General features: G+C 33.5%; 4 protein-coding genes across 4 annotated transcripts in view; 2 read left to right on the forward strand and 2 right to left on the reverse strand.

Moving 5' to 3' along the window:
* Window positions 1–19,457: 19,457 nt before the first annotated feature.
* On the forward strand, window positions 19,458–105,046 carry LOC141400740 (uncharacterized). The gene is made up of 4 exons (XM_073980193.1): window positions 19,458–19,504; window positions 104,368–104,598; window positions 104,658–104,831; window positions 104,897–105,046. The coding sequence occupies exons 2-4, from the start codon at window positions 104,392–104,394 to the stop codon at window positions 105,044–105,046; spliced, it is 531 nt and encodes a 176-aa protein (XP_073836294.1). The 5' UTR covers window positions 19,458–19,504; window positions 104,368–104,391.
* Window positions 56,374–85,794, reverse strand: Cubn (Cubilin). Its single transcript, XM_073982156.1, has 19 exons — window positions 85,563–85,794; window positions 85,015–85,483; window positions 84,471–84,950; window positions 84,133–84,411; window positions 80,263–81,015; window positions 79,872–80,198; window positions 79,644–79,806; window positions 79,371–79,567; window positions 78,900–79,300; window positions 75,602–75,919; window positions 74,357–75,522; window positions 73,945–74,300; window positions 70,044–70,740; window positions 69,804–69,970; window positions 60,943–65,136; window positions 57,561–57,737; window positions 57,269–57,494; window positions 56,631–57,211; window positions 56,374–56,567 (listed from the first exon to the last, which is right to left on the reverse strand). The coding sequence occupies exons 1-19, from the start codon at window positions 85,655–85,657 to the stop codon at window positions 56,436–56,438; spliced, it is 11,178 nt and encodes a 3,725-aa protein (XP_073838257.1). The 5' UTR covers window positions 85,658–85,794; the 3' UTR covers window positions 56,374–56,435.
* A 6,692-nt stretch (window positions 105,047–111,738) lies between the features above and the next one.
* LOC141403257 (uncharacterized) overlaps window positions 111,739–144,179 on the forward strand; it is a 42,569-nt gene continuing 10,128 nt past the window's right edge. The window contains exon 1 of the mRNA XM_073985443.1: window positions 111,739–111,782. Coding sequence (XP_073841544.1) covers window positions 111,741–111,782 — 42 coding nt within the window. The 5' untranslated portion in view covers window positions 111,739–111,740. The remainder of the gene's footprint in view (window positions 111,783–144,179) is intronic.
* Window positions 126,791–127,485, reverse strand: LOC141401663 (uncharacterized). The gene is made up of 3 exons (XM_073982002.1): window positions 127,279–127,485; window positions 127,031–127,204; window positions 126,791–126,940 (listed from the first exon to the last, which is right to left on the reverse strand). Exons 1-3 carry the CDS (start codon window positions 127,483–127,485, stop codon window positions 126,791–126,793), a joined length of 531 nt encoding a protein of 176 aa, XP_073838103.1.

Consider the following 144,179-nt stretch of genomic DNA (forward strand, 5'->3'; position numbering starts at 1 on the left):
TCATTCAGAAGCTCCCTTTCTTTCAGAAAGGGTCCATGGTAGCACCGTTTCTTTCAGAGGGCGTTTAGAGTAGCAGCCTTTTTTCAGGGAGGGTCTACAGAAGCACCCTTTTTTCAAAGAGGGTCTATAGATGTACCCTTTCTTTCAGAGAGGGTGTATAGTAGCACCTTTTTTTCAAAGAGGGTCTATAGAAGTACCTTTTTTTCAGAGAGGGTGTATAGTAGCACCTTTTTTTCAAAGAGGGTCTATAGAAGTACCCTCTCTTTCAGAGAGCGTCTATAGAAGCACCGTTTCTTTCAGAGAGGGCCTATAAAAGCACACATTTTTTCAGAGAGGTTTAAAGAAACACCCTTTCTTTAAAAAAGGATCTGTTGAGCACTCGGACTATGGAAGAACCCTTTCTTTCAGAAAAGTCCTATGGAAGCACCTCTTCTTTCAGAAAGAGTCTATTGAAGCGCCCTTTCTTTCGCAGAGAGTTTATAGAAGGACCCTTTTTTTCGCAGAGAGTATATAGAAGGACCCTTTTTTTCTTCCACAGAGGGTCAATATAAGCACCCTTTCATTCAGAGAGGGTGTATAGAAGCACCCTTTCGTTCAGAGAGGGTGTATAGGAGCACCCTGTCTTTCAGAGAGGGTCTATAGAAGCACCCTGTTCTTTAAAGAGGAGAAGCACATTTTCTTTCAGAGAGGATCTATAGAATTGCCCTTTCTTTTAGAGATGTTCTCTAGAAGCAACCTTTCTTTCAGAAAGGGTATATAGTAGTACCCTTTCTTTCAGAGAGTGTATAAAGAAACACCCTTTCTTTCAAGGATGGTCTATAGAAGCACCCCTTCCTTCAGAAAGGATCTATAGAAGCACCCTTTATTTCAGAGAGAGCCTATAGAAGCATCTTTTCTTTCAGAGTGGGTCTATAGAAGGACACTTTCTTTCGGAGAGTGTCTATAGAATCAATCTTTCTATAGAGAGGGTCTTTCTTTCAGAGAGGGTCTATAGAAGGACTCTTTTTTTCAGAGAAGCACCCTTTCTTGTAGAAAGGCTCTATAGGAGCACCGCTTCTGAATGAAAGGGCCACACTTCTAGTATCAAATAGGTGACTAACGATAATGTGCGGTGACTTTTCAAATATTCAACTCCGCCTTCATCATCACCATCGAGGCTCTGTGTGCGCTCAACACTCTGGATGTGGTGTAACCTTGTCGGCTGTGCTCATGAGTCGCTTTGGAGCTCTTTAATCCTTATATGTTTCATTTCAAGACTTGATCTACAATTGAAAGAAATATTTCAATGTGCAAAATTTGGACCAAATCTGGTACAATATTCCAGAGTTAATGTGTGGACGGATGGAGCGACATGGTAGGGTCAACTCCAGTTTGTCTATCTAAGGCACTGTTTCCATAAGCCAAATTTCTAGAGTTGTGTTAAATGAACTATATGGAACTATCTAGTTCATTACGCAGTTGCAACGGCCCACATCATTTGTATGAACAAACTGCGTATACTTTATATCACACGTTAGATTTTACGACGTCACTCGTTCGTTTTGGAACTAGTAAAGTGAACTAGGAACTAGATTACCGAACTCTACAAATTTCTGATCGTGACCTATAGCCTTAAGTTCGAGGGTAAAACAATAATTTAAGTTTTTTTGAAATACATTTTCGGGTGTGCCAAAATTTTATCAAAAAAAAAAAAAAACAAGTAAAAAAGCGTTAAGTTCGGCCGGGCCGAACTTTTCATACCCTCCACCATAAAATATTCTGAACTAAAATAGAATAATTAGTTTTCATTCCTGTCCCCGTTAAAAAGTCAGATAATGTACATAAAATGCTTCATTCGGGAGGTGCCTATATCTAACTATGTATGTTGACAATTTTTGGTGGGCGAGAAATTGGGAGGTACCGTTATATAGGGGTTATAATAAAACATGGACCTATGTTGACAGTTTTTGATGGGAGCCTTTAATGTCAAATAACTCCTAATTCGGTTAATTCGGTTAATTCGGTTTTAGCTAGAATCCTCAAAACACCGAAAATCGGTACATAACGTGGGAACTTCAAATGTCATTAACAGCTAGTTTGGAGGTGTGTGGGCTATACGAAAATATGAACTTAAATGAACACTTTTTGTTGCAGAATTTTTGTTGGATTTTAAATTTCAAATTACAGAAAGTTTGTCCAAAAAATAAAGCTAAGGTACGGAAAATCGGGAGGTTTGTTTTAGGGTTATACCAAAACATGAACCTACGTGGTTAACAATTTTATGTAAAATCCTCAAAGCACCGAAAATCGGGAAGTATCGTTATATTGGGGCTATGTTAAAAATTGTTGATGCAGATATGTGGTGACCTCTACAACCTTCAAATGTCAAATTACAGTTAGTTCGATTAAAAATTGTAGCTAAAATTGCCAAAACTCGGACCTACGTTCACAATTATTTCGAATATAAGTTTTTTGGTCACTAAGAACTCTAAATATCAAATTATAGCTAATTCGGTCTAGAAATGTGACATAAATCGTCAAAATACCTGAAATCGGGTGGTAACGTTATATAGGGGCTATTCCAAAACATTGATCTACGTCCACTAGTTTTATTATATAAGTTTATTGACACTTAAGAACCCTGAATGTCAATTTATAGCTTAATCGGTCTGAAAATGTAGCTAAAAACGTCAAAATACCGTAAATCGGGGGTACCGTTATATGGGGGCTATACCAAAACGTGGACCTATGTCCACAACTTTTGTTATATAACTTTATTGACTCTTAAGAACCCTAAATGTCACATTATAGATAAATCGGTCTGAAAATGTAGCTTAAAACGTCAAAATACCGTAAATCGGGGGTACCGTTATATGGGGGCTATACCAAAATGTGGACCTATGTCCACAACTTTTGTTATATAAGTTTATTGACACTTAAGAACCCCAAATGTCAAATTATAGCAAAATACCGTAAATCGGGGGGTACCGTTATATGGGGGCTATACCAAAACGTGGACCTATGTCGACAACTTTTGTTATATAAGTTTACTGACCCTTAAGAACTCTAAATGTCAAATAATAGGTACATCGGTCTGAAAATGTAGCTAAAAACGTCAAAATACCGTAAATCGGGGGGTACCGTTATATGGGGACTATACCAAAACGTGGACCTATGTCCACAACTTTTGTTATATAAGTTTATTGACACTTAAGAACCCTAAATATCAAATTATAGCTAAATCGGTCTGAAAATGTAGCTAAAAACGGGAAAATACCGTAAATCGGGGGGTACCGTTATATGGGGGCTATACCAAAATGTGGACCTATGTCCACAACTTTTGTTATATAAGTTTATTGACACTTAAGAACCCCAAATGTCAAATTATAGCTAAATCGGTCTGAAGATGTAGCTAAAAACGGCAAAATACCGTAAATCGGGGGGTACCGTTATATGGGGGCTATACCAAAACGTGGACCTATGTCGACAACTTTTGTTATATAAGTTTACTGACCCTTAAGAACTCTAAATGTCAAATAATAGCTACATCGGTCTGAAAATGTAGCTAAAAACGTCAAAATACCGTAAATCGGGGGGTACCGTTATATGGGGACTATACCAAAACGTGGACCTATGTCCACAACTTTTGTTATATAAGTTTATTGACACTTAAGAACCCTAAATATCAAATTATAGCTAAATCGGTCTGAAAATGTAGCTAAAAACGGGAAAATACCGTAAATCGGGGGGTACCGTTATATGGGGGCTATACCAAAATGTGAACCTATGTCCACAACTTTTGTTATATAAGTTTATTGACACTTAAGAACCCCAAATGTCAAATTATAGCTAAATCGGTCTGAAGATGTAGCTAAAAACGGCAAAATACCGTAAATCGGGGGGTACCGTTATATGGGGGCTATACCAAAACGTGGACCTATGTCCACAACTTTTGTTATATAAGTTTATTGACCCTTAAGAACCCTAACTGTCAAATTATAGCTACATCGGTCTGAAAATGTAGCTAAAAACGTCAAAATACCGTAAATCGGGGGGTACCGTTATATGGGGGCTATACCAAAACGTGGACCGATATAGCCCATCATCGAACTTGACCTGCCTGCAAACAAAAGACGCATTTTCCCAAAATTTCAGCGTTCTATCTCCATTTTTGTGGATGCTAGAGTGATTACCACAGACGGACGGACGGACGGACGGACGGACGGACGTGCACAGATCGACTCAGAATTTTACCCTGATCAAGAATATATATACTTTATAGGGTCGCAAATGAGTATTTCAATGCGTTACAAACGGAAAAACAAACTTAATATACCCTCCATACTATGGTGGAGGGTATAAAAAAAAAATCTACAAAGAAGGCAAACCTATCGGTTTTTTTTTTTTTGAAAAAAAACATAATTTTGCTGTCCCGAAGATTTTAAAATTTCGACTTAGGCTATTTTCGTGAAAACCACTAATTTTTACATTTCCATTAATGAGCACAAGCATTTAACATTCTATGTTTTTACATTTTCTCTCGCAAAATGTTAAACTCCTACATCTCCTAACAGAATCATGGAGAACATTATCTCATCTCTGCTCAATAAAATTATTTAATTGAGAGCAAAACCGGAAGAAAAATCTCTAAATTCGCCGTAAAGAAAAACACAAATTTGGAAAACACCTGTTGTTGTTATTATTGTTTTTCTTTGTTTTTGTCTTTTGTTGTTCAATGTTGTGTTTCGAATTTGTTATGTTTTTCAATATTTTTGTTGTGGGGATTCTCACGATGTTATGTTGTCTATATGTATATTTATTTATATAATTTAGTGGTTGTTGTTGTAACTATATGTAATTATAAAACATAAACATTGACAAACAACAACACACATGTCGTTAGTGTGTATGTGTGTTTTGTTGTTGGGTGTCAACATTGTTTATGAAACAAATAGAATGAAATATTTCGCTCAGCTATGAGTTGTTGGGCGATGGTGAATGAGAGAGAGGGGGAGTGTGCTGTAGGTGCGCTGTGGAGTGTAGGTGCGTTTGTTATACTGTGTGTACTTGAGAACTATTATGGATACGGTTAATCGAACTTTGTCATCTAATGAATAGATAATATGACAAGACAAGTGTGTGTTCTTTATCGGTATGTTTGTATACGTTATTCGCAAGGTAGGTACATATGTATGTACATATAAATTACATATATAAATTGGTGATTTATTGTATATTGTCTGCTATTTCGTTAAAGGGGTTGAGGGCTAATGACCGCATATATTTTAGTGAAGGGGAATGTTCGCAAAATGATTGTATTTTATATATGTGTAATTTATTAACAGAGTAATTGAAGCAGATAATTATTAGATATATTTGTTATTATTTTTGTTTTGTTTGGAAAATATACAGTTCATTAAAGTAAATTAAACAAAAAATATTTTTGACATAATAAAAAAAATTATATATTGCCTATTACAAATAATAATGTTAATTGCATATGCGTATCAATAGATAATTAAATTAATTTATTTATATTTTTTAAATTACTAGAATTGCTTTATAGTTCGTTGGAAAAACTGAAATCTGTGTTTAATCACAAAATTTTTGCACACATTTTAATAAACCGAAATAAATATTTATCCATTTAAATTTGCTGTACATGTTTCCACATGTAATGCCACTGCACTAAATTAAAAAGTTTTGTTGGAGAATTTTAATGTACATATATATGCATGTGTGCACATTTGTACACATGTACATATATCCATCCGACAACAAATGTTATTTTTACAACATTTTAATTTTGTGCTCCCCGAGGTGAATATCAAATAAAACATGTGTTGCATTTTATTAATTAAAATAAAACATTTATATTTTATGTATTTTAAAAATTAAAAAAAAAGAAAATACTTTAAAAATTTAAAAATCAGAAAGGGTTAACAAGCACCCTTTTTGCAGCGTCTACAGAAGCACCCTTTCTTAAAGAAAGGGTCTAAAGAAGCACCCTTTTTGCAGGGTCTACAGAAGCACCCTTTCTTAAAGAAAGGGTCTAAAGAAGCACCCTTTCTAAAGAAGCACCCTTTTTACAGAAAGGTCTGCAGAAGGACGTTTTCTTGCGCAAAGGGTCTACAGAAGCACCTTTTCTTGCACAAAGGGTCTGCAGAAGGACCCTTTCTTGCACATAGGGTCTAAGGAAGCACCCTTTCTTGCACAAAGGGTCTACAGAAGTAGCCTTGTTGCACAAATGGTCTATATAGAAGCACACTTTCTTGCCCAAAGGGTCTACAGAAGCCCTTTTTCTTGCACAAACGGTCTACAGAAGCCCCCTTTCTTGCACAAGGGGTCTACAGAAGCACATTTTCTTGCACAAAGGGTCTACAGGAGCACAAAGGGTCTACCGAAACAGCCTTTCTTACAGAAAGGGTCACCAGAAGTACACTTTCTTTCACAAAGGGTCTACAGAAGGACCCTATTTGCAAAAAGGGTCTACAGAAGGACCCTTTCTTGCACAAAGGGTTTACATAAGAAACTTTTCTTGCACAAAGGGTCTACAGAAGCACCCTTTCTTGCAAAAAGAGTCTGCAAAAGGACCCTTAATTGCACAAAGGGTCTACAGAAATACCTTTTCTTGCACAAAGGGTCTACAGAAGTATCCTTTCTTGCAAAAAGCGTTTGCAGAAGCATCCTTTCTTGCACAAAAGGGTCTACAGAAGCACCTTTTCTTGCACAAAGGGTCTACAGGAGCACAAAGGGTCTACAGAAGCACCCTTTCTTGCACTAAGGGTCTACAAAAGCACCCTTTCTTGCACAAAGGGTCTTCCGAAGCACCCTTTCTTGCACAAAGGGTCTACAGAAGCACCCTTTCTTGCACAAAGGGTCTACAGAAGCACCCTTTCTTGCACAAAGGGTCTACAGAAGCACCCTTTCTTGCACAAAGGGTCTACAGAATCACCCTTTCTTGCACAAAGGGTCTACAGAAACATCCTTTCTTGAATAAAGGGTCTACAGAAGCACCCTTTTTTGAATAAAGGGTCTACAGAAGCACCCTTTTTTGAATAAAGGGTCTACAGAAGCACATTTTCTTGAATAAAGTGTCTACATAAGCACCCTTTCTTGAATAAAGGGTCAACAGAAGCAGCCTTTGTTGCACAAAGGGTCTATAAAAGCACCCTTTCTTGAATAAAGGGTCTACAGAAGCACCCTTTCTTGAATAAAGGGTCTACAGAAGCACCCTTTCTTGTAGAAAGGGTTTACATAATCACACTTTCTTGAAAGAATTGTCTACAGAAGCACCCTTTCTTGTAGAAAGGGTTTACAGAAGCACCCTTTCTTGCACAAATTGTCTACAGAAGCACCCTTTTTTGCCCAAAGGGTCTACAGAAACACCATTTCTTGCCCAAAGGGTGTACAGAAGCACCCTTTCTTGCACAAAGGGTCTACAGAAAAACCCTTTCTTGCACATCGCAACTTTTCTTGCACAAAGGGTCTACAGAAGCACCCTTTCTTGCACAAAGGGTCTATCGAAGCACCCTTTTTGCAGAAAAGGTCTACAGAAGCACTCTTTCTTGCACAAACGGTCTACAGAAGCACCTTTTCTTGCACAAAGGGTCTACAGAAGCTTCCTTTCTTTCGCAAAAGGTATGCAGAAGAATCCTTTATTGCACAAAGGGTCCACAGAAGCACCCTTTCTTGCACAAATTATCTACAGAAACACCCTTTCTTGCACAAAGGGTCTACAGAAGCACCCTTTCTTGCACAAAGGGTCTACCGAAGGACCGTTTTTACAGAAAGGGTCTACAGAAGGGCCCTTTCTTTCGCAAAGGATCTGCAGAATGACCCTTTCTTGCACAAAGGGTCTACAGAAGCACCCTTTCTTGCAGAAAATGTCTAAAAAAGCACCCTCTCTTGCACAAAGAGTCTACAGAAGCACCATTTCTTGTCCAAAGGGTCTACAGAAGCAGCCTTTCTTGCACAAAGAGTCTACAGAAGCACCATTTCTTGCCCAAAGGGTCTATAGAAGCACCCTTTCTTGCAGAATGTGTCTAAAAAGAAGCACCATTTCTTGCCCAAAGGGTCTACAGAAGCAACCTTTCTTGCAAAAAGAGTCTACAGAAGCACCATTTCTTGCCCAAAGGGTCTACAGAAGCACCCTTTCTTGCACAAAGAGTCTACAGAAGCACCATTTCTTGCCCAAAGGGTCTACAGAAGCACCCTTTCTCGCACAAAGGGTCTACAGAAGCACCCTTTCTTGCACAAAGGGTCTACAGAAGCACCCTTTCTCGCACAAAGGGTCTACAGAAGCACCCTTTCTTGCACAAAGGGTCTAGAGAAGCACCCTTTTTGCAGAAAAGGTCTAAAGAAGCACACTTTCTTGCCCAAAGGGTCTACAGAAGGACCGTTTCTTCAAAAAGGGTCTACAGAAACACCTTTTCTTGTAGAAAGGGTCTACAGAAGCAGCCTTTTTTGCAGAAAGGGTCTAAAGAAGCGCCCTTTCCTGCACAAATGGTCACCAGAAGCACCCTTTCTTGTACAAAGGGTCTAAAGAAGCAACCTGACTTGCAGAAGGGGTCTATATAGAAGCACCCTTTCTTACACAAAGGGTTTACATAAGCACCCTTTCTTGCACAAAGGGTCTAAAAAAGCACCCTTTCCTGCACAAAGGGTCACCAGAACCACCCTTTCTTGCACAAAGGGTCTAAAGAAGCAACCTGACTTGCAGAAGGGGTCTATATAGAAGCACCTTTTCTTGCACAAAGGGTTTACATAAGCACCCTTTCTTGCACAAAGGGTTTACATATGCACCCTTTCTTGCACAAAAGGTCTACAGAAGCACCCTTTCCTGCACAAAGGGTCACCAGAAGTACCCTTTCTTGCAAAAAGGGTATACAGAAGCACCCTTTTTTGTGGAAAGGGTCTACAGAAGGACCCTTTCTTTGCAAAGGGTCAGCAGAAGGACACTTTCTTGCACAAAGGGTCTACAGAAGCACCCTTTCATGCACAAATTGTCTACAGAAGCACCCCTTCTTGCCCATAGGGTCTACAGAAGCACCCCTTCTTGCCCATAGGGTCTACAGAAGCACCCTTTCTTGCTCTAAGGTTCTAAAGTAGCACCCTTTCTTGCCCAAAGGATCTAAAGAAGCACCCTTTTTGCAGAAAGGGTCAACAGAAGTACACTTTCTTACACAAAGGGTCTATAGAATCCTCTTTTTTGCAGAAGGTGTCTATATAGAAGCACCCTTTTTGCAGAAGGGGTATAAAAAAGCACCCTTTCTTGCAGGAAGGGTCTACAGAAGCATCCTTTCTTGCAGAAGAAATCTACAGAAGCACCCTTTTTTGCACAAAGGGTCTGCAGAAGCAACCTTTCTTGCAGAAAAGGTCTACAGAAGCAACCTTTCTTGCAGAAAAGGTCTACAGAAGCAACCTTTCTTGCAGAAAAGGTCTACAGAAGCAACCTTTCTTGCAGAAAAGTCTGCAGAAGAACCCTTTCTTGCACAAAGGGTCTACAGAAGGATCTTTTCTTACAAAAAGGGTCCAAAAAAGCACCCTTTCTTGCACAAAGGGTCTAAAGAAGCACCCTTTCTTGCACACAGGGTCTAAAGAAGCACCCTTTCTTGCACAAAGGGTCTAAAGAATCACCCTTTCTTGCACAAAGGGTTTACAGAAGCACACTGATTATGAAAGATGGTCTTCTGGCCTTTTCATTGATACAAATTGGGATGCTGTATGTGTTCAAATACCTCATGTATTGAAAAATTTGTAAAAAAAAATCAAAATTTTTACTGTTTTTTCTGTCGTATATCTTTCTTAACTTTATCAACTGGTAATTTGTGGTTTCTCTAGGGACATTTATTCACATAACGAGATTAGTTTGTATTCTGAATTCAATAAAGTAATACCTTCTAACGGACGGGTAAGTACAAGGTTTATATTATTAAATGATTCTAAAATAATAATTGATTGAAATGTTATTAAACTAAGAGGACATCATGGTTTTTGCTAACAAAGAGCAGTATGAATTTGGAATGGAATTAGACGATGGTGTCATGGGTCTAGTTCCCTATGGTTTTCACGGTGATTCTGAAAGCTCTGATGATAAACTTCCTAAACATAGGAAGACATTACATGCTTAAGATTCTACATGGTTTGCAGACAAAAACAAAAGATGCAGTGAGTTGGGAAGACAAAAAAAGACACTATTTGGGATTACAATGTAGCTAAGAAACCACGTACATTAACGGAATTAATCATGAAATTTAGTTGAAGGAAAAGGTCGTAAGGCAAAAATACAAGGTCATAAGTACAACGTGTCATGTTTTATATTAAATATTAGCCGAACCGGTCCACGTTGCTGGCCCTTGGAACAGTTTATGTTACCTTTTCTTATGTCAATTAAATTTTTTTGCATCGCAAATTAGTTGGGATTCTGCCTGGCCGAACTTGTTATACCCTCCACCATGAGTTGTATTGAATTTTACTTCAATTAGTTTCCTTTCGTTTATGAAGTAGACTAAATACCAAATTTCAGCAATTTCGGTAAAACAATGTGGCTAACCTTCAAAATACCGAAATTCGGGAGGCACCGTTCTATGGGGCTATATGAAGGCGTGGACCTATATAGACAAATTTATGGGAGAATGTTTTATACCCGAAACGAAAAATAAGTACCAAATTTCAGCCATTTCGGAGAAATATTGAGGCCACACCTTCAAAATACCGGAAATCGGGAGGTACCATTCTATGGGCGCTATATGAAGGCGTCAATACCAAATATCTATATCAAATCACGAAGATCTATCTTAAAAACTGCGAGCTGTATCTTAATTTCAAAAGACGGGCAGACGGTTATGGTTATACCGACTTAGAATTTTACTCTGGTCGGGTCTTGTTGCTAAAATATGTACCTAGGATTGGGGAAGCGGAATCGTTCGTAAGTTTTATATATATAGCGCATTTAAAACAAGTGAGCCAAGGCTATATTCGGGTCGGGGCCGACTATGTGATACCCTACACCACTACCCCTGTTCATAAGCTTTTGACTAATAAAATTCAAAATATTAAAATTAGGGATAGCTTAGCGCCTTTGCTCTGAATGTCTTCATTAACACAGGTCAACTTTTTTGAAACGCATTTAAGTGCATCGACTGTACAACCCAAATAAAAAATGGAAAAGTGGGATGTATGCCAACCATCAATAGGCTTCTTTCTCTATTAGACCCCCATCAACACCCAATATTTCGTGAGGATCCGATCAAAATTTCGTAGTGTCATTGCACAAAAATGGAAAAAGGTCTTTTTCCAAATATTTTTTTTGTCACATTCCGACCCCTGAATAATATCCGACCATTATCAAAAATCAAAAGGTTTTTTCCTCTGTGGGACCCCCAATAACACCCAAAATTTCGTGACGATCCAATTAAAATTGCGACCTGTAGCGTGATTTCCAAAAAAGTGGAAAAATGGGATGTATTACCGACTATTGCCATATCTCCGTTATTTGGATACCTACGCCAACCTGCTGTACATCATTGTAATGATGGGATTTTTTACTTTCATTGTCAGACTTTGCTTTTGGAAGGTCCCGAACCAAAGCTGTGATATTCGTCATTATTATTAAAATCGCAAAAATGAAAAGTTGTGTTATATTAGCGGCTTTTGCGATATCTTCGTTGTTTGACCACCTACGACAACCTACTAACATCGTTGCAAAGGCGATATTTTCTACTTTCATCAGCAGGTTTTGCTTTTGATATACCCCTTATAGAAGCGGAGATATTCACTTTGAAATAAAACGTTGACTTTTTCTCCAAATAAGTTGTTTGCCCATTCCGACCCCTGAAAATTATCCGACCATCACCAAAATCAATAGGCTTCTTCCTCTGTAGGACTCTCATTAACCCCCAAAATTTCGTGACTATCCGATCAAAATTGCGACCTGTAGCGTGATGACAAAGAAATGGAAAAATGGGATGTATTAACGACTATTGCGATATCTCCGTTATTTGGCCACCTACGCCAACCTACTTTACATCATTGTAAAGATGGGATTTTCTACTTTCATCGTCAGACTTTGTTTTTGGAAGGTCCCCAACCAAAGCTGTCATATTCGTCATTATTATTAAAATCGCAAAAATGAAAAGTTGTGTTCTATTAGCGGCTATTGCGATATCTTCGTTGTTTGACCACCTACAACAACCTACTTTACATCGTTGCAAAGGCGATATTTTCTACTTTCATTAGCAGGTTTTGCTTTTGGCATACCCCCTTAAAAAGCTGAGATATTCGGTTTGGGAAAAAACATTGTCTTTTTCTCCAAAAAAAGTTTTTTGACCATTCCGACCCCTAAATATTATCCGACCATCACAAAAATAAATAGGCTTCTTCCCCTGCGGGCCCCCCATCAACACCCAAAATTTGGTGAAGGTCCGATCACAATTACGACCTCTAGCGTGATTTCTTTAAAAGTGGAAAAATGGGATGTATTACCGACTATTGTGATATCTCCGTTATTTGGCCACCTACGCTAACCTACTTTGCATCATTGTAAAGACAGGATTTTCTACTTTCATAGTCTGGTTTTGTTTTTGGAAAGTATCCAACAAAAGCTGTGTTATTCGTCATTAGAAATAAAATCGAATAAATGAAAAGTTGGGTTCTATAAGCGACTATTGCGATATCTTTGTTGTTTGACCACCTACGACAACCTACCATACATCGCTGTAAAGGTGATATTTTCTGCTTTCATTAGCAGGCTTTGCCTTTAATATACCCCTTATAGCTACGGAGATATTCGCTTTGAAATAAAACGTTGACTTTTTCCGCAAATAAGTTTTTTGCCCTTTCCGACCCCTGAATATTATCCGACCATCACCAAAATCAATAGGCTTCTTCCCCTCCGGGACCCTCATCAACATCCAAAATTTGGTGACGATCCGATCAAAATTGCGACCTGTAGCGTGATTACAAGGTTTAGATGGACAGACGGACAGACGGACAGACGGACGGACGGACGGACTGACGGACTGACGGACGGACACACATAGCCAGATCGACTCAACTCGTCGAGACATTCATTTTGGTATATATAAGTATGGGTCTACGACCATTATTTCGATGCGTTACAAACTTTTTGGCCAAAACCAACTTATAATACCCTCCCCACATAGTGGTGTAGGGTATAAAAATAGGGCACAGGTGTAACCCGCTCCTCCGAAATTCAGCAAAATATATAGCCCACTTCCACCAAGGGACATCCCTGTGCATAATCTGAAAATTACATGGAATAAGTACTTAGGGTCGGAGATTCAACAACCGCTGCCTCGCAAATTAATTTTCTGACCGATACTTTCATAACTTTTGCAAAAAAGCATTTTTTAAAAAATAGGGCATGCCCCCGCCTCCTACGAAATTTAAAAGCTATAAAGCCTATTTTCACCTCGGTTGTTCCTTGTATATTCTCTGACATTTCCAAAAAACAACGGTTCAGCCGCTTTTGAGTCTATGCGGAACATACAAACATACACACATTGGCTTTTATATATAAGAGTTCACACAAAAGTTTTGGTCCATTAAACCCGCTAATAACACTGTGCGACAACAAAAAAAATGACGAGGAAAATCGAGTCGATTATGAAATTAGAGCTAAAAATATGAGACACGTGTATCGGCGTTTTAAAAGTTTACGTCGGAAAGTAACCAAAATAGGCGGGGCAAGTTCCGCCCATTTTTAATTTTTTCGAAATATTCGAGTTAAGAATTTACGGAGGAGTAGGTGGGCAATATTTTTGTTAACAATTTTAACCCTCATGCGGTTCACCAAAGGGGTCTTTTTTGTCCTTTTTCCAAAAATCGTTCAAAAACTCCTTAAAAATGTGATTGTATCAAATCCAAATATTCTACAAAATTATTCACCATAAAATTTTACTATAGATCTCAGAATACAACAAATCTGTAACTCTTGTCTAATCGCCAGGAATCTCTAAAAACGAAAAACACGTTTTAGGGTTAAAGTCGGACTTCATCTGAGTTTATTCAAAATTGTCCAATAAAACATAATTTTAGAGAAATGACGTCAAAGACAAAAATATTCTCCGTCAAATTTTACTATGGGTCACCAAAGAAATGAAATGCCTAATTACATTATTTATCATAAAAATATCAGTATCAATTTTGCTTCAAAAACATGAAAATATTTCCCAATATTTTTGATAAAAAATAGTTTCTTCTTTTTTCGAGTTTATACATGAAAGTAATATGAAACTTGGTTATAGGTGAAAATTGTCAAAAGATGAAAAATTCTACACAAAATTTCACTATGAGTTTCAGAATAATTCATATATCTAGCTATACTATTTCCTTAAAAAAAATAGATTCCAAATTTATATATATTTGGATGAAATTATATGATTTAATTTTGGACTGTTAATTTTACATAATTCCAAACTGGATCAAAATCTAGCAAAATCCTTTACTTTTTGGGAATATTGTTAAAGAAAGAAATGTTCCAAATGAAATTTCATTATGGGTCTCTGAATAAAAGAAATCTGTAACCATAGCATATAACATTCTTAGCAGCACTTGTTTTTGATATATATGTTTTAGGGCCATATTTCCCAATTTTCATACAGATTGTCGTTGTGATTGGATACTGTAAATATCATATTCATGGTTTTTCGTTGTGAATTCATACAGAAGATGTTGTGCATTCCATTCATAATGCTTTTGAAATATTTTTTTTTTTTTTTTTTTTTTTTTTTTTTTATTTATTAAGCTTTTTATACAAAGACAGCTTAACTTATACTACAACTAGTCTCTAATAACTAAAGTGACTAACTAGTAGTTCATATAGTGCAGGTATTAAAAACAAAAGTATTCAACTTAAAATTAGTTAATAAGTTAAATAAGGTTAATTATCATCATATAATTAGAGTATCAAATCGGGTAAGTAAATCATACGGTTTATATCTGCGGAGTCTTCTCCGCAGATTTGATGTGTGTAACAGCTTCGTTGCTTCAATATTTTCATGTTCTTGAAGTCTTGAGTAGTATTTTTCAGCATGCAGGCATATTTCTTCCTTGACAGTTTTCATTTTCAGGTCGCGATGCAAGTCGCTATTGCGGACATACCAAGGTGCGTTAACAGAATTTCTTAAAACTTTATTTTGAAAACGTTGGATTTTTTCCAGATGATTATCTTTAGCACAGCCCCAGAGCTGAATACCATAGAGCCAGACCGGTTTTAATGCTTGTTTGTATATCATTAATTTGTTGTCGGTTGAAAGGACTGCGTTTCTTCCCAACAGCCAATTTAAACTGCGGTATTTAATATTCAATTCTTCCCGCTTATTGTTGATGTGTTCCTTCCAGCTGAGTTTTGAATCTAGGGTTATCCCTAAATATTTAGCTGAGGATTCATGTGGAACCTCATTGGTATTTATATACAATGGTTTGTATTGTATCGGCCTTGTCGAAAAGTCAACGTGAACAGATTTATTGCTATTTAGTTTTAGGCCCCATTTATCGGTCCATTGGACTACATTATTTAGCGCCGATTGGAGTTTTTTTGTTGATTCGGTGGAATTTCGACCAGTTGACATTAACACCGTGTCATCCGCGAAAGTTCCAATGAAACAATTATCGTGTAAAGGCATATCATAGGTGTATATGAGGTAGAGAAGGGGTCCCAGAATACTGCCCTGTGGGACACCGGATTTTATTGGATATAATTTTGTAAAATCATTGTCGTATCTGACTCTGAAATATCTATCGTCCAGGTAAGAAGATAAGATGTCGACGTAGTAGTAAACGTGTCGAGGTAGTAAAGTTTTAATTTTTTCAATAAGTTCGCTATGCCATACCCCGTCGAAAGCTTGGGAAATGTCCAGAAAGACGGCGGTACATACCTGCTTGTTTTCAAATGCATTTTCTATTGTGTGAACAACTCTGTGTACTTGCTCAACGGTTGAGTGTTTTTTCCGGAATCCAAATTGGTGGTCCGGTATGATTCGCTTTGAAGTCACAATGGTTTCAAGGCGTTTGCAAAGTAATTTTTCAAATAACTTTCCAATTAGAGGTAGTAAAGATATTGGTCTGTATGATTTGATTGCGTTTGGGGGTTTACCAGGTTTGTGTATCATTATTATCTCAGCAACTTTCCAGTAACTGGGGACGTATCTAAGTTTGAAAGCAGCATTCATTATAAAATACAACTTTGCGATGCCGTGGTAAGGTAGGTGCTTAAGAACATCTCCTCTTATTAAGTCAAACCCAGGGGTCTTTTTGTTATCGAGATTTTTTACTGAGTTACAGATTTCTTTGAATGTAATTCTTTCGAATTCAGTGTCATTATTGTAGTCTTGACACGTTTGTGGTGTATTAATGATTTCCCTATCTTCAGTAGAGGTTATCGGATTACTTGAAACGCTAGAAAATTGTTTTTGTAGATATTCTGCAAATGTATTAGCCTTTTCTGCACTACTCTTTGCCCATTGGCCGTTTTCTTGTAAAATAGGAGCCTTTTGAGATATTGGCTTGTTCTTTTGCTTTACTGCTTTCCACAAGGAATAGTTGGTTTTACTGTCGTAGGTAAGATTGGAAAGATAATTGTTGAGATTTTGCTCATTGTGCCTCTTTATTTCTCTGCTTAATCTTTGAGTGATGTTGTTCAGGGCTCTCTTATGCTCTGGCGATCGAGAGTGTTGCCATTTCTTACGCATCTTTCGTTTATTTTTCACTAACTCCCTAATGTGATTTGGGAACGATGGTGTAGTTTTAGGTTCCTTCTGTGGAGGCGTGCTATCCCAGGCTGCTTGTTGAATGATGTTTGTGAACGAATTTACTTCTTTTTCTATATCCTCTTTGGTCTCTATATATTCATATTTGATTGACTCATTGATTAAGATTTTAAATTTACACCAATCTGTTCTTCTGTTAGTTAGTCCAGAACTTGGATAATACATTGAGGGCTGCTGATTGAGATATGTTAGGTAGATAGGTGAGTGGTCAGAGGTGGGACCATACCCATCATGCACTGAAATCCTGTTTGTATTAATTTTACATGTGACAAAGAAGTCTATAAGATCAGGGGTTTTAGCTGCATCAGATGGCCAATAAGTAGGCGTTCCTGTTGATAGAACTTGGCACCCTTTGCTTTTTATTGCCTTGTATAATTCTCTTCCTTTGCTTGTTGTTAATCTGGAGCCCCATGTAGTATGTTTGGCATTGAAATCCCCACCCATAATGAATCTATGGTTGTGAGAGGTTATTAGGTTCTCGTATTGGTCTTGTTTAATATTGTGGCGTGGTGGACTATATACTGATGTAACCGACAGCGGCATACCGTTTTCAACTATGGTTATGGTGGTGGCTTGAAATTCCTCTAAACTGATTATGTTTTCTCTCCAATGTTCAATAGATTTTCTGATGATCACTGCACTACCTCCACGAGCGTTATTACTGGGGTGAATTGAGTGATATGTATCGTAATTTTTGAAGTGAATATAGGAATGTTTTACAAAATGAGTTTCACTGATAAGACATATATCAATATTTTCTTCTTCCATAATCAGGGAGAGTTCATCTTTGTGCTTGAGGAGGCCATTTGCATTCCATTGCATTATTTTTAAACTTTTAATCATTGATACAACTAAAGACACTCTCTTCCAGCAAGCTTAGACGAACGTCTAATGCTTTATTAAAGGATTCTATAGCTTCCAATTTGGATAGTATTTTAACTAATGGGTTTTCGTTCGGTATGTTGTTATTGGCGGATTGTTGTGTTTTGGTTTGTTTTGCAACTTCTGAGAATTGCGTATGACGTTTGTTTTGTGCGATATTATTATTATCTAGTTTTTGAGTGTTAATAATGTTTCTCACTACATTCGAACTTGAAGATTTGACAGTCTTGTCACTAGAGTATGTGACATTTGATTGTTTATTCTTCTTATTTCTCAACTTCTGCAACTCCTTTGCCACAATGCATCCTCTGTAGGTAGCGGGATGCTGTTCTCCGCAATTGCAGCACTTCGGGAGGAAAACTGTTGGTTTCTCGCAAGATTTAGTTTCGTGCTTTCCTGCACATCTAGCACATCGTGCTTGTTTATTGCAATAATTTTTTGTATGGTTGTATCCTAGACAGTTTTTACACTGGGGGATATGTTTGGGTAACTTTAGTTCTTGAATTTTAACGCTGGCTCCCAGTATATTTTTGATACCATAAATTTTGTTGATGTCTTCCGAAGAATCAAATGTTAGAACAAACAAGTTAAGCGGTTCTTTGGATATAAAATTTGTTTTGTTATATGCGTTCATTATTTTTAATCCTTGCTCTTCCAAGTCCGAAATTATTAATGGTGGTTCGCAACTGTGGTGTAGATTTTTAACAACAACGCGTATGGGACGTTCCTGTTTATTTTCGTAGGAGTGCCATTCTATACTCGCTTCATTTAAAGCTTTCGTGACTTCTCTATAATCATTCGCATCAAATGTTGAGACCTTTTGAGATGTATTATCCAAAATACTAGTTAAAAATCCATTTTTGGTTTTTTCTTTTAATATGTGATAGAGCGTTGCATATTTTTCAGTAGATTTGACGATAATTGGTGGTGGCCTTGGAGGTTGCATTGACTGCTTTGGTGCATTAATAATATTTTCGGATTCAGTAGAAATCGGTGGTGTTGTAGCTTCGATTTCTATCAAAGATTTATTAGTATTGCTTTTGCTTTTTTTGTTGCGCTTCCCTTTTTTAAGGATCCATTCAGTTTCTTTGGCTAACTCTTCCTCATCAGTCATATACACTATATTTTGTGCATTGCCGTTTTTATCTTTTTTGCTCGTGCTGTTTTCTTCCACAGGGGGATGCACATTTTTACCCCTTTTTTGAGTGCTGTCATTTTTGCTTGTGCTGTTTTTATCTGTGGAGGGTTGCACGTTTTTGCCCTTTATTTGAGTACTAAGATCATCGCACCGTTTTCGCAGTTCTTCGTTTTCATCATGCAATTGGGTGCAAATATTTTCCAACGTTTTTATTCTCTCAATTAGTTGAATATTAGTTTGTTCCAACTCTTTGAGTTTAGTAACACGAAACAGGCTTAAACTGTTTCTTGGAGTATTGGTGGACACAACGTCCTCCATCTCCGGCTAAATTCAATGTAACGGACAGTTTTTAGCAGAGACTGTTTGTATGGCAATGCTATAAACAGTAACGTAATTCACATTAATACTTAAACTTGGCAGCACTTTTATTGCCACTATTTTGAGTGACACGCACAGCTGTTTTTTGTTTTGGTAAATATTGTTTATCTGTCTCTATCAGAAAATTAATATCGTATTTTTGTGTTTTTTTGAGAAAATTTTTATGATTTTATTAAAAAGTGTTTTAATTCTTAACACACTACACAATGTGCACATCCTCGCGACCGTATGTTCCGCTCGCGGCGCGCTACAATGTTGTTGGGTGGATTTCGGTGATTTATTCCTTGATCCGGTAATTTTTGTGATCGCAACGAGAGCAAATTACTACACGTCTGTACGGAGTCGAACTCGTAACTCGTTAAATTGAAATATTTGTGGTGCATATATATTTGGAATATAAAAAGCCCACATTGGACTTGCCCAAATTGCGATGTTACACGAATATTGGACAAAACAAACTTATAATACCCTTTCCACATTGTTTTGTAAAGTATAAATATCTTATTTTAAAAACGTCCGTAAATTGTAGGAAAAGGTCGTAAGTCCCTACAAAAATAAAAAACTGTACAAGGAAAAGGTCGTAAGTCCAAAGACATCCAATTATCTCCCAAACGCGACGGAATTTTATCAAACAAAGTACAGGTATTGAAGCGGAATAAATAAACGAAAAATGCTGCTTTTACCACCATAATAAATCTTTAATACAGAAAGCGCTGGAATGTTTTTTTTTCCTCCTGAAAAATTTATTGAGAGGGACTTACGACATTTTCCGACGGAGCAGATGATATGTCGTTTTATAACATCAATGATTGATTTTAAATGGTCCGATTGATATACATATCTGTTTCTTAAAATATAAAAAAAAACAATAATTATTTCAATTAAATATTGGTAAATATCATTACAGCACATCTGCAGTTTACCATTGACAATTACTGTTTTATTTATGAAAAATTAACTTATTTAAAATCATTAACTTTACAAATCGACATTAATTTAAACCAATTATATATTTTTTAATATTATTTGTTTATTTCTTCAAATAAATTTTGGGCTAGGTGCAGTTCAGTTCACTTGTGTATCGAACATGAAACGCGTCTTTCTGTTGGCAATCCCAATCGTAATATTACCGATTTCCATGACACTTAAAGCGAAATTTACGAATTTGATGTGTTTTGAATTCGACAAACCGTTTGCGACATTTAGGTGGCCTAAACATATTTTAAAAAATCTACGAGGCATTGTAGGTGGCCTAAAAATATTTTAAAAAATCTACGAGGCATGGTAGGTGTCCTAAAAATATTTTAAAAAATCCACGAGCCATTGTAGGTGGCCTAAAAATATTTCAAAAAATCCACGAGACATTGTAGGTGGCCCAAAAATATTTAAAAAAAAAAATCCACGAGCCATTGTAGGTGGCCTAAAAATATTTTTAAAAAAATCCACGAGCCATTGTAGGTGGCCTAAAAATATTTTTAAAAATCCACGAGTAGGTGGCCTAAAAATATTTAAAAAAATCCACGAGCTATTGTAGGTGGCCTAAAAATATTTAAAAAAATCCACGAGCTATTGTAGGTGGCCTAAAAATATTTTAAAAAATCCACGAGCCATTGTAGGTGGCCTAAAAATATTTTAAAAAATCCACGAGCTATTGTAGGTGGCCTAAAAATATTTTAAAAAATCCACGAGCCATTGTAGGTGGCCTAAAAATATTTTAAAAAATCCACGAGCCATTGTAGGTGGCCTAAAAATATTGCCATTGTCGGTGGCCTAAAAATATTTTAAAAAATCCACGAGCCATTATAGGTGGCCTAAAAATATTTAAAAAAAATCCACGAGCCATTATAGGTGGCCTAAAAATATTTAAAAAAATCCACGAGCCATTATAGGTGGCCTAAAAATATTTAAAAAAATCCACGAGCCATTGTAGGTGGCCTAAAAATATTTTAAAAATCCACGAGCCATTGTAGGTGGCCTAAAAATATTTTAAAAAATCCACTAGCCATTGTAGGTGGCCTAAAAATATTTTAAAAATCCACGAGCCATTGTCGGTGGCCTAAAAATATTTTAAAAAATCCACTAGCCATTGTAGGTGGCCTAAAAATATTTTAAAAATCCACGAGCCATTGTAGGTGGCCGAAAAATATTTTAAAAATCCACGAGCCATTGTAGGTGGCCTAAAAATATTTTAAAAAATCCACTAGCCATTGTAGGTGGCCTAAAAATATTTAAAAAAATCCACGAGCCATTGTAGGTGGCCTAAAAATATTTAAAAAAATCCACGAGCCATTATAGGTGGCCTAAAAATATTTTAAAAAATCCACGAGCCATTGTAGGTGGCCTAAAAATATTTTAAAAAATCCACTAGCCATTGTAGGTGGCCTAAAAATATTTTAAAAATCCACGAGCCATTGTAGGTGGCCGAAAAATATTTTAAAAATCCACGAGCCATTGTAGGTGGCCTAAAAATATTTTAAAAAATCCACTAGCCATTGTAGGTGGCCTAAAAATATTTTAAAAAATCCACGAGCCATTATAGGTGGCCTAAAAATATTTTAAAAAATCCACGAGCCATTGTAGGTGGCCTAAAAATATTTTAAAAAATCCACTAGCCATTGTAGGTGGCCTAAAAATATTTTAAATAATCCACGAGCCATTGTTGGTGGCCTAAAAATATTTTAAAAAATCCATGAGCCATTAAAGGTGGCCTAAAAATATTTTAAAAAATCCACGAGCGATTGTAGGTGGCCTAAAAATATTTTAAAAAATCCACGAGCCATTGTAAGTTGCCCATAATTTTATTTTCTACAAAATTTGTTTAGTTCTTTGGGATGCACAAAAATCATAGGTAGTGTTGTACATGAACAGACGATAGCCATTGTTGCCTTTGCGGAAGAATTGTGCATTCACCTGGAAGGGTGGGAGGGAGGAGAAAAGAAGAAATAAAAAAACCCTTGCCAAGGTATCAATCAGAGACTGCTTACCGATACACTACTGACAGGTACCTGATGCAGCATCACATGTACATTCAATGCCGTCTTGTAACGCGACAAAGCCTTTAGAGAACATTTTTTAAAAGTCGCAAACGGTTTGTCGAATTCAAAACACTCCAGCCTTGTTAGTTTTACTTTCATTGGCATTGAAATCGGTAATATTACGACAGGGATTGCCAACAGCAAGAAGAGTTTCATGTTGGATATTCAAGTGAACTGAATCATGGACCAAAAATTATTGAATAAATATAATAATATTAAATAAATATATTTGCTTGGCTTCATACATACATGTGTTTTTTAAAAAATTATTTCAAGTGTGGATTTTTTAAAGAATATTTTTTTAAAAATTATTTCAGGTGTGGATTTTTTAAAGAACATTTTTTTAAAAATTATTTCTAGCGTGGATTTTTTAAAGAACATTTTTTTAAAAATTATTTCAAGCGTCGATTTTTTAAACAATATTTTTGTTTAATTATTTTAAGAGTGGATTTTTTAAAGAATATTTTTTTAAAAAATTATTTCAAGCGTGGATTTTTTAAAGAATATTTTTTTAAAAAAATATTTTAAGAGTGGATTTTTTAAGGAATATTTTTTTAAAAAATTATTTCAAGCGTGGATTTTTTAAAGAATATTTTTTAACAAATTATTTCAAGCGTGGATTTTTTAAAGAATATTTTTTAACAAATTATTTCAAGCGTGGATTTTTTAAAGAATATTTTTTAACAAATTATTTCAAGCGTGGATTTTTTAAAGAATATTTTTTAACAAATTATTTCAAGCGTGGATTTTTTAAAGAATATTTTTTAACAAATTATTTCAAGCGTGGATTTTTTAAAGAATATTTTTAACAAATTATTTCAAGCGTGGATTTTTTAAAGAAAAGTTTTTTTAACAAATTATTTCAAGCGTGGATTTTTTAAAGAATATTTTTTAACAAATTATTTCAAGCGTGGATTTTTTAAAGAATATTTTTTAACAAATTATTTCAAGCGTGGATTTTTTAAAGAATATATTTTAACAAATTATTTCAAGCGTGGATTTTTTAAAGAATATTTTTTAACAAATTATTTCAAGCGTGGATTTTTTAAAGAATATTTTTTAACAAATTATTTCAAGCGTGGATTTTTTAAAGAATATTTTTAACAAATTATTTCAAGCGTGGATTTTTTAAAGAAAAGTTTTTTTAACAAATTATTTCAAGCGTGGATTTTTTAAAGAATATTTTTTAACAAATTATTTCAAGCGTGGATTTTTTAAAGAATATTTTTTAACAAATTATTTCAAGCGTGGATTTTTTAAAGAATATTTTTTAACAAATTATTTCAAGCGTGGATTTTTTAAAGAATATTTTTTAACAAATTATTTCAAGCGTGGATTTTTTAAAGAATATTTTTTAACAAATTATTTCAAGCGTGGATTTTTTAAAGAATATTTTTTAACAAATTATTTCAAGCGTGGATTTTTTAAAGAATATTTTTAACAAATTATTTCAAGCGTGGATTTTTTAAAGAAAAGTTTTTTTAACAAATTATTTCAAGCGTGGATTTTTTAAAGAATATTTTTTAACAAATTATTTCAAGCGTGGATTTTTTAAAGAATATTTTTTAACAAATTATTTCAAGCGTGGATTTTTTAAAGAATATTTTTTAACAAATTATTTCAAGCGTGGATTTTTTAAAGAATATTTTTAACAAATTATTTCAAGCGTGGATTTTTTAAAGAATATTTTTAACAAATTATTTCAAGCGTGGATTTTTTAAAGAATATTTTTAACAAATTATTTCAAGCGTGGATTTTTTAAAGAAAAGTTTTTTTAACAAATTATTTCAAGCGTGGATTTTTTAAAGAATATTTTTTAACAAATTATTTCAAGCGTGGATTTTTTAAAGAATATTTTTTAACAAATTATTTCAAGCGTGGATTTTTTAAAGAATATTTTTTAACAAATTATTTCAAGCGTGGATTTTTTAAAGAATATTTTTTAACAAATTATTTCAAGCGTGGATTTTTTAAAGAATATTTTTAACAAATTATTTCAAGCGTGGATTTTTTAAAGAAAAGTTTTTTTAACAAATTATTTCAAGCGTGGATTTTTTAAAGAATATTTTTTAACAAATTATTTCAAGCGTGGATTTTTTAAAGAATATATTTTAACAAATTATTTCAAGCGTGGATTTTTTAAAGAATATTTTTTAACAAATTATTTCAAGCGTGGATTTTTTAAAGAATATTTTTTAACAAATTATTTCAAGCGTGGATTTTTTAAAGAATATTTTTTAACAAATTATTTCAAGCGTGGATTTTTTAAAGAATATTTTTTAACAAATTATTTCAAGCGTGGATTTTTTAAAGAATATTTTTTAACAAATTATTTCAAGCGTGGATTTTTTAAAGAATATTTTTTAACAAATTATTTCAAGCGTGGATTTTTTAAAGAATATTTTTTAACAAATTATTTCAAGCGTGGATTTTTTAAAGATATTTTTAACAAATTATTTCAAGCGTGGATTTTTTAAAGAAAAGTTTTTTAACAAATTATTTCAAGCGTGGATTTTTTAAAGAATATTTTTTAACAAATTATTTCAAGCGTGGATTTTTTAAAGAATATTTTTTAACAAATTATTTCAAGCGTGGATTTTTTAAAGAATATTTTTTAACAAATTATTTCAAGCGTGGATTTTTTAAAGAATATTTTTTAACAAATTATTTCAAGCGTGGATTTTTTAAAGAATATTTTTAACAAATTATTTCAAGCGTGGATTTTTTAAAGAAAAGTTTTTTTAACAAATTATTTCAAGCGTGGATTTTTTAAAGAATATTTTTTAACAAATTATTTCAAGCGTGGATTTTTTAAAGAATATATTTTAACAAATTATTTCAAGCGTGGATTTTTTAAAGAATATTTTTTAACAAATTATTTCAAGCGTGGATTTTTTAAAGAATATTTTTTAACAAATTATTTCAAGCGTGGATTTTTTAAAGAATATATTTTAACAAATTATTTCAAGCGTGGATTTTTTAAAGAATATTTTTTAACAAATTATTTCAAGCGTGGATTTTTTAAAGAATATTTTTTAACAAATTATTTCAAGCGTGGATTTTTTAAAGAATATTTTTTAACAAATTATTTCAACCGTGGATTTTTTAAAGAATATTTTTTCAAAAATTATTTCAAGCGTGGATTTTTTAAAGAATATTTTTTCAAAAATTATTTCAAGCGTGGAATTTTGAAAGAATATTTTTTCAAAAATTATTTCATGCGTGGATTTTTTAAAGAATATTTTTTCAAAAATTATTTCAAGCGTGGATTTTTTAAAGAATATTTTTTCAAAAATTATTTCAAGCGTGGATTTTTTAAAGAATATTTTTTAACAAATTATTTCAAGCGTGGATTTTTTAAAGAATATTTTTTAACAAATTATTTCAAGCGTGGATTATTTAAAGAATATTTTTTAACAAATTATTTCAAGCGTGGATTTTTTAAAGAATATTTTTTAACAAATTATTTCAAGCGTGGATTTTTTAAAGAATATTTTTTAACAAATTATTTCAAGCGTGGATTTTTTAAAGAATATTTTTTAACAAATTATTTCAAGCGTGGATTTTTTAAAGAATATTTTTTAACAAATTATTTCAAGCGTGGATTTTTTAAAGAATATTTTTTAACAAATTATTTCAAGCGTGGATTTTTTAAAGAATATTTTTTAACAAATTATTTCAAGCGTGGATTTTTTAAAGAATATTTTTTAACAAATTATTTCAAGCGTGGATTTTTTAAAGAAAAGTTTTTTTAACAAATTATTTCAAGCGTGGATTTTTTAAAGAATATTTTTTAACAAATTATTTCAAGCGTGGATTTTTTAAAGAATATTTTTTAACAAATTATTTCAAGCGTGGATTTTTTAAAGAATATTTTTTAACAAATTATTTCAAGCGTGGATTTTTTAAAGAATATTTTTTAACAAATTATTTCAAGCGTGGATTTTTTAAAGAATATTTTTTAACAAATTATTTCAAGCGTGGATTTTTTAAAGAAAAGTTTTTTTAACAAATTATTTCAAGCGTGGATTTTTTAAAGAATATTTTTTAACAAATTATTTCAAGCGTGGATTTTTTAAAGAATATTTTTTAACAAATTATTTCAAGCGTGGATTTTTTAAAGAATATTTTTTAACAAATTATTTCAAGCGTGGATTTTTTAAAGAATATTTTTTAACAAATTATTTCAAGCGTGGATTTTTTAAAGAATATTTTTTAACAAATTTTTCAAGCGTGGATTTTTTAAAGAATATTTTTTAACAAATTTTTCAAGCGTGGATTTTTTAAAGAATATTTTTTAACAAATTATTTCAAGCGTGGATTTTTTAAAGAATATTTTTTAACAAATTATTTCAAGCGTGGATTTTTTAAAGAATATTTTTTAACAAATTATTTCAAGCGTGGATTTTTTAAAGAATATTTTTTAACAAATTATTTCAAGCGTGGATTTTTTAAAGAATATTTTTTAACACATTATTTCAAGCGTGGATTTTTTAAAGAATATTTTTTAACAAATTTTTTCAAGCGTGGATTTTTTAAAGAATATTTTTTAACAAATTATTTCAAGCGTGGATTTTTTAAAGAATATTTTTTAACAAATTATTTCAAGCGTGGATTTTTTATAGAATATTTTTTAACAAATTATTTCAAGCGTGGATTTTTTAAAGAATATTTTTTAACAAATTATTTCAAGCGTGGATTTTTTAAAGAAACGTTTTTTTAACAAATTATTTCAAGCGTGGATTTTTTAAAGAATATTTTTTAACAAATTATTTCAAGCGTGGATTTTTTAAAGAAAAGTTTTTTTAACAAATTATTTCAAGCGTGGATTTTTTAAAGAATATTTTTTAACAAATTATTTCAAGCGTGGATTTTTTAAAGAATATTTTTTAACAAATTATTTCAAGCGTGGATTTTTTAAAGAATATTTTTTAACAAATTATTTCAAGCGTGGATTTTTTAAAGAATATTTTTTAACAAATTATTTCAAGCGTGGATTTTTAAAGAATATTTTTTAACAAATTATTTCAAGCGTGGATTTTTTAAAGAATATTTTTTAACAAATTATTTCAAGCGTGGATTTTTTAAAGAATATTTTTTAACAAATTTTTTCAAGCGTGGATTTTTTAAAGAATATTTTTTAAACAAATTATTTCAAGCGTGGATTTTTATAGAATATTTTTAAACAAATTATTTCAAGCGTGGATTTTTTAAAGAATATTTTTTAACAAATTATTTCAAGCGTGGATTTTTTAAAGAATATTTTTTAACAAATTATTTCAAGCGTGGATTTTTTAAAGAATATTTTTTAACAAATTATTTCAAGCGTGGATTTTTTAAAGAATATTTTTTAACAAATTATTTCAAGCGTGGATTTTTTAAAGAATATTTTTTAACAAATTATTTCAAGCGTGGATTTTTTAAAGAATATTTTTTAACAAATTATTTCAAGCGTGGATTTTTTAAAGAATATTTTTTAACAAATTTTTTCAAGCGTGGATTTTTTAAAGAATATTTTTTAACAAATTATTTCAAGCGTGGATTTTTTATAGAATATTTTTAAACAAATTATTTCAAGCGTGGATTTTTTAAAGAATATTTTTTAACAAATTATTTCAAGCGTGGATTTTTTAAAGAATATTTTTTAACAAATTATTTCAAGCGTGGATTTTTTAAAGAAACGTTTTTTAACAAATTATTTCAAGCGTGGATTTTTTAAAGAATATTTTTTAACAAATTATTTCAAACGTGGATTTTTTAAAGAATATTTTTTAACAAATTATTTCAAGCGTGGATTTTTTAAAGAAACGTTTTTTTAACAAATTATTTCAAGCGTGGATTTTTTAAAGAATATTTTTTAACAAATTATTTCAAACGTGGATTTTTTAAAGAATATTTTTTAAAAAATTATTTCAATCGAGGATTTTTTAAAGAAAAGTTTTTTAAAAAATTATTTCAACCGTGGATTTTTTAAAGAAAAGTTTTTTAAAAAATTATTTCAAGCGTGGATTTTTTAAAGAATATTTTTTAACAAATTATTTCAAGCGTGGATTTTTTAAAGAATATTTTTTAACAAATTATTTCAAGCGTGGATTTTTTAAAGAATATTTTTTAACAAATTATTTCAAGCGTGGATTTTTTAAAGAATATTTTTTAACAAATTATTTCAAGCGTGGATTTTTTAAAGAATATTTTTTAACAAATTATTTCAAGCGTGGATTTTTTAAAGAATATTTTTTAACAAATTATTTCAAGCGTGGATTTTTTAAAGAATATTTTTTAACAAATTATTTCAAGCGTGGATTTTTTAAAGAATATTTTTTAACAAATTATTTCAAGCGTGGATTTTTTAAAGAATATTTTTTAACAAATTATTTCAAGCGTGGATTTTTTAAAGAATATTTTTTAACAAATTATTTCAAGCGTGGATTTTTTAAAGAATACTTTTTAACAAATTATTTCAAGCGTGGATTTTTTAAAGAATATTTTTTAACAAATTATTTCAAGCGTGGATTTTTTAAAGAATACTTTTTAACAAATTATTTCAAGCGTGGATTTTTTAAAGAATATTTTTTAACAAATTATTTCAAGCGTGGATTTTTTAAAGAATATTTTTTAACAAATTATTTCAAGCGTGGATTTTTTAAAGAATACTTTTTAACAAATTATTTCAAGCGTGGATTTTTAAAGAATATTTTTTTAACAAATTATTTCAAGCGTGGATTTTTTAAAGAATATTTTTTAACAAATTATTTCAAGCGTGGATTTTTTAAAGAATATTTTTTAACAAATTATTTCAAGCGTGGATTTTTTAAAGAATATTTTTTAACAAATTATTTCAAGCGTGGATTTTTTAAAGAATATTTTTTAACAAATTATTTCAAGCGTGGATTTTTTAAAGAATATTTTTTAACAAATTATTTCAAGCGTGGATTTTTTAAAGAATATTTTTTAACAAATTATTTCAAGCGTGGATTTTTAAAGAATATTTTTTAACAAATTATTTCAAGCGTGGATTTTTTAAAGAATACTTTTTAACAAATTATTTCAAGCGTGGATTTTTTAAAGAATATTTTTTAACAAATTATTTCAAGCGTGGATTTTTTAAAGAATATTTTTTAACAAATTATTTCAAGCGTGGATTTTTTAAAGAATATTTTTTAACAAATTATTTCAAGCGTGGATTTTTTAAAGAATATTTTTTAACAAATTATTTCAAGCGTGGATTTTTTAAAGAATATTTTTTAACAAATTATTTCAAGCGTGGATTTTTTAAAGAATACTTTTTAACAAATTATTTCAAGCGTGGATTTTTTAAAGAATATTTTTTAACAAATTATTTCAAGCGTGGATTTTTTAAAGAATATTTTTTAACAAATTATTTCAAGCGTGGATTTTTTAAAGAATATTTTTTAACAAATTATTTCAAGCGTGGATTTTTTAAAGAATATTTTTTAACAAATTATTTCAAGCGTGGATTTTTTAAAGAATATTTTTTAACAAATTATTTCAAGCGTGGATTTTTTAAAGAATATTTTTTAACAAATTATTTCAAGCGTGGATTTTTTAAAGAATATTTTTTAACAAATTATTTCAAGCGTGGATTTTTTAAAGAATATTTTTTAACAAATTATTTCAAGCGTGGATTTTTTAAAGAATATTTTTTAACAAATTATTTCAAGCGTGGATTTTTTAAAGAATATTTTTTAGCAAATTATTTCAAGCGTGGATTTTTTAAAGAATATTTTTTAACAAATTATTTCAAGCGTGGATTTTTTAAAGAATATTTTTTAACAAATTATTTCAAGCGTGGATTTTTTAAAGAATATTTTTTAACAAATTATTTCAAGCGTGGATTTTTTAAAGAATATTTTTTAACAAATTATTTCAAGCGTGGATTTTTTAAAGAATATTTTTTAACAAATTATTTCAAGCGTGGATTTTTTAAAGAATATTTTTTAACAAATTATTTCAAGCGTGGATTTTTTAAAGAATATTTTTTAACAAATTATTTCAAGCGTGGATTTTTTAAAGAATATTTTTTAACAAATTATTTCAAGCGTGGATTTTTTAAAGAATATTTTTTAACAAATTATTTCAAGCGTGGATTTTTTAAAGAATATTTTTTAACAAATTATTTCAAGCGTGGATTTTTTAAAGAATATTTTTTAACAAATTATTTCAAGCGTGGATTTTTTAAAGAATATTTTTTAACAAATTATTTCAAGCGTGGATTTTTTAAAGAATATTTTTTAACAAATTATTTCAAGCGTGGATTTTTTAAAGAATATTTTTTAACAAATTATTTCAAGCGTGGATTTTTTAAAGAATATTTTTTAACAAATTATTTCAAGCGTGGATTTTTTAAAGAATATTTTTTAACAAATTATTTCAAGCGTGGATTTTTTAAAGAATATTTTTTAACAAATTATTTCAAGCGTGGATTTTTTAAAGAATATTTTTTAACAAATTATTTCAAGCGTGGATTTTTTAAAGAATATTTTTTAACAAATTATTTCAAGCGTGGATTTTTTAAAGAATATTTTTTAACAAATTATTTCAAGCGTGGATTTTTTAAAGAATATTTTTTAACAAATTATTTCAAGCGTGGATTTTTTAAAGAATATTTTTTAACAAATTATTTCAAGCGTGGATTTTTTAAAGAATATTTTTTAACAAATTATTTCAAGCGTGGATTTTTTAAAGAATATTTTTTAACAAATTATTTCAAGCGTGGATTTTTTAAAGAATATTTTTTAACAAATTATTTCAAGCGTGGATTTTTTAAAGAATATTTTTTAACAAATTATTTCAAGCGTGGATTTTTTAAAGAATATTTTTTAACAAATTATTTCAAGCGTGGATTTTTTAAAGAATATTTTTTAACAAATTATTTCAAGCGTGGATTTTTTAAAGAATATTTTTTAACAAATTATTTCAAGCGTGGATTTTTTAAAGAATATTTTTTAACAAATTATTTCAAGCGTGGATTTTTTAAAGAATATTTTTTAACAAATTATTTCAAGCGTGGATTTTTTAAAGAATATTTTTTAACAAATTATTTCAAGCGTGGATTTTTTAAAGAATATTTTTTAACAAATTATTTCAAGCGTGGATTTTTTAAAGAATATTTTTTAACAAATTATTTCAAGCGTGGATTTTTTAAAGAATATTTTTTAACAAATTATTTCAAGCGTGGATTTTTTAAAGAATATTTTTTAACAAATTATTTCAAGCGTGGATTTTTTAAAGAATATTTTTTAACAAATTATTTCAAGCGTGGATTTTTTAAAGAATATTTTTTAACAAATTATTTCAAGCGTGGATTTTTTAAAGAATATTTTTTAACAAATTATTTCAAGCGTGGATTTTTTAAAGAATATTTTTTAACAAATTATTTCAAGCGTGGATTTTTTAAAGAATATTTTTTAACAAATTATTTCAAGCGTGGATTTTTTAAAGAATATTTTTTAACAAATTATTTCAAGCGTGGATTTTTTAAAGAATATTTTTTAACAAATTATTTCAAGCGTGGATTTTTTAAAGAATATTTTTTAACAAATTATTTCAAGCGTGGATTTTTTAAAGAATATTTTTTAACAAATTATTTCAAGCGTGGATTTTTTAAAGAATATTTTTTAACAAATTATTTCAAGCGTGGATTTTTTAAAGAATATTTTTTAACAAATTATTTCAAGCGTGGATTTTTTAAAGAATATTTTTTAACAAATTATTTCAAGCGTGGATTTTTTAAAGAATATTTTTTAACAAATTATTTCAAGCGTGGATTTTTTAAAGAATATTTTTTAACAAATTATTTCAAGCGTGGATTTTTTAAAGAATATTTTTTAACAAATTATTTCAAGCGTGGATTTTTTAAAGAATATTTTTTAACAAATTATTTCAAGCGTGGATTTTTTAAAGAATATTTTTTAACAAATTATTTCAAGCGTGGATTTTTTAAAGAATATTTTTTAACAAATTATTTCAAGCGTGGATTTTTTAAAGAATATTTTTTAACAAATTATTTCAAGCGTGGATTTTTTAAAGAATATTTTTTAACAAATTATTTCAAGCGTGGATTTTTTAAAGAATATTTTTTAACAAATTATTTCAAGCGTGGATTTTTTAAAGAATACTTTTTAACAAATTATTTCAAGCGTGGATTTTTTAAAGAATATTTTTTAACAAATTATTTCAAGCGTGGATTTTTTAAAGAATATTTTTTAACAAATTATTTCAAGCGTGGATTTTTTAAAGAATACTTTTTAACAAATTATTTCAAGCGTGGATTTTTTAAAGAATATTTTTTAACAAATTATTTCAAGCGTGGATTTTTTAAAGAATATTTTTTAACAAATTATTTCAAGCGTGGATTTTTTAAAGAATACTTTTTAACAAATTATTTCAAGCGTGGATTTTTTAAAGAATATTTTTTAACAAATTATTTCAAGCGTGGATTTTTTAAAGAATACTTTTTAACAAATTATTTCAAGCGTGGATTTTTTAAAGAATATTTTTTAACAAATTATTTCAAGCGTGGATTTTTTAAAGAATATTTTTTAACAAATTATTTCAAGCGTGGATTTTTTAAAGAATACTTTTTAACAAATTATTTCAAGCGTGGATTTTTTAAAGAATATTTTTTAACAAATTATTTCAAGCGTGGATTTTTTAAAGAATATTTTTTAACAAATTATTTCAAGCGTGGATTTTTTAAAGAATACTTTTTAACAAATTATTTCAAGCGTGGATTTTTTAAAGAATATTTTTTAACAAATTATTTCAAGCGTGGATTTTTTAAAGAATATTTTTTAACAAATTATTTCAAGCGTGGATTTTTTAAAGAATACTTTTTAACAAATTATTTCAAGCGTGGATTTTTTAAAGAATATTTTTTAACAAATTATTTCAAGCGTGGATTTTTTAAAGAATATTTTTTAACAAATTATTTCAAGCGTGGATATTTTAAAGAATATTTTTTAACAAATTATTTCAAGCGTGGATTTTTTAAAGAATATTTTTTAACAAATTATTTCAAGCGTGGATTTTTTAAAGAATATTTTTTAACAAATTATTTCAAGCGTGGATTTTTTAAAGAATATTTTTTAACAAATTATTTCAAGCGTGGATTTTTTAAAGAATATTTTTTAACAAATTATTTCAAGCGTGGATTTTTTAAAGAATATTTTTTAACAAATTATTTCAAGTGTGGATTTTTTAAAGAATATTTTTTAACAAATTATTTCAAGCGTGGATTTTTTAAAGAATATTTTTTAACAAATTATTTCAAGTGTGGATTTTTTAAAGAATATTTTTTAACAAAAGTTATTTCAAGCCTGGATTTTTTAAAGAATATTTTTTATTATTATTACCCCAATGGCTGGTTAATTTTGGAAAAAATCTTTAAAAAATCTTTAATCAGCAGGCGTGATTATTTTTTTGATTTTGGGAAAAATCTTTAAAATTTCACTCTTGTTGATTTTTTGTTGATTTTGGAAAAATTTCTTTAAAAATCCACGCCTGTTGATGTTTTGTTGATTTTGGAAAAATAATTATCCTTGTTGTCTACAAACGTATCTGGCTTTTAATTTTTTAGTAATTTCAATTTCATTTGAATTCAGGCAATAATCAATGATTGGCCTAGCTAATTAAGGATATCAATACACAATTATATGTGGCAGTGTGTGCGTTATTGAAGCTGGAAATTTGATAATACCATCAATTATTTTAACCAATATTAAATCGGTTGTCACGGTTTAGAGTTCGTGGGAAATTGGTGTTTCCGAAAATTACCAAAAATAAAATATTTAATTAAATCCATAACATTTTAAGTTTCCATGGAATGAATAATTGACATGTCAAACATTTGGCAATTTTCTAAACAAAATTGTTGGAAAATTAGGCCATCCTAAATAAATAGAATTGTGAAAATGAAAAATTTAAAGACAAAATGGCAGGAGTTGATTTAAAACTGGAAACTAAAGCAATAACGAGCATCCAACCCCCTGAAAAAATAAAACACAAAGACCAAATGTTGTTCTACTAACCAAATATTGGAAAAACTTTTAGTGGTCATCCCTGCTTTCTTGTTATTTAAATTTTCCATTCAAACAATCATAACACAATTTGTTTAAAAATGAAAAAAAACAACTTCAATTCCATGGTGCCAAAAGTCACAAAGGAATCGTCGTCCGTCCTATCGACCAGAAGAAAACTGGGGATGCTATTTCAAAATACAAAGCAAACGAATGGACTTCCTAACAGCACCAAGACGAAGGGAAACATAAGCAACTGTAAACTTTTCTTTCTTCCTTGTTTTCTTTGATTTTTTGCTGATTTCCATTGTTAGAAAGGGCCATAAAGAAAGGAATAACAAACATTAAGGCCAACGAAAAATGTACTGAATATGTATTTGAGTTCATGTTTACTGGTCATTTAGCTGGAGTGGAGGCAGTGGGGGGAAGGTTCCAGCACTGGACCATTAAATAAATATTCGAATTTGTAAACTTTCATGGAAAGGGAAGTGGTGCGAGAAACCTTTTATGCAGTTGCTCTCCTCTGTTCCATTTATTTGTTCGTGTTATAGTTGTTGTTGTCGCTTTTTTGGTTAAATAAAAGTTCCGAGAATTTTTTTTCTTACACCGAAAATTGTTGGCATATAACTGAAACGTGAATGTGAAATCATTTGTTCCATTTTTTATTATTTGCTTTTTTGAGAGTTTTGATTTGTAGACTTGTAGGAAACTGGTGGAAAAAGTTTACAAATTACCGTAATATAATCTAGGGAAGTGGGGAACAAAGGATACAAAGGGAGGCCCAGGTGAAAAAATCAGAAAAAAATTTAAGATGGTTAAGCATAAAAGCGTAAATAGATTTTTGGAAAAATATTCTTTAAAAAAACCAAATTTTTGGAAAAAATATTTTTTAAAAAATCCACGATTTTTTGAAAAATATTCTTTAAAAAAAATCCACGATTTTTAGAAAAAATATTCTTTTAAAAATACACGATATTTTGAAAAATATTCTTTAAAAATATCCACGATTTTCGGAAAAATATTATTAAAAAAATCAACGGTTTTTGGAAAAATATTCTATAAAAAAAGTTGGTAAAATATTTTTTTAAATCCACGATTTTGGGAAAAAATTCTTTAAAAGTACACAATTTTTGTGAAAAATATTCTTAACAAAATTCACGATTTTTGTGAAAAATATTCTTAAAAAAATTCACAATTATTGGAAAAATATTCTTTAAAAATCCACGATTTTGGAAAAACTTTCTTAAAAAAACCAAAACTTTTGTGAAAAATATTCTTAAAGAATCCAAAATTTTTGGATAAATATTCTTTAAAAAATCGGAGATTTTTGTTAAAATATTTTTTTTTTTAAATTCACGATTTTTGGAAAAAATTTCTTTAAAAAATCCAAAACTTTTGTGAAAAAGATTCTTAAAAAATCCACGATTTTTGGAAAAATATTCTTTCAAAAATCCACGATATTTGGAAAAATATTCTTTAGAAAATCCACGATTTTTGGAAAAATATTCTTAAAAAATCCAGGATTTTAGGAAAAATATTCTTTAAAAATTCAAGATTTTTGGAAAAATATTCTTGAGAAAATCTATGATTTTTGAAAAAATAATCTTTAAAAAATCCACAATTTTTTTGGAAAAATATTCTTTAAAAGTCCAAGATTTTTAAAAAATCCACGATTTTTGGAAAAATATTCTTTAAAAAATCCACGATATTTGGAAAAATCTTCTTAAAAAAATCCACGATTTTTGGAAAAATATTCTTTAAAAAATCCACGATTTTTGGAAAAATATTCTTTAAAAAATCCACGATTTTTAGAAAAATATTCTTTAAAAAATCCAATATTTTTGGAAAACTATTCTTTAAAAAATCCACGATTTTTAGAAAAATATTCTTTAAAAAATCCACGATTTTTGGAAAAATATTCTTTAAAAATCCACGATTTTTGGAAAAATGATCTTTAAAAAATCCACGATATTTGGAAAAAGCTTCTTAAAAAAATCCACGAATTTTAGAAAAATATTCTTTAAAAATCCACGATTTTTGGAAAAATGATCTTTAAAAAATCCACAATTTTTTGAAAAATATTCTTTAAAAAATCCACGTGGTCCTTGGAAAAATATTCTTTAAAAAATCCACGATATTTGGAAAAATCTTTTAAAAAAATCCACGATTTTTGGAAAAATGGTCTTCAAAAAATCCACAATTTTTTGAAAAATATTCTATAAAAATACACGATTTTTGGAAAAATATTCTTTAAAAAATCCACGATTTTTAGAAAAATATTCTTTAAAAAATCCAATATTTTTGGAAAACTATTCTTTAAAAAATCCACGATTTTTAGAAAAATATTCTTTAAAAAATCCACGATTTTTGGAAAAATATTCTTTAAAAATCCACGATTTTTGGAAAAGTATTCTTTAAAAAATCCACGATTTTTGGAAAAATATTCTTTAAAAAATCCACGATTTTTGGAAAAATATTCTTTAAAAAATCCACGATTATTGGAAAAATATTCTTTAAAAAATCCACGATTTTTAGAAAAATATTCTTTAAAAAATCCACGATATTTGGAAAAATCTTCTTAAAAAAATCCACGATTTTTGGAAAAATATTCTTTAAAAAATCCACGATTTTTGGAAAAAAATCCACAATTTTTGGAAAAATATTCTTTAAAAAATCCACGATTTTTTGGAAAAATATTCATTAAAAAATCCACGATTTTTGGAAAAATATTCATTAAAAAATCCACGATTTTTGGAAAAATATTCATTAAAAAATCCACGATTTTTGGAAAAATATTCATTAAAAATCCACGATTTTTGGAAAAATATTCATTAAAAATCCACGATTTTTGGAAAAATATTCTTTAAAAAATCCACGATTTTTGGAAAAATATTCTTTAAAAAATCCACGATTTTTGGAAAAATATTCTTTAAAAAATCCACGATTTTTGGAAAAATATTCTTTAAAAAATCCAAGATTTTTGGAAAAATATTCTTTAAAAAATCCACGATTTTTGGAAAAATATTCTTTAAAAAATCCAAGATTTTTGGAAAAGTATTATTTGAAAAATCCACGATTTTTGGAAAAATATTCATTAAAAAATCCACGATCTTTGGAAAAATATTCATTAAAAAATCCACGATTTTTGGAAAAATATTCTTTAAAAAATCCACGATTTTTGGAAAAATATTCTTTAAAAAATCCACGATTTTGGAAAAATATTCTTTAAAAAATCCACGATTTTTGGAAAATATTCTTTATAAAATCCACGATTTTTGGAAAAATATTCTTTAAAAAATCCACGTGGTCCTTGGAAAAATATTCTTTAAAAAATCCACGTGGTCCTTGGAAAAATATTCTTTAAAAAATCCACGTGGTCCTTGGAAAAATATTCTTTAAAAAATCCACGATTTTTGGAAAAATATTCTTTAAAAAATCCACGTGGTCCTTGGAAAAATATTCTTTAAAAAATCCACGTGGTCCTTGGAAAAATATTCTTTAAAAAATCCACATGGTCCTTGGAAAAATATTCTTTAAAAAATCCACGATTTTTGGAAAAATATTCTTTAAAAAATCCACGTGGTCCTTGGAAAAATATTCTTTAAAAAATCCACGTGGTCCTTGGAAAAATATTCTTTAAAAAATCCACGTGGTCCTTGGAAAAATATTCTTTAAAAAATCCACGATTTTTGGAAAAATATTCTTTAAAAAATCCACGTGGTCCTTGGAAAAATATTCTTTAAAAAATCCACGTGGTCCTTGGAAAAATATTCTTTAAAAAACCAAGATTGTTGAAAAATATTGTTTAAAAAATCCACGATTTTTGGAAAAATTATTCTTTAAAAAACCATGATTTTTGGAAAAATATTCTTCAAAAAATCCATGATTTTTGGAAAAATATTCTTTAAAAAATCCAGGATTTTTGAAAAAAATATTCTTTAAAAAATCCACAATTTTTGGAAAAATATTCTTTAAAAAACCCACGTGGTTTTTTGGAAAAATATTCTTTAAAAAACCCACGTGGTTTTTGGAAAAATATTCTTTAAAAAATCCACAATTTTTGGAAAAATATTCTTTAAAAAATCCACGATTTTTGAAAAAATATTATTTAAAAATCCACAATTTTTGGAAAAATATTCTTTAAAAAATCCACAATTTTTGAAAAAATATTCTTTAAAAAATCCAAGTGGTCCTTGGAAAAATATTCTTTAAACAAAAATCCACGATTTTTGGTGAAATATTTTTTAAAAACACGATTTTTGGAAAAATATTCTTTAAAAAAATCCACGATTTTTGGAAAAATAATCTTTAAAAAAATCCACGATTTTTGGAAAAATAATCTTTAAAAAAATCCACGATTTTTGGAAAAATATTCTTTAAAAAATCCAGGTGGTCCTTGGAAAAATATTCTTTAAAAAATCCACGTGGTCCTTGGAAAAATATTCTTTAAAAAATCCACGTGGTCCTTGGAAAATTTTTCTTTAAAAAATCCACGTGGTCCTTGGAAAAATATTCTTTAACAAAAACCACGTGGTCCTTGGAAAAATATTCTTTAACAAAAACCACGTGGTCCTTGGAAAAATATTCTTTAAAAAATCCACGATTTTTGGAAAAATGTTCTTTAAAAAATCCACGATTTTTGGAAAAATATTCTTTAAAAAATCCACGATTTTTGGAAAAATATTCTTTAAAAAATCCACGATTTTTGGAAAAATATTCTTTAAAAAATCCACGTTTTTTGGAAAAATATTCATTAAAAAATCCACGTTTTTTGGAAAAATATTCATTAAAAAATCCACGTTTTTTGGAAAAATATTCTTTAAAAAATCCACGATTTTTGGAAAAATATTCTTTAAAAAATCCACGATTTTTGGAAAATTATTCTTTAAAAAATCCACGATTTTTGGAAAAATATTCTTTTAAAAATCCACGATTTTTGGAAAAATATTCTTTAAAAAATCCACGATTTTTGGAAAAATATTATTTAAAAAATCCACGATTTTTGGAAAAATATTCATTAAAAAATCCACGATTTTTGGAAAAATATTCTTTAAAAAATCCACGCTTTTTGGAAAAATATTCATTAAAAAATCCACGATTTTTGGTTTTTTTGGAAAAATATTCTTTAAAAAATCCACGCTTTTTGGAAAAATATTCATTAAAAAATCCACGATTTTTGATTTTTCTTTAAAAAATCAAATATTCTTAAAAAAATCCACGATTTTTGAAAAAAAAAATATTCTTTAAAAAATCCACGATTTTTGGAACAATATTATTTAAAAATCCACGATTATGGAAAAATATTTTTTAAAAAACTAACGATTTTTGGAAAAAATTTCTTTAAAAAATCCACGAAAAATATTCTTTAAAAAGCCAACGATTTTTGGAAAAATATTGAAAAAAATTCAACGATTTTTGGAAAAATATTCTTTAAAAAATCCACGCTGTTTTAAAACAAATTCTTTAAAAAATCCAAAACTTTTGCCAAAAATATTCTTAAAAAATCCAGAATTTTTAGAAAAATATTTTTTAAAAATCCACAATTTTTGGTAAAATACTTTTTAAAAAAATCCAAGATTTTTGGAAATTTTTCCTTAAAAACTTAAGATTTTTGGAAAAATATTCCTTAAAAAATCCACGATTTTTGGAGAAATTTTCCTTAAAAAATCCACTACTTTTGGAAAAATATTCGTTAAAAAATCCACAACTTTGGGAGAGATATTCTTTAAAAATCCACAATTTTGGGAAAAATATTCTTTAAAAAATCCATGTGGTCGGTCCTTGAAGAACATATTTCGTTGGATAAAAATGTCAATATTAAGTTCATTATCATATTCTCTATTTTTTAATATTTATTTAAAATTTTTATACATTTAATATCAACCAAAACAGTGTTGACATTTTATTTTGTCCCAGAGAAGGCTTGTGATTTTGTTTTTGTTCAACACTCATACCAATTTAATTGACAGTAGAAACAACAAAAAAGGAAAAAGGCAGACAAAGACTAAATAAATGCTGGTCAGACAAAGAATAACAACAAATAAAAAATTGAAAACATTGTTAGTTGTTGTTAGACGAGTGTCACTATTGTTTAAGGACTGCAGGGCGGTAAAGCTAAAAAGCCATTGGAGGATTTGTTGGAATTTCCATTGACGTTGTGGTGGTGGTGGTGGTAGATGCCAGTGAAAAAATACATAACAATTAAAAAATAACAAGCTTTTTTGTTTCCGTTACAAACATATGTATGTAAATACAACCATTCATACATACATATGTATGATAAAAGTTGCCTGGAATTGTTATTTTATTTACATTAATTTCAGTGAAATTTTGTATTTTTTTAACATTTGTTAATGAGACTTTTTGCGAATAATAAATTTGTTAAATGAATTTTCATTGATATTAATTAAGGCTTCATGGTTAAATTATTTTTGTTTTTAACCAAGTTAAGGAGAAACCGAACGCTTACATAGCCCATAAATTCATATTTGATTTTTTATTTTCAATTGATTTTTTGTCATTAAGTTTCTCGAAAATTCATTGAGAGTCTTAATATTGAAATTTAAACAATTTTCAATACATATTTAAAGGTGTGATTTATTTCCATTTCGTATTGAGTTTTCATTACAACATTTATCCGCATAACTGTTGCATTGTTGTTGTTAATTGAATTGACATTGGGATTGTGGCAATTGCTTCAAGGATTCTTTTATTCTCTCTGTTGTGCTCTAGGCTGTGTAATGTCATCACAATCTCATTTTCACCCATTTGTACATATTTCATGCGGATACATTTCCGAGGCTTATAAATTTAATGTACCGTTAATGTGTAATGTATTTATCATTGACAACAGCAGATTTTCAACAGCAACATGTGGAGTGGTTTATTTGTACAAGATATTGATTTAAAATATTATTTAAGGCAGAAGTGATTTTTTGGTTTTGCTGATTTTAAACATTTATTTTAAATATTTTATTGCTATTGTCCTATTGCTGCTATTGGCTGTCGAAGAAATGTTCTGAAAAATTGTTTAAGCATATATTAATAAAAATATTCTCAAAAATATTAAAAAAAAAATTCTTTAAAAATATATTTTAAACAACTTCTTAAAAATATTTTTTTAATCTGTACTCGTTGATCACTCGATGGGGGAAATATTCTTTAAAAAAATATTTGTAAAAATTCGGCCTGTTAAATATTTCTTAAACATTCCAATAAACAATTTTGTTTCAAAAATATATTTTAAAAATAAGTATATAATTAAAAAAAAATAAGTAACAGTGTTTTATTTAAAAATGGACTTAAAAGTAGAAAATCATTTTTCATGATGGAATCTCTCAAATAAAACGCTTGCCGTTCAATATTGTCACAATTTTTTATTCAAATGCAAGCGTTTTATTTGAGAGATTCCATCATAAAAATTAATTTCTACTTTTAAGTCCATTTATAAATAAAACACTGTTACTTAATTTTTTTAAATTTATACTTATTTTCTAATTTTTAGTGCATTTAAAAATAGAACACTGAAACTTATTAATTTTATAATTATTTTTAATTTGTTTGTAAATACATTTTTAAGATTTTCAATTTTATTTGTATATACTTGAGATTGTAAATGATATTACTGCTGATTTCAGTTAACGCTTCGTTATTGCATGGCTTCTTTCCTGTTAGTTTCGAGCAAACCAGTTCTTCTATTCTTAATCCATCCAGCGATCTTACACGACTCAATGCCACATATGCTTGCCCTTCTCCGAAAAGCTTAGATCCTAGATACACCACTGCGTAGTCCGCAGTTGACCCTTGTAATTTATGAACTGTTGAGGCCCATGATAGTATCAGTGGAAGCATTCTTCTTTCAGCAGTTCCGTAACTGAACTTAGCAGAAAATTGTATTGTTTTTGGCTGAATCATATGTGTTACAATTCTATCAAAGTCAACCCTACCTGACGGTATATCTGTTTCGTACATTTGTTCTCTGCGGTAGTGAGGCCAAATTATGTTCTTTATAAATCCTATTGCTCCATTAACTAATCCCTATGTTTGATCAATGTTAGATCGTAACATCACTTTAAAAAATCCACGTTAGGTGAAAAAATATTCTTTAAAAAATCCACGTTAGGTGAAAAAATATTCTTTAAAAAATCCACGTTAGGTGAAAAAATATTCTTTAAAAAATCCACGTTAGGTGAAAAAATATTCTTTAAAAAATCCACGTTAGGTGAAAAAATATTCTTTAAAAAATCCACGTTAGGTGAAAAAATATTCTTTAAAAAATCCACGTTAGGTGAAAAAATATTCTTTAAAAAATCCACGTTAGGTGAAAAAATCTTCTTTAAAAAATCCACGTTAGGTGAAAAAATATTCTTTAAAAAATCCACGTTAGGTGAAAAAATATTCTTTAAAAAATCCACGTTAGGTGAAAAAATATTCTTTAAAAAATCCACGTTAGGTGAAAAAATATTCTTTAAAAAATCCACGTTAGGTGAAAAAATATTCTTTAAAAAATCCACGTTAGGTGAAAAAATATTCTTTAAAAAATCCACGTTAGGTGAAAAAATATTCTTTAAAAAATCCACGTTAGGTGAAAAAATATTCTTTAAAAAATCCACGTTAGGTGAAAAAATATTCTTTAAAAAATCCACGTTAGGTGAAAAAATATTCTTTAAAAAATCCACGTTAGGTGAAAAAATATTCTTTAAAAAATCCACGTTAGGTGAAAAAATATTCTTTAAAAAATCCACGTTAGGTGAAAAAATATTCTTTAAAAAATCCACGTTAGGTGAAAAAATATTCTTTAAAAAATCCACGTTAGGTGAAAAAATATTCTTTAAAAAATCCACGTTAGGTGAAAAAATATTTTTTAAAAATCCACGTTAGGTGAAAAAATATTCTTTAAAAAATCCACGTTAGGTGAAAAATTATTCTTTAAAAAATCCACGTTAGGTGAAAAAATATTCTTTAAAAAATCCACGTTAGGTGAAAAAATATTCTTTAAAAAATCCACGTTAGGTGAAAAAATATTCTTTAAAAAATCCACGTTAGGTGAAAAAATATTCTTTAAAAAATCCACGTTAGGTGAAAAAATATTCTTTAAAAAATCCACGTTAGGTGAAAAAATATTCTTTAAAAAATCCACGTTAGGTGAAAAAATATTCTTTAAAAAATCCACGTTAGGTGAAAAAATATTCTTTAAAAAATCCTCGTTAGGTTAAAAAATATTCTTTAAAAAATCCACGTTAGGTGAAAAAATATTCTTTAAAAAATCCACGTTAGGTGAAAAAATATTCTTTAAAAAATCCACGTTAGGTGAAAAAATATTCTTTAAAAAATCCACGTTAGGTGAAAAAATATTCTTTAAAAAATCCACGTTAGGTGAAAAAATATTCTTTAAAAAATCCACCTTAGGTGAAAAAATATTCTTTAAAAAATCCACGTTAGGTGAAAAAATATTCTTTAAAAAATCCACGTTAGGTGAAAAAATATTCTTTAAAAAATCAACGTTAGGTGAAAAAATATTCTTTAAAAAATCAACGTTAGGTGAAAAAATACTCTTTAAAAAATCCACGTTAGGTGAAAAAATATTCTTTAAAAAATCCACGTTAGGTGAAAAAATATTCTTTAAAAAATCCTCGTTAGGTTAAAAAATATTCTTTAAAAAATCCACGTTAGGTGAAAAAATATTCTTTAAAAAATCCACGTTAGGTGAAAAAATATTCTTTAAAAAATCCACGTTAGGTGAAAAAATATTCTTTAAAAAATCCACGTTAGGTGAAAAAATATTCTTTAAAAAATCCACGTTAGGTGAAAAAATATTCTTTAAAAAATCCACGTTAGGTGAAAAAATATTCTTTAAAAAATCCACGTTAGGTGAAAAAATATTCTTTAAAAAATCCACGTTAGGTGAAAAAATATTCTTTAAAAAATCCACGTTAGGTGAAAAAATATTCTTTAAAAAATCCACGTTAGGTGAAAAGATATTCTTTAAAAAATCCACGTTAGGTGAAAAAATATTCTTTAAAAAATCCACGTTAGGTGAAAAAATATTCTTTAAAAAATCCACGTTAGGTGAAAAAATATTCTTTAAAAAATCCACGTTAGGTGAAAAAATATTCTTTAAAAAATCCACGTTAGGTGAAAAAATATTCTTTAAAAAATCCACGTTAGGTGAAAAAATATTCTTTAAAAAATCCACGTTAGGTGAAAAAATATTCTTTAAAAAATCCACGTTAGGTGAAAAAATATTCTTTAAAAAATCCACGTTAGGTGAAAAAATATTCTTTAAAAAATCCACGTTAGGTGAAAAAATATTCTTTAAAAAATCCACGTTAGGTGAAAAATATTCTTTAAAAAATCCACGTTAGGTGAAAAATATTCTTTAAAAAATCCACGTTAGGTGAAAAAATATTCTTTAAAAAATCCACGTTAGGTGAAAAAATATTCTTTAAAAAATCCACGTTAGGTGAAAAAATATTCTTTAAAAAATCCACGTTAGGTGAAAAAATATTCTTTAAAAAATCCACGTTAGGTGAAAAAATATTCTTTAAAAAAATCCACGTTAGGTGAAAAAATATTCTTTAAAAAAATCCACGTTAGGTGAAAAAATATTCTTTAAAAAATCCACGTTAGGTGAAAAAATATTCTTTAAAAAATCCACGTTAGGTGAAAAAATATTCTTTAAAAAAATCCACGTTAGGTGAAAAAATATTCTTTAAAAAATCCACGTTAGGTGAAAAAATATTCTTTAAAAAATCCACGTTAGGTGAAAAAATATTCTTTAAAAAATCCACGTTAGGTGAAAAAATATTCTTTAAAAAATCCACGTTAGGTGAAAAAATATTCTTTAAAAAATCCACGTTAGGTGAAAAAATATTCTTTAAAAAATCCACGTTAGGTGAAAAAATATTCTTTAAAAAATCCACGTAAGGTGAAAAAATATTCTTTAAAAATCCACGTTAGGTGAAAAAATATTCTTTAAAAAATCCACGTTAGGTGAAAAAAATATTCTTTAAAAAATCCACGTTAGGTGAAAAAATATTCTTTAAAAAATCCACGTTAGGTGAAAAAATATTCTTTAAAAAATCCACGTTAGGTGAAAAAATATTCTTTAAAAAATCCACGTTAGGTGAAAAAATATTCTTTAAAAAATCCAAGTTAGGTGAAAAAATATTCTTTAAAAAATCCAAGTTAGGTAAAAAAATATTCTTTAAAAAATCCGCGTTAGGTGAAAAAATATTCTTTAAAAAATCCACGTTAGTTAAAAAAATATTCTTTAAAAAATCCACGTTAGGTGAAAAAATATTCTTTAAAAAATCCACGTTAGGTGAAAAAATATTCTTTAAAAAATCCACGTTAGGTGAAAAAATATTCTTTAAAAAATCCACGTTAGGTGAAAAAATATTCTTTAAAAAATCCATGTTAGGTGAAAAAATATTCTTTAAAAAATCCACGTTAGGTGAAAAAATATTCTTTAAAAAATCCACGTTAGGTGAAAAAATATTCTTTAAAAAATCCACGTCAGGTGAAAAAATATTCTTTAAAAAATCCACGTTAGGTGAAAAAATATTCTTTAAAAAATCCACGTTAGGTGAAAAAATATTCTTTAAAAAATCCACGTTAGGTGAAAAAATATTCTTTAAAAAATACACGTTAGTTGAAAAAATATTCTTTAAAAAATCCACGTTAGTTGAAAAAATATTCTTTAAAAAATCCACGTTATGTGCAAAAATATTTTTTAAAAAATCCACGTTATGTGAAAAAATATTTTTTTAAAAAATCCACGTTAGTTGAAAAAAAAATTCTTTAAAAAATCCACGTTAGGTGAAAAAATATTCTTTAAAAAATCCACATTAGGTGAAAAAATATTCTTTAAAAAATCCACGTTAGGTGAAAAAATATTCTTTAAAAAATCCACGTTAGGTGAAAAAATATTCTTTAAAAAATCCACGTTAGGAGAAAAATATTCTTTAAAAAATCCACGTTAGGTGAAAAAATATTCTTTAAAAAATCCACGTTAGGTGAAAAAATATTCTTTATTTTTTAGGTGAAAAAATATTCTTTAAAAAATCCATGTTAGGTGAAAAAATATTCTTTAAAAAATCCATGTTAGGTGAAAAAATATTCTTTAAAAAATCCATGTTAGGTGAAAAAATATTCTTTAAAAAATCCATGTTAGGTGAAAAAATATTCTTTAAAAAATCCACGTTAGGTGAAAAAATATTCTTTAAAAAATCCACGTTAGGAGAAAAATATTCTTTAAAAAATCCACGTTAGGTGAAAAAATATTCTTTAAAAAATCCACGTTAGGTGAAAAAATATTCTTTAAAAAATCCACGTTAGGTGAAAAAAATATTCTTTAAAAAATCCACGTTAGGTGAAAAAATATTCTTTAAAAAATCCACGTTAGCTGAAAAAATATTCTTTAAAAAAATCCACGTTAGGTGAAAAAATATTCTTTAAAAAATCCACGTTAGGTGAAAAAATATTCTTTAAAAAATCCACGTTAGGTGAAAAAATATTCTTTAAAAAATCCACGTTAGGTGAAAAAATATTCTTTAAAAAATCCACGTTAGGTGAAAAAATATTCTTTAAAAAATCCACGTTAGGTGAAAAAATATTCTTTAAAAAATCCATGTTAGGTGAAAAAATATTCTTTAAAAAATCCACGTTAGGTGAAACAATATTCTTTAAAAAATCCACGTTAGGTGAAAAAATATTCTTTAAAAAATCCACGTTAGGAGAAAAATATTCTTTAAAAAATCCACGTTAGGTGAAAAAATATTCTTTAAAAAATCCACGTTAGGTGAAAAACAAGTAAGAACAGACTATAGTCGGACGGGGCCGACCATGTGATACCCTATACCACTATCCCTGTGCACTAGCTTTCCGGGCTAGCTGTTATAAGATGTGCATTAGAAATTTTACCAATTTTCACACAAAAGTTTTGATCAATTTAACCCGCTAAATATTATCCGATCATACCGTTGACTTGCACGCTACTTCTTCATCTCAAACCAAAACTACGTTTAAAATTTTGTTTTTGGTCCATTTCATCCCTTTAACATTTCACGATCATCGCCAAAAACTAATCAGTTCTATTCTGGTCCAAACCCGACCTCCATACTAAATTTCGTGACAATCGGTCCATAATTGCGGCCTCTAGCTTGATTACAATTTTTAATGGACGGACAGACGGACGGACGGACGGACGGACACACATCGCTAAATCGCTTTATCTCGTCGAGATATGAAGTTTGGTATACCACATGAGGGGTCTACGACGAATATTTCGCGGCGTTACATGAATTTTTGGGAAAACAAACTTATTATACCCTTTTCCACATTGTGGTATAGGGTATAAATATTCTTTAAAAAATCCACGTTAGGTGAAAAAATATTCTTTAAAAAATCCACGTTAGGTGAAAAAATATTCTTTAAAAAATCCACGTTAGGAGAAAAATATTCTTTAAAAAATCCACGTTAGGTGAAAAAATATTCTTTAAAAAAACAACGTTAGGTGAAAAAATATTCTTTAAAAAATCCACGTTAGGAGAAAAATATTCTTTAAAAAATCCACGTTAGGTGAAAAAATATTCTTTAAAAAAACAACGTTAGGTGAAAAAATATTCTTTAAAAAATCCACGTTAGGTGAAAAAAATATTCTTTAAAAAATCCACGTTAGGTGAAAAAATATTCTTTAAAAAATCCACGTTAGGTGAAAAAATATTCTTTAAAAAATCCACGTTAGGTGAAAAAATATTCTTTAAAAAATCCACGTTAGGTGAAAAAATATTCTTTAAAAAATCCACGTTAGGTGAAAAAATATTCTTTAAAAAATCCACGTTAGGTGAAAAAATATTCTTTAAAAAATCCACGTTAGGTGAAAAAATATTCTTTAAAAAACCCACGTTAGGTGAAAAAATATTCTTTAAAAAATCCACGTTAGGTGAAAAAATATTCTTTAAAAAATCCACGTTAGATGAAAAAATATTCTTTAAAAAATCCACGTTAGGTGAAAAAATATTCTTTAAAAAATCCACGTTAGGAGAAAAATATTCTTTAAAAAATCCACGTTAGGTGAAAAAATATTCTTTAAAAAATCCACGTTAGGTGAAAAAATATTCTTTAAAAAATCCACGTTAGGTGAAAAAATATTCTTTAAAAAATCCACGTTAGGTGAAAAAATATTCTTTAAAAATCCACGTTAGGTGAAAAAATATTCTTTAAAAAATCCACGTTAGGTGAAAAAATATTCTTTAAAAATCCACGTTAGGTGAAAAAATATTCTTTAAAAAATCCACGTTAGGTGAAAAAATATTCTTTAAAAAATCCACGTTAGGTGAAAAAATATTCTTTAAAAAATCCACGTTATGTGAAACAATATTTTTTAAAATTCCAGTTCATGTGAAAAAATAGTTTTTAAAAAATCCACGTTATGTGAAGGAAATTTTTTTGAATTGACAATAATTGAAATTTTTTCTTTAAAAAGTCGGCAACGCGTTCCAACAGTCTTTAAAAAATCCACAGCATTTCGTACATCAAAAATATTCTTTTGTGTGTTTTATTTTAATAATTTAATTATTTTTTATATAACACCAGCAGTATCATCCCATATGTCCTTTCCCTTTTCTTAAGAAGACATTTTTAATGCGAGTTTGCAAGCCTTTGGGCTCCACATTTTTACAACTTTTTGTTTTAAAATGGTTGAAATTTCTTTTTATGGGAGTAAGGGATTTATTTCACTACCTTTACTTTGTGTGATCATTTTTTTATTTTATTTTCCATGTCGTTATTTAAACCCCCTAATGAGAGAACATTGTAGGTTTACATATTTTGTTTAGTTCTTCCAGGAATTTTCTTTTTGGGGGTATGTCATGCACATGCCTGTTTGTGTGAAGGACTCTTACGATTTTATGTTGTATTTTTATTTTAATCTTGAAATCCTCAGGGATGTAAAATCCAAAGATATGAACATAAGGTAGGCACCACAACAAAAGGGGAGAACTCTTTCTTTGTCTCATTTTCTGTGGGATTTGTTGTCATGGATGATAGCTGGATGGCTATAAACACCATTGATATGAAGTCAATACTAAGCCATGAATTTTATCAATGCCTTGTTTAGAGGTGGAGGAGGATTTTCAATCTGTTTTGGCATAATCTTTAAATGTCAAGACGAAGATTTATGGAAATTGGCGATGATACTCTCATGTATTGAAATGAAATATGTTGAGTATAACCCAAAGGACACAGTAATTAGCAGGACTTAATATTCAGCCGAAGTTAGGATTAGTTTAACTACACATCTTTCTTGCGTTATACGGCCATCTTAAAAGTACATAAAAAAGGAGACAATAAAATACAATAAGGATTAAGGAAAGGCATATTGAGATTTTTGTGTGTATCCCACAGAAAAATATGTAAAAAGACATTCCCAAATCTCCATATACACATGTTCATATATACAAAAAATATTGTATTCAAATATGTAACATATTTCTTTAATATCAAACTTTCTATGAAATTTCCACTCATCTTATTAAATATTTTTCGTAATTGACTCCCAAAGCCATATAAGTGATTATTTCTTTCCATTCCTCTTCCACTTAATGTTCTCTTTCAAATTCAATCAAACAGTACCAGGAAACTGTTGTGACTTCCGTTTCTTTTTTTGCCATTATAATTCCTTTTTGGTTATTCTCAAAGGAAAATATATGAAAACAAAAAATTAGAAGAAAAAACAAAAAAAAAAAAAACAGCGAACAAAGTTTCTGGGTATCGTTCATAATTTGCAATGATGTGGAATCGTGCATTTAACAAAAATTACAACAAAACCACATTCAATTCAACATTATTTTCCCATTGGGTTTGATGAGAACACACAGAGGGAGAAGGAAATGGAGAATGCTGTTTTAAGCAGCAACAATTTATTTAATGAGGAAAATAGATAAATGTTATTATTTAAAGGGAAAGAAATATTTCATAAAATGAAAATATTATTTTTATACCCTCAGCCTTTAGGCTAAAGAGGGTATTTACACTTTGATACGACCAAAAATGTGCCTCATCGAAATAATGGTTGTAGACCCAAGTATGTTTGTACGATATCCGTTTCAGACATTTTTAAGTAGATCTAGCAATGTCCGTCCGTCTGTCTGTCTGGCTGGTGCGCACGATAACTCTCGAATGGATCAATCGATTCGGTTCAAATTTCGGGTATCGACATATTTTGTCCAGATTCGATTTAAGTTCGAAGATGGGCCATATAGGTCCACTCCTTCAGGTACCTTCCCTACAAATGTTCAAAAGTTGTCGCAAAACTTGTGCGCACGATAACTCTTGTAGGGAATAACCGATTTGGTCCATACTTTGCACATCGTGTAATTTCTACCAAACTTAGATGAGGTTCCAATATGGACTCAATCGGTCCACTCCTTCGGGTACCTCCCACACAAAATTTCGAAAAAGTTCAGTTTAGAACCCGTTCTCGAATAGCTTTGATGTTTGTTTACGCAAGTTGTATTCGCTGTCCTCTATACGACGCTGTAAGTTTCATTAGGGGCAAGTCCATTTTTCCTGAGAAAATAGCCTGAAAGTTACAAAAAACCCTATGACACCATGTGTAGTGGTTGGAGCGCAAGATAACTCTCGAAGGGATCTGCCGATTCGGTCCAAAATTTGGCTTTCGTAATATTTTGTCCAAACTTAGTTCAAGTTCAAAGATGGATTATATCGGTCCACTCCTTCCGGTACCTCCCCCACAGAAGTTCGAAAATGTTCGGAAAATTTGTGCGTACGATAACTCTTGAGGGGAGTAACCGATTTGGTCCATAATTTGCACATTATAAAATTTCTACCAGACTTAGATGAGGTTCCAATATGGACTCAATCGGTAAACTCCTTCGAGTTCCTCCCACACAAAATTTCGGAAAAGTTCAGTTTAGGACCTGCTCTCGAATCGCCTTGGTTTTTGTTGTAACATCTTGTATTCACTGTCCCCTATACGAAGGTACAAGTTTCCTCAGGGGCAAGTCCATACTTCCTGAAAAAATAGCCTGAAAGTTGAAAAACAAACCCTATGACACCATGTTTATGGGTGGAAACGCAAGATAATTCTCGAACGGAAATGCCGATGCGGTCCAAAATTTGGCTTTCGTAATATTTTGTCCAAACTTAGTTCAAGTTCAAAGATGGATTATATCGGCCCACTCCTTCCGGTGCCTCCCCCACAAAAGTTCAAAAATATTCGGAAAATTGTGCGCACGATAACTCTTGATGGGAGTGACCGATTTGGTCCATACTTTACACATTCTCATAATATATACCAGATATAGATCAGGTTCGAATATGGACTATATTTGTCCACTCCATCACGTACCTACCACACAAAATTTTGGATAAGTTAACTTTGAGACCTGCTATTGAATCACTTTGATTTTTGTTGAAGTAACTTACATTCGCTGCCTCAATTACGATGGTAAAAGTTGTTTCAGGGGCAAGTCCATACTTCTTGAGAAAACAGCCCGAAGGGTGTAAAAACCCCCTATGGCACCCCCATGGTCTATGTCGGTCCATTCCTTTAAGTACCTTTTCAGCAAAATTTTTGAACTTTAATCCTTATCAACATTTTTGTCGGTTCATACGAGACCAAAATTTTGAAACCCCCTAAATGCATAAGTTTTTTGTGAAACAAAGTGTTTCAATTTGCACAGGCTGAGGGTATATCTCTGTCGGCAAAGCCGACTGATACTTTGTTACTTGTTTAAATATATTTCGTGGATTTTTTATAGAATATTTTTCCAAAAATCGTGGATTTTTTGAAACATATTTTTCAAAAATCGTGGATTTTTTAAAGATTTTTTTTCCAAAAATAGTGATTTTTTTACAGAATATTTTTTCAAAAATCGTGGATTTTTTAAGGAATATTTTTTCCAAAAATCGTGAATTTTTTAAAGAATATTTTTCCAAAATTCGTGGATTTTTATAGAATATTTTTCAAAAAAAAACCTATTTTTTAAAGAATATTTTTCCAAAAAATCGTGGATTTCTTAAAGTATATTTTCAAAAATCGTGGATTTTTTAAAGAATTTCTTACCAAAAATCGTGGATTTTTTAAAGAATATTTTTCCAAAAATCGTGGATTTTTAATGAATATTTAAAAAAAAACGATTTTTTTAAAGAATATTTTTCAAAAAAACGTGGATTTTTTAAAGAATATTTTTCAAAAAACCTTGAATTTTTTAAAGAATATTTTTCCAAAAATCGTAAATTTTTATAGAATATTTTTCAAAAACAAAAAAAAGTGGATTTTTTAAAGAATATTTTTCCAAAAATCGTGGATTTTTTAAAGAATATTTTTCAAAAATCATGGATTTTTTAAAGAATATTTTTCCAAAAATCGTAAATTTTTTAAAGAATATTTTTCTAAAAATCGTGGTTTTTTATAGAATATTAAAAAAAAAAATTAAGAATAAATTTCCAAAATTCGTGGATTTTTTATAGAATATTTTTTCAAAAATCGTGAATTTTTTAAAGAATATTTTTTCAAAAACCGTGGATTTTTTAAAGAATATTTTTCCAAAAATTGCGGATATTTTAAAGAATATCTTACCAAAAATCGTGGATTTTTTAAAGAATATTTTTCCAAAAATTGCGGATATTTTGAAGAATATCTTACCAAAAATCTTGGATTATTTAAAGAATATTTTTCCAAAAATCGTGTATTTTTTAGAACATATTTTTCCAAAAATAGTGGATTTTTTAAAGAATATTTTTTCAAAAAATGGATGGATTTTTTAAAGAATATTTTTCTAAAAATTGCGGATATTTTAAAGAATATCTTACCAAAAATCGTGGATTTTTTAAAGAATATTTTTCCAAAAATCGTGAATTTTTTAAAAAAATATTCTTCTAAAAATCGTGGATTTTGTAAAGAATATTTGTCCAAAAATCGTGGATTTTTTAATGAATATTTTTCCAAAAATCGTGGATTTTTAAGGAATATTTTTAAAAATAGAAAAACAATTTTTTAAAGAATATTTTTCCAAAAAATCGTGGATTTTTTAAAGTATATTTTTCCAAAAGTCGTGGATTTTTAAAGAATATTTTTCAAAAATCGTCTATTTTTTAAAGAATATTTTTCAAAAATCGTCTATTTTTTAAAGTATATTTTTCCAAAAATCGTTAATATTTTACAGAATATCTTTTTCAACAATCGTGGATTTATAAACAATATTTTTCCAAAAATCGTGAATATTTTAAAGAATATTTTTCCAAAAATCGTAAATTTTTTAAAGTATTTCTTTTCCAAAAATCGTGGATTTTTATAGAATATCTTTCAAAAAAAAAAAAAGAAAAGAAAAATTTTAAGAATATTTTTCCAAAAATCGTGGATTTTTTATAGAATATTTTTCCAAAAATCGTGAATTTTTTAAAGAATATTTTTTCAAAAACCGTCGATTTTTTAAAGAATATTTTTCCAAAAATCGCGGATATTTTAAAGAATATCTTATCAAAAATCGTGGATTTTTTAAAGAATATTTTTGAAAAATCGTGAATTTTTAAGAATATTTTTCCAAAAATCTTGAATTTTTTTAATAATTCTTTTCCGAAATATTGTGGATTTTTTAAGAATACTTTTCCAAAAAATTAAAGACAATTTTTCAAAAATCGTGGATTTTTTTTAAAAATACTTTTCCAAAAAATCGTGGATATTTTAAAGAATATTTTTCCAAAAATCGTGGATTTTTTAAAAAGATATTCTTCCACAAATCGTGGATTTTGTAAAGAATATTTGTCAAAAAATCGTGGATTTTTTAATGAATATTTTTCCAAAAATCGTGGATTTTTAAGGAATATTTAAAAAATAAAAAGAATTTTTTTAAGAATGTTTTTCAAAAAATCGTGGATTTTTTTAAGAATATTTTTCAAAAAATCGTGGATTTTTTAAAGTATATTTTTCCAAAAGTCGTGGATTTTTTAAAGAATATTTTTCAAAAATCGTCTATTTTTTAAAGTATATTTTTCCAAAAATCGTGAATATTTTACAGAATATCTTTTTCAACAATCGTGGATTTTTTAAACAATATTTTTCCAAAAATCGTGAACTTTTTAAAGAATATTTTTCAAAAATCGTGAATTTTTAAAAAATATTTTTCCAAAAATCGTGAATTTTTTTACAGAATATTTTTTCAAAAATCGTGAATTCTTTAAAAATAATTTTTCCAAAAATCGTGAATTTTTCTGCAGAATATTTTTCCAAAAATCGTGGATTTTTTAAGGAATATTTGTCTAAAAATCGTGAATTTTTTAAGGAATATTTGTTTAAAAATCGTGAATTTTTTAAGGAATATTTTTCCAATTTAAAAAATAAAGAATATTTTTCCAAAAATTGTGGATTTTTTAAAAAATATTTTTCCCGAAATCGTGTATTTTTTAAAGAATATTTTTTCAAAAAATCGTGGATTTTTTAATGAATATTTTTCCAAATATAGTGGATTTTTAAGAAATATTAAAAAAAAACGAATTTCTTAAAGAATATTTTTCAAAAATCTTGGATTTTTTAAAGAATACATTTTTCAAAAATCGTGGATTTTTTAAAGAATATTTTTCAAAAATCGTGGATTTTTTGCAAAAATAGTGAATTTTTTACAGAATATTTTTTTCAACAATCGTGGATTTTTTAAAGAATATTTTTCAAAAATCGTGAATTTTAAAAAAATATTTTTCCACAAATCGTGAATTTTTTAAAGAATATTTTTCAAAAGTCGTGAATTTTTAAAGAATATTTTTCCAAAAATCGTGGTTTTTTCTAAGGAATATTTTTCCAAAAATCGTGAATATTTTAAAGAATATTTTTCCAAAAATCGTAAATTTTTTAAAGTATTTTTTTTTTCCAAAAATCGGGGATTTTTATAGAATATCTTTCAAAAAAAAATTTAAGAATATTTTTCCAAAAATCGTGGATTTTTATAGAATATCTTTCAAAAAAAAAAATTTCAAGAATATTTTTCAAAAAATCGTGAATTTTTTAAAGAATATTTTTCAAAAACCGTGGATTTTTTAAAGAATATTTTTCAAAAATCGTGAATTTTTAAAGAATATTTTTAAAAAATCGTGAATTTTTAAAGAATATTTTTCCAAAAATCTAAATTTTTTTTAAGAATACTTTTCCGAAATATTGTGGATTTTTTATGAATACTTTTCCAAAAAATTAAAGAATATTTTTCAAAAATCGTGGATTTTTTAAAGAAAATTTTTTCAAAAATCTTGGATGTTTTAATGAAGATTTTTCCAAAAATTCGTGGATTTTTAAAAAATATTTTTCAAAAAAAAAATATTTAAAGAATATTTTCCAAAAATCGCGGATTTTTTAAAGAATATCTTTCCAAAATTCGTGGATTTTTTTAAGGATATTTTTCCAAAAATAGTGAAATTGTTAAAGAAAATTTTCAAAAATCTTGAATTTTTTAATTTTTTAATTTTTAATTTTTCAAAATTTGTGAATTTTTTTTAAGAATATTTTCGTGGACTTTTTAAAGAATATTTTTTCACGTAACGTGGATTTTTTAAAAAATATTTTTTCACGTAACGTCGATTTTCTAAAAAATATTTTTTCACGTTACATGGATTTTTTCAAAAATATGTGAAAAATGTGGATTTTTTTAAAAAATATTTTTTTCACATAATGTGGATTTTTTAAAGAATATTTTTTCACTTAAAGTGGATTTTTTTGAAGAATATTTTTTTACGTAACGTGGATTTTTTAATGAATATTTTTCCACGGACCACGATGATTTTTTTAAAGAATATTTTTCTCAAGGACCACGTGGATTTTTTAAAGAATATTTTTTTAAGGACCACGTTTGTGTTTTAAAAGAATATTTTTCTCAAGGACCACGTGGATTTTTTAAAGAATATTTTTTTAAGGACCACGTTTGTGTTTTAAAAGAATATTTTTTCAAGGACCACGTGGACTTCTCTACGCATTGTGGCCAATTTGTCCTTGAAAAAGTTTCATTAAACCCCCAACACTGCTTTGTTCTCTGCTCAACCTGGTTTTATTGTCTTTGCGGTCTGAGGTGTCGTATACATAGCGACACCCCTTATACGCTCCCATATCCAAAGAAAAAATATTTTGTGATATTTTAAATTACAATTATTTATTTTATTACATTTAAATATTCTCAATTAATTTTTAGTTATTTATATCGGCATCCGGATGCACTCCACTAAACTGTAATACCCAGCCAGTTCCATCATAATTTACCGTTTTATGGAAGCGTACAGTAACAAAATTACCGGGGCTGCGATAGTATTTCGGTTCGTCCTGAAATAAAAAACCGAATTTTAATAGTTGGGGGACAGGGCAGCCTGAGCTTCCAACACTTACCTCACCACAAAATTGTCGCACAACTTTACCCTCGCCACTTGGCTGATCACCAGCGAAGCTATCATATTCAATCAATTGCAAATAATCGGTGTGGCAGGTACTCTTCGCCCCCATGTTGAAGACCACAAAACGCAACAACAACTTCATATTGCTGGGGACACGAATATTCCAACGACAATCGGAGTTGTTACGTACATTATTAGGATAATAAGGATTGGTTATGATACCAGCGGTATTATACAGATCTCCACCACAACCCGGGCCTTGAGTGCTGGCCAAATACGTGAAATCTATTTGGGTATAATAACCGCTTAGCTTCAAATTTAAACGCAACTCATTCGAAGAGCTGAAGAGGGATTTTCCCGTCTCAATATATTCACATAGCTTTTGCAAAGAGCTATTGGTGCGGGCATCAAACACTTCCAAGTACTCTGCACCACAATCATATTCCGAAAACATCACTTCATTGTAGTACAGGCTCAATGAGGTATTTGCTGGGGCTTTTATGTAAATGTCACAATGATCGCTGGATTCGGCAAGTTTAATGCGTCCCTGGGTACCAGTGAAATTACGGAAACAACCTGAAAAGGAATTTATGATTCTCCAAGAGTTCTCGGAAATTAGTCTTTATAACTTACCCTCAGCCTTTGTAGCTTTAAGTTTGAAACCCGTCTTGGCCACCTCAGCATTACTCTTGAATTTCACAAATACCGATTTCGAAGATGAAAAGTAGTCATTGGGTATTTTATTGCCACAGTAGATGTGTTCGGCACCATAATCCGAAGCGAAATAATAACCATAGTCTCTGTTGAAGCCATTATATACCAGTTTAGTACCCAAACCCTTCTCAATTGTGTCAGTGTCCTAGAAAATATTTGACAGTTAAGGGTATTCTGAAATAAATTCATCTTCCCCCTGAGACCAACTTACATCACTATTTATGATCTTCACATAATCAGCCGAACATGTATCATTGGCTCCATTCGTCTCGATATCCAGCTTTTCGAATGTTAAGTGAATATTCTTATCGCTCCTGATTTTCCAAACACAGTTCATGTTGTTAGGATATTTGCCGGTTCCATCATCCGGGGAAGTTATGGTTGCAGTCTGGAAAAATGAAAAAAGTTAAGATATAAGCACGGCAGCAGCACCACCATGACGTATAAGTGACGATAACAGTCATACGCACTATGTGACAAATATGGAGAAAAGTTTTTTTTATTCAGCAGCGGAACAGATTTGTGTACATAGACAATTTTTATTCAGCAGCTGGATAGAATTTTCTGAATGAAGAATTATCTATTCAGGAGTTGAATAGAATTTTTTCTAAAGAATATTTTTTATTTGGCAGCTGAATATAATTATCTCTATAGGCAATTTTCTATTCAGTAACAGAATTTTTTATTCAGCAGCTGAACAGAATATTCTCCATAGAATATTTGGCAGCTGAATATAATTGTCTCTATAGAAAATGTTCTATTCAGCTCCTGAATAGAATTTTCTTTATAGCAAATGTTCTATTCAGCTGCTGAATAGAATTTTTTTTATAGAAAATTTTCTATATAGCTGCTGAATAGAATTTTCTTTATAGAAAAATTTCTATTCAGCTGCTGAATAGTATTTTCTTAATAGAAAATTTTCTATTCAGCTGCTGAATAGATTTTTTTATAGAAAATTTTCTATACAGCTGCTGAAGAGAATTTTCTTTATAGAAAATTTTCTATACAGCTGCTGAATAGAATTTTCTTTATAGAAAAATTTCTATTCAGCTGCAGAATAGTATTTTCTTAATAGAACATTTTCTATTCAGTTGCCGAATAAAATTTTTTTATAGAAAATTTTCTATTCAGCTGCTGAATAGAATTTTCTCTATAGAAAATAATTTTCTTTATAGAAAATTTTCTATTCAGCTGCTGAATAGAAATTTCTTTATAGAAAATTTTCTATTCAGCTGCTGAATAGGATTTTCTTTATAGAAAATCTTCTATTCAGCTGCCGAATAGAATTTTCTTTATAGAAAAGTTTCTATTCAGCTGCTGAATAGAATTGTCTTTATAGAAAATTTTCTATTCAGCTGCTGACTAGAATTTTCTTTATAGAAAATTTTCTATTCAGCTGCTGACTAGAATTTTCTTTATAGACAATTTTCTATTCAGCTGCTGAATAGACTTTTCTTTATAGAAAATATTCTATTCAGCTGCTAAATAGAATTTTTATTCAGCTGCCGAATAGAATTTTCTTGATCTTCTATTCAGCTGCTGAATAGAATTTTCTTTAAAGAAAATCTTCCATTCAGCTGCCGAATAGAATTTTCTGTATAGAACATTTTCTATTCAGCTGCGGAATATAATTTTTTATAGAAAATTTTCTATTCAGCTGCTGAATAAAATTTTTTTATAAACAATTTTCTATTTAGAATTTTCTTTATAGAAAATCTTCTATTCAGCTGCTGAATAGAATTTTCTTTATAGAAAATCTTTTATTCAGCTGCTGAAGAGAATTTTCTTTATAGAAAATTTTCTATTCAGCTGCTGCATAGAATTTTCTTTATAGAAAGTTTTCTATTCAGCTGCTGAATAGAATTTTCTTTATTCAAAATCTTCTATTCAGCTGCTGAATAGAATTTTCTTTATATTAAATTTTCTATTGAGCTGCTGAAAAGAATTTTCTTTATGGAAAAAAATTCTAGTCAGCAGCTGAATAGAATTTTCTTTATAGAAAATTTTCTATACAGCTGCTCAATAAAATTTTCTTTATAAAAAATTTTCTATGCAGCTGCTCAATAAAATTTTCTTTATAAAAAATTTTCTATTCAGCTGCTGAATAAAATTTTCTTATAGAAAATTTTCTATTCAGCTGCTGAATAGAATTTTCTTTATAGAAAATTTTCCATTCAGCTGCTGAATAGAATTTTCTTTATGGAAAATGTGCTATTCAGCTGCTGAATAGAATTTCTTTATGGAAAATTTTCTATTCAGGTGCTGAATAGAATTTTCTTTATAGACAATTTTTTATTCAGCTGCTGAATAGAATTTTTTTATAGAAAATTTTCTATTCAGCTGCTGAATAAAATTTTTTTATAAACAATTTTCTATTTAACTGCTTAATAGAATTTTCTTAATAGAAACTTTTCTATTCAGCTGCTGAATAGAATTTTCTTTAAAGACAATTTTCTATTCAGCTGCTATGGATAGAATTTTCTTTATAGACAATTTTCTATTCAGCTGCTGAATAGAATTTTCTTTATAGACAATTTTCTATTCAGCTGCTGAATAGAATTTTCTTTATAGAAAATTTTCTATTCAGCTGCTGAATAGAATTTTCTTTATAGAAAATCTTCTATTCAGCTGCTGAATAGAATTTTCTTTATAGAAAATCTTCTATTCAGCTGCTGAATAGAATTTTCTTTATAGAAAATCTTCTATTCAGCTGCTGAATAGAATTTTCTTTATGGAAAATCTTCTATTCAGCTGCTGAATAGAATTTTCTTTATAGAAAATTTTCTATTCAGCTGCTGAATAGAATTTTCTTTATAGAAAATTTTCTATTCAGCTGCTGAATAGAATTTTCTTTATAGAAAATTTTCTATTCAGTTGCTGAATGGAATTTTCTTTATAGAAAAGCATCTATTCAACTGCTGAACAGAATTTTCTTTATAGAAAATTTTCTATTCAGCAGCTGAGTAGAAGATTATCTATAAAGAAAATTCTATTCAGCAGCTGAATAGATGATTTTCTATAAAGTAAATTATATTCAGCAGCTAAATGGAAGATTTTCTATAAAGAAAATTCTATTCAGCAGCTGAATAGAAAATTTTCTATAAAGAAAATTCTATTCAGCAGCTGAATAGAAAATTTTCTATAGAGAAAATTCTATTCAGCTGCTGAATAGAACATTATAGGAAATTTTCTATTCAGCAGCTGAATAAAAAATTTTCTATAGAGAAAACTCTGAATAGAAATTTCTATTTTCTATAGAGAAAAAATTTCTCTGGAGAAAATTCTATTCAACTGCAAATAAAAAAATTTTCTCAGCTGCTGAATAGAAAATTATCTATGGAAAAAATTCTATTCAGCTATTGAATAGAAAATTGTCTATGGAGGAAATTTATTCAGCTGCTAAATACAAAATTCTCTATAGAGAAAATTGTATGCCGCTGCCGAATAGAAAATATCTTAAAAGATATTTAAAAAGAAAATTCTATTCTGTTGCTGAAATTATATTCAGCAGCTGAATAGAAAAAAGTTCTATGGAGATAATTCTATTCAAACATTTGTTTAAGCTGCTGAATATAAAAGTTATTGTAACTCACCTTTTGACTTCCCGTCAAATCGTAGACATGTTGCCCGCACAAGCGAGGCACCGATTTAATTCTGGCCATAAATCCGGTGCTTGTCTCATTTGCATCAGAGACAAACCGCAAAAGCATTTTGTGGCGTGAAGAAACCACTGGCGGAGGGACATCATGGCCACAGAAGGTACCAATTGTGTCGGCAAATAAGCCAGGACCATCTTTAATTTCCAAATAATCATTGCCACACGAGGGGGAACTTTCAACATGGAAGCTGGTAAATTCCAATTGCAATTGCCGATCCGGTGTGGTGCTAAATAGCCAACTACAGTCCAAGTTGTTGGCATACTGACCCGAGAAACGATTAAATTCATAGGTATTGTTGTTGGCACTGAGATAAATGTTGTTGTCACAGTTGGGTATAAAACTGACCAAAGCACGGAAACCTGCCGAGGAATCACGTTCATCGGAGAAGCTGTGAATAAGCGCAGTGTTTTGTTGAATTGTTATCAGCGGTAGTTTGCCAGTCAGGTTGCCACAGAATTTTCCCAAACGCTGATCTTCCACTGTGTTGAGACCCTTGTAGATTTCCACTGCATCATAGGTACACATACCTTGACCCTCAAAACTGAGTTCTTGGAATTTAATGAGAATTTTGTGCTGCTCGGGGGCCTTTAGTAACCACGAACATTTGCTGGAGTGGGGATACATTTTGGTGCTGGAATCCCGGGGTGATTCAATGATGGATGTGTTGGTAATGGTGGCTCCACACTTGTTGTGGCCATACTCCATGAGGAAACCCTTCGAACCATAGCTGGCATCTGTGCGTAGTACCACGCTAATGGCTGCCTTGGAACGTACCTCATAGTTGGGTTTGCGGCCGCACAGGACATTCTTTACCGCATTGCCAGAGGCATCGGTGGTGGTGATGGTGACATTGTCAAAGAGACATTTCACGGTGGGGGCATCTTCCACCTCGAATTCAACGAAACGCAAGTAGAGACTATTGGATTCCGAGCGTTTAACTTCTGGCGCGGGCACAATGGTGTAGTTGCACACAAGATTGTGTAGATAGGCTGTGGGGTAACCGGGAGAGGAAATTTGTTGTAGCGTATCGGTGGCATAGAGTAGACCACCGCAATTTCTCTCAAAGCTCACCGTGAAACCATCTCCCTTGACATTGTCATCTGTGCGGAATATCATGCGCATTTCAGTCCTGGTGCTGTTAACCATGGCTGGGGGATTGCGACCACACAACCTTTGCAGATCCACCCATTCCCCTTCGTCATTTTTCTCTTGGAACAGCAAATAATCTTTGCTGCAATTCTTGCTGGCCTCTATAAAGAAACGTTCCTCAAAAATGGCAGCCAAATGGAATCCGGGCTCGGTGCTTAGCTCCCAAATACACTCCACATTGTTTTTGTATTGGTAATCCACTCGGACCTGGCGATAAGGATACGTTAGCTTGCCACCACAACCGCTGCCTTCGCGTACCGACAAATTAAAGGTGGATTGCTGGTTGTAGTCCAAGGTCACAAATTCCACAAACACTCCACCACCTGTGACCACCAAGTCCTTGGCCCCAGTCTCTCCACAATATCTACCCAAATGGGGGAAATTTTGATTGGGTCCATTGTAGACTATCAGATATTCATCCTCACACTTGCCCTTGAAGTTCACGTTGAGCCTTATGTCGATTTGTACATCTATAATGAGATCTTCAAAATCGGGTGGTTCTGTGGTGGTGGGTGTGGTCCACACCGCCCAGGCACATTCCAGCGTACCTGTGTGATTGGCTATATTCGGTTGGGTAATGTTAAATTCATCGTAATAGAACAGCGACCATATGCCACCACATTTATAGAGGGTATATTGCAGTTCCAAATCCTTGAGAGAATTTCTGGTATTGCCATTGATGATAAGGTGGGCAGAGAAGGGCAGCCGAAATGAGGGTTGGGTATCATTGTTACACATCAATGCGGGCAGCAGCCGTTCCTCACCCACATACAGTTGTAGAGGACTAAAGTATTGACAGCCATAGGGTAACCAATGGTTCTTGGGGTACTTCTCTTCCTTGGTAATGTGGACCGCCAAAGTTTCATTGAATTTCACGTTCAGGGGATAGTCACAATAAACTGCGGTGGTGTTATCCCTTGTATATTTCAAGGTTTCCGTTTGCGACAGGGGATTCAACCACAGTGGACGACAATATGTCGACCTCTCAAAGGCTGAGAATTTCAGTTTAAATCCCCTGTTGCGGGTAAAGGACAATATCAGGGCATCTATACCCATGGTGTTGTCGGTGGAATAAATGGCAGCAGGAGCAGTGTTGGAAATTCTCTCAATTATTGAAGTCATCTTGAAATCGTTGGCAAACAAGATGCGCCTATGGACCCTGCCCATGGCCTCCTCAGAACCCATATCAAAATCTAAGAACTCTGCCTTGATCCTGCTGCCCTTGGGTGCTCGTATATGCCAGGTACATTGTATGGGCATGGTGTTGCCCAAGGGATAATTGGGCGTCTGCAGAATACCCTGTGAAGCTTCAATGGTCTCATCGCAGCGGGAACCCACCGCCTTGTAGCTAATTTGGAATGCTTCCGGATTGTGATAACCACCAATGATTTTGTAACGCAGCACCAGTTTATTTGTCTCCACAATATAACTGTGGCCCTGTTCCGAACACAATATCAAGGTGTCCGTAATATTATCGAAACCAGAGGTAAAGGCATCAATTTCCTGCAACTCCAAATGGCTACTCTCCTTGCACGCCTTATCCTCATCATTGCCATCCTTGGTCTGCAGTTTGTCCATGTTGATATGTATGGTGGTGCCCACCTCCGTTTCGATGGTGAAGACACATTCCACCACCACCTGACTTTCCGAAGGTATAAGTTTCAAATTATCGGGAGATTTGACCACTCCCTCCTCCTCATAAAAGTAACCGCCACAGCGGCTTATGCTAACCTTGGCCTGGAAACCTTTGTGGGGCTCCAAGGCATCGGTATAGTACATCAGACGCAGCACATTGCCCGTGGAATGCAAGGTGTTGGGTTTAGTCCGTCCACAATAACGACCCATCATGGGTGCCAATTCGGAATTGCCATCATTTACCTGAACATATTCCAACTCACAGGTTTTTCCCTCTCCTGATCCTGGCGCCAAATCAAAATCTCCCAAGAAATCCAAGGTTATAACACTGTGTAGCGGAGCCCTCACCTTCCATATACATTCCGTGTGCGGATTGGGTATATTCGGATAGTTGGGAGACATAATCATCTGCTCAACATTTTTATAATCGTTTTGCAGAACAATTTCCCTGGAACATTCCTGAGAGATTTCTTCATAACGGAATGAGGCCCGATAGCCAGGAAAACCACTACGCGAGAACTTGATATAGGCTCTATTCGAGCTGGTCTCTAGAATATCTGTGATATTATTCTCACAATATTTGCCCTTGCCCAGGAATGGAGAATCCTCATCAATGCCATTGCGCACCAAAAAGAAAACATTACAGTTTCCAGGGGAATATTGGCCCTGCAGCAGGGAGTCGGGGAACTGCAAGCGTATACGTCTGCCCTGGCGCACTCTTATCGACCACACGCATTCTGTGTTATAGCTGCTACTCCTATCCAGGGTAATGTTCACAAAACCACTACGACCCGTAAGCTCCGAACCACACTTAGTGGTTATTAACGACGTAAAGCCTGTCTTATTAACCCCCGAATCGGTTATAAATTCCATTTTCAAGTAGGGAGTTCCATGATATTTATGATCCTTGTCCGGTGACTTCTTACACATGGTGTCCAGCACTTGCCAATTCTCCATATCTCTACTGGCGGATATTCGCACATAATCGGCAAAACACTCCGCATATTCTTCGAGATCAATTTTCAAGAAAGTCACCACAGCATGTCGGCTGGGGTCATTGGGCACCACCACCCAAGAACATTTCAAATTGGGTGCATAGCCCACCGGATAGCCGGGAGAATTGAAGAACAGTGTATTATTAATACGAAGTGTTTGACTGCCACACATTTCCGCAATACGTTCGGCGGTTTGATTATCGCGTACCGCCTGCTTCGATAATTGTTTCCATTCAAATTGGAAAGGTCCCCGATAGGCGGTCAAATAAAGGATATTTGTATTGGTCTGTACAATGTGGCTAGTGGCATAATCTATGGGAGCTCCAATGTCCGAATAGCCATCGTAGAACTGAAAACAGAAGAAGATGAAGAAGAGCACAAGGATTAAGAGATGAATATCAGCAGTAGACCAAAAATTGTTTAAAGACAAGTGTGGATCTTTTAAAGAATATTTTCACAGAAGCTTGGATTTTTAAAGAAAAGAAAGCGGATTGAAGATATTTTAGAAGCGTAAATTTTTAAATAATTTTATTCAGAAGCGTACATTTTTAAATATTTTTTTTCAGAAGCGTGGATCTTTTAAATAATTTTTTTCAGCAGCGTGGATCTTTTAAATAATTTTTTTCAGAAGCTTGGATTTTTTAAATAATTTTTTTCAGAAGCGTGGACTTTTTAAATAATTTTTTTCAGAGGCGTAGATTTAAAAAAAAAATTTAAGTAGCGTGGATTTTTTAAATTATTTTTTTCACAAGCGTGGATTTTTAAATTATTTTTTTCACAAGCGTGGATTTTTTAAATAAGTTTTTTCAGAAGTGTGGATCTTTTAAATATTTTTTTCAGAAGCGTGGCTCTTTTAAATAATTTTGTTCAGAAGCGTGGATTTGTTAAAGAATTTTTTTTCAAAAGCGTGGATTTTTTAAAGACTTTTTTTAAAAGCGTGGATTTTTTAAATATTTTTCAGAAGCGTGGATTTTTTAAATATTTTTCAGAAGCGTGGATTTTTTAAATATTTTTCAGAAGCGTGGATTTTTTAAATAATTTTTTTTCAGAAGCGTGGATTTTTTAAATAATTTTTTTCAGAAGCGTGGATTTTTTAAATAATTTTTTTTTCAGAAGCGTGGATTTTTTAAATATTTTTTTTCAGAAGCGTGGCTCTTTTAAATAATTTTGTTCAGAAGCGTGGATTTTTTAAAGAATTTTTTTCAAAAGCGTGGATTTTTTATATATTTTTCAGAAGCGTGGATTTTTTAAATAATTTTTTTTCAGAAGCGTGGATTTTTTAAATAATTTTTTTCAGAGGCGTGGCTCTTTTAAATAATTTTTTTCAGAAGCGTGGCTCTTTTAAATACTTTTGTTCAGAAGCGTGGATTTTTTAAAGAATTTTTTTCAAAAGCGTGGATATTTTAAATAATTTTTTTTCAGAAGCGTGGATTTTTTAAAGAATTTTTTTCAAAAGCGTGGATTTTTTAAATAATTTTTTTTTTCAGAAGCGTGGATTTTTTAAATAATTTTTTTTCAGAAGCGTGGATTTTTTAAAGAATTTTTTTCAGAAGCGTGGATTTTTTAAATAATTTTTTTCAGAAGCGTGGATTTTTTAAATAATTTTTTTCAGAAGCGTGGATTTTTTAAATAATTTTTTTCAGAAGCGTGGATTTTTTAAATAATTTTTTTCAGAAGCGTGGATTTTTTAAATAATTTTTTTCAGAAGCGTGGATTTTTTAAATAATTTTTTTCAGAAGCGTGGATTTTTTAAATAATTTTTTTCAGAAGCGTGGATTTTTTAAATAATTTTTTCAGAAGCGTGGATTTTTTAAATAATTTTTTTCAGAAGCGTGAATTTTTTAAATAATTTCTTCAGAAGCGTGGATTTTTTAAATAATTTTTTTCAGAAGCGTGAATTTTTTAAATAATTTCTTCAGAAGCGTGGATTTTTTAAATAATTTTTTTCAGAAGCGTAGATTTTTTAAATAATTTTTTTCAGAAGCGTGGATTTTTTAAATAATTTTTTTCAGAAGCGTGGATTTTTTAAATAATTTTTTTCAGAAGCGTGGATTTTTTAAATAATTTTTTTCAGAAGCGTGGATTTTTTAAATAATTTTTTTCAGAAGCGTGGATTTTTTAAATACTTTTTTTCAGAAGCGTGGATTTTTTAAATAATTTTTTTCAGAAGCGTGGATTTTTTAAATAATTTTTTTCAGAAGCGTGGATTTTTTAATTAATATTTTTCAGAAGCTTGGATTTTTAAATAATTTTTTTCAGAAGCGTGGATTTTTTAAATAATTTTTTTCAGAAGCGTGGATTTTTTAAATAATTTTTTTCAGAAGCGTGGATTTTTTAAATAATTTTTTTCAGAAGCGTGGATTTTTTAAATAATTTTTTTCAGAAGCGTGGATTTTTTAAATAATTTTTTTCAGAAGCGTGGAATTTGTTTATATTTTTTTCAAAAGCGTGGATTTTTTAAATAATCTTTTTTCAGAAACGTGGATTTTTCAAAAAATTATTTTCAGAAGCGTGGATTTTTTAAATAATTTTTTTCAGAAGCGTGGATTTTTTAAATAATTTTTTTCAGAAGCGTGGATTTTTTAAATAATTTTTTTCAGAAGCGTGGATTTTTTAAATAATTTTTTTCAGAAGCGTGGATTTTTTAAATAATTTTTTTCAGAAGCGTGGATTTTTTAAATAATTTTTTTCAGAAGCGTGGATTTTTTAAATAATTTTTTTCAGAAGCGTGGATTTTTTAAATAATTTTTTTCAGAAGCGTGGTCTTTTTAAATATTTTTTTTCAAAAGCGTCGTCGTTTTTTTAAATAATTTTTTTCAGAAGCATCGTGGTTTTTTTAAATAATTTTTTTCAGTGGCGTCGTGGTTTTTTTAAATATATTTTTTCAGAAGCGTGGATTTTTTAAATTATTTTTATCAGAAGCGTGGAATTTTTTTATGTTTTTTTCAAAAGCGTGGATTTTTTTAAATAATTTTTTTCAGAAGCGAGGATTTTTAAAATAATTTTTTTCAGAAGCGTGGATTTTTTAAATTATTTTTTCAGAAGCGTGGATTTTTTAAATTATTTTTTCAGAAGCGTGGATTTTTTAAATAATTTTTTCAGAAGCGTGGATTTTTTAAATAATTTTTTCAGAAGCGTGAATTATTTAAATAATTTTTCTCAGAAGCTTGGATTTTTTAAATAATTTTTTTCAGAATCTTGAATTTTTTAAATAATTTTTTTCAGAATCGTGGATTTTTTTAAATAATTTTTTTTTTCCGAAGCATGGATTTTTTTTAAATAATTTTTTCCCGAAGCGTGGATTTTTTTAAATAATTTTTTCCCGAAGCGTGGATTTTTTTTAATTTATTTTTTCCCGAAGCGTGGATTTTTTTTTAAATAATTTTTTTCCGAAGCTTGGATTTTTTTAAATAATTTTTTCTCGAAGAGTGGATTTTTTTAAATATTTTTTTTCCCGAAGCGGGGATTTTTTAAGTATTGTTTTTGCAGAAGCGTGGATATATTAAATTGTTTTTGCAGAAGCGTGGATATATTAAATTGTTTTTGCAGAAGCGTGGATGTTTTATTTATTTTTTTTTTGCAGAAGCGTGAATTTTTCTAAGAATTGTTTTTGCAGAAGCGTGAATTTTTCTAAGAATTGTTTTTGCAGAAGCGTGAATTTTTCTAAGAATTGTTTTTGCAGAAGCGTGGATTTTTTAAGATTCTTTTTGGATTTTTATAAAAAATTTTAAGAAGCGTGGATTTTTTAAACAATTTTTTTAAGAAGCGTGGATTTTTTAGACAATTTGTTTTCCGGAAGCGTGGATTTTTAAACAATTTACTTCCCGAAGCGTGGATTTTTAAATATTTTTTTCAAAAAAACTTTAAAAAATCCACGCTTCTGAAAAAAAACATATTTAAAAAATCTACGCTTCTGAACAAAAATTTAACCCACGCTTCTGAAAAAATTATTTAAAAAATCCAAGATTCTGAAAAAAAATTATTAAAAAATCCACACTTATAAAAATATTTAAAAAATCAAAGCTTGTGAAAAAACAATTATATATAAAAAATTTAAAATATATAAAGTCTACGCTTCTGAAGAAATCTTTAAAAATTCCACGCTTCCGAAAAAAATCTCTAAAAATTTAAATCTTACGAAAAGAATCCTCGCTTTTGAAAAAAAATAAAATTTAAAAATGAAAATTATTAAAAAATTATAAAAAAGTCCACGATTTTGAATTGCAAAAATGCTTTAAACATTGTACGCTTCTAAAAAAGAATCCACTTTTCTGAATAAAATGCTGTAAAAATTCCACGCTTCTGAAAAAAATCTTTAAAAAACGTAAAAGCATCTTTAAAAGTTCCACGTTTCTGAATAAATCTTTAAAAATTCCAAGCTTCTTAAAAATTTTTTTAAAAATTTCACTATTCTGAAAAAAATATTTAAAAATTCCACGCTTCCGAAAAAAAGTCTTTAAAAATTCCACGCATAATAAAAGAATCATCAAAAATTTCATCTTTCTGAAACCAAATCATCAAAAATTCTAAATTGAAAAAATGCTTTAAACATTGAAAAAACATCTGAAAAAATATTAAAAATATTCCACGCTTCTGAAAAAAGAACGTTTAAAAGTTCCACGCTTCTGAAAAAATCTTTAAAAATTCCACGCTTCTAAAAAATTAAATTGAATTTTTTTTAAGAAAAAATTTCTAAGAGTGATTTTTTAAAAAATATTTTCTTGAAACGTAGACTTTAAAAAATCTAAGTGTGAACTTTTTATAAGAAAATTTCTCCAAGCGCGGATTTTTTGAAAGAATATTTATTTGGAACGTGGATTTTTAATAAAAAAATTTCTAAGCGTGGACTGTTCATAAGAAAATTTCTAAAAACCTTGATAGTTTTAAGATTATGTTTTCAAAAAATTTGGATTTTTAAAGAATATTTTTTCAAAAAACAAAAATTTTTTATTTAAAAAACCAAGATTTTTTAAAGAACGTGGACTTTTTAAAAATATATTTTAACTCATTCCTTACCTTAATGTATGGCATATCCGTATCCACAATATGTTTAATTGTCAGCAGGACCACATAATCCTTGTGCACGGTAATACGCCAACTATACATGTCATGACTGTGGAATTTGGCAGGATAAGCTGGAGATTCTAACACACCCTCAGTGCCATTCAATTCGCTATGTTGGACTGAAAGAAAAACGCAAACAAAAAATCATCAATATACCCCTCCATTCTCCCCCTTTGCCCCACAAAAACTCACCATAACTGTAACTGGCCAAGAAACCCTCACCTACCACATCGTCATTACTGTGGAAACGTATATACAACTCCTCTCTGCCCCGTACGGTGGGTGGCAAACGATTACCACAGTAGACACCCAACAATTTACCCAAACTCGATGATTCTCTTATCTCCACATAGTCGTTGTTACACTCATCCGAATCCTCCAAATCCATAGATTCAAATGTCACTTGGATACTGTTGCCCTTACTCGGTGTTATATACCAATCACATTGCATATTCGGTGGATACGATGACGGGTAATAGGGGGTGGAGAATTTACCACTTAATGAGGTGTGAATGGAACCACAATAGCTGTCCATTTGATAGGCATAAGCGGTTATTTCCGATATCAAATTTATGGGTATTTTCAAAGTCAGTCCGTGGCCATGGGATATAATATCGGGGGGATGAGATTTACAAAAACGTGTACGAACGGGTGCCTTGTCATCTACCCCATCATATACTATGGCTCCTTTGTCTAAACATTCACCTTCCGTACGATATGTGTAGGCCAGAGCGGGATACATTTGTAGATGCGAAAATGTAAGAAGTATGTGTTTGCCGGGATCTTTGGAAATCAGTTGCCATTCACAGGTTCGATTCCGTTGTACATGATAGATGAAGTCCAAACTAAAGACATCATCTTCGCCTAATTCGACACGTTGACCACAATCCTGGAGGCAAGAGAACAGAAACATAACAATAACAACAACATAAAAATAGATTATTTTTTCTCTAGAAATGTTTCATGTGGATACTTGTCTATGGAAAATATCTTCAGTAGGTCTTTTCTATAGGCAAATTTCTTAAGCTACCTTTTTTCTATAGAAAAATGTCTCCAGTGAAATTTTCTCTATAGAAAAATGTCTCCAGTGACATTTTCTCTATAGAAATATTTCTCCAATTAGATTTTCTCTATAGAAGAATGTCTCCAATGATATTTTCTCTATAGAAAAATGTATCCAGTAACATTTCCTCTGCAGAAAAATGTTTCCAGTGACTTTTTCTCTGTAGAAAAATGTCTCCAGTGACATGTTCTCTATAGAAAAATGTCTCCAATAACATTTTCTTTATAGAAAAATGTATCCAATGACATTTGTTCTATAGAAAAATATCTCTAGTGACATTTTCTCTATGGAAAAATGCTCCAGTGACATTTTTTCTATAAAAAAATATCTCCAGTTACATTTTCTCCATAGAAAAATGTCTCCAATGATATTTTCTCCATAGAAAATGTCTCCAATGCCATTTTCTTTATAGAAAAAAGTCTCCAATGACATTTGCTCTATACAAAAATGTCTCCAATGGCTGTATTAACATTTTTCTATAGAAAAATGTTTCCAGTGACATTTTCTCTATAGAAAAATGTCTCCAGTTACATTTTCTCCATAGAAAAATGTCTCCAATGATATTTTCTCCATAGAAAATGTCTCCAGTGACATTTTCTTTATAGAAAAAAGTCTCCAATGACATTTGCTCTATACAAAAATGTCTCCAGTGGCATTTTCTCTATAGAAAAATGTCTCCAGTGACATTTTTTCTATAGCAAAATATCTCCAATGATATTTTCTCTATAGAAAAATGTCTCCAGTGACATTTTCTGTATAGAAAACTGTCTCCACTGACTTTTTCTATATAGAAAATGTCTCCATTGACTTTGAAACATGTCTCTAGTGAATTTTTCTCCATAGAAAAGTGTCTCCAACGATATTTGCTCTATACAAAAATGTCTCCAGTGACATTTTCTCTATAGAAAAATGTCTCCAATGACATTTTCTCTATATAAAAATGTCTCCAGTGACATTTTCTCTATAGAAAAATGTCTCCAGTGACATTTTCTCGATAGAAAAATGTTGACAATTTTTCTATAGAAAAATGTCTTCAATAACATTTTCTCAATAGAAAAATGTCTCCAATGACGTTTTCTCTATAGAAAAGTATATCCAGTGATATAGAGTCTTCGGTGACATTTTCTCTGTAGAAAAATATCTTTAGCCACAGTTTCTCTTAGAAAAATATCACCAGTGACATTTTCTCTATAGAAAAATGGCTCAAGGGGCATTTTCCTATAGAAAAATTTCTGCAATGACATTTTCTCTACAGTAAAATGTCTCCAGTGACATTTTCTCTACAGTAAAATGTCTCCAGTGACATTTTCTCTGGAGAAATATGCCTCCAATGACATTTTCTCTATAGAAAAATGTCTGCAGTGACTTTTTCTCTATAGAAAAATGTCTCCAACAATATTTTCTCTATAGAAAAATGTCTCCAACAATATTTTCTCTATAGAAAAATGTCTCCAATGACATTTTTTCTATAGAAAAATGTCTCAAATGACATTTTCTCTATAGAAAAATGTCTCCAGTGACATGTTCTCTATAGAAAAATGTCTCCAATAACATTTTCTTTATAGAAAAATGTATCCAATGACATTTTTTCTATAGAAAAATGTCTCCAGTGATATTTTTCCTTAGAAAAATGTCACCAGTGAATTTTTCTCTATAGAAAAATGTCTAAAATGACTTTTTCTCTACAGAAAAAATGTCTCCAGTGACATTTTCTCTATAGAAAAATGTCTCCATTGATATTTTCTCTACAGAAAAATGTCTCCACGGACATTTTCTCTATAGAGGAATGTCTTAATTGAAATTTTTTTCTATAGAAAAATGTCTCCAGTAACATTTTCTCTATAGAGAGTGTCTCTATTGACATTTTCTCTATGAAGAAATGTCAACAGTGAAATTTTCTCCGTAGAAAAATGTCTCCAGTTGCATTTTACCTATGGTGAAATGTCTCAAGTGACATTTTCTCTATAGAGAAATGTCTCTATTGACATTTTTTCTATAGAAAAATGTCTCTAGTGACATTTTCTCTATGGAGAAATGTCTCCAGTGACATTTTCTCAATAAAGAAATGTCTCCAGTGACATTTTCTCAATAAAGAAATGTCTCAAGTGACATTTTCTCTATAGAAAAATATCTACAGTGAAATTTTCTCTATAGAGAAATGTCTCCATTGACATTTTTTCTATAGAAAAATGTCTCCTGTGACATTTTCTCTATAGAAAAATGTCTCCAGTGATTTTTTCTCCATGGAAAAATATCTCCAGTTACTTTTTCTCTATGGAAAAATGTCTCCAGTGACGTTTTCTCTATAGAAAAATTTCTCCAGGGACGTTCTCTCTATAGAAAAATGTCTCCAGTGAGATTTTCTGCATAGCAAAATGTCTCCAGTGACATTTACTCTATAGAAAAATGATTCAGCGACGTTTTCTCTATAGAAAAATGTCTCCAACGACATTTTCTCTAAAGAAAAATTTCTCTATACAGAAGCTGTCTTCTGTGACATTTTTTCTATAACAAATTTCAAAACTGATTTTTCTATATAGAAAATGTCTCCAGTGACTTTTTCTCTATAGAAATATGTCTCTAGTCACTTTCTCTCTATAGAAAAATGTCTCCAGTGACATATTCTCTATAGAAAAATGTCTCCAGTGAACTTTTCTCTATGGAAAAATGTCTCCAGTGACGTTCTCTCTATAGAAAATTTTCTCCAATTACATTTTCTCTATAGAAAAATGTCTCCAGTCAAATCTCTATAGAAAAATGTCTCCCGGGACAGTTTCTCCACAGAAAAATGTCTTCAGTGAAATTATCTCTTTAGGAAAATGTCTCCAGTGATATTTTCTCTGTAGAAAAATTTCTCCAGTGATATTTTCTCTAGAGAAAAATGTCCACAGTAATATTTTTCTATAGAAAAATGTTTCCATTGACTGTTTTCATAGGAAAATGTCACCAGTTCCATTCTTTCTCTACAATTGTATTTATATATATATTTGCGGAGAAAACTCTCCAAAGACTTTACCCCTTTCTACTTACCTCTTCATAGCTCAGCTTAAAACCTCTTGCCGACACCGAATCATCCGAATGGAAATGGACTGTAACTCGATTCGTTGCACTTCTCCAGGTGGCGCTGCTGTCGTCATCCCCTATATCACCACATTTTTTAAACAGAGTTACTGGGTCCTCGGCATCGTTTGTGGTCTCCGTAGCCTCAACATAGTCCAACTCACATTCATAGAAACTTTCCAATTCCAGTTCTTCCATGGTAAAAACAATTGTATGATGTTCCGCCACCTCAATGGTCCATTCACAATCAGCTTCCTCGGGATAGTTGTTGGGATAATTGGGTGATGTAATGACACCATTCTTGGCGGACAAAGTGCCACCACATTCTGAAAAAGATACAATTTTATTCAGAGGTGCTTTAACTCCATTACATTGCACTTACTTGCAGGCTTGGTCGTGTACGAGGCCTCAAAACCCTTGCCATTGTGTTCAGCATCACTGTAGAACCGCACATACATTTTATGACTGGAACTGCTAATTTCCAATGCATCCCTATGGCCACAGTGCCTCTCCCGTGGGTTATTTGTGTGGCGATGTGGTGATATGACCAATGCGTCCTTCGTACAATTTGTCGAATCTTCCAAATCCAAAGTGGCGATGGTCAGTTCTATGCCTTGTCCCGGTTGTGTAACAATTTCCCACACACATTCCATGTCATTCGGGTAGGGTTGTGGGTAGGAGGGTGATTTAAATGAGCCTTCGTTGGCACGCAGCACCTCCATACAGCCTACCATAACATATTCCAATTGGAAACTGATTGAATTCGTAGTTTGTTTAATGACCAAAGTGTCCGAGGTGGAGTTGAGGGTTTGACCCGATGTTTGTACCTCCACACTGCGATTACCATCCACGACAATGAGTTTGGCACCCTTGTCTGACCTTTCGAAGTGGGTAAACTCCAATTGGATATGATTACCCTTGGGAGCCTTTATGGTCCAGGAACAATTCACCTCCTCGCCATAATCGCCTTCTGAAACACCATAATTGGGACTTTCAATGATGCCGTAGTGTTTGGTTAGGGTAACGGTACAATTTGAGTAGTAACTCAATGAGAAGCCTCTCTCGCGATTCGTATCATCGGTTTGGAACAACACCAAGGCCTCATTACTATCCACCCAATACTGTTTGCCCATTTCCTGTTCATCCAAATTACACAAAGAAACCACTCGGCTTTTGTGTTCCGTGGTACCCTCAAAGATCTCCAACTTGTCATAGCGACAATCGGGATGTTGTTCCAAGGACAAGTCATTAATGGTGAAGTGAATGTTCGAACCTGGATGGACATGTATCCGCCACTCACACTGGGCACTGTTCGAATATGGATTTGGATAAAAAGGTGAAGTAATGAAACCCTGATCCGACTGCATATTACCACCACAACCATTCGAATAGACAAACCATCCAATTCTAAATCCGCGACGATTATCAAAACTATTCGAATGGAAATGCAAATACATTTGATTGGTAAAGCCCGGTATTTCCTCTGGTATCTGCGAATAATTGCCACAGAAAATGCCCACCAATGATGATTGATTTGAGCCACCATTTCTAGAAAGGGAAAGAGAGGGAAAATATCATTAATCCTCTGCCCCGATGTTTTTTTTTTTTTGAAACCCCCTTAGCTTACCTTATTTCCAAGTAATCATTGGAACAATTTTGTGAAGGTTCTACATCGAAAACTGGTATCAACAGCTTCACTTGTGTTCCAGGGGGTGTATTTAAAACCCACGTACAATCCAGATCTTCCGTGTAGTTCTGCGGCCAATTAGGAGATTTCAACTGACCGTGCGAAGAGTGTATATTGCCATTACATTGATTTTTGCTATCCACAAAATCATAGGCGAGTTCAAAGCCACTTGTGGCATCAGTGGAATCGGAAACGAATTTTATGGTTAAGAGGCGTGAATGACTGAGGAACGATTCCGGTTTATGGGCATCACAAAATCTGGAAAAAAACAACAAAAGAAAGAAAGTTGTTATGACGTCGGAGGTCATCTATGATGAAGTCCGAGGCCATCTACTGTAGAGAAGATGACATCCGAGGTCATCTACTGCAAAGTAGATGACGTCCGATGTCCTCTACTGTAGAGTAGTGGACATCTACTCTAGAGTAGATGACGTCCGAAGTCATATACTGTTTAGTATATGACGTCCGAGGTCATCTACTGTAGAGTATATGACGTCCGAGGTCATCCACTGTTGAGTATATGACGACCGAGGTCATCTGCTGTAGATTAGATGATGTCCGAGATCATTTACTGTTGATTGGCTTACGACCGAATGTCATCCAAGGCCATCTATTATAGAGTAGATGACGTCCGAGGTCATTTGCTGTAAAGTAGTTGACGTCCGAGGTTATCTACTGTAGAGTAGATGACGCCCGAGGTCATCTACTATAGGGTATATGACGTCCTCGGTCATCTACTGTAGAGTAGATGACGTCCGAGGTCCTCTACTCTAGAGTAGATTACTTCCGAGGTCAGCTACTATATAGTAGATGACGTCCGAGGTCATATTCTGTTGATTATATGACGTCCGAGGTCATATACTGTAGAGAAGATGACGTCAAAGGTCATATACTGTAGAGTAGATTAAATCCGAGATTACCTACTGTAGAGTAGATGACGTCCGATGTCCTCTACTGTAGAGTAGATAACGTCCAAGGACATATACTGTAGAGTACATGAAGTCCGAGGTCATCTGCTGTAGAGTAGATGACATCCTAGGCCATCTACTAAGGACTAGATGACGTCCAAGGTCATGTATTGTAGGGCAGATGACTTCCGAGTTCATCTACTGCAGAGTAGATGTCATCTGAGATCATCTACTATAGAGTAGATGACGTTCGAGGTAATCTGCTGTAGAGTAGATGATCTCAGACGTCATATACCCTACAGTAGATGACCTCGGACGTCATCTACTCTACAGTAAATGACCTCGGACGTCATCTACTCTACTGTACATGACTTCGGACGTCATCTCCTCTACTGTAGATGACTTCGGACGCCATCTACTCTAAAATAGATGACCACGGACGTTATCAAATCTACCGTAGATGACCTCTACTCTACAATAGAGGACATCGAACGTCATCTTCTCTACAGTAAATGGCCGCGGAAGTCATCTACTCCACTGTAGATGACTTCGGACTTCATATACTCAACAGTGGATGACCTCAACTCTACACTAGAATATATTGGAAGTCATCTACTCTACAGTAGATGACCTCATACGTCATCTACTCTACTGTAAGTGACTTCGGACGTCATCTACTCTACAGTAGACTTCGGACGTCATCTACTCTACAGTAGATGACCTCGGACGTCATCTACTCTACAGTAGATGACCTCGGACGTCATCTACTCTACAGTAGATGACCTCGGACGTCATCTACTCTACAGTAGATGACCTCGGACGTCATCTACTCTACAGTAGATGACCTCGGACGTCATCTACTCTACAGTAGATGATCTCGGACGTCATCTACTCTACAGTAGATGACCTCGGACGTCATATACTTTACAGTAGATGACCTTGGACGTCATCTACTCTACAGTAGATGACCTTGGACGTCATCTACTCTACAGTAGATGACCTTGGACGTCATCTACTCTACAATAGATGACCTCGGTCGTTATCTACTCTACTGTAGATGACTTCAGACGTCATCTACTCTAAAGTAGATGACCACGGACGTCATCGACACCACTGTAGATGACCACGGACGTCATCTACTCCATTGTCGATGACTTCGGACGTCATCTACTCTAAAATAGAAGACCACGGACGTCATCAAATGCAACGTAGATTACCTCTACTCTACAGTGAGGACATCGAACGTCATCTTCTTTACAGCAAATGACCACGGACGTCATCACTGTAAAGTAGATAATCTCGGACGTCATCTACTCTACAGTAGATGACCTCGGACGTCATATACTCTACCTTGGAAGTCATCTACTCCATTGTCGATGACTTCGGACGTCATCTACTCTAAAATAGATGACCACGGACGTCATCAAATGTACCGTAGATTACCTCTACTCTACAGTAGAGGACATCGAACGTCATCTTCCTAACAGTAAATGACCACGGACGTCATCTACTCTACAGCAGATGACCGTACGCCATATACTCTACTGTAAATGACTTCGGACGTGATATACTCTACTGTATATGACTTCGGACGTCGTATACTCAACAGTAGATGGCTTTGGACGTCATATACTCTAGAGCAGATGACCTCTACTCTACAGTAGAGGACATCGAACGTCATCTACTCTACAGTAAATTTCTACGGACGTCATCTCTCTGTAGTACATGCCAACGGACGTCATCTACTCTAAAGTTGATGACTTCGGCCTATAGCTACTCTACAGTAGATAACCTCAGACGTCATCTATTCTACAGTAGATGACCTCGGACGTCATCTACGCTACTGTTGAAGACGTCCAAGGTCATATACGGTGGATTTGATGACGTCCGATGTCATCTAATGTAGAGTAGATGTCTTCCGAGGTCTTCTACCATACCGTAGACGACGTCTGAGGTTCTCTGCTGTAGAGTAGATGACGTCCGAGGTCATCTGCTATAGAGTAGATGGCTTCCGAGGTCATCTGCTATAGAGTAAATGGCTTCCTAGATCATCCACTGCAGTGTAGATGTTATCCGGGATCATATACTGTAGAGTAAATGACGTCCGCGGTCCTCTAATGTAGAGCAGATGACGTTCGATGTCATTTGTTATTGAGTAGATGTCATCCGAGGCTATCTACTACAGAGTAGATGTTACCCGAGGACGTCTACTGTAGGGTAGATATCCTCCGAATCATCTGCTATATAGTAAACATCATCCGAAGTCATCTACTACAGAGTAGGTCTCGCCCAAGCTCATCTACTTTCTTCCTCTCGCTTTTCTTTCTTACCTTCCCAATGCCGAGCCACTCGAAGTGACTAAACTATCATAAATTTCCACATAATCATAGCTGCAGTCCACCGATTCCTCCAGAGCAAATGATTTCCAATTGATGAGAATATATTTATCCCGCGGTGCCATGATAACCCAATAACATTCCATGTCATGCATATAGGTGCCCTCGTCATTGGTGGGTAGGCGTATGGTATGACCCGGCTTAGTATAGACTCCACCACAATCTGTTTTACCAGTTGGTATGGCCTTATATTTCAGCTTGAAACCACGACCGCTGGATGTTAGGCCCGTTTTCAAATGTAAGATTATGAAATTTGTACGCGATACAAAGTCAATATCGGGAGATTTGTTCCCGCAAAATGGGCCCATGATATTCTTGTTCATGTCATCGTTAATCTGCAAGGAGGAGATGAGGTGTAGGACTAACTATGAAAAATTAAAGGTTGTGGATTGGTTCCTTTCTTACCCTCAATGAGGTGTGGGCGCAATCTTCATCTCCCTCCACGGCCGAATCTTTGAGATCAAACTCCTCAAAGTGCACTTCGATAACGGTATTGGGTTCTGTGTTGATTTTATAGGTACAGTAACGATCCGTGTTGCTTAGCTTGGGATAGCCAGGTGAGGTAACTATACCCTCCGGAGATTCAAAGGTGTAGGCGCAATCTGTAAATAAGAAATAACATCCAAGGATCGAAGGTATTATGATTAGATTTGACCTAGCCCATTGCCCTTAACATACCTGCCGAGTACTTCAGTTTAAATTCAGCTCCAGTTTTACCATAGAATTTTACGAGGGCCCGATTGTACAAGGATTGAACAAGTGAAGGTAGCCTTTTTTCGTTATTTCCACAGAACTTGGCTTGCAAGGACTTTTCTTCAGTGGTGGGGTTAATATCGTAAATCTAGGAAAAACAATTTAAAATTATTTCCAAATTGCTGCGGATATTCCACTAAAGCTACCACTCACCTCCACACAATCCTCAGGTGACATTTTAAAGATTTGGAATTGCATATTAATTATTTCACTTCCCGTCGTCATGCGCAGCTCATACTCACAGGACAAAGAATCTTGGCTAATGTGCGGTGATTGTATACTACCTTGAGGGGCTGTGTAGACACCACCACATCCCGGTAGCCGCTCTTCTAGAGAATAGAAAATTTGAAAACCTGTGTCTGTGCCAATATTGTCCGAGTGGAAGATGACATTTGCTTCGTTGGTGGGCAGCAGCAATGGCTGGGGATGAGAGGAATTGCAGAACTTCTCCACAACTTCACCCGAAATAGCATCGGAAATCTGAAATTTACCCAAACCACAGTTATTGGTTAACCTAAAACCGAAAGGCCTATCTCTAACTTACCTCCAAGAAATCATAGTTACAGCTGTCATGGCTTTCAATTTGCAAACTGAAGAACGTCAACTTGAGACGTTTATCATTTGGGGCCTTCAACAACCAATGACAATCACGATTTTTGGGATAATTACCAGGCGATCCGGGACTGGAAATTGTGCCATGGGTCTCCACATTGATCACACCGCCACATTGAGGCGGTATGGAATTCCATTCCAATTCAAAGCCCTCCTTCGAAGTGCTGTTATCCGATCTGAACCACAAATACAAATTATTCGTAGAGCTAATAATGTTACCACCCATAGGTTTGTGGGTACCACAAAACCGGCCGATAATTTGAGCCGCTGCCGAACGGCCATCATTAATTTGTAGCCAATCAAAACGACACTCGGTACCATCCTCCAAATCGAAACGATGGAAAGTGACATTCAATACCAACGATTCATTGGTTCGCAATATCCAGGCACATTGAGAATTGTGATCATACAGCGAGCCGGGAGGATATTTCAATTGTCCCGTAATACCCTGTAGCACTCCGCCACAATCATTGGCCTGCTTTTCACATTTTTCACCCAGAAAACCGGGAGCACATTGACAGGTGAAGGAACGGTTGGTTGAAGTGGTTATTGGGCGACAGCGACCATTGTTGCGACAAGGATTCGGGCTGCAAGGACTGGGTGCTGGGGTACAGGTCTCACCCATGAAACCTGGCGGACAAATACATTTGAAACTGCTGCCGCTATCGATGCAGGTGCCACCGTTCTGAAGGATAAAAACAAGGAGAGATTTAAACTAAGACTACTGCTAAAATCTGTTCCATAGACGATGACTCCGAAAGTCATCTACTCTGCAGCAGATGACTCCGAAAGTCATCTTATATGTAGCAGATGACTCCGAAAATCATCTATCTGCAGCAGATGACTCCAAAAGCCATCTACTTTGTAGCAGATGACTCTGAAAGTCATCTACTTTTTAGCAGGTGACTCCGAAAGTCAACTAATTTGTAGCAGACGACTCCGAAAGTCATCTATTTTGAAGTAGATGACTCGGAAACTCATCTGTTCTATAGAAGATGACTCCGAAGGTCATCTACTCTAGAGAGTATGACTCTAGAGAGTATCTACTCTAGTGAAGATGATTCCGAAAGTCACCTAATCTGCAGCAGATGACTCCGAAAGTCATCCATCCTGTAACAGATGACTCCGAAAGTCATCCATTCTGTAACATATGACTCCGAAAGTCATCTACTCTGTAGCAGATGACCCTGAAAGACATCTACTGCGTAGCAGATGACTCCGAAATTCCTCTACTCTGCAGCAGATGACTCCGACAGTCATCTAATGTGTAGCAGATGACTCCGAAAGTCGTCTACTATGTAACAGATTTCTCCGAAAGTCATCTACTCTCCAGAAGTTGACTCCGAACGTCATCTACTCTAGAGAAGATGACTCCGAACGTCATCTACTCTAGAGAAGATGACTCCGAACGTCATCTACTTTAGAGGAGAAGACTCCTATTGAAGAAGTCTCCGAACTTCATCTACTTTAGAGTAAATGACTCCGAACGCCATCTACTCTTGAGTAAATGACTCCGAACGTCATCTACTCTTGAGTAAATGACTCCGAAAGTCATCTATTCTAGAGTAAATGACTCCGAACGTCATCTAGAGTAAATGACCCCGAACGCCATCTACTCTTGAGTAAATGACTCCGAACGTCATCTACTCTAGAGTAAAAGACTCCGAACGTCATCGACTCTATAGAATATGACTCAAAACGTGATATACCCTAGAGTTGATGACTCTGGACGTCATCTACCCTAGATTATGACTCTGGACGACATCTACCATAGATTATATGACTCCCAACGTCATCTACTCTAGAGTAAATGACTCCGAATCTCATCTACTCTAGAGTAAATCATTCCGAACGCCATCTGCTCTTGAGTAAATGACTCCGTACGTCATCTACTCTTGAGTAAATGACTCCGAATGTCATCTACTCTTGAGTAAATGACTCCGAATGTCATCTACTCTAGAGTAAATGACTCCGAACGTCATCTACTCTAGAGTAAATGACTCCGAACGTCATCTACTCTAGAGCAAATGACTCCGAACGTCATCTACTCTAGAGTAAATGACTCTGAGCGCCATCTACTCTTGAGTAAATGACTCCGAACGTCATCCACTCTAGAGTAAATGACTCCGAACGTCATCCACTCTAGAGTAAATGACTCCGAACGTCATCCACTCTAGAGTAAATGACTCCGAACGTCATCTACTCTAGAGCAAATGACTCCGAACGTCATCTACTCTAGAGCAAATGACTCCGAACGTCATCTACTCTAGAGTAAATGACTCTAAGCGCCATCTACTCTTGAGTAAATGACTCCGAACGTCATCCACTCTAGAGTAAATGACTCCGAACGTCATCTATTCTATAGAAGATGACTCAAAACGTCATATACCCTAGAGTTTATGACTCTGGTCGTCATCTACCCTAGATTATATGACACCGAACCTCATCTACTCTAGAGTAAATGATTCCGAACGCCATCTACTCTTCAGTAAATGACTCCGAACGTCATCTACTCTAGAGCAAATGACTCCGAACGTCATCTACTCTAGAGCAAATGACTCCGAACGTCATCTACTCTAGAGCAAATGACTCCGAACGTCATCTACTCTAGAGTAAATGACTCTGAGCGCCATCTACTCTTGAGTAAATGACTCCGAACGTCATCCACTCTAGAGTAAATGACTCCGAACGTCATCTACTCTAGAGCAAATGACTCCGAACGTCATCTACTCTAGAGCAAATGACTCCGAACGTCATCTACTCTAGAGTAAATGACTCTGAGCGCCATCTACTCTTGAGTAAATGACTCCGAACGTCATCCACTCTAGAGTAAATGACTCCGAACGTCATCTATTCTATAGAAGATGACTCAAAACGTCATATACCCTAGAGTTTATGACTCTGGTCGTCATCTACCCTAGATTATATGACACCGAACCTCATCTACTCTAGAGTAAATGATTCCGAACGCCATCTACTCTTCAGTAAATGACTCCGAACGTCATCTACTCTAGAGCAAATGACTCCGAACGTCATCTACTCTAGAGCAAATGACTCCGAACGTCATCTACTCTAGAGTAAATGACTCTGAGCGCCATCTACTCTTGAGTAAATGACTCCGAACGTCATCCACTCTAGAGTAAATGACTCCGAACGTCATCTACTCTAGAGCAAATGACTCCGAACGTCATCTACTCTAGAGCAAATGACTCCGAACGTCATCTACTCTAGAGTAAATGACTCTGAGCGCCATCTACTCTTGAGTAAATGACTCCGAACGTCATCCACTCTAGAGTAAATGACTCCGAACGTCATCTATTCTATAGAAGATGACTCAAAACGTCATATACCCTAGAGTTGACGACTCTGGACGTCATCTACCCTATATTATATGACTCCGAACGTCATCTACTCTATAGTCTACTCTTGAGTAAATGACTCCGAACGCAAACTACTCTTGTGTAAATGACTCCGAAGGTCATCTACTTTAGAGTTAATGACTCCCAACGTCACCTATCCTAGAATAAATGACTCCAAGCGTCATCTGCTCCACAGAAAATGACTCCAAACGTCATCCGTTCCAGAGTAAATGACTCCGAACTTCATCTACTATATGGAAAGTGTCGCCGAACGTCTTCCAATTTAGAGTAAATGCCTGCGAACATCATCTACTCTGTAGGAGATGACTCTGAAAGTCATCTGCTCTATAGAAAATGACTCCGAACGCCATCTTCATTTACTGTATTACAGATTACTGCACTGATTTCATGAATTTATCAAAAGTTAATTGAAAATTACTCACCAAACACGGCTGATTATCACAATTCCTTGCTGTTCCCACCACACAGCCGTTCGGGCCAATGCCACTGCCCACCATACCTGCGGGGCAGCTACAGACCACAGTATTGGAAATTTCATTACACTTAGCCAAGGGATGGCAAATATTTGCCGTTGAACAGGTGGTAATGGAACCCACTGCAGACGAAGAGCTCGTATCCGATGTGGTCGCTGTAGAGGAACGTTCACAGGTGCGGCCATCACCCACCCAGCCCAAGGGACATTCACCACAATGATAGGAACCCTGAAAACAAAATTATAATTAATAACAAATCTTATATCGAAAGAAGAACATTTTCTTACATATGAATTAATACACTGGACCTTAGGATTCATGCTGCATCCTCCATTTTGATAGGCACATTCATCTATATCACGACATGTTACACCATTCCCCGTCATACCGGGACCACATGGTGCACACGTAAAGGAACCCGGTAAATTTATACATTTCGTTACACAGGGTGTGTGACTTTCGGCACATTCATCCACATCCACGGTACAGGCTGGTAGTAAACCCGTTGTCTTCCAACCTTGATCACAAATACACTTGTAGCCAAAGGTGTCATTGCTACTTATGCATGTACCATGACCACATAGTTCCCAGGATGAAGATTGTAAACAATCTCCTTTGCGCTGGGTGCAGTGAATACCAAACCATCCCGCTGGACAAATACAGCTGTACGAACCAAATTGATTAATGCATTGGGCACCGTTTTGACAACCCAAATCTGTGCCGGCATAGAGGGCACATTCATTGACATCTTTTTCACAGGTTAGGCCCTAGAATGGGGATATTTTTATTGTTGTTATTTCGGTTGAGGGTTTCTTTCCCGTTCTTCCTTACCTCAAAATTTTTCGGGCATTTACACACAAAGCCGCCAAAGATGTTCAAGCAATCACCACCATTTTGGCATGGATTGCTGCGACAGTAGTCCGTTTCCAAACGTTCCGTCAAGGTTTGTAGCTTTGTCTCCACACGTTGCATGCGGCTGCGGTAGCGTCTCATCGATTGGGTGGCAGAACGGGTACGATTTTGCAGCACACTAAAACGAGACTCCAAACCATGTGGACCAAACACCTCGGTCTTCAATGATGTTACACTATCCATTAGCTGTTTCAGTAATTCCTCTTCTTCTTCTGCCATTGCTCCAGTTGAGCCCATTATACGCCCCCTTTTTGATTGCAACAACATATCGATTACATCAAACTCATCGTTGATATTCAAACGGGATTTGCCCTTTAACACAAAGGTAATGTTACGATCTAAGCCGGATTCGAATATCAGGTGGCCATCTTTGGAAATAATTTTGGGTCTAGGGGGGAGGAGAGAGAAGGGGGAACATTTACATAAAATTTCATAATTTTCTATAAAATATTGGGCGTTAGACTCACGAATTCACCAATGCCACTAAAGGGGGCGTCATCCAACACAAGGCTAATATTGCAGCCACTATCAAGTGGTTGCTCATTCTAGAGAACGTTTTCATTTACTTTTTACAAGGATTTTATGTATGTCCTCTTATTTAACACACGGTACTTTTTCTAAGCATTTTTTTTTACTAAGATCTAAATATTTTTATTTTATCGCCGATTCCAATACGTCAACACTATGTAACTGTTCTTTGTAAAAAAATCTTATTTTGATACTGAAAGATGATAAAAGGACTTTCTCTTCACTAAAGTCCTTTTTCGAAATATTCACTTTTATATTTAAAACAAAATAATGCCAAAATATTTTATTCAACTTTCCACTTGATCCGCCGCTTCAAAACTGATTGAACTTCTGCTTGCAGCTACACAAGTCAATTTAGGGGGCGTTACTGATTGAGTGTTGTTGTTGTTGTTGTGTGAGCGTTTTGTCCCAAAAGATAAGATCACTCATTGGATGTTTTATCTCCCAGCAACGTTTGGGACCGATGGTACCATGAAGTGTAGATTGTCTCGAAATGTGAATGAATCTTTGGATTTGTGTCAGCTCTATTGAGACAATACTATCTGCAAGAGAGGGAAGTACCAACGAGAAATCCATCCAAAAAAAAAGAAAAATATTTAAAAAATCCACGCCCTTGAAAAAAATTATTTAAAAAATCCAGGCCCTTGAAAAAAATTATTTAAAAAATCCAGGCCCTTGAAAAAAATTATTTAAAAAATCCAGGCCCTTGAATAAAATTATTTAAAAAATCCACGCCCTTGAAAAAAATTATTTAAAAAATCCAGGCCCTTGAAAAAAATTATTTAAAAAATCCAGGCCCTTGAAAAAAATTATTTAAAAAATCCAGGCCCTTGAAAAAAATTATTTAAAAAATCCACGCCCTTGAAAAAAATTATTTAAAAAATCCAGGCCCTTGAAAAAAATTATTTAAAAAATCCACGTCCTTGAAAAAAATTATTTAAAAAATCCAGGCCCTTGAAAAAAATTATTTAAAAAATCCACGCCCTTGAAAAAAATTATTTAAAAAATCCACGCCCTTGAAAAAAATTATTTAAAAAATCCACGCCCTTGAAAAAAATTATTTAAAAAATCCACGCCCTTGAAAAAAATTATTTAAAAAATCCACGCCCTTGAAAAAAATTATTTAAAAAATCCACGCCCTTGAAAAAAATTATTTAAAAAATCCACGCCCTTGAAAAAAATTATCTAAAAAATCCACGCCCTTGAAAAAAATTATTTAAAAAATCCACGCCCTTGAAAAAAATTATTTAAAAAATCCACGCCCTTGAAAAAAATTATTTAAAAAATCCACGCCCTTGAAAAAAATTATTTAAAAAATCCACGCCCTTGAAAAAAATTATTTAAAAAATCCACGCCCTTGAAAAAAATTATTTAAAAAATCCACGCCCTTGAAAAAAATTATTTAAAAAATCCACGCCCTTGAAAAAAATTATCTAAAAAATCCACGCCCTTGAAAAAAATTATTTAAAAAATCCACGCCCTTGAAAAAAATTATTTAAAAAATCCACGCCCTTGAAAAAAATTATTTAAAAAATCCACGCCCTTGAAAAAAATTATTTAAAAAATCCACGCCCTTGAAAAAAATTATTTAAAAAATCCACGCCCTTGAAAAAAAACTATTTAAAAAATCCACGCCCTTGAAAAAAATTATTTAAAAAATCCACGCCCTTGAAAAAAATTATTTAAAAAATCCACGCCCTTGAAAAAAAACTATTTAAAAAATCCACACCCTTGAAAAAAATTATTTAAAAAATCCACGCCCTTGAAAAAAATTATTTAAAAAATCCACGCCCTTGAAAAAAATTATTTAAAAAATCCACGCCCTTGAAAAAAATTATTTAAAAAATCCACGCCCTTGAAAAAAATTATTTAAAAAATCCACGCCCTTGAAAAAAATTATTTAAAAAATCCACGCCCTTGAAAAAAATTATCTAAAAAATCCACGCCCTTGAAAAAAATTATTTAAAAAATCCACGCCCTTGAAAAAAATTATTTAAAAAATCCACGCCCTTGAAAAAAATTATTTAAAAAATCCACGCCCTTGAAAAAAATTATTTAAAAAATCCACGCCCTTGAAAAAAATTATTTAAAAAATCCACGCCCTTGAAAAAAAACTATTTAAAAAATCCACGCCCTTGAAAAAAATTATCTAAAAAATCCACGCCCTTGAAAAAAATTATTTAAAAAATCCACGCCCTTGAAAAAAAACTATTTAAAAAATCCACACCCTTGAAAAAAATTATTTAAAAAATCCACGCCCTTGAAAAAAATTATTTAAAAAATCCACGCCCTTGAAAAAAATTATTTAAAAAATCCACGCCCTTGAAAAAAATTATTTAAAAAATCCACGCCCTTGAAAAAAATTATTTAAAAAATCCACGCCCTTGAAAAAATTATTTAAAAAATCCACGCCCTTGAAAAAAATTATTTAAAAATCCACGCCCTTGAAAAAAATTATTTAAAAATCCACGCCCTTGAAAAAAATTATTTAAAAAATCCACGCCCTTGAAAAAAAAATTATTTAAAAAATCCACGCCCTTGAAAAAAAAATTATTTAAAAAATCCACGCCCTTGAAAGAAATTATTTAAAAAATCCACGCCCTTGAAAAAAATTATTTAAAAAATCCACGCCCTTGAAAAAATTATTTAAAAAATCCACGCCCTTGAAAAAAAATATTTAAAAAATCCATGCCCTTGAAAAAAATTATTTAAAAAATCCAGGCCCTTCAAAAAAATTATTTAAAAAATCCAGACCCTTGAAAAAAATTATTTAAAAAATCCACGCCCTTGAAAAAAATTATTTAAAAAATCCACGCCCTTGAAAAAAATTATTTAAAAAATCCACGCCCTTGAAAAAAAATTATTTAAAAAATCCACGCCCTTGAAAAAAATTATTTAAAAAATCCACGCCCTTGAAAAAAAATTATTTAAAAAATCCACGCCCTTGAAAAAAATTATTTAAAAAATCCACGCCCTTGAAAAAATTATTTAAAAAATCCACGCCCTTGAAAAAAAATATTTAAAAAATCCACGCCCTTGAAAAAAATTATTTAAAAAATCCACGCCCTTGAAAAAAATTATTTAAAAAATTATTTAAAAAATCCACGCCCTTGAAAAAAATTATTTAAAAAATCCACGCCCTTGAAAAAAATTATTTAAAAAATCCACGACCTTGAAAGAAATTTTTTAAAAAATCCACGCCCTTGCAATAAGTTATTTAAAAAACCCAAGCCCTTGAAAAAAATTACTTAAAAAATCCAAGTCCTTGAAAAAAATTATTTAAAAAATCCACGCCCTTGAAAAAAATTATTTAAAAAATCCACGACCTTGAAAAAATTTATTTGAAAAATCCACGCCCTTGAAAAAATTTATTTGAAAAATCCACGCCCTTGAAAAAAATGATTTAAAAAATTATTTAAAAAATCCACGCCCTTGAAAAAATTATTTAAAAAATCCACGCCCTTGAAAAAAATTATTTAAAAAATCCACGACATTGAAAGAAATTATTTAAAAAATCCACGCCCTTGAAAAAAATTATTTAAAAAATCCACGACATTGAAAGAAATTATTTAAAAAATCCACGCCCTTGCAAAAAGTTATTTAAAAAATCCACGCCCTTGAAAAAAATTATAAGCACTTGAAAAACAATTTAAAAGCATCCATACCTAATACGCTGTTGTTGCTTGTAAGTATTTGTGGTAGTCAATGACTTTGTAGGCCACACGTTTTCATTCAATTTGTGAAAGGCTTTTTGTTTTGCACACTTATGTACATATATTTCTGTCAATTTATTTTATCTTCACAACGTATGTAGATATTGAAGTCCTGACAATCCACGTACAGAAAAAAAATAAACAAATCTTAAATAAGTTGCCGTAGTTAAGGTCATTTTAAGATCACCATTGTTACAGTTACACACGTGTAGACTAGCCGAAAACCTTTAACAGATGCCACCGATGGTGATTCACAGGAGGTCTGGATGATTTAATAAATAATAAGTTTAGTTGTTTTTGGCTATTTGTTAGACAATGCGACACAATTTTGTGTCTCACAAAAATTGACAACAGATTTATGTTGACAATAATGTAAGTGATTTTTGCAATAAGAAATTAAATAAATAATGGGGAGTTGTGTTTCTGTTCTTTATCTTAATAGGTTCATCTTATCTTGATATGGTTCAGTGAACTAATTTTTTGAAATACAAACATGTGGCGTATACGTTGTGACAGTAGTTATTCGCCCTGCAGCATACGTTTCAATGTGCGACATATTCTTAGCAAAACTATAAAAAAACCATTTAAAAAATAATTTTTATCTTCACAAATGACAACTTATTGTGTGATGTAATTAAATTTCTTTGCTTTTTCTCTAAAAAATTTTTGCTCTTCCTTCCAATCATAACATATTTTTTATACTTCCTTCTTTGTCATTGTACATATTTTTTCTTTGCAAATCGTTTTAAGTGGCCACACGCGCATTTTATGCGTGTGTGGGTATTTTTTGTGGTGCTGGTTGTGGTCACTAAACTCCAAACTTAGTGTACAATATGCTTGGGGACATGTATGTCCATTCCCCTCTTCGAAAATTGCTGTGGGTGTGTATTGGTTTTCCAACACATTAGGAAATATCATTTTATTAAACCCATCCTGTTTCCTGGCCTATGTTTCCGTCGATACCAGCCATCATCTAGTCTTATTGACAAACAATGTTTTCGACAACATCCGTTTTGTTTTTACATGAAATATTTGCTGTTTCATTCATATATCTCCAACACACGTTCGGACATGTGTCAAGAGTTTTATAATAGAAATAGTGTGTGTCCTTTTGTCTTTGGGAAGTGTCTTTTTGTGTTCGGGGAACATGTTTTATTGGCGGTTTTATTATTGCCGTGTCTTATCTTCTGTTTGTTGTTGTTCTTTGTGCTGTATTCTTAAGATTAATTCAATTAATGAGCATTTTGGGGAACTTCATGTGGACCTTTGTTGTTTGGAAAGATAGAGAACAATTTATTATATGGCTTTAATGTGAAGTTTATCCCCAGAAGGGACAACTGATATCATGTTTATTCATAGGATCGAAGGATCGAAAGTGGACAATAGGCATTGATTTTTTAAATAATTTTAGGAGTATCAAAGATGGAAAATATGCGTGGATTTTTTAAATAATTTTTGGAGGATCCATAGTGGACAATAGGCGTGGATTTTTAAATAATTTTTGGAGGATCCAAAGTGGACCATAAGCGCGTAGGATGTTCCCACAGAAACTTCGAAGACCTCCCTCATGGAGGATTGAGATCTTTAGAAGGTCTTTACCTCGAACAGGAGTATTTCCCGAGTTTAAGGTATCAAACAAACCATGTCAAGCTCAATGAACAAAATAAAATTAAAAGTGAACAGGAGAACTCTGGAGATTCTCAAAAGAATTTCCGGACACAACAGAAGAAAAGGCTGTAGAGACTGATAAGAAGGTGTTATTTTACGTCTTCAGAGGATTGACAACTGTTGCCAGATTTCAGTGTGTATTGATTCACCGTTTTCCTTGAAATTAATGCGTTATCAAACAGCTCACTCAGCCATCATGTGGCAAGCGTTTGGAATTAATCAAGATTAATGAGCAAATTATCCTCCACCAAACTGTTAACAAACGTAAGGCCAATAAATCACGACTTAAAGTTATTTGAAGGGATTATAAGGGTCAAGTTACGATCACAAATTTGTTAGACAAACTATTTGCCAAGCATGTTAAATTCTACAAGAAACTGTAATTTGTGTTAAGCTTATGACAGGCATTAGCTGTGGAATGGGCTTACATAGTACAACACCAATAAATGTTGATTTTAAAAAGAAATTTTAATTATACCTTAGATGACTGTAAACATGAATAAGCATTTTTAGAAGTTTTTCAAACAAAAAAAAAAAACTTTTGGAGATCCTAAGTGGGTAATAACCGATGCTTTTTACATTTCTAGGAGATCATAATTTTATTTTTTAAAAAATGTTAGATCAATTAAGATTTTTGTAAGAGAGAAAACTTGGTTTTTTTAATGATTTTTTTGGAGGATTTTTATAAGAGAGAACGCGAGGATTTTTTATTGATTTTTTGGAGGGTTTCTACAAGTGAGAAAGCATGGATTTTTAACGATTTTTTGGTCGATTTTTATAAGTGAGAAAGCGTGGATTTTCTAATAATTTTTTTGGAGGACCTTCTACTGATTTTTTGGGGAATTTTTATAGGAGAGAAATCGTTGATTTTTTAACGATTTTTTTGGAGGATTTTTATACGAGAGAAAGCGTGCATTTTTAAATGATTTTTTGGAGGATTTTTAAAGAGAGAAAGCGTGGATTTTTTAATGATTTTGTGGAGGATTTTTATAAGAGAGAAAGCGTGGATTTTTTAATGATTTTTTGGAGGATTTTTATACGAGAGAAAGCGTGGATTTTTTAATGATTTTTGGAGTATTTTTATAAGAGAGAAAGCGTGGATTTTTTAATGATTTTTGGGGGATTTTTATAAGAGAGAAATTGTGGATTTTTTAATGATTTTTTGAAGGATTTTTATAAGAGAGAAACCGTAGTTTTTTAGTGATTTTTTGGAGAATTTTTATAAGAGAGAAAGCGTGGATTTTTTAATGATTTTTGGGGGATTTTTATAAGAGAGAAATCGTGGATTTTTTAATGATTTTTTGGAGGATTTTTAAAAGAGAAAATTCGTGGATTTTTTAATGATTTTTTGAAGGATTTTTATAAGAGAGAAATCGTGGATTTTTAAATGATTTTTTGAGGTTTTTTATAAGATAGAAAGCGTAGATTTCTTAATGATTTTTTTGGAGGATTTTTATAAGTGAAGAAGCCTAGATTTTTAATGAAATTTTTGGAGGATTTTAAAAAAAGAGAGAAAGCGTGAATTTTTTAATTATTTCTTTGAGGTTTTTTATAAGAGAGAAGATTTCTTAATGATTTTTACAAGAGAGAAATCGTGGTTTTTTAATGATTTTTTTGAAGGATTTTCTAATGATTTTGGGGGGATTTTTGTAGGAGAGGAAGCGTAGATTGTTAAATGATTTTTTGAAGGATTTTTAATGATTTTTGTAAGAGAGAAAGCGTGGATTTTTTAATGATTTTTAGAGAAAAAGCGTTGATTTTTTAATGTATCGATCGTTCCGAGGCGCAAACAGTGATTCGGTCCACTACCTTGTTGCAGCAAAGGTACGTACCCGTCTAAACGTTGCAAATAAAGCACGAACAGACACAACGCGGAAGTTGGACATCGATAGGCTGCAAACACAACAGATAGCCACAGCATATTCCACTCAACTAGCCCAATTGCTTAACGCGAGCACTCTTTGTCCCGATAACATAACAACACAATGGCAAAATATTGCCCACTCCATGCAAACAGCCGCAAAATTCATACTTGGATACCAGAGACCTCCACAAAGGAATTCATGGTATGACCAGGAGTGTCTTGCTACTACTGAAGAGAAAAATGCTGCATATGGAGCTACCTTACACTCAGTAGCAACGCGTAGCGCACGAGAGAGATATCGGGAGAAAAGGAGAGAAGAGAAACGTCTTTTCCTCAAGAAAAAGAGAGAAATGGAAAAGCGGGAGTGTGAAAAAATCGAGATGTACAGGAGCCAGAATGAAGTGCGAAAATTCTACCAAAGACTGAAACATCAAACAGATGGCTTTGGTACGGGCACATCCTCCTGTAGAGACCAGCAAGGTAATCTGGTAACAGATACAGATAGCGTTCTTAGGATCTGGAAGGAACATTTCTCCAATCTGCTGGTATCCAATTGTAGCGAAGACGATGATACCACAGATCCAATCGCAGAAGATGGTATAGAATGTATACCGCCCGGCCAAGCAATCAACCGGCTGAAGAATAATAAAGTAGCAGGAGCCGATGGCTTACCAGCCGAGCTGTTTAAAACCGGAGGCGACACGCTGATAAGGTGTATGCATCAGCTAGTTAACACCATCTGGCAGGAAGAACGCGTACCCGATGATTGGAACCTGAGCATCCTGTGTCCCGTTCACAAGAAAGGAGATAAGACTGTATGCTCCAACTATAGGGGCATAAGTCTTCTCCCTATTGCCTATAAGATTATGTCAGGGATATTGTGCGAACGACTAAAGCCAATGGTCAACGAAATAATTGGACCATACCAATGTGGCTTTAGACCTGGCAAGTCCACCATTGACCAGATTTTTACCCTGCGGCAAATCCTGGAGAAGACCCAAGAGATGTAGATCGACATATATCACCTTTTTGTCGATTATAGAGCAGCATTTAACAGTCCCCTCCGATCAAAGGTATTCCATGCAATGTCTGAATTCGGTATCCCCGCAAAGCTCATCCGGCTTTGTAAGATGACTTTAACTGATACTATGTCCTCAGTTAGAATTGGAAAGAACCTCTCCGAACAGTTCGGTACCAAAAGAGGTTTCAGACAAGGAGACGGTCGTCGTGTGATCTATTCAACATCCTGCTGGAAAAGGTCATACGAGACGCGAAGGTCAAAAGAAATGGAACAATATACCTGAACAGCCATATGTTACTGGCTTATGCCGACGACATTGACATCATGGGTCGATCGGTAAAGAAGTAACTGACACCTTTACAAAAGTCGAAAGAGAATCTGCTAAAGTTGGTCTGGCAGTAAACGGCGAAAAACCAAGTTGATGGTATCGACGCGTAATATTACCACAAACCCCGCACCATTTGTGAATGTTGGTACCTACAATTTTGAGGTAGTAAAGGACTTCGTCTACCTCGGCACCGCCATAAACACAACAAATAACATCAGTTGTGAAATACGAAGAAGAATAGTGTTGGCTAACAGATGCTACTTTGGGCTGAGTAAGCAGTTTAGGAATAAAGCCACCTCTCGTCAAACAAAAGTAACACTTTACAAAACACTGATACTACCCGTGCTAATGTATGGTTCCGAAGCATGGGTACTTGCTCAAGCAGATAAGGCAGTGCTTGGTGTGTTCGAGAGAAAAATTTTTCGAAAGATCTACGGGCCAATCTGTGTTGACGGCGAATATCGGCGTCGTATGAACAACGAGCTGTACCAACTATACAATGACATCAATGTAGTTGAACAAATCGAGATACAACGATTGCGATGGCTAGGCCATGTTATAAGAATGAGTGATGGTGAACCCGCTAAAAAGGCGTATAAATACGGGCCGCATGGGGGTTCTCGCAGATCTGGTAGGCCAAAGCTTCGTTGGAGCGAACAAGTGAAACGAGATATCAGTAAGCTACATATCCCAGATTGGGAAAATACAGCAGCAAACAGAGAGGATTGGAGATTTTTTCTTTGTTCGGCTTATGGAACAAATGTTCTGTAAAAACCCAGCTAAGTACGTAAGTAAGTACCTCTTGTGGTCTTCGATAGATAACATATGACTTCTTGAAGACTTCTAAGGACACCAAAATACACCTTGAGGAGGTCTATAAGCAACAAAAGGCGTCATGAGGTCTTCTATAGACAACATAAGACTTCTTGAGGACCTTTTTAGACAACAGAAAACCTACTGAGATCTTCTATAGACAAAAGAAGTTCTCCTAGGGTATTCTAAAGAAAATAGAAAGCATCCCAAGGCCTCTAATATACAACAGAAAGCATCTTAAGGGCTTCTATAGACAAGAGAAGACCTCCTAAGGTATTTTAAAAAGAGAGAGAGAAGATATCTCTTGGCTTTCTTTAGACAACGGTAGACCTCTTAAGAACAACATACGAGGATAATAATTGTAGATTTTTGGAAATAATTTTTATATGGTCCAAGAAGGATTCTCAGCGTGTTTTTTAACAAATTTTTAGAGCATCCAAGAAGTACTAAGCACTTAGTCTTTTAAATAAGTTTTAAAGGACACATTGTGGGGTATCAGCGTAATTTTTTAAAATAATTTTTAGTTTTTGAAGCATCCAATGTGGACTATAAGCAATAATTTTTAATATTACATTTTCGTAAGATACGAAGGGGCTTCATATGTTCTCTCTCGTTAAATTCTGCTTAGTCATGTCATATAAACAAAGCCCATTTTGTTTTTCTTTTTTCTACATTTTATAAATCTTTAATGTCCCCATATTCGTTGGAACGCGTTGTTGTTGCCAAAGATTGAAGTTGTTTTTGCTCCATTGTCTAATTCTATGCATGGTACGAGTTGCTCCTATTTTCACTTTTTTTTGCTATTGTAACGAACAACAAATTGTCATCAAAAATTGCCTATGAAATGAAAGAGGTTATTTTAGGGGTAAAACTAACTAACAATAATGGCAATTATCATTGTAAACGAAGCATAAAAATACTGTAATATTGTTGGTACCTATCATGTGTTACAAAACCAATCAAACAGGGTGGGGAAAAGAAATTTGATAGATTTAAAAAAACATAATTTTTTAGGGAACTATTTTTGAAAAATACATATAGTATTCTTGGCTCTTATTTATTTAGATAAGATTTGAAATTACAATACCCCAAAATTTGTCCTCACCTTCTTTGATAGGCATCAAACAACATTTCACCCCTTTGGCATTTACAAAAATATCAGTTTCTTTTTCCAACACAAAGCAGGAATTGTAGCAGAGACCACTCTCACAGCCTGGAAGAGTGGGAGGAATTGTACATATCTCAAATACACAGTCCATTAAAATCCCTGTCAATATTACAAGCAATCACAGACGCTTACATACGTACATACATACCTATTGTCATCAACACAAAATATTGAGGAAGTCTAAAAGTTGGTAGGTAAGGTAGAGAACATTGCAAAGTCGAAATATGAACCTAGAAAGCCACAACGGTTGAAATCTTCAGAAGGCCTTTACCTCAAACAGGAGTAATAGTTTTCCGAGTTCTAAGGTATCGAACAAACCATGTCAAGCTTAATGAACAAAATAAAATTAAAAGTGAACAGGAGAACTTTGGAGATTCTCAAAAGAATTTCCGGACATCATAAAAGAAAAGTTCGGCTGTAGAGACTGATAAGAAGATGTTATCTTACGTCTTCAGAATATTGACAACTTTTGCCAGATATCAGTGTGTATTGATCCGCCGTTTTCCTTGAAATTAATGCGTTCTCAGCCAGCTCACTCAGTCTTGTATATCTGTAGCCATTAATTCTTAACCAACAACTGCTTCGAATACCTTCCACAACATGTGGCAAGCGTTTGGAATTAATCAAGATTAATGAGCAAATTATCCTCCACCAAACTGTTAACAAACTTAAAGGCAATAAATCACGACTTAAAGTTATTTGAGGGGATTATAAGGGTCAAGTTACAATTACAAATTTCTTAGACAAACTATTTGCCATACATGTTAAATTCTACAAGAAACTGTAATTTGTGTTAAGCTTATGAAAGGCATAAGCTGGGTAATGGGGATCCTCACATAAAAAAACGAAGGAAAAACAACACCAATAAATTTTGATTTTTAATAGAAATTTTAATGATACCATAGACGACTATAAACATGAATAAGCATTTTTAGAAGTTTTTCAAAAGACGCTAAAAGTGGATTAACAAAAAAAAAAAAAAAAAAAACTTTTAGAGATCCTATGGGGGCAATAACCGATGATTTCTAGGGGTTCATAACAACTTTTTTTTAAATGTTGGATCAATTTAGATTTTTATAAGAGAGAAAGCGCGGATTTTTTAAATGATTTTTTGAGGATTTTTTAATTATTTTTTGGGGATTTTATGTAGGAGAGATAGCGTGGATTTTTTAATCATTTTTTTAAAGATTTTTAAAAGAGAGAAAATAAGGATTTTTCATGAGTTTTTGGGGGACTTTTATAAGAGAGAAAGCGTGGATTTTCAATGATTTTTTGGAGAATTTTTATATGAGAGAATGCGTGGATCTTTTAACGATTTTTTGGAGGATTTTTATACAAGAGAAAGCGTGGATTTTTTAATGATTTTTTAGAGGATTTTTATAAGAGAGAAAGCGTGGTTTTTTTAATGATTTTTTGGAGGATTTTTATTAGAGAGAACGCGTGGATTTTTTAATGAGTTTTTGGAGGATTTTTATAAGAGAGAAAGCGTGGATTTCTTAGTGATTTCTTGGAGGATTTTTTTAGAGAGAAAGCGTGGATTTTTTAATGACTTTTTGGATGATTTTTATAAGAGAGAAAGCGTGGATTTTTAATGAGTTTTTTTGAGGATTTTTATAAGAGAGAAAGCGTGGATTTTTTAATGAGTTTTTTTTTGAGGATTTTTATAAGAGAGAAAGCCTGGATTTTTTAATGAGTTTTTGGAGGATTTTTATAAGAGAGAAAGCGTGGATTTTTAATGAGTTTTTTTGAGGATTTTTATAAGAGAGAAAGCGTGGATTTTTTAATGAGTTTTTTTTGAGGATTTTTATAGGAGAGAAAGCGTGGATTTTTTAATGAGTTTTTTTTGAGGATTTTTATAGGAGAGAAAGCGTGGATTTTTTAATGAGTTTTTGGAGGATTTTTTTAAGAGAGAAAGCGTGGATTTTTAATGAGTTTTTTTTAGGATTTTTATAAGAGAGAAAGCGTGGATTTTTTAATGAGTTTTTTTTTGAGGATTTTTATAGGAGAGAAAGCGTGGATTTTTTAATGAGTTTTTTTGAGGATTTTTATAAGAGAGAAAGCGTGGATTTTTTAATGAGTTTTTTTGAGGATTTTTATAGGAGAGAAAGCGTGGATTTTTTAATGAGTTTTGTTTGAGGATTTTTATAAGAGAGAAAGCGTGGATTTTTTAATGAGTTGTTTTGAGGATTTTTATAAGAGAGAAAGCGTGGATTTTTTAATGATTTCTTTGAGGTTTTTTATAAGGGAGAAGATTTTTTAATGATTTTTACAAGAGCGAAATCGTGGTTTTTTTAATGATTTTTTTGAAGGATTTTTTAATGATTTTTGGGGGATTTTTGTAGGAGAGGAAGCGTAGATAGTTTAAATGATTTTTTGAAGGATTTTTTAATGATTTTTGGAGGATGTTTGTAGGAGAGAAAGCGTGTATTTTTAATGATTTATAGAGAGAAAGCGTGGATTTTTTAATGATTTTTAGAGAGAAAGCGTGGATTTTTTAATGATTTTTAGAGAGAAAGCGTAGATTTTTTAATGTATTGATCGTTCCGAGGCGCAAACAGTGATTCGGACCACTACCTTGTTGCAGCAAAGGTACGTACACGTCTAAACGTTGCAAATAAAGCACTTACAGACACAACGCGGAAGTTGGACATCGATAGGCTGCAAACACAACAGATAGCCACAGCATATTCCACTCAACTAGCCCAATTGCTTAACGCGAGCACTCCTTGTCCCGATAACATAACAACACAATGGCAAAATATTGCCCACTTTATGCGAACAGCCGCAAAATTCATACTTGGATACCAGAGACCTCCACAAAAGAATTCATGATATGACCAGGTGTGTCGTGCTACTACCAAAGAGAAAAATGCGGCATATGGAGCTACCTTACAATCAGTAGCAACGCGTAGCGCACGAGAGAGATATCAGGAGAAAAGGATAGAAGAGAAACGTCTTTTCCGCAAGAAAAAGAGAGAAATGGAAAAGTGGGAGTGTGAAAAAATCGAGATGTACAGGAGCCAGAATAAAGTGCGAAAATTCTACCAAAGAGTGAAACACCAAACGGATGGCTTTGGTACAGGCACATCCTCCTGTAGAGAGCAAGGTAATCTGGTAACCGATACAGATAGCGTGCTCAGGATATGGAAGGAACATTTCTCTAATCTGCTGGTATCCAATTGTAGCGAAGACGATGATACCACAGATCCAATCGCAGAAGATGGTATAGAATGTATACCGCCCGGCCAAGATGATGTAAAAACAGCAATCAACCGGCTGAAAAATAATAAAGCAGCAGGAGCCGATGGCTTACCAGCCGAGCTGTTTAAAACCGGAGGCGACACGCTGATAAGGTGTATGCATCAGCTAGTTAACACCATCTGGCAGGAAGAACGCGTACCCGATGATTGGAACCTGAGCATCCTGTGTCCCGTCCACAAGAAAGGAGATAAGACTGTATGCTCCAACCATAGGGGCATAAGTCTTCTCCCTATTGCCTATAAGATTATGTCAGGGATATTGTGCGAACGACTAAAGCCAATGGTCAACGAAATAATTGGAACATACCAATGTGGCTTTAGACCTGGCAAGTCCACCATTGACCAGATTTTTACCCTGCGGCAAATCCTGGAGAAGTCCCAAGAGATGCAGTTCGATACCTAACACCTTTTTGTCGATTATAAAGCAGCCTTCGACAGCCCGCTGCGTTCAAAGGTATTCCAAGCCATGTCTGAATTTGGTATCACCGCAAAGCTCATCCGGCTTTGTAAGATGACTTTAACTGATTCTAGGTCCTCAGTTGAAATTGGAAAGAACCTCTCCGAAGAATTTTGTACCAAAAGAGGTTTCAGACAAGGAGACAGCCTTTCGTGTGACCTATTCAACATTTTGCTGGAAAAGGTAATACGAGATGCAAATGTCAAAAGAAATGGCACAATTTACACCAATAGCCACATGTTACTTGCCTATGCTGATGACATAGACATCATGGGACGATCAGTAAAGGAAGTAACTGATACCTTTAGGAAGGTCGAAGCAGAATCTGTGAAAGTGGGTCTGGCGGTAAACGGCAAAAAGACCAAATTGATGGTGTCGACGCGCAAAGCGTCCATAGAGCTCGGACCAACTGTGGAAGTTGGTACCTAAAATTTTGAGGTAGTTAAAGACTTCGTCTACCTCGGCACTGCCATAAACACAACTAACAACATCAGTTGTGTAAGCAATTTAAAAACACAGCCACATCTCGTCAAACAAAAATAACACTATACAAAACGCTGATACTAACCGTGCTAATGTATGGCTCCGAAGCATGGGTACTTCCGCGAGCAGATAAGCAGTGCTTGGTGTGTTTGAGAGGAAAATTCTTCGAAAGAGCTACGGGCCGATCTGCGTTGACGGTGAATATCGACGTCGTATGAACCACGAGCTATACAAAGACATGAATATAGTTAAACGTATCGAGATGCAACGATTGCGTTGGCTAGGCCATATCATAAGAATGAGCGATGATGAACCCGCTAAAAAGGCTTATGAATGCATGCCACATGGCGGTGCACGCAGAATCGGCAGGATGGATGGAGCACACAAGTGGATGAAGAAATGAAAAGGCGCGGTATTCCAGAAAGAGAAGCGAAAAACAGAGAGAATTGGAGATCTTTTCTTAGTTCGGTCTATGGAACAAATATTCTGTAATGGGCCAACTAAGTAAGTACGCTTGATTTTTTAAAGAATTTTTGGATGGTTCTAATAGGACAATAAAAGTTATTTTCTTAAATAATTTTTAGAGAATCCTTTAAAGGATTAAAATAAAAGTGGATTTTTAAAGAATTTTTAGAGGATCCTTAGAAGACAATAGGCTTGGATTTTTTAAATAATTTTTAAGAGGATCAATATACCTGGATTATAAAATAATTTAAGCAGGATCCTTACAGGATAATAGGCATGGGTGTTTTTAAGAATTTTTAGAGGACCCTAAGAGGACAGTATGTGAGGATTGTTCAAAGAATTGTTGGAGCATCATTAGAAGACAATAGTCGTGGATGCTTATTAGAGGACATTATTTAAAAAATTTTTAAAAGATCTTTAGAGGACAATAGGCCTGGATTTTTAAAGAATTTTTGCAGAATCTTTATATTACAATAGGCTTGAATTTTTTGAAGAACAGGACATTTTTTAAAACAATTTTTAGAGGTCCCTAAGGGGACAAGAGGCCTGGATTTTTAAAATAATTTTTGCAGGATCCTTAGAGGCCAATAGACGTGGATGTTTTTTTTATGATTATTTAGAGGAGAAACTTAAGAGGATAATAGGTGTGGATTTTTAAAGAATTTTTAGAGGAGGAACCTAAGAGGACAATAGACGCTATTTTTTAAAGAATTTTTAGAGGACCCTGAGAGGACAATAGGTAAGGATTTTTAGAATAAAAAGAATATGGAAAATTTTGTTGCACGTTTATATTAACCGCCCCTTTTATGGTTTTTTTTTTGTACAGTCACAGGCTGAGTGCTTATCTCTGCCAACAAAGCTGAATGATACCTTTTTACTTATCTTTCTTTTCAATGACAATTTTCCAGGAATAATATTTTTCTAAAATTTTGAAATTATGGGTGACGTTGTCCATTTGTTTTAGCCTCCAAGTAAAAAAACATTTCCCATATGGCTTTACAAATGGAAGAGAGTAACGAACGAACGAAAACAGAAGAATAAATTGCGTTAAATTGTATGAAAATTACAGTCATAAATTAGACATGTCTAGGTAAATTCTTATGAATGATTGTTAATATCTTCAAGATATGACCAAGTTATATTTATTTGTTGTTATTTCAAATTATAAATTATGTAATATATAATTTTAGGATAATGAGAAATGTCGCATAATTTAAATTGTCCTTGAGATTAAGTGGAGAAAATTTTCATATACTACTTTTTCGGGGTAATTGCATTTAACGGTTAAAAGCTAATTTATTATTGGCAGGCTGTGAGAAATTTGCTTTTAACAACCATTTTGTAAGTGGATTTTTCAAACATGGTAGTGGTGTAATTTTCAAAGAAATACCCAAAAATTGTTGGTGTAATAAAAGAGGGGTGTTTTTTTATCACAGAGCCTTTGCTGCTGTATAATTTCTGATATTTCGAAATTCTGTGAATCAGCCTACGTTGTCGACAAATACCGGATAAACATTTTGGGATATACCGTTCGGAACAAATTAGGTAGACGGTCGTTGGACCAAATTGTACGTAACAAACTTAATATATCAGCTAAGTAGGCGGTCGTAAAATCCGTTGTCTAGTTATAACCACCTGTGTCAGCTTTTCTGTTTAAAAGAAATAATTTTTTAAATCATTGTCAGCTATTATTTGCTTGTCATATTCCAAAGAATATCAATGCAATTTTGAATAATGTGACTGACATAACAATTTGATGTCCACATGGGTCTTCAATTGCTACAACAAAGGGTAGGCAAGACCTTTATTTAACGTTGCATAGCAGCAGTAGGAATACTTTTTCCATACTGGCACAGCATGTGGTGGGTAATTTTCTTTTCTTTCTCCCCTTTACGGACCTTTCCATTTTGTCCTTTGTATTCATACATATCTACATTGACACTTGGCAAAATACAGATAAATTTCATAGTTAATGGCAGAGCATCAAAAAGACTTTAAATTCAAGCACATGTGTGTGCGAAAAAAACTATAAATTTCCATGCATTTTTTCTGAGTCCTATTTGCATTTTGTATACCTGTCCAATTTCAATGTTTTCACTGGCACAGCTACAGAGCTGCAATATGCAAATAGGGGCAGGAGAAAAAACCAGTATTGTTAATTGAAATTGTAGCCAGTGTAAAGGAGCCAATGCAGATGATGATGATGGAATGCAAATATGGTTGGTTCTTCTTCTAGCCCCCCAACCACAGTTCCACACTTCTCACGGAGAAAAAAAAATACAATCAAAATAGGCAGGGATTGTTAGCAAATAGGAAAATAGTAGAATGTAATATTTTTTTAAGGCAAGAGCGTGGATTTTTTAAAGAATTTTTACAGCAACCTAACACACCAATAAGCGTGGATTTTTTAAAGAATTTTTACAGCAACCTAACACAACAATAAGCGTGGATTTTTTAAAGAATTTTTACAGCCACCTAACACAACAATAAGCGTGGATTTTTTAAAGAATTTTTAGAGCCACCTAACACAACAATAAGCTTGGATTTTTTAAAGAATTTTTAGAGCCACCTAACACAACAATAAGCTTGGATTTTTTAAAGAATTTTTAGAGCCACCTAACACAACAATAAGCGTGGATTTTTAAAGAATTTTTAGAGCCACCTAACACAACAATAAGCGTGGATTTTTTAAAGAATTTTTACAGCAACCTAACACACCAATAAGCGTGGATTTTTTAAAGAATTTTTACAGCAACCTAACACACCAATAAGCGTGGATTTTTTAAACAATTTTTACAGCAACCTAACACACCAATAAGCGTGGATTTTTTAAACAATTTTTACAGCAACCTAACACACCAATAAGCGTGGATTTTTTAAACAATTTTTACAGCAACCTAACACACCAATAAGCGTGGATTTTTTAAACAATTTTTACAGCAACCTAACACACGAATAAGCGTGGATTTTTTAAACAATTTTTACAGCAACCTAACACACCAATAAGCGTGGATTTTTTAAAGAATTTTTACAGCAATCTAACGCACCAATAAGCGTGGATTTTTTAAACAATTTTTACAGCAACCTAACACACCAATAAGCGTGGATTTTTTAAACAATTTTTACAGCAACCTAACACACCAATAAGCGTGGATTTTTTTAAACAATTTTTACAGCAACCTAACACACCAATAAGCGTGGATTTTTTAAACAATTTTTACAGCAACCTAACACACCAATAAGCGTGGATTTTTTAAACAATTTTTACAGCAACCTAACACACCAATAAGCGTTGATTTAAATCTCACTTTAAGTTCGCCTTATGAGGTCACGGTCCAGTTAATGCCAATTACGAAACGTTGTTGGCTATCTATAATCGACAACATGACCTGTGATGCGTTACACATGTTCGATTTTTTAATTAAAAATATTTATTATAAGTTACCTTAATTGAATGGCATTAAATAAATAGGTTGATTTTTTCGGTTTTTTGTTTTATTTTAGCTTTAACAATCATTCAAAGAAGTCATGAAAAGCTTCATCATTTTCGCTCTAACATTGACAATTTTACAAATTTCCCTGGCTCTCAATGCAAAATTCACTCGCCTAGAATGTTTTGAATTTGATAAACCATTTGCCACCGTAACGAAATGTCGTTTGAAGGCATTGTCGCGTTTTAGCTCAGCATTATTCCTTCATGTGGCATTGCATCAGACACCGGTTACGAATGTTTCGGTAAGAATTTGTTAAAAAAATTATTATTTTTAATTTTTTCTCATCCTTCGTTTAAGCAGTTCAATGCTGCCCTCCTTCGCAAGGGCAGCAATGGCTATCGGCCGTTTATGTACAACAACACTGTGGATTTTTGCCGTTTCTATAAAAATCCCAATAAATTTATTTTTTGGAAAATATTATTTTTCAAAATGATTGGCCCAGCGTCCAATATCAATCACACATGTCCATTTGAGGTAAGGGAATGTGGTGCGAAGAAGGAGGAAAAATTATTTACCATTTATTCTTTGTTTTCCATTAGCATGACATTATTGTGGAAAATCTGGTATTGGATGGTGAAATGTTCAAGCTAATACCTTTCCCCTCGGATGAATATATGATTAAGGTAAAGGTGGCTGCCTATAATAATTATAAGGCTGAAATACGTGCTTATGTGCAAATTTTGGAATAGACGGAGCATTCAAAATACACATATTTTTTTTTAAAAAATTATAATGTTTATAATAAATGTAATAACAAAAGCAAAAATTGTAATTATAGTAAACGGTATACTAAGAACCGAATGCCACAACTCAAGATGAGCATTCAGACCAGTCGATTGTGACTTTCCAAAAACTAGCTAATATTGCGCCTATAACCTCATTATAGCCAGGCTCAAGTGAGATAGATCTGTACTTCTAGCGCGAGCCTTCCACAGCGCATTGAACCATCACGAAATGTGAACATCAACAACTTTCTGTTCATTTCGTACAGACCATTTTTTATCTCGCTTTGCATAATTCCCACTTGTAAATTTCCTTTTCAAGTGAAATACATTTACAGTTTACGGGAGTTTCCATGGAAATCGAAACCGCAATTCACAACATTAATGAAAGAGGAAATACGAGAGTTTACATTACAAGCTTACAATCTTCATTGGACTTTTTCATCCACCATCCATGCCACCAGTTCGGCAAAGAGAAATCATTTAAAAATGATGATAAGAGCTACAGATACACACTAGCAGGCGCACACTAGGACAGAACATTAAACTGAGAGAAAAGCTAATATGAAAAGATACAAAATAAAAAAAGGATTTTTTCAAAGGACAAAGAGAGACTTCTTTTTTTTCCTTTATTAATTTAAAATATGTACATAATTAGCTTAAAGAGATGGTTAAAACAACCTTACATCTATAATACATGTGCTATAGAATATGTTGTATAGTTACTAATAAATAAATGTAGACACAATGGAGAAGGAAAAGATAGTGAAAAAAAACCTTCAATAAATTATAGAGTAAATAGATTCATCTAGTTATCAAAGAGAGTATTTTCAAGCGAATTTTCATTCAAAGTACATTTTTCTTCAAAATTTTTCGAAATTACTTCTATTCTTTGCAAAATAAAATCAGTATGAGACAATTCATGTAATTCTTTTGTTCTGAAATATCTAGGTAGATTTAACATCATTTTCAAAATTTTATTTTGAGAGACTTGTATCTTTTTAATGTGAGATTTAGCACATTTTCCCCATACGGGACATGCATAAAGAGCTATGGGTTGGAAAATTAATTTTAAAATACTGATTTTGTTTTCAAAACTCAATTCCGACTTGCGATTTATTAAAGGGTATAATAATTTAATTGCAATGTTCATTTTTTGTATTATATTAGAGGCATGGTCATTGTATGTCAGCCTTGAATTTAGAATAACACCTAAATACTTTACAGATTTCGACCACTGTATGTCATTTCTAAACATATTTAGGTTTGACTGTGGGGTGAATTGCGTTTTTCTTTTCTTTGTAAAAAATATGGCTTGGGATTTGGTGGCGTTTATTTTGATTTTCCACTTTATAGAATAATTAACAATTTCATTTAGAGCGAATTGAAGACGTGATAAAATATCATGAGCATTTAGCCCGGAAGATATAATTGTAGAATCGCCGGCAAAAAAGGCATATTCGCAATGCTCAGTTTTTGGAAAATCCGATGTGTATATGAGGTATAGCAGTGGACCTAAAACAGAGCCCTGGGGAACCCCTGCAGGTATATTAAGAAATTCAGATACATCTTGATCAATGCTAATACAGAATGATCTATTATTTAAAAACGATTGAATAAGTTTAACTAAGCTTTGGCCTTCCAGATCTGCGAGAACCTCCATGCGGCCCGTATTTATACGCCTTTTTAGCGGGTTCATCATCACTCATTCTTATAACATGGCCTAGCCATCGCAATCGTTGTATCTCGATTCGTTCAACTATATTGATGTCATTGTATAGTTGATACAGCTCGATGTTCATACGACGCCGATATTCGCCGTCAACACAGATTGGCCCGTAGATCTTTCGAAGAATTTTTCTCTCAAACACACAAAGCACTGCCTTATCTGCTTGAGCAAGTACCCATGCTTCGGAACCATACATTAGCACGGGTAGTATCAGTGTTTTGTACAGTGTTATTTTTGTTTGACGAGAGGTGACTTTATTCCTAAACTGCTTACTCAGCCCAAAGTAGCATCTGTTAGCCAACACTATTCTTCTTCGTATTTCACAACTGATGTTATTTGTTGTGTTTATGGCGGTGCCGAGGTAGACGAAGTCCTTTACTACCTCAAAATTATAGGTACCAACATTCACAGATGGTGCGGTGTTTATGGACATATTACGCGTCGATACCATCAACTTAGTTTTTACGCCGTTTACTGCCAGACCAACTTTAGCAGATTCTCTTTCGACTTTTGCAAAGGTGTCAGTTACTTCCTTTACCGATCGACCCATGATGTCAATGTCGTCGGCATAAGCCAGTAACATGTGGCTGTTCGTGTATATCGTTCCATTTCTTCTGACCTTCGCGTCTCGTATGACCTTTTCCAGTAGGATGTTGAATAGATCACACGACAGGCCGTCTCCTTGTCTGAAACCTCTTTTGGTAGTAAACTCTTCGGAGAGGTTCTTTCCAATTTTAACTGAGGATCTCGTCTCAGTTAATGTCATTCTACAAAGTCGAATGAGCTTTGCAGGAATACCAAAATCAGACATGGCTTGGAACACCTTTGAACGTATAGGGCTGTCGAATGCTGCTTTATAATCGACGAAAAGATGGAAGGTGTCGATCTGCATTTCTTGGGTCTTTTCCAGGATTTGTCTCAAGGTAAATATCTGGTCAATGGTGGATTTGCCAGGTCTAAAGCCGCACTGATAGGGTCCAATAATTTCATTGACCATAGGCTTTAGTCTCTCACACAATATGCCAGATACTATCTTATATGCAATAGGGAGCAGACTTATGCCCCTATAATTGGAGCACACAGTCTTATCACCCTTCTTGTGGACTGGACATAGGATGCTCACGTTCCAATCGTCGGGTACGTGTTCTTCCTGCCAGATGGTGCTAACTAGCTGATGCATACACCTTATCAGCGTGTCGCCTCCGGTTTTGAACAGCTCGGCTGGTAGGCCATCTGCTCCTGCCGCCTTATTATTCTTCAGCCGGTTTATTGCTGTCCTTACCTCATCTTGGCTGGGCGGTAAACATTCAATACCATCATCTGGGATTGGATCTGTGGTATCTTCGCCGTCTTCACTGCTATCGGATACCAACAGTTTTGGAAAAATGTTCTTTCTCTTACCAGATTACCTTGTTGATCTCTACAGGAGGATATTCCTGTACCAAAGCCATCAGTTTGATGCTTCACTCTTTGGTAGAATTTTCGGACTTCGTTCTGTCTCCTGTACATCTCCATTTGTTCACACTCCCTCTTTTCCATTTCTCTCTTTTTCCTGCGAAAAGACGTTTCTCCTCCCCCGTTTCTCCCGATACCTCTCTCGTGCGCTACGCGTTGCTACTGATTGTAAAGTAGCCCTATATGCCGCATTTTTTTCTTCGGTAGCAGCACGGCACTCCTGGTCATACCACGGATTCTTTGGTGGAGATCTCTGGTATCCAAGTACTGATTTTGCGGCTGTTTGCATGGAGTGGGCAATATTTTGCCATTCTGCTGATATGTTATCGGGACGAGAAGCGCTATCATTAAGCAATTGGGTCAGTTGAGTGGAATATGCTGTGGCTATCTGTTGTGTTTGCAGCTTGGCGATGTCCAACTTTCGTGTTGTGTCTGTCCGTGCTTTATTTGCAACGTTTAGACGGGTACGTACCTTTGCTGCAACGAGGTAATGGTCCGAATCTATGTTTGCTCCTCGGAACGATCGTACATTCAACACGCTCGATGAATGTCTTCCATCTATCACAACGTGATCAATTTGATTTATTGTTCTTTGGTCTGGAGACAGCCAAGTGCCCTTATGAATATCGAGATGCTTAAATCTGGTACTGCTAACTACCATGTTTTTTGCCGCTGCGAAGTCTATCAGCCTCATTCCATTGTCTGATGTTTCACTATGTAGACTGAATTTACCAACTGTTTGTCCAAAGATATTCTCCTTTCCAATTTTGGCATTAAAATCGCCTAGAACAATTTTAATGTCATGGGCAGGACAACGGTCATATGTTTCTTCTAAGCTCTCGTAGAATATATCTTTGGTCTGTTCGTCCTTGTCTTCGGTTGGGGCATGAGCGCAGATAAAGCTGATGTTGAAGAATTTTGCTTTAAATCGAATTGTAGCAAGTCTTTCATTCACTGGGGTGAAGCTGGAGACCAGATGTTTTAACCTCCGACCAACTACAAAACCGCAACCAAACTCATGCTTTGTGTCATGGCAGCTATAATACAGTGCGTCACCTTTAGGTATTGTTGTGACATCTTTCCCAATCCATCGTATTTCCTGTATGGCAGTAATATCGGCTTTGTACTTTCCAAGTACGTCTGCCAATGCGAAGACTGCACCTTCTCTATAAAGAGTGCGAACATTCCAGGTGCAGATTCGCAGATCATGGTCCTTAAAACGTTTGCGGGGTTCGTCAACTTTAGAGGGGTTTGTTTTTCTTTTCTTTCGTTTTTTCATAGTAGGCTGTTTTTTTTTCTAGGGGAGGGTTACTAACCCGACGCCCAAACCCAAGTTTTTAACGTTCTTATGGGTGAACGCGCGGCACATGTTAGCTCACTACATTTAATGGGTGTTAAAGGCAGTTCCCCAGGTGACACCACGGGGAGGTCAGTGTCCACTTGAGATGAAAGAGGGACCAAGATAAATCCTGGGCTTTGCCATGTTAAAACCGGTCAGGACCGTTCCTTGGTATCTTCCATCCCCTACGTCACCCAAAACCATTGATGTAGATTGCTTCAATTTGAACTGTTTGTTAACGTAGTTTGTGATTCTTTTAACCTGTTGAGTTGTGCTATGCGAGGGTCTAAAACCGAACTGCTCGTCAGGCAAGATGTTTACTTCTTGCACAAAGTTCCATAGCTTTTTCTTAAGTATTTTTTCAAAAATTTTACTTTTCAGGCGGCTTTCCCGTCTTTGGAATGGGAATTACTTTTGCTTTGCGCCAAGCTGAAGGAAAATATTGCAGTCGTAAACAACTACAAAAAATGTCTTTTAAATGAACCAAATTTCTGTCAGACAATTTCTTAATATATAAGTTTTTAATACCATCTAAACCGCATGATTTTTTGGGTTTTGTGCTTTTAATAATTGCTTTTATTTCAGACAACTCAACGTTTGAAACAATACGTTCTGTGTTTTGGCATTTAATGTGCTCAGAACTTTTGTGATTAGACAAAAATTGTTGAGCAAACTGTTGACTTTTTGACACATCGATGAAGTGAATAGTGTCCGAATTTATAATTGGAGGAATAGCTTGTTTTTTCTTTTTTTCTTCAGTTTCTTGTTCCAAACTTCATTTTTGAAACACAAAATATCAAATTTAACGAGCTTATACTATTCCTTGTATATAATAAAATCGTTTGTGTGGCGATATCTATGCCACTGCTGTTTAAAATAGTTCCTTCTTTTTATGGAAGTTAATATATACGCTGGAAGGTTTATGTGTTTCGAAAATTTACGTTTTTTAGGAGTGGAATTATCTACTGCAGACAGAATATAATTAGAAAAATGATGCAATTTACGATCTATATCGTCTGATGAGCTTGAAATTTTTGAGAACACAGAATTTTTCCTAATGGAGGTTAATAAAATATCATTAAATTTACTCCAATCCGTCTTTGAATAATCAAAAATTATATTTTGGTTTCTAGACAAGTAATGTGAATGAACCGAAAACAAAACAGGCAGGTGATCTGAATTTAAAGCATTGGTTACTTTAAGATTAAACGTGCGGAATTTGTGAGTAGTAAATCTATTGTAGATGGTCTGCATCTGGATGCACTAGGAAAATGTGTATGGTTATTTGGAAAAAGAATAGAGAAAGGCAGAAAAAGTGAGAGATCAGATAAAATGTTTCCCCAAGAATTTGCTCTAAAACATCCCCAATCCCTGTGTTTACTGTTTAAATCCCCACAGATTAAATAATTACCACTAACGCTCAATAATTTTTCTTAAATCGCTCTTGAAATCAGCTTTATTTAAACTGTTAGAACGACCGCCAGGAAAATAAACACCTATAATTGTCAAAATCTCATTATCATTTAATGACAATTCTATTACAACATTCTCAATTAATTTAGTATTGATATTTGCTAAGCGACTTTTAGACCACCACCTCTTTGAATGGGTCTATCATATCGAAAGCATTTATACAAAGAATGATTAAATCTGTCATGACATTTAAGCCATGTCTCGCTTACAATACATACATCTATCTTTTTTTGAACTAAATAATCAAACAATTCATTTTTCTTTTCTCGAATGCTTCTTGCATTCCAAATCATTAAATTTAGTTTAGAGTCCATTAAATTACACAGAATTTTTGGAATAAATATATTTGATTGCCAATTGAGTAATTACATTAAACTGCTCAGATTTATTTTTGCAATCTCCTAATTTATTTTTAAAAGTTCAACGGTGAGCTGTGAAATTTTACTCTCAGTAAACAATTCATTGTTCTGTTGAAATGCAGAACTATAACTGGTATTATTACAAAAATCTTTGTTTGTTGTTGGTGGTACAAATTGTTGATGTTGTTGTGCCAAAATATTAGAATTTTTAGAAAATTTGTTGGTTGTTGGTGGGCGAACAAATTGTTGTTGTTGATTTGAGAAACTAAGAGAGTTAGTATCTCTTCCACTTAATCGGGTTTTTGCATGTTGCTGAGAGCCATGGGATCTAGTAAAAGTTTGATTACGGTACTTTTGAGACCTTTGAGATTGACGATTGAGTAACCTCTCTCTGATTAATAAATATGTGCTCCGGTTTGGACAATTTACGTCAGTAGACACGTGATCTCCGTTGCAGTTGGCACACTTGACTGTGGATGATGATTTGCAATCAATAGTTTTATGTTTGCCTGCACATTGAGCGCATTTTGTTCTCACGGAGCACCACTTGTCTCCATGACCAAACATTTGGCAATTTCTGCATTGCATTATTCGGTTTTTTGCTTTTTTATGGTAATCCCATTTAATCATAATTCGGAAGAGACAACTATGGTCTCTGTTTAGTTGGGCAACAACAAATTCTCCAGTTCGATAGGATAAAATGTTGAGGTGAGGGAGGGGTGATCCATAGGTTATGTTTCTCAGTTACCGTATATGATGAGCAGTAGAGGGAGAAAAGAAGAAGTGAAATAAAAACAACCAGTATTAATTCTTTATATAAATATGATTGCTGTTTATTGTGATATTCAATTCTTTTCTTACAACAAAGAGATTACCTTTTGTAATCTGGGGTTGGCGCAGAGGCCTTGGTGCTTTCGCTTCTAGAGATAAAACAAAAGTGAACGCAGAGGTTCACGTGGATCGCAGAGGATCTTAGTGATCGCAGAGGATCGTGTTGATCGCAGAGGATCTTCGTTTAATACTAATACAGCTACAATTATTCCGGTGAGAGAACAGTCTCTCCTATGTATCAAAATGAGCAAACCAACAACAACCGTCGCCCGTTGGTATCTACACTCTCCGGTCTCCGCAGAGGGAACTTGTAGAGGTGATACCCGAGCTGTCAATCAGCATCCGTGATCGACTGGGCTCGAGAAGTTGAAGGCCAACGTATCTAACTTATACATTGCCGCCCACCTTGATACACGTGAGCGTGTATCAACAATTAAAGATAGAAATAATTGTAAAAAGAATGAACGTAAATTCAGATTTCAAGTGAGTTCAAACAAGTGATGTCAATAAACGTGTAATTAAGAAAGGATCGACTCCGATATTCGCTCGATTCAAGAATATGGTTACGAGTCAATGAACAATTCAATTCAAGTTTTCAAGGTATAACAGTACTAGCGATTTGTTTCAATTATTTGTTAGCATTACTCAGTGGTCGATTTCAATTTAAAATAAGAGGTTAGGAACAAGAGGTGGCAGGAACCGGACGAATAAGAAGGCACCCGAAAATAGATTTTGGGCACGCAGCGAATTCAAAACTATGTTTGGCGGTTCCCAAAAGCACACTATTATCTAAGGAAGAGTTTGGTGTTGTCCGAAGACCGATCCAACAAACGCGGTTCTCGACTTTTGACATCAGTAAAAGCCGGAGAGGAAGATGGACGCGACAAAGAAGGACTAAATATTCGACTTTTGACCTTGGTAAAAGCCGGAGAGGTATTTGCGCGCGACAAAGAAGGGGTAAATACTCGACTTTTGAGCTTTGTAAAAGCCGGAGAGTGGTTTGGGTGCGAAAAAGTGGAATTATGTTCTCGACTTTTGACATCAGTAAAAGCCAGAGTTGTCTTCGTTGAAGAAGCAACAACTTTTCTAATTTGCAAAGTATTAGTATCTGGAAGATTGCTTTGGCATTTATTAGAAGAGCGGGTCGACATATTGCACTTAGACTCTCGACTTTTGACATTTGTAAAAGCCGGAGAAGTGCAGGGCAATGTAGAAATGCCTGTAGGGTGTCGGGGCTGCGACAAAACACAACTGTGATCTCGACTTTTGACATCAGTAAAAGACGGAGACAGTTTTGATGTAGCCGGAGCTCTTCTAACATGTGGCCGGTGGAGAAGGCTATGATGCCGTTGTTTGCACAAATTGCAATTATGTTTGCTTTGGCAAGATTTAATTACATGGCCACGAGTTAAGCAATTAAGGCAGCACTTATACTTTTTAACAATTGAGAATTTATCCTCAAACGAAAGTTCTTTGAACCGAGGGCAGACACGCAGAACATGACTCTGGTGAGGACAAATTGGGCAACAATATTTCTGGGCTGAACTATTGGATGAAGTTTTCGATTTGGACAACGATTGTTTGGAGGATTTAGATAGAGCAACATTATTGGGTGACGAGTCAGTGAGTTGATTCCCGTACATGTTGTGAATACAAACCAATGTTTGTATCCTCTCTGTGAGGAAAGCATCTAAGTCTCGCCAAGAAGGCAACGAAGACTTGTTCTTGATACTTTGCTCCCACAGAGTCAAAGTTAACTTTGGCAAACGCTGCAAACAAATACAAACTACTATTGGATCCCAATGATCCGTGATGACGTCATAGACGGTCATTGCAGCAAGACAACTACTAATCCCACGCTGAATGGTTTTCAAACCAGAGCAAGTTTCTTTATCCAAAGAAGGGAGACTGAGCAATTGTTGGATGTGACTATTCACCAGAATGCGCTTATTGTCGTACGTATCCGACAATGCTTTCCACGCTAAGGGGAAACTACAATTAGTGAGTGGAAATCTCGAGACGATTTCCCGAGCCTCACCGTCCGTTTTCTGCACTAAGTAGTACAGACGTTCAATGTCTGAAAGACGTGAATTTTTAACAAATAGAGTGGTGAATATGTCCCTGAAAGATGGCCAAGACATAAAATCGCCAGCGAAAATATCAATGTCGATAGGTGGTAAAGGCAGACTATGGGTATCGACAGTTGACTTGGAATGGTTTGCAAGAGGGGCAGTAGAACAATTTGTGGGTGTGATTTGAGGAGGTGAAGGACAGACAGGTGGTGTATCAATCTGCAAAGATACAGACTCCCTTAATAGAAAACCAGTTGAAGCCTGTTCAGAATAAAGGGCGAAGTCGTCAGTCTGGGTACTACACAATCTCGATTTTTCGTAAACTGGTGACATTTGAGATGCAACAGTTTGGGTGGTAGAGAACTCAGAGGCCAAAGCTAGGGATTCGGTCAAATGAAAACCTGACGGTTGTGATTCTTGACAGATATTCAATGGTGAAGTACTGCCAGCTGATATTTGGGGGATAGAACTGGATGTAGGAGAGGTGGTAGAAGAAACTGACGCTTCTAAAGGGGTCGATGGGGGAGAATGATTTCCATTGCCAGATGATTGTAATGCACTGAATTTCTGATCAATGGATGATGAACAGTTAAGGTATGCCTGATATGATCTGCTGTATTTCGCAGGAACATTTATACTACCAATGTCTGCACCACTATTTGTTGTGAGATAGATTAAGCACTCCTCATAGGCGAATTTTGCCTTGTTCCACAAATTCTGAAGTTCAGAGGAATATATCTGTAGCGTATGTATGCTATGGCAATTCTCTTTGCGTAATTCGAACGAAGCATCGAATTTTACGACTGCCTCGGTAGTTCTGATGAAGCGTGTAAGAGGTGTGACCGACATTTTGCAATGGGAAAGAGCAAAAACTCCAATTGAATTTGCAACCAACAGCAAAAGAAAGGCGGGAAAAGAGATTTAATTGAAGCACAAATTGCTACAGTTCAAAATCAATAAGAAATCTCCACAAAAAGCTCCTAAAATTGACAAAATGTACAAATATCGCTAAAAATTATCAAGGTGTGATGGATTTCAGAAATTAAAGTAGAGCGAAATAAGAGAAAATTTTCAGAAATTTCTTCAAAACGAACAAAAACTACTTTAATTGATCCAAAAGATTCTAAAAATGCACAGATATACCAAAATGTATATTGTGGTACCGAGTGTAGGGTGTATGGTGAGGTGAGTTATGCTAATGGTAGGGTGTATTTGTCCAATTTCCAACGACAAATATTCTATTAATATGAAAATTTTATTGTTTGCACCAGAAAATCAACGCAAATCAACTAATTGGTCTGAAATATATATTGTTCGGTTGACAAGTTGGTGCAAAGTATGCCAAATGTAGGGTGTATTTGTCCAAAAATACCGAAACCCCTACGGAGACTCAAATAATTTTCCAAAATATTTAACAAATATTGCCAAAAACAATATAAAAATATCGAAAAACAATTATTTTTCATATATATTGTCTGCTTCAAATATGCGCAATAAGTGCCGAATGTAGGGTGAATTCGTCCAAAATTCCAAAAACCCTACTGCCAATTAATTATATTTCCAAAAATTATCGAAAAATAATTTTCAAAATTAATTATTAAAAAAACTATTTGTGCTATTTTACCCCACTGTGCTAACCACACAAGCGACGCTAGCAGAGAAATGGGTATGTGTAAGCAGCGAAGCTCCCACTGAAGAACAGACGTTGCAAACGACCAAGCGAGTGCTGAGGATCAGCAGAGGTTTTTAAGGGACGCTTAAAAGGGCGGGAAAGTTGTTGGTATAATTACCATGTAATTTCTCAACTTAGAATAAATACCTGACCGACAAAGGTAGGAGAATAGAAAAACGAATGTGTTTGGTTGGTGATGGACGATCTATACAACAACGAAATCAAATGCAGAGAGAATTTGGATGATGCGTTGTTATTGGAAATTTGGCTGTGCAAATTTTCAAAGGGTTTTTATGTGAACGAGGGAATAACAACGCCAAATATTTTGTGGGTGGCGAGGATTGTACCAACAAAATAAACCAAACGACAATATGTATATGAAGTGTAACAATGTATGTTATGTTGTTAGTGTAAATTTGCCAATGCAAATTCTCAACAGAAGGGCTTCGTTAGAAAAAACCCTGGGGAATAACAACAACAATCGGTGCAATGAGGGTTATTATTTACCAAAGGGAGAGTGCAATAACCGATGCAAATCCGATTGGAAATTTGATGGGTTTTGTTTTTGTAAATATCACAGCGAATTCTCACTAAAGGCATCGGCCTTTCAAATGAGATCAACAACTAAACGAGTTGTGTGATACTATGAAGAAAAACGACAACGTTTTGTACGATCAACGCGACGTAGGGTGATCAGTACAACAAAATAAAACTAGCAACAACTAGGGTTTCAATAGGAGAAACGAAATAATTAACACACGTAGTGATGTTAATAGTCGACCAGAGTGATTTTTAGCTACAATTAGGAATTGCAATGAGAAAAGGCAATTGGTTTTATGTGTGTGTTGTTATGGTGAGACCAAATGATTTGGAGCAAATCTAACAAGAATAACAACAACACGGATAATGATTTGTATGATCACCGCGACATTGGATAATCAGTACAACAACGATTTCAATAAGTTTTGTGTGGACTGTATGATGGAGGAAGGAAAGCAACGAATTTAATGCACTCGCGTAGGGCAATTGAAATTCGACCAATGATTTATTTATTTACTGCTCAAACGAAAAATATTAACACTCGCGGTAGCTCACTTTTTATAGAAATCTGAGTTTACGTACCTGGTGTTAGTATGGTGATTTGTTGTTGTAAGATATGATGCAATTTTATCCAATATTTGCCCGTCCTAAGACAACAACAAAGGCTTCAAATCTCGTTGTATCACAATAGAAGAGAGGGAGAATAGGCAACTGGAGCAGCGACAACAAAAAGGCTGGCTTCTATCCGGCTCGATGCGACCAAATGTTTAGTTGGGCAACAACAAATTCTCCAGTTCGATAGGATAAAATGTTGAGGTGAGGGAGGGGTGATCCATAGGTTATGTTTCTCAGTTACCGTATATGATGAGCAGTAGAGGGAGAAAAGAAGAAGTGAAATAAAAACAACCAGTATTAATTCTTTATATAAATATGATTGCTGTTTATTGTGATATTCAATTCTTTTCTTACAACAAAGAGATTACCTTTTGTAATCTGGGGTTGGCGCAGAGGCCTTGGTGCTTTCGCTTCTAGAGATAAAACAAAAGTGAACGCAGAGGTTCACGTGGATCGCAGAGGATCTTAGTGATCGCAGAGGATCGTGTTGATCGCAGAGGATCTTCGTTTAATACTAATACAGCTACAATTATTCCGGTGAGAGAACAGAGAACCGTCGCCCGTTGGTATCTACACTCTCCGGTCTCCGCAGAGGGAACTTGTAGAGGTGATACCCGAGCTGTCAATCAGCATCCGTGATCGACTGGGCTCGAGAAGTTGAAGGCCAACGTATCTAACTTATACAGTCTCTCTTCAAAGTGTTGAGATTAACAGAGCCGTTCTCAAATGATACAATGTAAATGGTGTCAATCATACCATGAAATTCTTTTGTAATGACTCTCACATCATTACATTTTAAACCACGAGAAATTAGTTCTGTTTTGACTTCGCTTGCTGTCTTGTATTCAAGGTCAAAAATTACGGAAGATTTGTCATGAGAAAAAAATTGACAATTGTTCTCTTTCAATACATTTATAACATTGGCATGTAAAGTTGTTGTTTCACACAAAATTTTTACTCCAATCGACATTTTTCTAATACGATAGTTAGGAAAACCTTTATTGCAAAGTAGTGCATTAATAAATTCTAGTTTTTGACCCAACACTTTTATTGGGAGAACAAATTCTTTTACTATTTCACTTGCGCCGTCGGTGTCTGACTATTCGTCGTCAGAAAGTGCTTGTAGGGGTAAGAAGATATTTCTTTTAGGCGGGGGTTCCGGGCCTTTAGTGCCTCTTTTCTTGCGTTTTGAAAGAAGAAATAACAAGTAGAGAGTTGCTGGTTTACTTTCAGTAACAGAATGTTAGCGAAAACACGTCCGATCGTCAACAATGCTGAACGGAGACTGAAGAGAGACTTCTCTTTCTTGAAAGAAGTGTTAGTTTTTTACCAGCAAAGCAAATAAAATGGAAAAGCATCTCCATCGGAAACTTCTGGATTTTTTTAATAATTTTCTAATGGGCATAGTGTCTTTGCTTTAAAACCTATTGGCAACAACTTTTTTACTTAGTGTATGTACGTCTAAAAAAGATTTTTTCAATAATCGTGGATTTTATAAAAAATATTTTTTCAATAATCGTGGATTTTTTAAAAAATATTTTTTAAATAATCGTGGATTTTTTAAAAAATATTTTTTCAATAATCGTGGATTTTTTTAAAAAATATTTTTTCAATAATCATGGATATTTTTTCAATAATCGTGGATTTTTTAAAAAAAATTTTGCAATAATCGTGGATTTTTTAAAAAATATTTTTTCAATAATCGTGGATTTTTTTTAAAAATATTTTTTCAATAATCGTGGATTTAAAAAAAACACATTTTTTCAATAATCGTGGATTTTTTTAAAAAATATTTTTTCAATAATCGTGGATTGTTTAAAAAATATTTTTCAATAATCGTGGATTTTTTAAAAAATATTTTTTCAATAATCGTGGATTTTTTAAAAAATATTTTTTCAATAATCGTGGATTTTTTAAAAAATATTTTTTCAATAATCGTGGATTTTTTAAAAAATATTTTTTCAATAATCGTGGATTTTTTAAAAAATATTTTTTCAATAATCGTGGATTTTTTAAAAAATATTTTTTCAATAATCGTGGATTTTTTAAAAAATATTTTTTCAATAATCGTGGATTTTTTAAAAAATATTTTTTCAATAATCGTGGATTTTTTAAAAAATATTTTTTCAATAATCGTGGATTTTTTAAAAAAATATTTTTTCAATAATCGTGGATTTTTTAAAAAATATTTTTTCAATAATCGTGGATTTTTTAAAAAATATTTTTTTCAATAATCGTGGATTTTTTAAAAAATATTTTTTTCAATAGTCGTGGAATTTAAAAAAAATTCAATAATTGTGGATTTTTAAAAAAAAAAAAATCCATTAATCGTGGATTTTTTGAAAAACATTTTTTCAATAATCGTGGATTTTTTAAGAAATATTTTTTTAATAATCGTGGATTTTTTAAGAAATATTTTTTTAATAATCGTGAATTTTTTTGAAAAACATTTTTTCAATAATCGTGGATTTTTTAAGAAATATTTTTTCAATAATCGTAGTTTTTAAAAAATTTTTTTTTCAATAAGCGTGAATTTTTTAAAAAATATTTTTTCAATAATCGTGGATTTTTTAAAAAAATATTTTTTCAATAATTGTTGTTTTTTTTATAAATATTTTTTCAATAATTGTGGATTTTTTTAAAAAAAATTTCAATAATCGTAAATTTTTTAAACATTTTTTTTTCAATAATATTAGATTTGTAAAAAAAATATTCAATAATCGGGGATTTTTTAAAAAATATTTTTTCAGTAATATTAGATTTGTAAAAAAATATTCAATAATCGTGGATTTTTTAAAAAATATTTTTTTAATAATATTAGATTTGTAAAAAAAAATATTCAATAATCGTGGATTTTTTAAAAAATATTTTTTCAATAATATTATGGATTTTTTAAAAAATATTTGTTCAATAGTATTAGATTTGTAAAAAAAATATTCAATAATCGTGGATTTTTTAAAAAATATTTTTTCAATGATATTAGATTTGTAAAAAAATATTCAATAATCGTGGATTTTTTAAAAAATATTTTTTTCAATAATATTAGATTTGTAAAAAAAATATTCAATAATCGTGGATTTTTTAAAAAATATTTTTTCAATAATCATGGATTTAAAAAAACATTAATCGTTGTTTTTAATATTTTTTCAATAACCATGGATTTAAAAAAACAATAATCGTGGATTTTTTAAAAAATATTTTTTCTATAATCATTGATTTAAAAAAAAAATCAATAATCGTGGACTTTTTAAAAAAAATATTTTTTCAATAATAGTGGATTTAAAAAAAAATATTTTTTCAATAATCGTGGATTTATTAGTGGAGAAAATTTGGCATTGCTCGCCAAGGGGAATACTATAGTTTCAACTCTCGCCACAGAATCTCATTAGTTTCCTTGTTTCTTGTTTGTGGATATTGTCCAACGAAGTTATTTTTCAATAACTTCTTCAACAAAAAACTTTTTATACCCAAACAAACATCAATCGTCAGCTGGAGAAAAAATTAAAAAAAAATATTTTTTAGGATGGCAGATATCACGAAACGGTTCCGAGCGACCTTAACTGAACCAAACCAAGCATTTATGATTTTCTCTTATTGTAACATCCAAGATTCGCATCCGTCTTTTGCAGCGGCAAAAATGCAATTTTACGCAGGACGGGAATATGGATGGTGAAAAGCTGTAATATGAAGAAGCCTACTTAGAAATAAACCGATTTGGTCCACCGATTTGGTCCAAACAATTTTACTTTTCTTAACAATTTAGATCAAGTTTAAAATGGTCTATTCCTTAGGGTACCTGCTCCACAAGATTTCAGTCGTATTGCGCTAATATTCAATTGAAGGTACCTTATCGGTTTGTTTTGATTTTTTTTTTCATCGGTTAGTTCTTATGCCTCTTGTGGTAATGAGGTTCTTCTTGGGTTTATAGGTTCGACCACACATGAGTTTCATCGTACGAATCCGGAAGATCCAAGAGTTAGGGAAATTACCTTTGAAACAAGACACCAGTAGGCGAATACAAGCCGAAAATTTTGCTTGATCGCCTGAAGCAATGCAACATTTTATAGAAATGAGTAAGTTTTGGACTCTCGAATCCGGGAAAAAAGGATGATAGACACAACCGTTAGTCTTTCAACGGCAAGATACTGACAGATCCAATGAGATTCACGTGTTATTTTAAACGACAGTTTATAGAGCACGGCAAGCCCTAAAAAAATTCGTTGTTATGAATGTTCAGATCACGGCCATAAGGCCAATTTAACTTTGGTTAACAAAGCCAAAATAAAACAGGACAGAACGCAATTTTTGGCTTTATTAAAGCCAAGTTTAAAAGTTTGTTTTTAGCCACACATATTGTAGCAAATGCCCGGAAAGTTGGGACGTTGGCCCTGTTCGTTTATGCCTTCGGTCTCTAGAAAACAACAAGAGGCCTTATCTAACACCTTAACAGGTCTCCTATAGTTTAACAAAGACCTGAACGGGGTTTTCATTATCAATAGAAAACCACAAAAAGTTTTCTGTTAGCTCTAGACCTAGGGAGGCCTTCTACTGACTTCTGAAGACTTCAAGACGTCTTCGATTGCCTCTAGAAGTCTTCAGGAAATTTTCTAATGCCTTTAAATGACCACAGAAGGTCTTCTATGGTTTCTGGAAGACCTCAGGAGGGTTTCTATTGCCTCTAGAAGACCTCAGGAGGTCTTCAACTCCCTCTAGAATACATCAAAAAGTCTTCTAATGCCTTTGAAAAACGACTAGAGCTCTTCTCTTGCATATGAAAATCTTTAACATGTTTTTTGCTGTCAAAAAAGACTTCAAATGATCCTCCATTGCCTCCAGAAGACCTCAGCAGACCTTTTGGCCCTAGAATACCTTAAGAAGTCTTCTATTGTCTCTAGAAGACCACAGGAAGTCTTCTATTGCGTATGAAATCTTTAAGATGTCTTCTGTTGCCAATGTAATACCTCCAGACACCAGCAGACCTTCTTCGGTCCCTAGAAAACCTTAAGAAGTCTTCTACAGCCTCTAGAATACCACAGGACGTCTTCTATTGCCTATGGACATCTATAAAATATCTTCTGTTGCCAATAAAATACCCCCAGATGGGTTCTATTGTCTCTGGAAGGCCGCAAGAGGTCGTCTATTGCCTTAAGAAGACCTCAAGTGGTCTCCAACTTCCTCTAGAAGACATCAGCAAGTTTCCATAGTCTCTAGAAGACCGCAAGTCTTCTACTGAAAATGGAAATATTTATGTCTTCCGATGTTAATAAAATACCTTAAACCTATTCTGTTGTCTCTGGAAGATCTAAGGAGATTTTCTATTGCCACTAGAAGACATCAGGAGCTATTTGACTGTTTCTAGAAAACCTCAGGATGTCTTCCGCTGCCTATAGAAAACCCCAGGAAGTCTTCTGCTGCCTAAAGAAGGCCTCATGAAGTCTTCGATTGCCTCTCGAAAGCCACAGGTAGTCTTGCATTACATATCGATCAAAGAGTGGCATAACTCAAAAAATGCGATTTCTGAGTTAGCAATTTCTATTTTTTCAAAAACTTCTACTTTATCTTGTGTCAAATTTTTATGCTGATATCTCTAAAACTCAACGTGTTAAAACTCATTTACTACAAGCTTCGCATAATTCAACACAACAGTTTTTTGAGTTTATGAAGCACTAAAACACATCAAATCATGCTTGATCTTGCACAGAAATTTAGCACTTTAGATATCTGGCTAACTGTTTGCAAAATAGGGTCCAAGTAGTTATTTTAGTTTTTGTGTAATAATCTTTTTAATTTGGGAAGTCAAATTCCAATCGCGAACTTAAAACGCGTTTTTTTCGAAACTGGATTTTTTGAAATGTGTCACTCTTTGAGTAAATGAGCGATATGTAAGTCTTTAAAATGTCTTCTGCTGTCAATAAAAGTCCTCAAACCTATAGAAGACCTCTGAAGGTCTCTTATTGACTCTAGAATACCTCAAGAGCTTTCCTGCTGTCTATAGAAGACCTAGCGAGGCTTTCGTCTGCCTCTAGAAGACTTCAGAAAGTCTTTTTTATGCTATGGTCCATGGAAATCTTTAAGATGTCTTCTGGTATCAATAAAAGACTTCCAGATTGGTTCTATTGCCTCTGGAAGACCTCTGGAGGTCTTCTATTTAATTTAGAAGACATCAAGAGGTCTTGACTTGCTCTAGAAAACATCAGGAAGCATTCTATTGTCTTTAAAATACCACAGAAGGTCTTCTATTACATATGAAAATCTTTCAAATGTCTTCTGCTGTCAATAAAACACCTCAAACCTCAGGAGGTCTTCCATTGCCCCCAGAAGGCCACAGGAGGTCTTTTGGTTATAACTACCCCAAGATATATTCGACTGATTCTATGAAGCCTCAGGAGGCCTAGTATTGTCTCTTGAAGATCTCAGGAATTGTTCTGCTGCCTAAAGAAGACGTCTAGAGGCATTCGACTGTGCCTAGAAGACATCATCAAGCCTTCAATTTTTTCTAAAAGACCATAGGAGGTCTTCTATGTCTTATGGAAAAATTTAAGATGTCTTCTGTTATCAGTAAAAGTCCCCCAGACCTTAGGAGGTCATCTGCTGCCTATTAATACATCAAGACAACTTCGACGGACTCTAGAAGTTCTAAGGAAGACATCTGCTGCCTATAGAAGATCTCGGGAGGGGTTTAACTGATTCTTGAAGACCTTAGGAGGTTTTAAGATGTCTCTAGAATTCCCAAGGAGGTCTTTTGCTGAATATAGAAGACTCCTTTAAGATTTCGACTTCCTCTAGAAGTCCTCAAGATGTCTTCTATTGCCTTTAGAAGACCGCAGGAGGTCTTTTATTGCCTCTAGAAGGCCTCAAGTGGACTTCTATTCTTCTATTGCCGTTAGAAGATGCAAGATTTCCTATTATCTATAGAAGGCCTCAATAGACCTTTTATCGCCTATAGAAAAACTAAAGAGGTCTCATATTGCCTAGAGGCGGTCCTCTCTTGTCTATAGAAGACCAAAGAGATTTCTATTTTGTACAAAGGGCCTTAAAAGTCTTCCATAGATTCTAAAAGACCTCACAAGGTCTTCTATTGACTCCAGAAAGAGGTCTTCCATTACCTCCAGAAGGCCTCAGAAGGTCTTCTTTTGGCTATAATTACCTCAAGAGAACAACTGATTCTATGAAGTCTCAGGAGGCCTAGTATTGTCTCTTGAAGATCTCAGGAAGTGCTCTGCTTCCTACAAAAGACCTCGAGAGGTCTCCGACTGTGTCTAGAAGACATCAGTAAGCCTTCAATTGTTTTTAGAAGAGCACAGGAGGTCTTCTATGGCTTATGGAAACATTTAAGATTTCTTCTGTTATCAGTAAAAGTCCCCCACACCTCAGGAGGTCATCTGCCATCTATTAATACATCAAGACAACTTCGACGGATTCAAGAAGTCCTAAGGAGGACATCTGCTTCCTATAGAAGATTTCAGGAGATTTCATTGATTCTTGAAGACCTCAGGAGGTTTAAGGATGTCTCTAGAATTCCCAAGGAGGTTTTTTGCTGCATATATAAGACTTATTTAAGATTTCGACTTCCACTAGAAATCCTCAAGATGTCTTCTATTGCCTTTAGAAGACCGCAGGAGGTCTTTTATTGCTTCTAGAAGTCCACAGGAGGTCTTCTACTTCATATGAAAATCTTTAAAATGTCTTTTGCTATTAATAAAAGACCATAAACCTCAAGAGGTATTCTGTTGTCTCTGGAAGATCTCAGGAGGTCTTCTATAGAACATATATGTATTTTCTAAAGGAAACCTTAAGATGTCTTTTATCGCCTAAAGAAAGCCTCAAGAGGTCTCCTATTGCCTTCAGAAAGAGGTCTTCCATTGCCTCCAGAAGGCCTTGAGGTATTTATAGCCAAAAGAAGACCCCTCTTTTGGCTATAAATACCTCAAGAGATTTTCGACTGATTCCATGAAGCCTCAGGAGGCTTAGTATTTTCTCTTGAAGATCTCACGAAGGGCTCTGCTGCCTACAAAAGACCTCGAGAGGTCTCCGACTGTGCCTAGAAGACATCAGGAAGCCTTCAATTGTTTCTAGAAGACCAAAGGAGGTCCGCTATGGCTTATGGAAAAATTTAAGATGTCTGATGTTATCAGTAAAAGTCCCCCAGACCTTAGGTCATCTGCTGCCTGTTAATACATCAAGACAACTTCGACGGATTCTAGAAGTTCTAAGGAAGACATCTGCTGCCTATAGAAGATCTCGGGAGGGGTTTAATTGATTCTTGAAGACCTTAGGAGGTTTTAAGATGTCTCAAGAATTCCCAAGGAGGTCCTTTGCTGAATATAGAAGACTTATTTAAGATCTCGACTTCCTCTAGAAGTCCTCAAGATGTCTTCTATTGCCTTTAGAAGACCGGAGGAGGTCTTTAATTGCTTATAGAATACCTCAGGAGGTTATTTATTTCTCCTAGAAGACCACAGGTGATCTTCTACTTCATATGGAAATATTTAAAATGTCTTTTGCTGTTAATAAAAGACCTTAAGCCTGAAGATGTATTCTGTTGTCTCTGGAAGATTTCAGGAGGTCTTCTATAGAACATATGTGTATTTTCTATAGGAAATCTTAAGATGTCTTTTATCGCCTAAAGAAAGCCTCAAGAGATCTCCTATTGCCTCCAGAAAGAAGTCTTCCATTGCCACCAGAAGGCCTCAGGAGATCTTTTATGGCTATAATTACTTCAAGAGGACTTCGACTGATTCTATGAAGCCTCAGGAAGCATAGTATTGTCTCTTGAAGATCTCAGGAAGTGCTCTGTTGCCTACAAAGGACCTCGAGAGGTTTCCGACTGTGTCTAGAAGACATCAGGAAGCCTTCAGCCATCCTAAAAGACCACAGGAGGTCTTCTATTGCTTATGGAAAAATTTAAGATGTCTTCTGTTATCAGTAAAAGTCCCTCAGACCTTAGGAGGTCATCTGCTGCCTATTAATACATCAAGACAATTTCGACTTCGATTCTAGAAGTTCTAATGAGGTTATCTGCTGCCTATAGAAAATCTCAGGAGCGGTATAATTGATTCTTGAAGACCTCAGGAGGTTTTAAGTTGCCTTTAGAATTCCCAAAGAGGTCTTTTGCTGAATATAGAAGACCTCTTTAAGATTTCAACTTCCTCTAGAAGTCCTCAAGATGCTTTCTATTGCCTGTAGAAGACCACAGGAGGTATTTTATTGTCTCTAGAAGGCCTCAAGCGACTTCTATGCTTCTATTGCCGTTAGAGGATGCAAGGGATCTTCTAGAGATTTCCTATTATCTATAGAAGGCCTCAATAGGCCTTTTATCGCTTATGGAAAACCTCAAGAGGTTTATATTACCTAGAGAAAAGCATAGGCGGTCCTCTATTGTCTATAGAAGACCAAAGAGATTTCTGTTTTGTACAATTGACCTTAAAAGTCTTCCATAGATTCTAAAAAACCTCACAAGGTCTTCTATTGACTCCAGAAGACCTCAGGAGGTCTTCCTTAGACTCTTATTATTAAAAGTTTTACTTTTGGGTAATACGATAATCCTTGAAAAATATCGAAATTTTTTGAATATCTATGTTATCTGTATTTATTTTCAATAACTTTTTTTATTTTTTGTTCCGGTTTTACTCAATAATTGTCAAATAAGATCGAACCTCGGCTTTGTAGTGATTATAAGCAGCCACACGGAAATTGATCATATACTCATCTGTCTGAAATGGTATCAGTTTAAACATTTCACCATCCAATATTAGATTTTCAACAATTATGTCATGCTGAAATAAAATAAAACTATCAATTTTGAAAATATCTGATCCGTGGAAATTTTTAAAATTTTATGGAAGAAGCAATTTTCACAGACTTACATCAAATGGACACGTGTGATTTATATTCGAAAATGGTTGTATTAATTTGGAGAAAATTATTTTCCAAAACATGAAACGATTGCCGTTCCTTAAAAATGCACAAAAGTCAACGGTATTATTGTACATGAAGAGACGATAGCCATTACTGCCCTTTCGAAAGAATTGTCCATTCACCTGGACGCGAACAAAAATAAGAAAATAAAATAAGAAAAGCCGTTGAAAAATGTTCAATCAGAGACCGTTCTTACCGTTACATTAGTGACGGGTACCTGATGCAGAGCCACACGTATATTCAATGCCGTCTTGTAACGCGATAAAGCCTTTAGAGAACAGTTTTTAAATGTGGCAAACGGTTTGTCGAATTCCAGACACTCCAGTTTGGTCAATTTCACTTGAAGTGACGTGGAATCTTCTATTGTTATGAAAGTAATTGCCAACAGCAAGCCGAGCTTCATGTTAGATATTCAACTGAACTGAACTTGGGCCAAAATATATTTGCGTCAAAAAATATTTATGGTTAGCTTAAATATATGCCGATTTGTAAATATAATGACTTTTTAATAACTTATTTTATATACCTATTTGAATTTTTATTGAATATAACAGGAATTGCCTATGACCTATCAACTGCCGGTTGATCTTAATGAGATTCGCTTATGTTTAATTGAAATTATTATTATTTTTTTATTATAATTATCGCTGAAATCATAACAAAATTACAAAAAAAATTAGAGGATTTTCAATGAAAAGATAAAAAAGCAGAGGTATTATATGGAGAGGAATTATATTGAGAGGAATTCAAGAGGTCCTCATTTGTCCATAGGAAACCTAAAGAGTTTTTTAAATTTTTATAGAAGATTTTAACAGGCCTTCTATAGGCTCTAAAAGACTTCAAGAGGTCTTTCTCTGCTATAAAAACAACAAGACGTCTTATATTTTCTATAGAACACCATAGGAGTTCTCAAATTGCCTATAGAAGGCCTAAAGATGTCTTCCATTGCTATAGAAAATCTGAAGAGGTCTTTAATTATGCATAGAAAACCTCAAGAGGATTTCAACAGATTTTAAGAGGTCTTCATTTGTCTGTAGAAGACCTCAAGTAGCCTTCTGTTGTCTGTAGAAGAGCTTAAGAGGTCTTTTGTTGTCTATACAAGACATCAAGAGGTTTTCTGTGGTAAGTAGAAGTCTTGAACAGGTAATCGAATTTCCATAGAAGACCTCCGGAAGTCGCCAATATGCCCATAAAAGGTCCGGAAGTTCTTAAAATGTCTACAAAAGATCTCAGGATATCTTCAATTGTCTATAGAAGATCTCAAATGGTCTTAAATTTTCTATGAAAAATCTCAAGAGGTACTCTATTATTTATAGAAGACCTAACGAAGTCTTCAATTGTATACAGAAAACTTTAAGATGTCTTCAGTTGTGTAAAGAACAGCTACAGATATATTTAATTGTCTATAGAAGACATCAAGTGGTCTCAAGACGTCTTCAATGCTCTATAGAAGACCTCAATTGGTCTTTGGTTGTCAAGAGAATATCTTGGGTAGTTTTCAGTTGTCTATAGAACATTTCAAGATGTCTTCACTTGCCTATAGAACTCCTCAAGAGGCCTTCAATTGTGTATAGAAGGCCTCAGAAGACCTTCAACTGTCTATAGATGACCTTAAGAGGTCTTCTTTTGTCTATAGAAGGCCTTAGAAGACTTTCATTTGTCTGTAGAGGACATCAAGAGGTCAGCTACTTTCTATAGAAAGCCTCAGAAGACCTTCACTTTTCTATAGAGGACCTCAGCAGGTTTTCTATTGTCTACAGAATTAACAATTTATACAATTTATAAAGACATTAGGAGGTCTAAAGGGCGACTCAAGAGGTCTTCAAATGTCTATAGAACACTTCGAAAGGTCTTCATTGGATATAGAAGAGCTCAAGAGGACTTCATTTGTCTACCGAAGACCTCAAGAGGTCTCCATATGTCTATGGAAAATCTCAAGACGCCTTCAGTTGTCAACAAAATACCTTGGGATGTCTTCTGTTGTCTATGGAAGACCTCCAGAGCTCTGCAATTACCAATAGAAGTCCTCAAGAGGCTTCCAATTGTCTATAGAAAACCTCAAGGGGTGTTAACTTGTCTACAGAAGAACTTAAAAGTTCCTCCTTTATCTGACGAAGATTTCATGAGATATTCAGTTTTCTATAGAAGATTTCAAACAGAAACAATGCTTTACAAAAGACTGATGCCACCCAAGCAGAAAAGGCAGTGCTTGGTGTGTTTGAGAGAAAAATGCTTCGAAAGATTTACGGGCCAACCTGCGTTGACGGTGAATATCGACGTTGTATGAACCACGAGCTGTATCGCTATACAACGTCATCAGTATAGGTAAACATCAGTAATAGGTCAGCTAAGTAAGTAATTATAGAAGAGTTGACTTCAAGTGTCTATAGAAAACCTCAAGTGGTCTTCAATTGTCTATATAAAGGACAAAGATAGGTCGGCAATTGTCTGCAAAAGACTTTAAGAGGTCTTCATTTGCCTAAGGAAGACATCAAGCAGTCTTCAATTGTCTATAGAAGATATCAAGAAGTTTCATTTGACTAAAGAACACTCAAGAGGTCTTTAATTTTCTATAGAAAACCTCAAGGGGGGTTTTGTTGTCTATAGAAGACCTCAAGAGGTGTTCAGTTATCCATGGCATATCTTAAGAGGCCTTCAATTGTCTGCAGAAGATTTCAAGAGGACTTATTTGACTATAGAAGACCTCAAGCCGCCTTCAATTGTCTATAGAATACCTCAAGAGGTCTCAATTGTCTATGGAAGACTTCAAAAGGTCTTCAATTGTCTGTGGGAGACGTCAATATGTCTTCAATTGTCTATGGAAGACCTCAAAATGTCTTCAATTGTCTATGGGAGACCTAAATAAGTCTTCAATTGTATATGGAAGTCTTTAACAGGCCTTCACTTCTTTATAGACTACTTCAACCGCTCATTAATTGTCAAATGACAACTTCAAAAGGTCTTTAACTGTCTGTAGAAGAGGTCTTCCATAGTCTATATGAGGTCTTCCAAGTGGTCTTGAGTTGTAGATATAAGACGAAGAGAAGTCTACAGAAGTCTTTAAGAGGTCTTCAGTTGCCTTGAGAAGGCATCAATTGGTCTTAATTTGCCTATAGAAGTCTCATTTGATTAAAGAAGACCTCAAGAGGTCTTTAATTTTCTACAGAAAACCTCAAGAGGGGTTTTGTTGTCTATAGAAGACCTTAAGGGGTGTTCAGTTATCCATGGCATATCTCAAGAGGACTTCAATTATCTGCAGAAGATTTCAAGAGGTCTTATTTGACTATAGAAGACCTCAAACGGTCTTCAATTGTCTACAGAAGACCTCAAGAGGTCTCAATTGACTACAGACGGTCAAAAAAGTCTTTAATTTTCTACAGAAGACCTCAAGAAGTCTTTGGTTGCCTATAAATGCGCTCAAGAGGTCTTCAATTGTCAATAGAAAACCTCAATAGGTCTACAATTTTCTATGGTAGACATACAGTCGTCTTCATTTGGCTATAAAAGATCTCATGAAATCCTCACTTGTCTATAGATATCTGATCTCTGTGCAATAACTCTAGAGGTCTTCACCTATCTATAGAATACCTCAAGAGGTCTTCAGTTGTTTATGGAAGACCTCATGCGGTGTTCAGTTGTCTATAAGAGGCCTCAAGAGGTCTTCAATTGTCTATAGAAGCAGGGTTGTCAATTGTTCTGAGGCAAAAATCGCTACAGCCACATACGCACCATAGGTTTGTAGCGATTTTTACCTTGAAACAGTCAACATTCCTGCATAAACAGTGGTTTTTGTACGTCAAAAATCACCACATGTAGCGGGAAAACCACCAACTTGGCACCCCTGTATAGAAGACCTCAAGAGTTATTCAACTGTCTATAGAAGACTTAAGAAGTCTTCAACTGTCTGTAGAAGATCTCAAGAGGTCTTCAATTGCCTATGAAACTCCTCAAGAGGTCTATGGGAGACCTCAAGAGGTCTTCAATTCTCTATGGAAAACTTTAAGAGTCCTTCAATTGTCTGTGGAAGACCTGAAGAGATCTTCAATTTTCTATGGGAGACCTCAAGAGGCGACTTTAAGAGGCCTTCACTTATTTAAAGACTACTTCAACTGGTCCTTAATTGTCTAAAGACTACTTCAAAAGGTTTTCAATTGGTTGTAGAAGATCTCATAAAGTCTTCAATTGTCTATGGAAGACTTCAAAAGGTCTTCAATTGTCTATGGAAGACCAAAGAGGTCTTCAATGGTCTATGGGAGACCTCAAGAAGTCTTCAATTGTCTATGGAAGACTTCAAGAGGCCTTCACTTGTTTATAGACTACTTCAACCGGTCATTAATTGTCTAATGACAACTCCACAAGGTCTTTAATTGTCTGTAGAAGAGGTATTCCAAGTGGTCTTGAGTTATCGATATAAGACGAAGAGAAGTCTACAGAAGACTTTAAGAGGTCTTCAGTTGCCTTCAGAAGACATCAATTGGTCTATAGAAGATATCAAGAAGTGTCTTTTGATTAAAGAAGACCTCAAAAGTTCTTTAATTTTCTATAGAAGACCGCAAGAGGGGTTTGGTTGTCTATTGAAGACCTCAACTGTTGTTCAATTATCCACGGCATATCTCAAGAGGCCTTCAATTGTCTGCAAAAGATTTCAAGAGGTTTTATTTGACTGACCTCAAGAGGTCTTCAATTGTCTAAAGAAGACCTCAGGAGTTATTCATTTATCTATAAAAGACTCAAGAAGATCTCAAGAGGTCTTCAACTGTCTATGGAAGACCTTAAGAGGTCTTCAACTGTCTATGGAAGACCTTAAGAGGTCTTCACTTGTCTATGGGAGAACTTAAGAGGTCTTCAATTGTCTAAGGAAGACTTTAAGAGGCCTTCAATTGTCTATGGAAGTTCTGAAGAGATCTTCAATTTTCTATGGGAGACCTCAAGAAGTCTTCAATTGTCTATTGAAGACTTCAAGAGGCATTTACTTGTTTATAGACTACTTCAACCAGTCATTAATTGTCTAATGACAACTTCAAAAGGTCTTTAATTGTCTGTAGAAGAAGTATTCCAATTGGTCTTGAGTTGTCGGTATAAGACGAAGAGAAGTCTACAGAAGACTTAAAGAGGTATTCAGTTGCCTTGAGAAAACATTAATTGGTCTCCATTTGTCTATAGAAGATATCAAGAAGTCTCATTTGATTAAAGAAGACCTCAAAAGTTCTTTAATTTTCTATAGAAGACCGCAAGAGGGGTTTGGTTGTCTATTGAAGACCTCAACAGTTGTTCAATTATCCACGGCATATCTCAAGAGGCCTTCAATTGTCTGCAAAAGATTTCAAGAGGTTTTATTTGACTCAAGAAGACCTCAAGTGGTCTTCAATTGACTACAGATGGCCCATAAAGTCCTTAATTTTCTATAGAAGACCTTCTTTGTTTGCCTAAAGAAGCGCTCAAAAGGTCTTCCATTTTCAATAGAAGAGGTCTTCAGTTTTCTAAGGAAGATATCCAGACGTCTTCAATTGGATATAAACGACCTCATAAAATCCTCAGTGCAAGAAGTCCTCAGTTGTATAAAAAAGATCTCAGGAGGACTTCAATTGTCTGTTAAAGATCTCAAATATTTTCAATTATATATGCAAAACGTCTAGGGGTTTTCATCTATCTATAGAAGACCTCAAGAGATATTCATTTTTCTTTACACGATCTCAAGAAGTTTTTAATTGTCTGTAGAAGATGTCAAGAGGTTTTAAATTGCCTATGGAAGACCTCATGAGGTCTCAAATTGTCCATGAAAGACTTCAAGAGGTCCTCAATTGTCTATGGAAGACCTCAAAAGGTCTTCAGTTGTCTATGGGAGACCTCAAGAAGTCTGCAATTGTCTAAGGAAGACCTTAAGAGGCCTTCAGTTATCTATGGAAGACCTCAAGATGTCTTCAATTTTCTAAGGGAGGCCTCAAGAGGTCTTCAATTGTCTACGGAATACCACTAATGTTTACTTTTGGGTCTGCAAACCCTTGAGCATCGTCGGATAATGCAGTGTGCTCTTTTTGTCTTCGACTTGATTAACAATACAATAGATTCTGATGAATTACTTTCACAAATTCCATTATATGTTCCACCGAGGCAGATGAGGTATATTAATATTTTTAACATCCCTATTCATCGCGTAAATTATGCCATCCATAGCCCATTAATGAGAGCGTTTCGCTATATAAATGATACTAACATAAATTTTCAAAAAAAAATACTGTAAATTTATAGAGTTTTGCATTTCCAAAGATGATTTTAAACTGTATTTTGTAACTAAATTTTAATGAGGTGAATATAAATATCTAGATTTAAACAAATGTTTAGTTTAAGTATCATAGTCTGTAAGGAATACTTTGTTCTATAGACTGAAATAAATAAATTAAATTAACAGTCTAAAGACGACTTCACCTTAGTAGAGCGGTTCGTTTGATGGTGGTTGTTTTTTCTACGAAAGGGTTGCTAAAACCATGAATTTTATCGTTCTCATGCCCTGCAAGCAAAAACTATCGCGGAAGTGACTTAGGCGTGTGGCCCAGGGCGATGAAAACAGTCGCGGCGATATTCGCAGAAGTCTCCCTGAAGTGGCCTCCATTGTGAAGAAATGAACCACGCCGTCGTGTCGTCTTGGAAGTCACTCCAGCGACACTTCTAGAAGATCATTTCCGCGATAGTTCTAGAAATTAAAAAAAAAAAATATTAAAAAAAATTAAAAAAATAAGTCTATAGAAATTGTTTGTGTAATTCAGCAACGATCTTCCTTGGCATGTCTCCGGAGTGACCTCTTAGGCGAGGGAGTGCGAAACTCACTTCCAATTGTTGGCAGGGTGGGTGATTGATTGTCTGCTTGATATTATTGTGGTGCCAAAGCAGCTATGATCGCCCATATACGTTATCGGATGTACAACAACAACATACTCTCCCTTCTTTCTCATCTGCCGTTGTTTAGCAAAGGCTAATGCATAAAATATTTGAGCATCACTGTGCCAAAGGCACGTGGACCTTACCCATGTGTCGACACCACTACAAATGAATTATATGAGGTCTCACACGTACGACATCGATAGCGTTCATTTCGATCTCTCCACAAATATCGTGTGTGTTAATGCATTATTAAAATTAAAAATGATTGAAACAAGCGATAGCACTACCTTATTCATTGACTCCTGAACGAAGACTAAATAGTGGTTGTTCTGTTGTTACTCTCATCAAGGGCATGTGTGCCCCTTTTTGCCAGATACTGATCTTAACTATGATACTCTCCTCTCCCTCTGTCAACCGCACAATATATCTACTGGGGTTTAATCAGCGTGGACAATGGTTTTAAAGATAATGTGGGAAAATATCTAAATCAAGTATCGGCAACCTCTACAAATGCAAATGCAATGTGCCTGCGCACATTGAGAGCGTAAATATCGTTCTCTCTTCACAAACATTGTGTACCATGATGCCTTGCCAAAATTTAAAATCATTTAAACATGCGGCAGCACATCCTTCTTCATCAGAGTAAAGCAATGGGTCTCCCGTGAGCGTAAATTTTGTCACGCTCACAAATTTACTAACGACTCTAACTGGTGGTGAGAGAGAGAGAGAGTAAATTTACGCTCACGGGAAATCCATTGCCCTACTCTGTTCTTTATCGACTTCTCAACAGAAATGGGATGGCGGTCACCCAGCAAACCAATCGTACTGTCATCTTAACGAAATCGGAACAAAATTCTGATGATACGTCCGATGTCTGATCCGAAATCGTAACGATATCATAACGAAAGTTGCATGAAGTGGTTGACATAATTTCGGGACGAAATGTATCGATTTCGATCCGATTTCGTAACAAAATCTGAAGAAAATCCTTGGGAAATTCGGAAAGAAAATTTCTTTCCGACATTCGTTCCGAAATCGGCACAAAATCTGAACTATTTCCGCTTCGAAAAATCGCTTAGAACGACGTTGCTTCCGAAATTGTTCAGACGTGGCGGACATCCGACATTTGGTTTGCTGGGCATTTAACTTGAGTCGCGTTTGTGTTGTCTCTTGCTTGCTCGCGACTTACTGCCATGCCGATCCCTGATTTAAATTTATTTCCAAATTTATTTATTATACCCTCAGATTTTAGGCTAGGCTTATAGACTGGACTAGACTGGTGTAGACTTCGTATTTTTTCATCCAGTCGTGTATCATGTTGGAATATTGACTTTATCGGTCCAATCCTTCTGGTACCTCCCACACAAAATTCCGATAAACTGAAGTTTAAGAGCTCCTATCGGATGGTTTTGAAATTTGTTTCAGTAAGTTGTCCTTGCGGTTTCCTTTACGACTGTACAATTTTTTTCTTGCGCAAGTTATTACTTCCTAAAATATTGGCCTTAAAGCTCCAAGAAACCATGACGGCACCAACCAAAATGTCAAATCCGTAAGATAATTCTCGCAGGGAGTTTCTGATTGGTGTACACTTCGTATTTTTTCATCCAGTCGTGTATCAGGTTGGAATATGGACTATATCGGTCTACTCCTTCTGGTACATCCCACACAAAATTCGGATCAAGTGAAGTTTAAGAGCTCCTCTCGGATCGTTTTTAAATTTATTTCAGTAAGTTATCCTTGCGGCTCCCTTTAGAATGGTACAATTTTTTTCTTGCGCAACTCCATAGTTCCTGAGAAATTGGCCTAAATGCTCCAAGAAACCCTGACGGCACCAACCAAAATGGCAAATCCGAAAGATAATTCTCGCAGGGAGTTTCTGATTGGTGTATGTACTATACGTATTTTTTCATCCAGTCGTGTATCAGGTTGGAACATGGACTATATCGGTCTACTCCTTCTGGTACTTCCCCACACAAAATTCGGATAAAGTGAAGTTTAAGAGCTCCTCTCGAATCGTTTTGAAATTTATTTCATTAAGTTGTCCTTGCGGCTCCCTTTACGATGGTAAAATTTTTTTCTTGCGCAAGTCCATAGTTCCTGAGATATTGGCCTAAATGGTTCAAGAAACCTTGACGGCACCAACCAAAATGGCAAATTCGTAAGATAATTCTCGCAGGGAGTTTCTGATTGGTGTATGTACTATACGTATTTTTTCATCCAGTCGTGTATCAGGTTGGAACATGGACTATATCGGTCTACTCCTTCTGGTACTTCCCCACACAAAATTCGGATAAAGTGAAGTTTAAGAGCTCCTCTCGAATCGTTTTGAAATTTATTTCATTAAGTTGTCCTTGCGGCTCCCTTTACGATGGTAAAATTTTTTTCTTGCGCAAGTCCATAGTTCCTGAGATATTGGCCTAAATGCTCCAAGAAACCCTGACTGCACCAACCAAATGGCAAATCCGTAAGATAATTCTCGCAGGGAGTTTCTGACTGGTGTAGACTTAGCACATCATGTATCAGGTTTGAATATGGGCTATATCGGTCCACTCCTTCGTATACCTCCCACACAAAATTCGGATAAAGTGAAGTTTAAGAGCTCCTCTCGGATTGTTTTGAAATTTGTTTCAGTAATTGTCCTTGCGCCTCCTTGCGCAAGTCCATAGTTCCTGAGATATTGGCCTAACTGGTTCAAGAAACCTTGACGGCACCAACCAAAATGGCAAATTCGTAAGATAATTCTCGCAGGGAGAGAATTTCTGATGGTGCAGACTTAGTACATCGTATTATTTCATCCAGTCCACTCCTTCTGGTACCTCCCACACAAAAATTCGGATAAAGTGAAGTTTATGAGCTCCTCTCGGATCGTTTTGATTCTTTTTTCAATAGGTTGTTCTAGCGGCCTCATTTACAACGGCACAATTTTTTTCCGGAGTAAGTCAATACTTCCTGAGATAATGGCCCAAAAGCTCCAAAACCCTGCCGGCACTTACTAAAATGGCTTTTGTGCAAGGTAACATAAAAACTTCTTTAAAAATTTCTTCCAATTTAATGTCAATGATTTTAATGCAAACTCTTGATACAAAATCAATTTATTTTATATACCGCATAATTATTGCTTTTTGTTTGGTTTTGTTGTTTTTTTTTTTGTCAGTTGCTGAGGTTCTACCTCCGTCAGCACAGCTGACTGATGTTTTCTTACTTGTTTTCAATAAATTTTATTTTGTTTCGCTTCTGCGTTTCCTCAAAAATCATCAAATAAAATCGAACTTCAGCCCTATAGTGATTGTAGGCAGCCACACGGAAATTTAGCATATACTCATCTTTTTGGAAGGGTATCAGTTTGAACATGTCACTATGCAATATTAGCTTCTCAACAATAATGTCATGCTGAAAAAAAACAAAAAAAAAAGAAACAAATTTCAGAACATTCTGGAAAATAACATTTCACATTTTTCTTTCTTTTGCAGACTTACATCATATGGACACGTGTGATTTATATTCGAAAATGGTTGTATAACATTGGAGAAAATAATTTTCCAGAACATATAACGATTGGGGTTCTTAAAGAAGGAACAAAAATCAATGGTATTATTGTACATGAACAGGCGATAGCCACTGGTGGTGCCCCTGCGAAAGAATTGCGCATTAACCTGGGCAGAGAGAAAAGAAAGGAAGAAAGGAAAAAAATAACCTGCAAGATTATCAGACAACGACTTCTTACCGATATATTAGTGACGGGTATTTGATGTAGGGCCACATCCAAATCGAGTGCCGACTTGTAACGCGATAAAGCCTTTATGGAACATTTGTTAAATGTGGCAAACGGTTTGTCGAATTCAAAACACTCCACTTTGGTAAATTTCACTTGAAGTGGCATCGAAATCGGTAATATTACGAGTAGGACTGCCAACAACAAGCCGAGCTGCATGTTGGATATTCAACTAAACCGAATTGAACTTAGGTTAAAATCGAATTGAATAAATTGAGATATATTTTTAACATAAGTATATATCGATTTGCCAAGTTAATGACTTTTTAATAACTTGATTTTTACATATACATACATATGTGTGTATATATTTAATTGAAATTATTATTATACATATAATAATTTAGGAATTATTTAATTTAGGAATTATAATGCATGCACATCAATATCATTAAGTTTAGAAAATCTATGCTGATGATATTAAAAATACACAAAATTGAGTATTCGCAAGGTCAGTTCTCCCATTCTTCCAAATATTTTAATAAAGTAAGATTCTCTTTTATCTTCATAAGATCATCGAAACCTCTAGCGGTCTTTAAATTATCTATAGAAGACCTCCAGAAGCCTTCCATTGTCTATAGAAAACCTCAATTGTCTATAAAATACCTCAAAAGGCTTTACGTTGTCTCAAATGTCAATATGTCTTTTATTGTATAAAGAGTACATTAATATGACCTCTGCTGGCTATAGAAGACCTCACTAGGTCTATAGAAGTACTCAAGAGGACATCCATTGAACGATTCTGACCGGCTTTAACATGGCGAAGCTCAGGATTTATCTTGATCCCTCTTTCATCTCAAGTGGATCCTGACCTTCCCGTGGTGTCACCTGGGGAACTGCCTTTAACACCCGTTAAAGGTAGTGAGCTAACATGTGCCGCGCGTTCAGCCATAAGAACGTTAAGAACTTGGGTTTAGGCTGCGGGTTAGTAACCCTCCCCTAGAAAAAACAGCCTATCATGAAAAAACGAAAGAAAAGAAAAACAAACCCCTCTAAAGTTGACGAACCCCGCAAACGTTTTAAGGACCATGATCTGCGAATCTGCACCTGGAATGTTCGCACTCTTTATAGAGAAGGTGGAGTTTACGCATTGGCAGATGTACTTGAAAAGTACAAGGCCGACATTACTGCCATACAGGAAATACGATGGAATGGGAAATGCGTCACAACAACACCTAAAGGTGACGTACTGTATTATAGCTGCCATGACACAAAACATAAGTTTGGTTGCTGTAGTTGGTCGGAGGATAAAACATCTGGTCTCCAGCTTCACCCCAGTGAATGAAAGACTCGCTGCAATTCGATTAAAAGCAAAATGCTTCAACATCAGCTTTATTTGCGCTCATGCTCGCACTGAAGACAAGGACGAACAGTTCAAAGATATATTTTACGAGCGCTTGCAAGAAACTTCTGACCGTTTCCCTGTCCATGACATTAAAATTATTCTAGGCGATTTAATGCCAAAATTTTAAAGGAGGATATCTTTGGCCCAACAGTCGGGAAATTCAGTCTCCACAGTGAAACATCTGACAATGGTATGAGGCTGATAGACTTTGCAGCTGGAAGAATCATGGTAGTTAACAGTACCAGCATCTTAAGCATCTCGATATTCATAAGGGCACCTGGCTATCGTCAGATCAAAGAAAAAGAAATCAAATTGATCACGTTGTGATAGATGGAAGACATGCATCGAGCGTGTTGGATGTACGATCGTTCCGAGGTGCAAACATAGACTCGGACCACTTCCTTGTTGCAGCAAAGGTACACATCCGGTTAAACGTAGCAAACAAAGTACGAACAGACACAACACGAAAGTTAAACATCGGTAAGCTGTAATCACAACAGATAGCCACAGCATATTCCACTCAACTGGCCCAACTGCTTAATCAAAGCACTCTTCCTCTCGATAACATATCCGGACAATGGCAAGACATTACACACCCCATGCAAACAGCCGCAAAATCAGTACTTGGATACCAGAGACCAAGGAATCTATGGTATGACCTGGAGTGTCGTGCTGCTACCGAAGAGAAAAATGCTGCATATAGGACTACTTTACAATCAGTAGCAACGCGTAGCGTACGAGAGAGGTATCGGGAGAAAAGGAGAGAGGAGAAACGTTTTGTCCGCAGGAAAAAGAGAGAGATGGAAAAGCGGAAGTGTGAACAAATCGTGATGTACAGGAGCCAAAATGAAGTCCGAAAATTCTACCAAAAAATGATGGCTTTGGTACAGGCACATCCTCCTGTAGAGACCAGCAAGTTAATCTGGTAAGTGATACAGATAGTGTGCTATGGATATGGAAAGAGCATTTTTCCAAACTGTTGGTATCCAATAGTAGCGAAGACGATGATACCACAGATCCAATCCCAGAAGATGGTATTGAATGTATACCACCCGCCTAAAATGAGGTAAAGACATCAACAAACCGGCTGAAGAATAATAAGGCAGCAGGAGCTGATGGCCTACCAGCCTACGAGCTGGCCTACGAGCTGGCCTACCAGCTGTTTAAAGCCGCAGGCTACACGCTGATAAGGTGTATGCATCAGCTAGTTAGCTCCATCTGGCTGGAAGAATGCGTACCCGACGATTGGAAGCTGCGCATCCTGTTTCCCGTCCATAAGAAAGGAGATAAGATTTTATGCTCAAACTATAGGGGCATTAGCCTTCTCAATATCGCCTACAAGATAGTGTCAGGGATATTGTGCGAACGACTAAAGCCCATGGTCAACGAAATAATTGGATTATACCAATGCGGCTTTAGACTTGGCAGGTCCACCACTGACCAGATATTTACCCCGCGACAAATCCTGCAGAAGACCCAAGAGATGCAGATCGACACCTACCACCTTTTTGTCGATTATAAAGCAGCCTTCGACAGCCCTCTACGTTCAAAGGTATTCCAAGTCATGTCTGAATTTGGAGTCCCAGCAAAGCTCATTCGGCTTTGTAAAATGACTCTAACTGACACAAGATCTTCAGTTAAAATAGGAAAGAACCTCTCCGAAGAGTTTTGTACCAAAAGAGGTTTCAGGCAAGGAGACAGCATTTCGTGTGATTTGTTCAACATCCTGCTGGAAAAGGTTATGCGAGAGGCAAACGTTAAAAGGACTGGCAAAATCTACACCAATAGCGCAATGTTACTTGCTTATGCTGATGATATAGACATCTTGGGACGATCAGTAAAAGAAGTAACCGATACCTTTATGAAGGTCGAAGGAGAATCTGCTAAAGTGGGTCTGGCGGTAAACGGCGAGAAGACCAAATTGATGGTGTCGACGCGCAATGCGTTCATTGAGATCGGACCAACTGTTGAAGTTGGTTCCTATAATTTTGAGGTAGTAAAAGACTTCGTATACCTCGGCACCGCTGTAAACACAACAAATGACATCAGTTGTGAAATAAAAAGAAGAATTGTATTGGCCAACAGATGCTACTTTGGCTTAAGTAAGCATTTCAAAAACAAAGCCACAACTCGTCAAACAAAAATAACGCTTTACAAAACACTGATACTACCCGTGCTGATGTATGGTTCCGAAGTCTGGGTACTTGCGCAAGCAGACAAGGCAGTGCTTCGTGTGTTTGAGAGGAAAATTCTTCGAAAGATCTACGGACCAATCTGCGTGGACGGTGAATATCAACGTCGTATGAACCACGAGCTGTATCTGCAATACAACGACATCAATATAGTTAAACGTATCGAGATGCAGCGATTGCGTTGGCTAGGCCATATAATAAGAATGAGCAATGATGAACCCTCTAAAAAGGCGTATAAATTCGGGCCACATGTCGGTGCACGTAGAATTGGCAGGCCAAAAAATAGATGACGCAACCAAGTGGATGAAGAGGTGACAAGGCGCGGTATTCCAGAGAACGAAGCACTAAACAGAGAGAATTGGAGATCTTTTCTATGGAACAAATGTTCTGTAATGGGCCAGCTAAGTAAGTAAAGACCTCAAGATGTCTTCTGTTGTCAAAAGAATATCTCACGAAGTCTATAGATGAACTGAAGAGGCCCTCTGTTGCCTATAGAATACATCAAAGGCGCATCAGAGTACTACACAAGACCTCAAGAGGACTTCTGTAGTCTGTGAAAAACCTCAAGAGGTCTTCTGTTTTTTTATGGAAAACCGCAAGGGGTCTTCAATTGCCCGTCGAAGACCTCAAGCGGTTTTCCGTTGTCTTTAGAAGACTATAGACGATTTATGAGGTCTTCCATAGTCAATCGAAAACCTCACGAGGTCTTTGTCTACAAAAAAACCTCAACAGGTCTTTAGTTTTCTACAGAAGACCTTAAGAGACCTTCAATTATTTATAAAAGACCTTAACAGGTATTAAATTATCTATAGAAGAAAATCTTTATGCTGTCTCAAGAAGAACTTATGAGGGCTTCAATTGTTCGGAGAAGTCCTCAAGAGGTTTTCTGATTTCTGTAGAAGACCTAAAGAGGTCTTTACTTGTCTACAGAAGTCCTCGCGAGGTCTAAAGAAGAACTAAAGAGATATTTTGTTGTCTACAGAAGACCTCTGTTTTCAATTGAAGGCCTCAAACTATCTTCTGTTGTCCATAACAGATCTCAAGGAGTATGTTTCTGTCTATAAAAGACTTATGATGTCTTCCATAGAGGTTTTTTGTTGTCTTTAGAAGACATCAGGAAGTCCTCTGTCGTCAATAGAAGGTCTCAAATGGCCTTCAATTGTCTATAGGAGATCTAAAGAAGTCTTCTATTAGCTATCGAAGACCTCAAAAGTTTTTTTTTTCTTTAAAAGGCGACAGAAAATTTTGTGTTATCTCTAAAAGACCTCAAGAGGACTAACATGGTCTAAAGAAGATGCCAAGAGATATTTTGCTGACTACTATAGATTCAAAAGGGTTTTTGTTGTCCAAAAAGACGTCAGGAAGTTTCTGTACTCCAAAGAAGAATTCATGACATCCTCAAGAGGTCCTCTATAGATAACCATAACAGGTCTTGCACAAAAAACCTCAATTGATCTACAAGTGCCTGTAGAAGACTTTAAGACTTATCCAATTGTCCATAGAAAGCCACAAGAGGTTTTCAATAACAGAAGAACTTTTAAAGGTCTGCTGTTGGTTAAGAATATCTTAGAAGAAGACTTTAACAGGATTTCAGTTGTCAGTAGAAGATATCAAGAGGCGGTAGAAGACGTTAAGAAGACTTCAATTACTTATGAGGGACCTGAAAAAGCCTTCTAATGACCACAGAAGACCCTATGAGGTCCTCAACTACTTTTAGAAGGCTGCAAGAGGTCTTCTGTCATCCAAGGAAGACCTCTAGATGTCTCTTGTCTATAGAAGACCTAATTGAGTCTTCTGTCGGCTATAGAAGATAACCTGAGGTCTTGAGTTGTCGTTCTAACAGAATACCTTCTTACCTAAAGGTCTTGACCTGTGGCAAAATTTAATTAAACAAGTAAAAAAGTATCGATCGGCTTTGCCGACAGAGATATACCCTCAGCCTGTATGTATGGGCGTATGAGCCGACAGAAATATGGGTTGGATTAAAGCTCAAAAATTTGCGGGGGATATCGATAGATAGGGCTTTTGTACCATATTAGCCTACGAAAAGCATAATATCGGGCCACTAGGGAAACCTTCAGTAAAAATGTCCAAAGGATCCTCAAACAGACCCTCAACTATTAAAATGTGTTGAACATTTGTATGAGTGGTACCTCAAGTGTTGGACCGATAGGGCACAAATTTGAACATAAACTAAGCTTGGAAAAAAAATTTCGAGATCGAAAATTTGGACCAAATCGGTTGCTACGATTGTGAGATATTGCGCTTATCATTTTAGGAAATATTTTCAAACATTTGTGGGAGAGGTTCCGGAAGCAGTGCACCAGTAAGCACTACCATCGACTTGCATCTAATATTCGAAGAAATATTACGATATCCAAACTGTGGATGAACGCAGTATTCGGTTTGAGCTCTACAGCCACTACATATGGTGCCATAGGGGTGTTTTTACAACTTTCGGGCTGTTTCCTCAAGAAGTATGGACTTGCCCCTGAAAAAACATTTATTGTCTTAATTGAGACAGAGAATGCAAGATGCGTCAACAAAAATCAAAGTGATTCGAGAACAGGTCTTAAAGTGAATTTATCTAAAATTTTGTGTGGGAGGTACCCGAAGGACTGAACAAGACAAATATAGTCCATATTCGAACCTGATCTATATCTGGTAAATATATTAGGATGTGTAAAGTATGGACCAAATCGCTCACTCCCACCCAGAGTTATCGTGCGCACAATTTGTCCGAACATTTTTGAACTTTTGTGGGGGAGGTACCTGAAGGATTGGACCGATATGGCTTATCTTCAAACTTAAACTATGTTTGCACAAAATATTACAAATACCAAATTGTGGACCGAATCGGCAGATCGGTTCGAGAGTTATCCTGTGCTCCAACTACCACACACTATGTC

Source organism: Musca autumnalis, unplaced genomic scaffold, assembly GCF_047663935.1.
Source record: "Musca autumnalis isolate F117 unplaced genomic scaffold, ASM4766393v1 scaffold_4, whole genome shotgun sequence".
Taxonomy (NCBI): domain Eukaryota; kingdom Metazoa; phylum Arthropoda; class Insecta; order Diptera; family Muscidae; genus Musca; species Musca autumnalis.

Coding starts and splice junctions, on each gene's coding strand:
- LOC141401663 (XM_073982002.1), bottom strand. CDS start 127,485: ATGAAGCTCGGCTTGCTGTTGGCAATTACTTTCATAACAATAGAAGAT. Junction 127,205..127,278: donor TACCCGTCACTAATGTAACG/GTAAGAACGGTC, acceptor GTTCGCGTCCAG/GTGAATGGACAATTCTTTCG. Junction 126,941..127,030: donor ATCACACGTGTCCATTTGAT/GTAAGTCTGTGA, acceptor ATTTTATTTCAG/CATGACATAATTGTTGAAAA.
- Cubn (XM_073982156.1), bottom strand. CDS start 85,657: ATGAAAACGTTCTCTAGAATGAGCAACCACTTGATAGTGGCTGCAATA. Junction 85,484..85,562: donor TTAGTGGCATTGGTGAATTC/GTGAGTCTAACG, acceptor CCTCCCCCCTAG/ACCCAAAATTATTTCCAAAG. Junction 75,523..75,601: donor AATGATTACTTGGAAATAAG/GTAAGCTAAGGG, acceptor TTCCCTTTCTAG/AAATGGTGGCTCAAATCAAT.
- LOC141400740 (XM_073980193.1), top strand. CDS start 104,392: ATGAAAAGCTTCATCATTTTCGCTCTAACATTGACAATTTTACAAATT. Junction 104,599..104,657: donor CACCGGTTACGAATGTTTCG/GTAAGAATTTGT, acceptor TCGTTTAAGCAG/TTCAATGCTGCCCTCCTTCG. Junction 104,832..104,896: donor ATCACACATGTCCATTTGAG/GTAAGGGAATGT, acceptor GTTTTCCATTAG/CATGACATTATTGTGGAAAA.